Consider the following 104,380-nt stretch of genomic DNA (forward strand, 5'->3'; position numbering starts at 1 on the left):
TATAACATATATTAATATATATTAATTTTTATTTTTATACATTATATTTTATTATTTATTATTATTTATTATTACTTATTTATTATATTATTATATAATATATTATAATATGTGTAATATATTATTATATTATATTATGTTATTATTATTTATTATATATATTTACATATGTAAAGTATTTATATTATTTATTATATGAGTATACGAGAGTATATGAGTATATATGAGTATATGAGTATTTATATTATTCATTATATATAATATATAAGGTATATATAATATTATATGTATAATATATAATGTATATATTGCATTTTCGCCTTTGCCTAAATAATTAAATACTGCAGTCACATAATAAAGGCTATTTATGCAAGAGGATAGTAATTAGGACCATGAGAATATAGCTGAAAGGGAAGAAATACTTTCCTCTTTTTTTTTTGCCTTCTCTTACCTTAAGTACTCCCTGAGCTTTTTCCTCTTTGCTGTTCTCTGGATTCAATAAGTAGATACATTTTGGGGGTCATTATAAGTTTTGAAACTAGACCAAAAGAAAAGCTAATATATGCAACATAAAGCATATTTTCCTTAACAATCATTGAATGTTTTTGTAGTGATAGTTCATAAGGCTGCAAGATTTCAGGTCATAGAAACAAGTATTTTTCTGCACACTGTTAAGCCAGACGGTAATAAAATAGTAAATTAGTAACCCAGGTTTTACAATTCATGTGAAACACTTCCTGACTTAAAGGTTTTTCTTTTTGTCACACAGTTAAAAGAATATATAGGGAAAATGAGAATTAGAACCACAATATTCATCTCCAATAATTCTACAGTTCCCCCTAATTTCTTTAGATCACTGCATAATTTTTATTATAATAGGTCTAAGTTCTATATAACTTTTATATATTGACATGCCAACATTAAAAATATATAAATCAGATAGATTTCTTAATTTTTGTTGGTGTTTCAATTTATCTATTTATTTTATTTGCGTTGGGATTTCAGAATTGAATTGATTGTGCTCCTTGGGTCATGGCAAATTTTTATTGCCAACCAGTGTTTTATTTCATGATCCTTCCCATTCATTCTGCCATCATCTAGCCCCTTCCCACACCCACCTAGCACCCACTCACAGGCTTGCACTCTTTCAATCGACATTCCTCATAGTTCATGGTCATTTGCAAATACGCACGTCCATGAAATTTATTTCTAACATAGGTATGCCTTTCATGGCATAAAAGGTGTCACATCCTATTTCTTACTGTTTTATTCAGTTGTTTAGTTTTACAATGTAGTCACACAGTTGTTTTTTCCATGTGACTCATTGGCTCTGACACTGTACAGTATTCCTCACATGCTTATCCATATGCCACATTTTATGTGTGTCTGCAGATGCCTATTTTTGAATTCCTAGGTTGCCTTCAACTGCTTTCTACCACCATATGCTAAAGGGTACATCATTGTACGTGTCTTCTGGTGCATCTGAGAAGAGCATCTCCGGAGTGTAGGACCAAGAGTGAGATTTGGGGGCACAAAGTATGCGACTACAATTTTCACTAAATATTGCAGAGTGTTTTCTAAATGGCTACATTGTGTTAGAGCTGTGTCTCTCACTATTATGTGAGATTTCACATTTCCCCACATCTTCACCAGACTTTGCCATTCTCTCTCAAATTTTTAGCAACCTGATGACTCTAACATTGTATGACCGCAGTAGTAGAATCATAGTGGTTGTAGAGATTAGGTGTGTGAATCAGGACACTTATATTTTAAAAGCCCTTAGAATAGTGCCTGACCATAGTAAGCACTCAAATATTGTCAGTTTATGTGGTTCCTCCAATGAACATAAGGCTCAAGTCAATGAGCGTTCTTCATATATTTAGTAGCCATTCAAATTACTCCACAGCTTTATATTACTTTTCTATAAGGTTGTTTGACATTATTCTTTCTGTGTCCCTTTTCTTTGCATATACTCTCAACATCTTTAATTTTTTATAGAAATTGAAAGGATTTTCACACAATCTACTGTTGATTTAGTCTTCTATTTGCTGTCCTATTTTGAGGGCACATCTTTAGTTCAATGTAGTAAAGCTATCAATTTTTCCCTTTATATTTCATGTTATTTTTAGTATTGTTTAAAAAGTCTCTTTCTATTCTGAAATCATAGACACATCCAATTTTACACTTATAAAATTTATAGAAATATTTATTAAAATTATTTATAATAATTATATTATTTTAATTCTTTTGAATTTGTATTTAGTTTTATGTCATTATGTCATTTTATATCATTTATATCATTCACATTCTTCTAATCATTTTATAATCTTGTTGAATTTTCTTACTACTTCTAGTCTGTCATTAGATTCTTTTTATAAAAAAATATTTATTTATTTTGAGAGAGAGATAGAATGTACCTGCCTGTGCACACGAACTGGGGTGGGGGCAGAGAGAGAGAATTCCAAGCAGGCTCCATGCTGGATACCAGGCTCCAGCATGGAGACTGACCGGGGGCTCAATCCCTCGACCCTACGATCATGACCTGAGCCGAAATCAAGAGTCGGATGCTCAACCAACTGAGCCACCCAGGTGCCCCAGTAGATTCTTTTAGATTTTTAGGGATTTTCGTATTATTAACTGCAAGTAATTAGTTTTGATTCTTCCTAGCAGCTCCTAATACATTTTATTTCCTTTCCCAGTCTTCTTGTATTGTCTAAGACTCCGTGTCCTGTTGAATAGTAGTGAAATAGCTGGTTTTCTATTTTTTTCCAATGTTAAATGAAATCCTTCCAAAATTTTTTCATTTGATATGTTATTGCTATAGTTTATTATTTTGTCATTAAAGTAAGGAAGTCCCCTTTTGCCTAGTTTTCTAAGAATGGTAAACATGAGGAGATTTTATTTCTTACTAATCTATTGAGGTTATTATTATTATTATTTTAAACAAAACAGTTTTTGGTTGGATAAAATTTTATTTATAATATTAGTATTGATGTTCATAAATGAAACTGAACCATATTTGTATTTTCTTGAACTACCTATATTGGAATTAGAATGCTATCATAACATCATTAAAATAATTTTAGCAGCTGTTTTTTCTGTTGTCTAGACAAACTACTATAAAATAAGAAACATACATGGCAAAACTCACATGTAAAACTTCTAGAAGGAAAATGTTTTAGAGCATTGTTATTTAAAATACATTGTTCAATTAATATTTTCTATTTCTTCTTGTGTTAATTTTGGCATTTTGCATTTTCCAGAAATATATCCATTTTGCTTTCAATATCAAATTTACTGGCATTTATTTATTTAGAATATTATTTTTGATTTTTAAAATATTTATGTAATTGCTGGAATCAAGAACTATATATTCCCTAGGGTCCCATTATCTCTCAACTTCTGTCTTTGATTTCAAATTTAAAGAACAACAGTCTCGCTGAGATAAATCTAAATTCATGTCAAATCAATTCACTATTCCTCATAAATTAGGCTACCTCACCTGCTTAGGGCCTAGCTACATTCCTACTGAGGCATGTAGATGTTTGGATGTTCCCTATGGTTTAGATGGTGAGCTCATGACTCAGATTACCTGGATTCAGATACCAGCTCAGCACTGAGTACAAACATAACTTTGTGAAGTTTCTTATCTGATCTGTACTTCAGTTTTCCTTTCTTGAAAATGGAGATGATAATAGCACTGTCCACACTGTATGATTTTTGTGTGATTAAACTGGTAATACGTATGAAAACACAGTATATAGCACACACAAGATATTCAAAAGTAATCTATGTTTATTTATAATTTAACCAAACATGAATATACCAGTTTCTATCTTCCATTTTTTCTTTCATTCAATGTTATTATGAAAAATTTTCCAGTAACTCCATATTTTTCTAAAATATAACGTTTAGTAACTTCCAAACATTATCCACTGTGGATAGAGGTGGATGGATGGATACACAGAGATAGACAGAGGGAAAGACAGAAAGAAGATGCATGAATATGTCTGTATCAACTCAAACATTTGGAGAGGATATGCACCTTTGGTAAAATGTTGCACCCTCTAAAAGATAGACTTCAATGGACCAAAGACAGGTATTCACTTCTTGAATAATAACATTTTTGTCAAAATGGAGAGCAAGAAAGATGTGATTATGTGTATGATTCCTTTATAATTTTTCAAATAAAAATAAAAGTTAAAATTATGACATACTTTCAAAGTATGGGACTTAGGATTTGTTGACGCCCAGCAAGTCAGGATTTCTTGGTGGGGAGGGTGGAACTTTTGTAAATTCTACATTGTTTACAGCCCTACCTACTCAGTGAAAAGACCTGTGTACTATAGGTGACAAAACAAATTACAAATCAGAAGATAGAGTTTCATATCATGATCTTAATTTTTTTTAAATGTTATCAGAACTTATCTATAGGTTGTGTCATAAGTTGAATCTTATTCATAGTCTTATTCATAAAGACTTCCAAAATTGTCTTTAGTCAGTGTAACTATTGTAATCAGAAATATTCATGATAAATATTAACATAAAAAATCATGGGAAAAAGTCAAAAGCGTTCTTGCTTTTGAAAAGTCTCCCAAGCACGCCAGGGCTCCACACTTTCTTTGGTGAAATAAACTGCCTTCCATTTTTCTTCAGTGGGCCTCAGCTGGAAGCATGAATACCAAGTGTCCAGACGATAGTCATTGAACAGCTTATTTTTAATCTTTGTCATTTCAGGAGAGGGACTGAGTAGACATGGGAGTGATCATGCCAGATTCAGAACAGTGTCCCCTGAAACACGTTTAAAAAAAAAAATTTTCAAAAATCCTTCCAGTCAATTTAAATAGTCTATGGAAGCCTGTGATTTTAGGGAAACCTCAAAATATCAAGACAAGAGGAAGCTAAGAGTAAAAGGAATACCAAATTGCTTAATTTAGACTCATAAAAAAAGATGTTGAGTCAAGAAGAGAATTTGCGGGGCGCCTGGGTGGCGCAGTCGGTTAAGCGTCCAACTTCAGCCAGGTCACGATCTCGCGGTCCGTGAGTTCGAGCCCCGCATCAGGCTCTGGGCTGATGGCTCTGGGCTGATGGCTCGGAGCCTGGAGCCTGTTTCCGATTCTTTGTCTCCCTCTCTCTCTGCCCCTCCCCTGTTCATGCTCTGTCTCTCTCTGTCCCAAAAATAAATTAAAAACGTTGAAAAAAAATTTAAAAAAAAAAGAAGAGAATTTGCTAAAGGAAGTGATTTTTGATCAGTGAGAAGCGTATCTTCAAGTCCTTAGGCTGTTTTAAACAAGTTGCCATTGGGTTTAGGTGAATTAATTAACCTTATTTTTGTTAAGTACCTGCACACAAAATGAAGATCTGATCATGTCTGATTTCCATCATTCTCTATGGTCATACAGTTCTGACATTCAAATATTGTAAGTAGTTGTTGACATAGTCCTTGAAAAATCTGAAGTTATTTCTCACAGGCTGGTAAAGTCAGGGCTACAAACACACAAAACTGAATGGAATGTTAACTGGGATAATTAGTAAATAGACACATTTAGAAAAACCAGGCAAAGAGAAAAAGTTGCTACAGTCTCAGGGCTTTAGCCTCAATTTTATCATATTTTAAAACCAGAATTATCTTCAGATCTCTATTTGCATCAGCACAAGCTTAAAGCAAAATTTATCATTTCAAATCAGAAATCTCCATGAGACTTTGGATCCTCAACCTTTCCTTCTGTCATAAGCCTTCTTTAATATGTAAAGACCTAAAATAATGATGGTGTTTTCTCTCAATAATCTTGCAGGGGTTTACTATTTACTATGTAATAAAAATAATAAATGAGTTTTATATATAATGAAAATATTACGAAGAAAGTTGCTGAATCAACCCACTATGTCAAGTAGGTTTACAAGAAATGAATTATTTATCAAAATAGCACACACTCAAGACCAATAAAACCTTCACCATAGTATTGGGCCATGACCATGTCTTTATAGTATTATGTGTAATTTTAAATTAATGAAAGGGAAAGTCATAGATCCTGACTGAAATTAAAAAAAAAAAAAGGGGTGAATTTTTTTTTTTTTAAGTTCTAGTTTGTCTAGTATGGTCAAGAAGAATTTAAATACACTTCCCTAGAAAGTGCATTTTCACTTTCACTAATCACACAGCTTTGATAGGTACTAGGGCTAAGGGCCCTTGCTAATTATTAACTGTGTTTATTGATTGGTTCTCACAGCTCTGGAACAATTATCTCTTTTGATCCTCATGACACTCAGGTCTCCTGAATCCAGGCTCCATGTGTACACCCTCAAATCATTGGGGAAATCAAACAAGAGTTATTACTATTTAGCAGGACTACCAGTAAAACAAATGTATTTAAAAAATTGTTTTTAATGTTTATTTATTTTTGAGAGAGAGAGAGAGAGAGAGAGAGAGAGAGAGAGAGAGTCAGAGTGTGAACAGAGGAAGGGCAGAGAGAGAGGGAGACACAGAATCTGAAGCAGGCTCTAGGCTCTGAGCTGTCAGCACAGAGCCCAATGTAGGGCTCAAACCCACGAACCCTGAGATCATGACCTGAGCTGAAGTCGGATGTTCAACCGACTAAACCACTCCAGTGCCCCTAAACAAATGTATTTTTAAATGCATTATTTCATTATTACAGACAAAAGAAAGCAGATAAATGTCCTGGCCTAAGCAAGAGGGAATTCCACTTGTCCGTATCAAAGTTCTTTCTTACTTCTTCAACTAGAAGGAAATTATTTCCTTTTATTTTTATTTCTTCACTAATATTTCTTCACTAACAGGAAAGAAATTATTGCTAAAACTGAAACTAAGCTTAAGTGATCACTCTGATTTTTAAGTTATCTTGTGTCCAGATCACTGGTTCTTATAATTTTTCACTAGAAGATGGAAAAGAACAAATGACTTCTACTTTACAGATTAAGGAAACTAAGACATATAATGCCTCGGTGACAATGTTAAAACTAAACTTCCTGGTGTTGCATGGGACATGCTAGAGTGGAAGCTTCTCTGGGGATAAGTTAGAAGAAATAAAAATATAAAGTATATTTATGTGAGCAAATCTTAGCCAAATAATTGGACTGAAAGAACGAGTTTTGGTAAACATCATGTGTTTCTGAATGAGACTCAGTGGGCTTGAATTTCCCCTTGGCCATGCACACTTGCAAAGTCTCAGTTTTCTCATCTGTAAAATGAGCCTCATTATATCCACTTTTTATTGTTTTGGTTAGGAGGAAGAAAGAAAGAGAATATAGATAATAATATTTATCAATCAGTATCTCAACCTATAAATACATGACATTCACAAAATAGGAAAATCTCAAGAGTTTTTTTTTTTAATAGGCTATATACAGAAGTTGAAAGACAGAAAAGCCAAGAAGGAAAATGCATCCAAGGGGGTAGTTGCTAGAAACTGAAAAAAGAAAAAAGAAAAAACAAACACACACATACGCACCCCCCCCCCAAAACAGAAAAAGCAACATAGAGTTATTTGTTGTCTTTAAAGGTACAGTGACTTTTGGTAGAAGGGACCAAGTATATAAATATTCTGACCTCACTCTCCTCTCTCTGATTTCCAACCAACCCTAAGCTAGAGGTCATCGAAGACCAGTTGCTTTAGTCCATGCAAGTCAGCCCTAAGGGAAGACCACAGGATGCAGAAGGATGGAGAAGGTAATTAGAGGAGCAAAATCAAGTCTGTCACAAAATAATAGCTCATTAGTGAACATTTTCTATGTAACAGACACAAATGATTTACTTGTGTCATCTCATTTGTACTTTTGAATTTTTCCCATAGTCATGTAATACCTGTTTAAAAACATAAATTAATTAAGGAAAAATCGAATTGCATATTATTAGTGATCGTCTGGGGACTCTTGTAATTTGGGAAACGGTGAAAGAAAATGCACCTGCATAAACATCAGTTTTCTAAATCTTTAGATCCCTAGTGACTGGCTTTTTCAGAACAAAAGCCTTTGCCATACCCGCTTCTGTTAAAAGAATGCACAATAAAACGTAAACTTCCACACACTCGTGTTACAGTGCTGCAAAAGCAAAAACTATAGGGTAAACAATGAGAATTCAATCCCTTGAAGCCAGGTAACAGGTAACTCACAAGGCAAGCTGCGCATAACACCACAGACAAACAACCCAGTCTTGAGAACACCCCAGGAGGAGGGCTGCTCTCTTTCAACAAGCAAAGAGCTTAACCACTGCTTCTGAACCCCGGGGGATTTACAGAGAGCTCTGTCTTCTGCGTAGGACCACCAGCCTACTAGGTTTTCGTCCTTTCCAAAGAAACCTGACATTTTTGTTTTTCACGGCACTTTCGAACCGGAAAGATCAAGACGGAAATTTCGGCTACCAGAGATGGAGCGACTGGCAAGTGAAATGATGGAGTTGGTGATTATGATTGTTACCTGGATAGTCATTTTTCTTTTTAAAAGAACGTTGCGCCCGTCCGAGTTTCAGTTGTTAATCTCCTCCATCTGATATCGAAAAAAATGTCCTTCCTTAGACTAGGAGGCATTTCCAGGAGTGTCTGTAAATTCCTTTCGGATCTCACGATTTCTGAGATTGTGAATCTGCTTCTAACTCAGAGTAGGGCGGAGGCGGTGGGTGCTAGGTGCATCGCTCAGATTGAGACGGGATCCCCTGCTACCCGAGCAACCCCGCCTAGGGTATTTAGCCCCTCCCGCTTCCGAGCCCCGCCTCCCCGCAAGGCGAGCCCTATAAAGTCGCGGAGCACAGTCTCTTCTGCCCATCTCGGATTAGTCCGACTCCAAGACCGACGAGGTGCCCCGCCCCTTGCCCAGAGCGCTGCCTGCAGGAGCAATGGCCCACGGGCTGTACCACGAGGAGTTCGCCCGAGCGGGCCAGCAGGCGGGGCTGCAGGTCTGGAGGGTCGAGAAGCTGGAGCTCGTGCCGGTGCCCGAGAGCGCTTACGGCGACTTCTACGTCGGGGATGCGTACCTGGTGCTGCACACAGCCAGGGCGAGCCGGGGCTTCTCCTACCGCCTGCACTTCTGGCTAGGTAAGGGGGTGCAGGCTGCGAGACCACGACGCGCCCAGGTCGGGGTGGGGCGAGGCGGCTAAACTGAGATTTGCAGGCTGGAGGTTGGGGTGGGGGGCGGGTGAGGTGCAGGTGAAGTTGGGGGAGAGGGGAGCCGCAAACCGGGCGGGCCCGGAGACCCGTCGCGCCTGTCGCGCCCCCTCCCGACCGCCCCCTTTGGACTGGCAGCCTTCTCCCCGCCAGAGCCCGCTAGTGCGAACGCGGCAGGAAACGCGGGGCGCGGCGAGGTCGGGAGCAATCTTATCCCATGGACTTTGACCTTTGTCAGGCGCATCACCCGGGCTTGGAGACAGGTTCCCCCAGATTCTCCCCCTTTCACCTTCCATTCTGCAAACCCGCGCCCGCCCAGGGCCGCTGCTTAGCGCACCCCGGCTCTGGCCAAGTCCCGCTCTCCTTGCGACAAGTTCAGTCCTGGTTTCCCTGTCCGGGAGGAGATGCAGTCAAACAAGTTTGCAGGCATCCGCCGCAGCTGGCGAGAACTAACCGCCCCCCCCCCCTCCCTTTTCTCTAATTTATTTTTAGTTTTTGCCTTTAGGCCCCAGCTTCTTTTTGTCCACAAATTTCGGCGGTTAATGCTCTGGGTGGCTTTAAATCAAGACCAACTTGCTCACGCGTTCTGCTAACAGAAATTCTTGTTGATCAGGTGTTGGCGACCCTGGATGGAAGAGAGGAAAAAAAAATAGAGATATCGTCAATATAAATAAATTGCTTTATACGGCATATAGATGAGTTGCTCTATTATGATAATTATTTTTTAAAATATTATTTATCTACTTGAACAAGGGCACCGTGTGAAACAAAACAGCTCCTTCAGCAGTAGTAATTATTTTGGGCTGCATTCGTGCCAGGATGTCAGAATACTGGGCCTTGTGTGTTCTACTTTTTCCACCTTCTACTTTTACTCGTAAACATCCTGAATGTCCAACCTCTCCCCGTAAGATCCTGTGCCAGTGGGCACACCCTTTCTAACAACATGTCGATTATCTGAGACTTACTGCCTTCTTTTTTGACTAGATTGCCTCCCCTAGACTTCTGTTTCTATATTTTTAGCTTTATTCCTGAGCCTGTGGGAGAACACGAAACCACACACACACTTTGAAGTCCCTGAAAAACCATCATTTTTATTTCTAACGTTTGAAGCTTTTAAGAAATAGAACGGCAGAAAACATTGAGAAAGGATGCTCTCAGTGGTAGTGAACACCTCAGCAGACGCTCCAAATGAGACTTATAATGAGGGAAAAGGGCTGTTTTTATTATAGCATTCGATATTACAATTTTGTGCTTACTTGGTGGAGTGCAAGCTGAGTTCCAAGCACATTGTGATTTCCTAGTGTAGTGTCACTATTCCTATCATATTAGACATTGATTGATTTAAATTTTACACCAGAAGTCACTGAAACCTTAATATAAAACCATGTTCACGAATGAATGATGCCAGAGAGAATAGTAATGTTCTCATCTTGGTTTATGTATTCATAACTTGGATCTGGAATGAATAAGAGTGTCTGAAATGCCACATTTGAAATTTTGGTCAATTAAGGTGTGAGAAGACTTTGTATCCTGCTGTAGACAACAGTTAAATTTGACGTTGTTGGGAGACTATAAGAGGGCTGTGAATACAGGTGTTTTTTTTTTTTTTTAATTTTTTTTTGGTTTTTGTTTTTCTTGTTTTATAGATTCTTTCTTATCCAAAGAAGCTCATTAAGCAAATTGTTTTTTAGGGTTTACAGATTCACATTAACTCATTATTCACATTATTCATTTAGGTGTTACCAATTTCAAAAATTGTAATAGAAAATGCCTTGGGCAGAAACACTTCATGATTTTAAAGACTTGCTAAAGCTGAAGTTAATAGTATGTTAAGTAATAAGTGAATTCAGTAATTACTTAGTATGCCCAACATTGTGTAAGGCATTTTTGCATGTGAATAATTTATGAGCCTTCCCTTAAAGTTTATAATCTCAAAGATACAATAAGATGAACAGTGATACAACACAGATAAAATGTGCTAAACACCATGAAAAAGAGAGTGTCTGTATTTCTGGGACACAGGGAAGTAGAGAAGCTTTGACGGAAAAAAGGAAAATGAGGATAATTGGGAGGGATCGACTCCAAGAGAAAATCATGAGGAGCATGGAAAAGTTTAGAGTACAATAGTAACCAGGGCCTTTAGATGGAATTGTTTAGCAGTTCTTCCTACTTTAGTTCCCTGAAGCTAGCTGTATTTCATCCAAAATATTCTACCCAGGACCTGAATTTGTATGAGTTCATGAGGGTTAATCAGAGAGACAGATTGAGAAAAAGTTCCAAGAGGGAGAGCTGAAAGTTCGGGGGGAGGGGGGGCAGGAGGTTTGACTATAAATCATTTGGAAGGAGGATGAAAGACACTGAAATTAGAACCAGGTTGGGATGGAAAAGGTGCATTGGAGAGAAAAGAAGAAACAGGCCAAGTGAGAGGAGGAAAGGGGAAACGAGGAGAAGCAGGACCCAGAATGGAAGAATAGAGGAAGAGCCCTCTTCCCTGCTCTCTCCCTCATTGGCTTTCTGCGATGCCCTTGCATATCTTAGATTATTCCCTTTTATTATTGTTTCTTTATTTACTTTACAAAGTAATAATTTGTTGCCTATAACTTAAAAGCTGTTGCATTGGTCCTTCCTAAAAAATATTTTTAGCTTTGCACCTAGCAGTTTAAATGCATCCACCTTCTGCTTCTAGTTCCTTAGAGCATCATGACTATGGGCATGACTGGGTAATAAAGCTACTCTGTCACATCCTGGGCCTACACTACAAACATCCACTCACCCCGATCCTTTCTCTTTCCAGTTTTAAACTTTACGTAAATGTATTTGAGAGTAGCAAACATTTATGGTATATCTAGTCTGTGCTTGGCTGTCTGTGAGGCAAAGAAAATCCAAAGAATTGGATTGCAGTATGCAGTGTACAATACAAGGAACTTAGACTATACAAGGGCTGGTGAGGATTCTGAGAAACTGGATTTTTATACATTGCTTAGGGGGGAGTATAAAATGGTACAACCATTATGAAGAAGAGTTTGACACTTTCTTATGAAACTAAACTTGGAGCTGCCATATGACCCAGCAATTGCATTCATGGGTATTTCTTCCAGAGGAATGAAAATTTAGATTCATGTAAAACTTACACACAGATGTCCATAGCAGCTTTATTTGGATAGACAAAAACTTGAATTAGCCCAGATATCCTTCCACAGGTGACTGGTTAAACAAACTGTGGTATATCTATACCAGAGAACACTACGGAGCAATAAAAAGGAACAAAACTATCAATACGCACAACAACTCAGATGAATCCTTGGGAAATTTTGCTGAGTGAAAGAAAAACAATGACAAAAGGTTCCCTGGTGTATGATTCCGTGTACATAAAACATTCTTGAAATTATAGAATTTTACATTCGTTGTTATCAGGGGGTAGGGATGGGGTGGGAAGGGGGTGGTGCAGGTGGGAGGTGGTGGTAGTTATGAAAGGGCAACATTTAAGGGATTTTTTGGTGATCTAACTGCACAGTTTTTTTTTACTGGGATGACCAATACATGAATTTGCACATGTGATCAAATTTTAGAGAACTAAATGTACAAACACACAGAGCAGCACAAGTGAAATTGGGGAAATATGACAAAGATAAGTGGGTTGTGTCAATGTCTGTATCCTGGTGTCTGCATTCTGTGCTGTGCTGTACTTATGTATTTGTGCTTTTTTTTTTTTTTTTAATTTTTTAACATTTATTATTGAAAGAGAGAGCCAGCATGAGTGGGGGAGGGGCAGAGAGAGAGACACACACAGAATCCGAAGCAGGCTCCAGGCTCTGAGCTGCCAGCACAGAGCCTGACACGGGGCTCGAACTCACAGGCCGTGAGATCATGACCTGAGCCAAAGTTGGACGCTTAACCAGCGGAGCCACCCAGGCGCCCCTGTATTTGTGCTTTAATATACTGTACTATACCAACCTATACTATAGTTTGAAAAATGTTACCACTGGGGCAAATTTCGTCTGTTGATCTATGGGTCTCTCCTTCCACCAGTACCACACTGTCTTAATTACTGTAGCTGTATAGTAAATCCTAATATCAGATGGAGTTATTCTTCCAGTCTTCTTTTTCGTTGTCAAAAGTGTTTTAGCTCTTCTACGGCCTGGGCCTTTTCATATAAATTTCACAATAAAATTGTGTAATCTATGATAAACCTTTCTGTAATTTTGATAGGAATAGCATTAAGCTTGTAGATCAACTTGGGGAAAATTAAAATCTTAATTATATTGGGTCATATAATCTTAATTATGTCTCTATATTTGTTAAGGTCTTTGATTTTTTTTTTTAAATTTAATGTTTATTCACTTTTGAGAGACAGAGAGTGAGCACGGGAGGGGCAGAGAGAGGGAAATACAGGATCTGAAGCAGGCTCCAGGCTCTGAGCTGTCAGCACAGAGCCCAATGAGGGGCTCGAACTCATGAGCTTTGAGGTCACGGCCTGACCCAAAGTCAGACGCTTAACCAACTGAGCCACCCAGGCACCCCAGTCTTTGATATTTTTATCAACATTTTATCATTTTTAGCATATAGATCATGTACCTGTTTTATTAAATATATACCTGTTTCTTTGGAGTGATTGTAAATGGTAGTGTTTTTAATTTCAATTTCTGCATGTTCATTGTTCCTATACAAAAAAAATGTGACTGGTTTTTGTTATTGATTAATCTTTATCCTCCTATCTTGCTGAATGCATTTATTCTGGGAGATTTTGGGGTTGTTTTTGTGGATTCCTTCATATTTTCTATATGGACAATCCTGTCATCTCTAAATAGGGACATTTTATTTCCTCTTTTCCAATGTATGTTTTTATTTCCCTTTCTTACCTGATTGCAGTGGTTAGAACTTCCCATGTTATGTTAAGTAAGAGTAGTAAGAGTGGACCTCCCATGTTCCAACTTAGGGAGAAAACATTCAGTCTTTCACTATTAAGAATTGTATTAGCTGTGTGTTTTTTGTAGATTCTGTTTATTAAGTTGTGGATATTCCCTTGTATTCCTAACTTTGCAAGAGTTTTTATCACGAATGACTATTTGATTAACCTAGTTATTAAACCTCCCTTTTAGTCTGTTTTATATATAAAATCATCACAACCCCAAAAGAGTTTTAGCAAGTTTGCAGCCTATGTACAAGTACAATGTAACATAATATAAAAGGACATAACACAAAAGAACATAACATAACTTGAAAGACACTGGTTAAATCAGAAAAGGGAAAATAAATGAAGTTATAAGCAAAATTCATAGAGCAAGTACATACGTTTCTGAACACTTGCTAGAATTACATCATGGTATCATTGAATTGGATTCTAGTTTTCACATTCAAAGGCTGGTATTGGTTTCTTTAGGACCTTTCAACTTCTTTATAGCAAACCCTCTAGTTTATTAATACTGATATCCCTTGACCTAGCACAGTACACAAGCATCGACAAATGATAGCATAATTTAATTAACTTACTTCCAGTTCATTCATTAATTGCATGCCTGTCTATTTACATCTGTCTAAAGAAATTTGTGTTTCAACTTGTACTCATTAAGAATGTTTTATGTCAAACACATTATCCTTAACACTTCTGATATTAACCTTGATTTAAGCTTCCCTCTTAAATCATCTCAGTGCAAATCTACATCTTTGCCTTTATTAGTATTCTCATTTATGGATGGGAATGTGGGCAGAAGAATGACACTAGCATTCTTTTGGACTGTAAAATTTCATGTGTTTTTTTCCTTTCACCACAAGAAGTTCACAAAATTGATACCATGGCAAATATCCTTCTAGCTAGTGGATTTTTTTTTCCTGAGAAGATAACTAGCTATACAGGTCCCCTTTGAGAGTAAGGGAGGAATGTAAATAAATACACTTCTTAAATTAATATAGCTGACTGTTTTCCTTTCTTCAATTTTAGTGAATACTCACAATATGGGGGTTTCAGGTGAACTATAGTATTGTTATAACTTCTACACTTTTCTACATCAGTTACACCTGGAGGAAAATAACTACCCCAGATATCACAGAATGTTTCTGCTGTGAGAATCTGAGTATAAAAACTCTCTATTGGTGTTGTGGTTTCTAAAATCCTGTGCTTCAGAATCACGGAAACCCGCTTCTGGGTTGTGTTCTACCAAAGGTCAACTTTATGACCTCAGGGAAGTTACTTGGCCTTTCTAAGCCTCCATTTCTTTTGTTGTGACATGGTGGGAAATATTTCTGCTGCATGCAGTTGCTTGAAGATTAAATGAGATCATCCATGTAAAGCACTAGCACAGTATCTGGCCCAGTGCAAGGATACTATAAATGTATACATGTTAGCTATTGTTATTTCTAAAATCATTTATGACTTGCACACAGCTCCAATATAGCAAGGGTTTTGGAATGTCTTTTATAAAATTTGAGTTCCTCTCAGGACTGTGCCAGCTCTGGTCCTTGTGCACACTGAAGGATGTGAATTAGTGTTTTGACCTCAGTGAGGTTGGCTAGATGGGATCTGTACTAGAATTGTGGAAACTAAGTGTGTGTTGTGTGTTAAATTCCTGGGATAATAGTACATACATTCGCATTCAACAGATGTTAGCGTCTATTTCCTTTACTCTCCCTTTCCCTTCAGAGAATAGTATCTTACACCAATAAGATAATGAAGTGCAGACTGTGGTACTTGAAAAGAGGGGTAAGGTCAAGTTACACTCATTTTCCCATTCTACAAACCACTTCCTTTTTTAAAGCTATTTATCTATGGCCTATGATGTTCATATTCCTTACAAATATTAACATAGTGACTTATTGGAAGCCTGAAGATCGACGGTAATAAAGGCTGAAACAATTGGAAAACATTCTCATAGTCTGATCTGGTTACCAAATGAATCTGAAACTAGAATATAGTGTTATATCTTCTTCAGCGTATACAGACATCAGTATTTCTTTTAGAAAAATGTTTAAAGAGAATTGGAAAGCAAGATCAAAACAATTCTTTTAGATATTAGCAAAATAGTATTTTTATATTACACCATTTCTGCTAAAAGACTGTTCCGCCTAAGACCATTTATTATATTGCTGTGTAACTCAAAGAAAATATCTGAGCTCTTTCTTATCAGAAGTTCTGCCTTAGTCCTTTTCCTTGCTTGAGTAGTGACGTGCTGTCCTGTGCAATTTCAGGAAAGGAGTGTACTCAGGATGAAGGCACAGCTGCTGCCATCTTCACTGTTCAGATGGATGACTATTTGGGTGGCAAGCCGGTACAGAGTAGAGAACTTCAAGGCCATGAATCTACGGACTTTGTTGGCTACTTCAAAGGAGGTCTGAAATACAAGGTAAGCAGTTCTCTTGAATTGTTTCCATTATGATCCCCTTTCTCTTCCCATGCATTCACACCTCATGTCTTCACAGGATGAATGTTCATGAAGGACAGGGTTTTTGCTTTGCTTTTGCTTCAGTCTGTTTTGTTTACTGATTTATACCAGTACCTGCTGGACACACAGTAGGTGCTCATTAAATGCTTGTGGAATGTGGGTATAATATGGGAAAAATTATGACTTAATTTCATCTAACAGGTCAATTTTTAATGAAGTTAAGAGCTCTCAGGCATGTTGTCACAGGAAAGCTCTTAAAAATTTTGTGGAGTTACTTCAAAAATTAAGTGTTGGCAACTTAGGTATTAACATTTTTTTCTTTAAATGCTGTTCTAGAGAACATCTGAATTTACTGCAAATAACCCAGGACTTGGGAATCTCAGTTTTTCTGGAACAGGTTAATACAATATTTGTAACAGTTAATATTCCAGTTAATAGCAAGAGCTATACACACATTTCCCAAATAGTGTGGTTTGATCTTGGAAATGATACAAATGAAACAACACTGAGTTGAATATATGTGTGGTTCAGCCTCACAAAGTCAAGTATACATATACTACCACACACACACATGTGCCCCATTTATGTCTTTTGGCCTGAAACACTAATCATCAACTGGCTTTGTTTTGGGGGAAAACAAAATCAAAAACAAGTTAAATCGTTTTCTCCTTTTAACGGAACCTTTAACGAAGGACCGCCTTTTTTCTGGAATTCTCTCCATGACTCTTGCAGACCGGCCACCTTTCACAATCCCCCCTTCCCCCAAGAGTGTTGAGTGAAAGTGTGAGAAATACCTCCCTAGACAAACAGTTTGGAAGCAATCTTATTCAAAATCAAACCTGCTCTAACAGATGTTCTGCTGACCCTCACCCTTTGAGCATATTAGCCTACTGAAGACCTAAAACCTCAGAGCTAAACCAGAATTCTGAATATATATTAAATTTGTCTACTACAGTGACGGGGTTTGTTTCTACTTTTACCTGGTCAGAGCCTTAATGAATATTTTGTGATGCCATGGAGATGAGAATAAATAATAAGTTCTCTTCTCTCTTAAAATCATTCTTTTCACTCTAGGATGTGAACAACCCTAAATATGAAACCATTACCTCCAATTTTATTTAATTCACATGAGTTCTGACAGTTTTTCTCAAATGATCCTGAAACTTCCTTTGTCAGTGAGCTCAACATTTTGAATAAGCTGAGTCTTATAGTTACTGAAAACATTTACTGTGACATCATCTTGGTGATAAACCCATTTCTGCTACATATAACTTGTTTGCCTCCCGGCAACTGTGCTCGGTTTCCCCAAATATATAATGGGTATAAAAAAAAGCTTCCTCAAATAAGTGTTGTAAGGATTAAAGATTAAATTAAATAATAAAATATATATATAGTGCATATGCAATCAGTAAGAACTTGTGGTATTATTAATCCTTCTGGCTATTAGCGGGACTACTGAAATCAAACTTCTGGATACATATTTAAAAGTGGACATGAAAAAGCAGTTTTACAGTTATAAGATAATTATCTTCTAATTATCAATGTCAAAACCGCCACAAATCAGCATATTTTAGAAATAAGATATTTGCCAATGGAGGTCAAATTTATCAGGAAAAAAATCAATTCACTGTCTTATCATCAGTGACATTGAGCAGATGACAATGCGTACAGTTGCAAAGTACTTGATAGGAAACGTGGAAGCAAAGATAACTTGCTACCCAGAATAACAAAGACTATTATGTTATACTTAATTTTATGCTTCGAAGAATGTGCTAAGCCCTTCGTGGGTATTATCTCATGTAATCCAAGTAGTGCCCCATGCTGCAGTTTCCAGAATTGCCACCCTATTAAGGTAACTGAGCAAACTCGTTGAGGAACTATGTAACTTGCCAAGATCTAATAGCTGTTAAGTGACTAGGGCCCCATCTGACTTCAGTGCCTAAGCTGGTAATCATACTTTGATGCTCTAAACATAAATAAATGGTTCAAATATCGGCATGAATTTCTTACTTAAGATTACCCTATGAAACAGGGGATTGTGTCTGTTTGGAACGGACACAATTTGGCAAAGCCTACCATTACCAAGCCAACAACAGCCATGTTTAGTTACCATGTATAATGTAAAGATTCAGCTAGGCAACATTAAGACCATCTCCTCATGTCATTTAAATGATGTGAGGGTTTTTTTTTTTTTTTTAATGAGGTTTTTAAGGGGGCTAGGGGGTTATAGATGACTGTTATTTGCCACTACTCCCTTATATTAAATCTCTGGTTAATCACACCTTTCCCAAGCTAAGACCCAGCTCTCAGCCGTGATTGTAATAGCGACCTTGAAACATCCATCAGTCAGCAAAACTTTATGGTGCCACTGATTTAGAGGATCATGTACCTTGCTTTCATTCTGCCTTGTGAAAGCAGAAAGAGACTGGGAGTTTCTAGGGTTAATTCAAACATTATTACAGAACTACTTACTATCAAATACAAACATATAGAAGCTTACAGTTTTTCTTTTGTGCCTTTCTCACATCAAATATTAAAGACAAAATTAATTTTTAAAATACTGTTAAATGTTCAGACTGGTTATCACTCTGATGGGTCACTATATGACATTAGGTTAAATGTTATGTAAGTATCCTTGGTCTAAGTCTGTTTTGTATTTTATAACTTTTTTCAAATAACAGTGTTCTTACACTGTTTATCAGGTGATAATGTACTTATTTTTTAAAAAGTGAAATGGCCAAGAACAGTAGTATATAGATGAAAACATATTTATTTTTATTGTATAATACCTAGTTTGTTCATTTATGGCATTCTTTGTAAAATTATGGGCTGAGGAATTATTAGGTATTTCTTAAAATTTGTGGTTACAATTGTCTCAAAGTCAACATTTAGCCTATACTAATAAAACCTTTCTATTTATGAGGGTCTTTTCTTGGAGAATGGTGGAAATTTAAAGTCAGTGGAAATTTCAAGAATGTGCTGACGGTTATATAGGCAACTTAACTTCTTTCTTTGGATTTACTGTGTATGTTTATGTAATAAAGTTGAAAATTAGATTATTTTACAGGTTTCCTATACCGCTGATTTTCTTACCATATTATTGTAGGAGGCTTGAGCAATAAAAGTGATTTGCTTACACTACATATTTATTATGCATATTGCCTCATAATTAATTATGGAAATAAATAAATATTATTGTTTCTAACATTTAATTGTAGAAAACAAGGAAAAGGTAAAGCCCGATTTCAAATAGGGTAAGAAGATGTACTTGATCTGATTATTTTCTTTAACATTTTTTATTTAAACAAATTTTTTTAATGTTTATTTATTTTTGAGAGAGCGAGACCGAATGCAAGGAGGGGAGGGGCAGAGAGAGAGGGAGACACAGAATCTGAAGCAGGCTCCAGGCTCTGAGCGGTCAGCACACAGCCTGATGCAGGGCTCGAACTCACAAACTGTGAGATCATGACCTGAGCTGATGTTGGACGCTTAACTGACTGAGCCACCAAGGTGACCCTGTCTTTTAACATTTTTTTGATTGAACATAGTTTCATTTTGTTTTGTTTTGGGATGTGCAACCAAATTTAGGGTATAAATACTCAGGCCTGCATATTAAGAAAAAAAAGGAAGAAAGATTTTTTAATAATGTTATAACAGAGACCATAAATAGGATCCACTTATATACCTAGCCAGTATTCAACCCCCCTTCTCTGTCCTAACACTGTGTGTGACATGGGAATTTGGGGTTGTCTAGTTCTCTCCTCTCTTGTTCTTGTTACCTGTGAGTCTTCCCCATCTGCCTGTCTCCTTCTTCCCTGAAATTTATTTGCCTTCTCACTCAGTGACTTGAGAATCATTAGTTCCCAAAGGATAAGAGCCACTGCTTCCTCTCATTTATGTACCAGGTTTTATGCACTGAAGTAAAAACTTGCAATGTTAAATTGAATGGTTACAACAGGAAAGACAAAAGGCCTTAAACAAAAAAAAGTAAAAAAAAAAAAAAAGTGTTGATTTGCCAAGTCATTCTCCCCTGCATACTTAATTTTTCACATGTTCTTAGGTGCAGTTTTATTTTGGTCTGACAGGCAGTTTTGGCTTGTACACCTTGGTTTTATATGTTTTTGTATTTAGTTAGAAGCCTCATCTGTTTTTGTTTTGTTTTCTCTCTTCCTCCCACTGATCAGGCTGGAGGTGTGGCATCTGGGCTAAATCATGTTCTCACGAATGACTTGACCGCTAAGAGGCTCCTGCATGTGAAGGGTCGAAGAGTGGTCAGGGCCACAGAAGTTCCTCTTAGCTGGGACAGTTTCAACAAGGGTGACTGCTTCATCATTGACCTTGGCACGGTAAGTCTTATATATACATGCAGACATCCAAAGGAAAGTGAATTGTCATCAGATCAAATCCAATGTACCTGCCATGGAGGATAATCCCCTTTTCTACACACTAGAAAGAGGTCATGTTTATGTGAGAGGCAATCATATCATATGACAAATTGGCAAGTATTTAAATAACACAAAGTGGGACTTCAAAGTTTTTATTTTCTCTGATAGGTTTAGAATGGAGTAGTGATTTAGTTCTTCCTACCATAGAACACACATTGAATAATTTTTAATATATTTACCCTTCTGTCTGAACAGAGCTTCCGCTAATTATTTTTGTCCTTAACTGGGTGTGGGAAAACATTATTTGAGGGAAAAATTGATTTCCGCAGAAAGCAAAGTTTCTAGAATTTCAAATGGATACAGGATGAGTTTAAACAGCCTGCCTGAGGGGTTTTAGGAGGTATTTTAGTATATATATCACTCGTACCCTAAACTATATTATTTCATACTTTTTGATTATTTTAAATTAAAACGCACAAGTAAAATATGAAGTATCATCTTAATGGGATGGGCAACATCTGACTTATTTTTTCTTCCAGGAAGAGAGGCCCCTCTAAGTTCAGGTATACTTATTAATCATTGTTACCTTGAAAAGAAGTAGTATTGCAGGGTCTTGTGTGGCCTCTAGAAGGTGGGACTGAAGTTGGGGCTTTTAAACTTTGTAAGGCGGAAATACAATAAAGTAGAAATAAAAGGTATTCCCTACCATTGAAAACCCATGGGCAAAGTTGAGAAGATGGGAAGACACGAGCACATTTATGATGCCCTTCGCGTCCTCCTCATGATCATAATTCTCACTACACCATGGACATCAGCATCCTACTCACTGTTCCTAACATTTCTGGGCCGAACATTGTACAGAGACTGGCTCTGACCTGTACTGCTTCGGTTAGCCTGAGGCTGGCACTGGCTGTGGAATTTGCTCAAGGTCGTACAGCCAGGGAATGGTGAAGCCAAGATTGGACCCTCAGGATGTCAGATTCCCACCTGCATGTTTTATTTTACTACCTCTCCTTGGGCAGTATTTGGGGGTGGGGGGTGTTGAAAGCATCAGACAAAAGCCCAAAGTGTTTATTCCACATGCACAGAGAAGGGACACTAAGGATTTTGAAAATAGAGCTACAAAGTCAAGGTTCTGTTTAAGCAGTATTAATTTGGTGACAGCACAGAGATTAAGTGTGCTAAGGTTATAAATTGTTTGGAAAATGGCCCCAAGCTATAAACTTCATGGGTTTTTCTAAGTTAGGAGACACCTATAGTTGTTTTTTTGTTTTGTTTTGTTTTGTTTTGTTTTGTTTTGTTTTACTGCTAGTGTGTAATTCAACTGCCTTCAATCACACCAGCTTGTGTACACAGTTGAGATCATAATATTAATGCCCAAAGTACAATTCTCAGTGTCACACTTAGACATATGCACCCAAAATGGCAGTACTGCTTCCCTGAATCGCACCATGAATTTCTTGGAAAAGTCCTTTTCAACTTTAAATGCTAACCCATTCTAACTACCTCAAGTCCTGACCCTTGGGTCGATGCAGAAAACAGACACTGTTGCATCCCTCTGTTTCTCTGAGGCCAACACTGTAACTTACACAAATGTATGCCCACATGTATCATCAAGCCACACAGTTCCAAAGCCAGTTAGAGCATTCAGAGTCTCTCAAGCCTCTACATAATAAATTGTCTACCTCAACATTCATCTCACCACTTACATTTTCTAGCCCTTTATCTTCTGATAATTCATGAAATGTTTTAACATATAAGATAGTATTTTTCGGGGCATCTGGGTAATTCAGTCAGTTAAGCGTCCGACTCTTGATTTCGGCTCATGTCATGATTTCACCATTCATTGGTTCGAGCCCCGCATCGGACTCCACAATGACAGCAAGGAGCCTGCATGGTATTCGCGCTCTCCCTTTCTCTCTGCCCCTCCCCTGCTTGCGTGTGTTCTCTCTTTCTCAAAATAAATAAATGTTTAAAAAAAAGATACTATTTTTCATAGAAAAAAAAGACTTCAGTCTTCGTCCAAATTGACTTTAACCTCAGATTCATCGATAAAAGCTGGGTATTTGATTAGATAATCTTTGGGGCCCCTAAACGGAAGAGCATTTCCCGTTGATAATGTAATTCATTACTGCCATTACTTGAAAATATTTTTCTTAAAATAACTTTGTATGTGGAATGTAATTGCTCCATACATGCAGTAATCTGTTTAATTACCATGAATGGCTTCCAGTTCAGCTTTCCAACTACCTACTCTTTCATCTAGAGCAAGTCGTTAACCTCTTCAAGCCCTAACTTCTTCATTTATTGTTTCCGTCTCGACTCTGGTTTCTGATGGTACGTCTAACCTTTGCTGACTATGATTCAGTCTCCGCTGACACAGAGTCACATCTGGAAATGACAGTTGTCCTTGTGGTTTCACTAGAGAAAAAAAGTCATACAGGGTGTGAGCAAGTCACTTGCACTGATACAGGTTGGGTGGTGACCTGGGTGTGACCTGGGGTTTTCTAGTCTTAATTTATATTCTTTTCACTATACTAAGCTAACTTGGTAGGATATAAGATGGTGTGGCTCTATAACAGAATCTGCTGAATTCAGAATTATGTCTAATCTACCTGAAAATCTACTGAAAGTAGTGTTGTTAATGAAATCATCTATTCTTTTCTTGAGCAAGTATTGAGCTTCCACAGTGGGTAGATAGGTGGGTGCTGCGGTAGGAAGATTGTAGTTCCAATGACATATTTTCTCTTCCCATGGGTAATATCTGCCATGGAAGAGTATGACCCATAAATATAGGCTCATAAAATAGGGGCAGAGCCTGTATTATGAGATTCAAGGACATTCGTGTGTTTATTAGTAAATTATATTTCATTTATATAGTTAATTACCTGTAATGACTTCCAAGTTGTCTCCTGCTTTCATGCCTAGTTAGAGACATTTGGAGTAATTTTGTTGTGGAGGTCATTGGGTTGGATTATCTCTTATTTGTAGAAATATTCTACATCCCAAAGGGATACCCTCGTAAGAATCAAGCATTGGAGTGCTACATATATTCTCTTTTACTCACATGATCTCTTTTTATGTTACTAACCTTTAACCAGTTGGTATGTTGCCAATAATTTCTAAACGGTGATAAGATCTTGCAATTACCTTGGGGACTTTAGTTTTGAGGTGTGTCACAGTCAGCAAAGAAGGACATCAGAACAAAATTTTCTCTATTATAATATTTTAATAGGAGTAACTGAGTTCACAATTTCATAGCCACTTTCTGCATTAGAGAGTACAAAAAGAAGCCAGTGCAATTTCTTCAAGTTTGTTTTATTATACAGGTATGAAAAAAGCAGGTTAGACATCTAAAGCTCTCATCTAACTAGAGCCAGCTGGCCAAGACTAAGGTTATGGATATTATCTAAATCCTATATTTTGATTGTGTTTGAGGGAAACCAACCTGTTTGATAAACAATCACTATCATTAATGTGATATGCCATATATTTGCTGTTATAGGATATGAGACTACAGTAAATATTTCCTAGATATGACAGTGTAACCACCTCAATCAATTTAATCACTTTGAAAGTTAAGAAAATCATCAGCATTTTAGAAGATGATTTAGAATAGCTATCTTATATTTAATGTATTTTCAGAAAATAATATGGAACATGGCTAGATCTTAGGAACCTGGAATGTACTGAATCTTTGGAGAAGGGCTTTTGAACTGTATTTTAATGTTGGTGAATTTATTAATCATCATTTCCCCACTATTTTTAAAGCTATGAGGTAGTTGAGGTACTTGTAGATGACTAACAAAATCACACGTAAATATATTGCAACAAAGCCATCAGCAACTACAGAAGGTGAATGATAATGAAAAAAGTCCATATTCCCAAAGTTTGGGATCTGGATCTAATTCGTTCAGAAATATGTGTCAGCGTCAGCCACTAGGGGAGAGTTGGATTTCATAGGAGGAGGAATTTCTGTGGTGAGTTACTAATTGTGCTGTTGGGCATGTTCTGTTTCCTTGTTAACTTGTTTGGTCAGTTTTGTCCCACTCGCCTTGCTATTTATAACCTATCACCCCCTCTCTCACTGTTTCCTCCTGCTACTTTGAAACGTCAGTCTTCACTTCCTCATTTACCAGTCAGTCTGCAACCCACGCTTTCTGACTTTCACTCCCACCATTTCTTTGAATCTGTTCATCTTATGATCAGCAATGCCTTCTGCTAAATCCAGTGGACACTTTGCACAGTACCCACTCCATTCCCGGGCCGCAGTTGACACTGTTGATCACCTCCTTTTCTTCAGCATCACGCCTCCCCTGGCTCCCTGCTGCTGTTCCCTTTCAAGCCATTCTTTCTCATTCTTCTTTGCCTGGTCTGCCCACCCCCACGAGTCTTTGTTTTTTTTTAATTTAATTTTTAATTTTTTAAAATTTATATCCAAATTAGTTAGCATATAGTGAAATAATGATTTCAGGAGTAGATTCCTTAATTCCCCTTACCCATTTAGCCCATCCCCGCCTCCCGCAATCCCTCCAGCAACCCTGTTTGTTCTCCATATTTATGAGTCTCTTCTGTTTTGTCCCCACCCTGTTTTTATATTATTTTTGTTTATCTTCCCTTATGTTCATGTGTTTTGTCTCTTAAAGTCCTCATATGAGTGAAGTCATATGATTTTTGTCTTTCTCTGAGTGATTGCACTTAGCATAATACCCTCCAGTTCCATCCACGTAGTTGCAAATGGCAAGATTTCATTATTTTTGATTGCCGAGTAATACTCCATTATATATATATATATATGTATATATATATGTATATATATATATATATACCACATCTTTTTTTTTTAAATTTTTTTTTATGTTTATTTATTTTTGAGACAGAGAGAGACAGAGCATGAATGGGGGAGGGTCAGAGAGAGGGAGACACAGAATCTGAAACAGGCTCCAGGCTCCGAGCTGTCAGCACAGAGCCCGGCGCGGGGCTCGAACTCACGGACCGCGAGATCGTGACCTGAGCCGAAGTCAGCCGCTTCACCGACTGAGCCACCCAGGCGCCCCATACCACATCTTCTTTATCCATTCATCCCTCCATGGACATTTGGGCTCTTTCCATACTTTGGCTATTGTTGATATTGCTGCTATAAACATGGCGGTGCATGTACCCCTTCGAAACAGCACACCTGTATCCTGTGGATAAATGCCTAGTAGTGCAATTGCTGGGTCTTTGGGTAGTTCTATTTTTAGTTTTTTGAGGAACCTCCATACTGTTTTCCAGAGTGGCTGCACCAGCTTGCATTGCCACCAACAACGCAAAAGAGATCCTCTCTCTCCTCATGCTTGCCAACATCTGTTGTTGCCTGAGTTGTTCATGTTAGCCATTCTGACAGGTGTAAGGTGGTATCTCATTGTGGTTTTGATTTGTATTTCTCTGATGATGAGTGATGTGGAGCATTTTTTCATGTGTCTGTTGGCCATCTGGATGTCTTCCTTGGAGAAGTGTCTATTCATGTCTTTTGCCCATTTCTTCACTGGATTATTTGTTTTTTGGGTGTGGAGTTTGATAAGTTCTGTATAGATTTTGGATACTAACCCTTTATCTGATAATGTCGTTTGCAAATATCTTCTCCCATTCTGTCAGTTGCCTTTTAGTTTTGTTGGTTGTTTCCTTCGCTGTGCAGAAGCTTTTTGTTTTGATGAGGTCCCAGTAGTTCATTTTTGCTTTTGTTTCCCTTGCCTCCAGAGACATGTTGAGTAAGAAGTTGCTGCGGGCAAGATCAAAGAGGTTTTTGCCTGCTTTCTCTTCGAGGATTTTGATGGCTTCCTGTCTTACATTGAGGTCTTTCATCCATTTTGAGTTTATTTTTGTGTATGGTCTAAGAAAGTGGTCCAGGTTCATTCTTCTGCATGTCTCTGTCCAGTTTTCCCAGCACCACTTGCTGAAGAGACTGTGTTTATTCTATTGGATATTCTTTCCTGCTTTGTCAAAGATTAGTTGGCCATACATTTGTGGGTCCATTTCTGGGTTCTCTATTCTGTACCATTGATCTGAGTGTCTGTTCTTATGCCAGTACCATACTGTCTTGATGATTACAGCTTTGTAGTATAGCTTAAAGTCTGGGATTGTGATGCCTCCTGCTTTGGATTTCTTTTTCAAGATTGCTTTGGCTATTCGGGTCATTTCTGGTTCCATACAAATTTTAGGATTATTTATTCTAGCTCTGTGAAGAATGCTGGTGTTACTTTGATGGGGATTGCATTGAATATGTAGATTGCTTTGGGTAGTATTGGCATTTTAACAGTATTTGTTCTTCCTATCCAGGAGCATGGAATCTTTTTCTATTTTTTTTTTTTTTTTTTTTTTTTTTTTTTTTTTTTTTTTTTTTTTTTGTCTTCTTCAATTTCTTTCATAAGCTTTCTATAATTTTCAGTGTATAGATTTTTCACCTCTTTGGTTAGATTTATTCCTAGGTATTTTATGGTTTTTTGTGCAACTGTATATGGGATCAATTCCTTGATTTCTCTGTCACTTCATTGTTGGTGTATAGGAATGCAACCAATTTCTGTGCATTGATTTTATATCCTGCAACTTTACTGAATTCATGAATCAATTCTAGCAGTTTTTTGGTGGAATCTTTTGGGTTTTCCATATAGAGTATCATGTCATCTGCGAAGAGTGAAAGTTTGACCTCCTCCTGGCCGATTTGGGTGCCTTTTATTTCTTTGTGTTGTCTGATTGCAGAGGCTAAAACTTCTAATACTATGTTGAATAACAGTGGCGTGAGTGGACATCCCTGTCTTGTTCCTGACCTTAAAGAATTCCACTTTTATCATTGTCTCTTTACTCATTCTTACTGAGCAAATATATCCTCACCCAAAGCTTCAACTACTCACCCACTGGTAAATCTGCCTGAGCTCTGTGTCAGTATTTCACACTACCTCCCAGATATTTCTTGTGTATATCACAAGAACCTCACTGGACAAGTAAAAATGGAACCTACAACCTCACCCTCTGATTCCAAAATGATTTTGTATCTTCTTGTTCTTATGAGTTGAATGAAGCTACCAGTCATTTAGACCTCCAACCCCAAATCCAGAAGTCATCCAGATGACTTCTCCCAGGGGCTGCACATTCAATCAGTCACTATGTCTACTCTCTTCTACTTCCTGAGTGTCTCCTGAATCCTTCCCATGTTCTTCATCACCATGGCACTATCTCATTGTGCTGGGCATGAGACTTCCCCTCAAGTCACCATGTTTTTGCTTTTACACACATTATTTCCTTTGCCTAGAATCCACTTTTCCTCTGCAACACTTTTCTTTGGTAAGCATCCCATTATCATCTCATCCTTAATATTCAACTGTGGTATTTCTTCTTTATAATGTACTCCTTGACCTCTTCCTCCCTTCTTTCCCTGTCCCACATCACACTCCTGTAAAATTAGGCAATCCTTTATCTCATATTTCCTGTTACCATGCACACTTACTTTGAGCGTTTTCCATATTGCCTCTCCACTCACTTATTAGCCTCACTCATTCACTTTGTCTATAATATAAGGCCCAGAAAGTACAGTCACTCAAGAAATGTTTCAACAAATGTACATCTGTCCAACATAAAGCATATAGTCTCATGCAGTCATGTATATAGAGGTGTAATTCTCTTTTTTCATCTATAGTTCAGCTTGACTTTATAGTTAAGCTTCTATTGCTACAGAAGGGTTAAAAATAAAATAATCTTGCCCTATTAAGGTGAGCTTTGTTTATCATTAAAGCAAATCATACTTATCTCACCAATTCTCTTTTCCATCCATCAGGTACAGGGGATGTTTGTGTAATATTATGGACTGGGGATGGGGGACGAGATTGACATCGGAAGTGAATCTGGTTTGCAGGCTTTAGCCCTCACTCCTCTCTATCATTCATTGAGTCTTGGCCCTTTCATTCATTCTTGAGCTTTGGGTTTTAGGCTTTGGGCTTTGGTCTCTGTCCGAAGATTTTTGCTGGAAAAATATCTATGGCCTTATTTGATCTGATATGTCCACATATCCACTGCAAGACCCTTTCTGGTTTTGTCAGTCATTCCAGTAGCCCCTCAGGAATTCTGCCTTATTTTCCCCATACATATTTTTCCCTTATTTTTGCCACATGCAGTTGTGGGGACACTGTACCCACATTGTACCAGTAGACATTGGTCTGATTGCCTGGACACTGCCCACAGGTGTTTCTACTCTAATGCTCAGGGTCATGGATGAATATATGACAAATATGTTGGAGGGCAATGTACTGAGCTCTTCTCAAAGATTCATTGCATCTGATTCTAGTTCTCCTGTAATCTACTTTTCTCTCCTTGGACCTGACAAGTCAGCCTTACAACATTTCACAGCGCTGCCTGCTCCCTGGTTCCTGCAGTACACTCTAGCCCCTAAGGCCAAGACTCTGGTTCTTGCTGTGCAAAACCAAATTTCTATTGGTTGCTTCCTCACTCCTTCCCTCAGAGAACTTTAACAAAATCAAAGCTCTTTTAAATGAAACCTATGTTGGCTTTCAGACTTTGTGTCTGTTATCACTTAAAAATGTTTACCTTAGAACAAAAAAATGGACAAAATCTTTGTTCTGAAGAAATTTGTCATTACCCAAAAATAATGCATTCCATTAGACTGATAAGGGGAAAGCCTTGAGGCAGCAAGAGAAGATAATGGGAAAGATAAACCTATTGTTAAATTTCTAAAATTTACCCTGCAACAAGAGTAGGGATGAACGATAGTTATTGTGCACTTAGTGTGCACTGGGTACCCGAGTATAACGATGGAAACCAGCTAACCTTTGGCCTCCAGGTGCTCTCAAATGGTGAGAGGCACAGACACATACAAGGCTTGGGGTATGACAAGGTAGAAGGTGAGAAGTGCTAGAATGCAGACACAGACACATTACAAGGGCCCTAGGAAAGACAACTCCCAAGGTAAAATGATTTCTGTTTTAATTCTCAGTTTCACATTAGAATCACTAGGAAGAGATTTGAATAATTTTTTTTAATGTTTATTTATTTTTGAAAGAGAGAGAGACTGTGAGCAGGTGAGGGGCAGAGAGAGGGGGAGACACAGAATCCTTAGCAGGCTCCAGGCTCTGAGCTCTGAGTCCAGAGCCGGATGGCCAGACTTGAACTCAGTAGCCATGACGTCATGACCTGAGCCAAAGTCAGACCCTTAACCTACTGAGCCACCCAGTTGCCCCATCACTAGGAAAAGTTTTTTAAAATACTGATGCCTATATGATTTGACCCCTAAAGATTCTGATTTTAACGGTTTGGGATGGGACTTCGGTGTAAGTAGTTTTTGGGCCTCAACCTGGGTCATTTTATTGTACAGTTAACATTGAAAACCATTTCAGTATGGCAAACATCTAAAGGTGCTGGAAAATTCAGGGTTATGTGTCTGAAAAACCAGTAAACAGAATTAAAAATAGTTAAGTCACCAACTTACATGGCTGGCAGAAGTTATTTTGATGAAAAGTGATGATAAAACTTGTTTGATTTTCCAAGTAGTCTGAAGAGTATTAAGAACATAATTTCACCACCTCCCACTATCGTTGTGAAAGGAATGATCCCAAAGCTGTCACCTCATGACATCACTACCAGCAGCCAGTCTAGAAGGGCGCAAGTCATATCCCCCTCTCCCGGTCTTACAGGATACATCCAAAGGGCATTGTAGACCAATCCTGTAGGCTTTAACCTTTTAGCTATTGCTCGATTCTTCTCTTCTCCATCACCATTGCTGTGCCCTAGTTCATATTGCAATCCCTTCCTTTCTTGTCACCAAGCCTTTAGTGGCCACACACACACAATCCATTCATCTTCCATTCTTCAATCAGAGGTGTTTTTAAAAATACACATATGGGTCAGTGAATGATATTGGCCTTGTTTGGGTTTGAACAACAAAATAGGATGTAAATAAATACTTGTTCGTCTAAAAGCTAAAAAAAAAAAATAATAAAAGTCATGGTTTAAAGTTTTGAAATAGAAACAGGAGGTATCTCACAAGTCATTACCATGTTTAAGTTATGCTTAGAGAGCCTCCAGCAGAAAGGGATATCTGAATAAACTTTTATATTTAGTTAACTAGATCTAAGGGAAAACTACACACAGTAAAAATAAAGCCAGTAGAGGCAAGGGAAAGGAAGAGGTCTGGCCCCTCTTTTCCTTTTATAAAATTATAGATATATTTAGAATAAAAAACTTAGTAAAAGACAAAAGAATAATGAGTCTGTGATGAATTCCTTGCATGTTATGAGTCAACATCACATGGGCAGTTGTGGGTGCTCCTTAAACTCAGCTTCTGAAATCTTGTTTCCCTTCAAGGACATCACTGAGCATTGTTTTATTTCTACTCTTATTTCCTGTCCTCAAATGAGGTTTGACTGCACTTTTATGTTTTGTTAACTCTGACCACGTAGTTTAAAGGAAATTTTGGAAACGTCTACTTTGTCCTTGGTGTGGTTGTTTCCATAAATTTCACTCAGTTGCTTTTATTTCTTATTATTGGTGGTCCAAATGAATTGCCTGTAACAGATTTATATTTACTGTCTTATGTACTTTTCCAGTTATCCAGAGTAATTTTGTTTTCCTTTAATAGTTTGTATATTAAGAGTTAATTGTAATTTCACAAACTTCAACTGTAGGGTGTCCAGAAGCAATGTGTACATCAGCAAATATTTGCCAGAATTTAAGCGTATTTCATTCTGAAGCAAATGGATGCTTCCATATTGACAAAGGGTTTTATGTCCCTTCCCCCAAAGAAGTACAACATTTAGTGTTGAGTTGTTAAATTCCTTAGGATCCTAGAGGGTAAATAGTTACCCCTGAAACCATGTTTGCTTTGTAATTTTCAATGTTGAGTCTACTTAAATCAGATTTACAACAGGCTTTTTAAATAAATCCCATTAAAGTATTATAAATAAAACAATTTAAATTACAATGAAAACTTTTTGTTGTAGTAATACATATCAACCTATTACATCAGTTCAGGGATTTTTTAGCTCTGTGTAGCATTTTTGGGTTTGTTTTTTTTTTTTTTTTTTTTTTTTTTTAAGCTCACTCTTTCCAAAAAATAGGGTGAGTTAAATTACAAGTGCAAGGCCAATTGAGTACAGAGTTTCCTTGTGCACAGAGTGGTGAAGTGGTCTTAACCAGCTACCTCTGAATAAAGTAAGTGTTGTCAGTACAACTTATTAATAGTACTGCACACATTTATTTCAGTACAGTAGAGCTTTGTTAAAATGTGATGTCCTAAACACATCATCCACCCGTGATAGAATTTAAATTGCTCAAATTTAATGGATTGCTAAGATTCCATTTAGCAAATTTAAATAGATTTTCCTGTTTAAAATGTAAAGCATGTTTTAATGCATTGCTGCCATGATCAAATGAAATATATTTTGCAGAAAAACTTAAGCAACTTTGAAAGAAAAGGGTTTTTTAATTAATATAACTCTTTAAACAATTCTGGCTTTTGGCAGTTTATAAGCGCAGTGTATATTTCATTGTATTTCATGTCTGAATTAACCATGGAAAATTAAGTCTAGTAAATAAGGTAATCTGTTGCTTTTATAGAAATAGCAGCACAAAATAGATGACAAAAGAGTAAGCATAACACAAAGCATTCATTTTCATGTCCAATTAGAAATTTTCTGTCACGCTTTCTTTAGTGATTTGGTCATCTTGAGTTAAAAGGAAAATTCTACTTTTAAAAGTTTTGTTATTTTTATGAGCATTTCCTACATAAGATTTCACTATTTAAAATTTTTTTTATTGAAGTATAGTTGCCAAACAATGTTGTATTAGTTTCAGGTGTACAACATAGGGATTTGACAGTTCCATACATTACACAGCATTCACCACGATGTGTGGTCACCATCTGTCACCATATAATGTTATTACAATGTTGTTGATTCTATTTCTTATGCTGTACTTTTCATCCCTGTGACTCATTTATCTTATAACTAGAAGTTTGTATCTCTTAATCCCAGTAACCTATTTCATCCACCCTTCTCCCCTCTGGCAACCACTAGTTTGTTCTCTGTATTTATGATTCTGTTTCTGGTTTTTGTCTGTTTTATTTTTTAGATTCCACATTTAAGTGAAATCTTGATATTTGTCTTTCTCTGTATGACTTATTTTACTTCCCATATTACCCTTTAGGTCTATCCATGTTGTCACAAATGATATAATCCTACTCTTTCTTATTATGCCTGAGTAATATCAGGTGTGTGTATGTGTGTGTCTTCTTTATCCATTCACGTATCAGGTGGATGTATAGGTTGCTTACACAGCTTGGCTATTATAAATAATGCTGCAGTGAACATGGAGTGCGTATACTTTTTCAAGTTAGTGTTTTCATTTTCTTTATTCCAAGAGTGGAATTAGTGGATCATAGGGTAGTTCTATTTTTAATTTTTGAGAACATCCATACTGTTTTCCACGGTGGTTGCACCAATTTACGTCCCCATCCACAGTGCATAAGGGTTCCCTTTTTGCCACATCCTCACCAACACTTGTGATCTCTTGTCTTTTTGATTCTAGCCATTCTGACAGGGGTAAGATGATATCTCACTGTGGTTTTGGTCTGGATTTCTCTGATGATGAGTGATGTTGAGCATGTTTTCCTGTGTCTGTTGGCCATCTGTCTGTATGTGTTCTTTGAAAACATGTCTATTCGGGTGCTCTGCCCATTTTTTTAATCAGATTTTTTTTTTTTTTTTTTTTTTTGGTGTTGAGTTGTATGAGTTCTTTATATATTTTGGATATTAACTCCTTATTGGATATATCATTTGCAAATATTTTCTCCTATTCAGTAGTTTGCCTTTTCATTATGTTGATAGTTTCCTTCACTGCACAGAAGCTTTTTACTTTGATGTAGTCTCAATTGTTCATTTTCATTTTTATTTCTCTTGCCTGAGGAGACACATCCAGAAAAATGTTGCTAGGGCTAATGTCCAGGAGATTACTGCCTATAATTTCCTTTAGGAATTTATGGTTTCAGGTCTTACATTTAGGTATTTAATGTATTTTGGGTTTATTTTTGTGTGTGGTGAAAGAAAGTGTTCTAGTTTAACTCATTTTCATGTAGCCATCCAGTTTTCCCAACACCATATATTGAAGAAACTGTTTTTTCCTCATTACAAATACTTGCATCCTTTGTCATAGATTAAGTGACTATATAGGAATGGGTGTATTTCTGGGTTCTCTATTCTAAGTGTCTGCTTTTGCACTTGTACCATATTGTTTTGATCACTGTAGCTTTGTAGTATATCTTGAAATCATGGATTGTGATATCTCCAGCTTTGTTCTTTTTGCTATTTTCAAAGTGGAAACTGAGGCCTATCAGTAATGGTGAGGAATATTTTCTATAACTAAATTTATCTGTGAACTGATACTACACATAGAAACTCCCAGCCCAAGGTAATATCATAGAAAATATATTGGGTTTCATGGAACGTGGTAAAATTCTACATTAAATAATAATTATATTAAATTATTATCTACAATTCTTTTCTAAACACATTTTGCCAAGCTTCCATAATGCTTTACAGAAGCTAATGAAATTTAGCATGATTTATATCATCTCTTTGAAGTAAGGTAGGGAGAAAATAAACACCTGTTGGACAATTATATAAATACAAGTCAGTAGTGAAAGTTGCTAATAAGTCTGAGAAATCTAGAGATCTGATCTTCTGATCTATGCCCTATATTTCCCCGTAATGTAAATATTAGAAGTTTGTTTTCTCAAACATACTGAGAAAAGAATCATTTACAAAGTCTCATGGAATAGCATAGGAAAGAAATCTGAGCCAAGAGGCTAGATGTACTTCTCAGAGAAGCCTGCTTGGCTGCATTGAGTAATTAGATGTTACAGATTCTTTGTAAAAGCCTGCCAGGTGCAATGTGCTAGGGCACCAGCAGGGCTGAGGGGTTCTCAGCACTTGTTGAATGCTAGAACCATCTAAGGTGCGTTCAAAAAACAGGGCTGCCCAGAACACACCTGAGAGTCCCTAAGGTATCGCTCAAGTATGTGTATTTTTCAAAATCACCTTTCCTACCCCATCACCTGATTTTAATGCTCAGTGATAGGCACTGACTAATTGTTGGCAACCATTTGTTTATACTCTGTTAACTGCTGACCTGGGCATAGTATTCAAATTGACTCCAAATGTGATTCTCTATATTCAGATACCTAGATGTAGAAAAGAAAATAGACAGGAAACAATAGCAGTGTACCAATCTTTTAAAAACAGAAAAGAAATGCCCCTTGACCACGTATACTAGTTCAGATTCTAGAGTGAAAGGAGTTGCAAGACATAGTCTTTTTTATTTTACTTCTTATAAAGGCTTGAATTCCTAAAACATGTATTTTATTCTTGAAGAGGAATATGGAGTAGGTGCATCAGGAACATGGTTGGGTGAGGGATCAGAGAGACTGTCCCAGGCCTTTGCGATTCAAAGTTGGGCCCCTAGGGCCCAGAAGACAGCTTGCCTATTTTAGCCAATCAGTAAACTAATTTTAAATAAAGAAAAGACTCTGAGCTGGAAATGTCTTATCATCAGAGAAAAGAGCCAATCTCTCTGACTGCTTGGGCGTTCTTTGATGTTGTTGTTAATTGATGTGCTCTTTTGAAAATTGTAAACCCAAGGTCATATAGATGGTAAGCTGCCACCGGGATCTGTCTCCTTCACACTAACCACTGTGGTAACCAGCTCTCTAAGACTAACTAGAAGAACCCTGTGTGGAACCCTTTTGAAAACCGAGTGTAGTGCAAATATATTAGTATTCGTTGTTTACATATCAATCCCTCCTTGCTAGCTTTCTCATTCTTCTCTCTATCCCCAGCCTCTAGCTCATAATAGGCACCTAATAAATGTGAGTGACTTTAAAAAAGAAAACAAAACAAAACAAAAACCTTTTAACTTAGATACAGTGAAAGTTGAAGGCTTTCTTTCTGTGTATACATGCCTCTATCCATCTGGTAAAACTGTGTATCTTTAAAAGTATTTTTCTGGGGCGCCTGGGTGGCTCAGTCGGTTGGGTGTCCGACTTCGGCTCAGGTCATGATCTCGCGGTTCATGAGTTCGAGCCGCGCGTCAGGCTCTGTGCTGACAGCTCAGATCCTGGAGCCTGCTTCCGATTCCGTGTCTCCCTCTCTCTCTGCCCCTTCCCTACTCGCACCCTGTCTCTCTCTGTCTCAAAAATAAATAAACATTAAAAAAATTAAAAAAAAATAAAAAAAAATAGAAGTATTTTTCTGCAAACCCAGAAACAGAGCTTATGATTTTGTTTCCACTTAAATAGAACTATATTATTCTGTGTCTTTATTTAATTTTGGATGGTATAACTTGAATAATTGTCTATGTCAGTATTTAAACATTTTCCTCAGTTTTAAGCCAGTGAGGAATAGTCTGCAATATCCATAGAACAACATTTATACAGCCATCTCCCTATTGATGGACATTTGTGGCTTTTTTGTTTTGTTTTGCTGTAAACCATGTCCGAATATTTCTGTAATATAACTAGAAATGGAATTTCCTGATTCTAAAAACACGTATAATTTTTTGATACAATGTCAAACTTCCCTCATAAAATGATTGTGTCAGTTTATACAACCCAAATAGAGAGTGATAATGCCCATTCCCACACCCCCACCAAACCTAGGTACCATTATATTTTTCTTTCTTTCATTAAACCACATTTAATGGAGAAAATTTTATTTGGCTATTTTACATTTGTATCTATACCTTCTAAACACTGTACCTGAGTCAAAATCATACAATGTTTTAATCTAAATGGCAGCTAATATAATCTACTTACTGTATAATACATCAAAACTGTCATTCTATTTTTATTTTTATAAATTTCTGTGTTAAAATACAACTTTGATATTAAGTATCTGTTTTTTCTATGGATCATAATTATATATAACTGTTATTACTGAGCATTTAATGTCTTCCCAATGCCTTACTAGTTATATAGCAATGAAAACCCTTGTACACATGGTTTTTCCTAATCTTTATGAATAATTTATTAAAATGAATTCCAGGTAGTGTTATGACTGGGTCAAAGGTTTTAATTATTTTTATGGCTCTTGGTAAGATTCATTAGGTTGCTTTAGAAAAGTGTTAGATCAATTTTTATAAATCAAGAACACATTACTACAACAGACTCTTGACTACCTTTCTGAAATATGGTAAATTTTTATTTTAAATTTGAATAGTATATACAACTCTTCTTTCATAAATTGTAATTACTGGATATATAAAAAGAATGGTGAGTAAATATTTATGTGTCCCATGTTTAAAAAGTGGTTATGTTATGATGCTAACTCAAAGCAACAGGATACAGAATGAAGTATAAAATCATGTATATACCTCAACAATAGATAACTTTAATTTCATTTTTTATATCTTTTTATTTTTTTCCTAATTAATCACAGTGAGTATTACAACAGGGCTGAATGTCCTCCATGTATTTCTGTGGTCAAAGGATCTGTCTCTTTCTTTTAGGAAATTTACCAGTGGTGTGGTTCCTCATGTAACAAATACGAGCGTCTGAAGGCAAGCCAAGTTGCCATTGGCATTCGGGACAATGAAAGGAAAGGAAGATCACAACTAATTGTGGTGGAAGACGGAAGTGAACCATCAGTACTCACAAAGGTGTTGTGACTTGTTTTTTAAAGGTTTACCACTCTAAGTCATGTGTGTGTGTGTGTGTGTGTGTGTGTGTGTGTGTGTGTGTGTGTGTTAATTTAAGCTAATTCTCAAAAACTAAGTCTAGACCAAGATTAGGTAAGAGGAAACATCAAGGTTGTCTAAGTGATGGTATAGAGAAAACAGAAAGTCATGACTGTTTTCTTTCACCCTTGGTATGACCACCAGAGGAGGCTCTGACTTCATCGTCTGTCACACAGGACAGACAGGGAACAGTTCTGAGATTGGCTATAGTAATATATTTTGGAAGTAAAATATATATATTTTTAATGCAGAGATATTTTTCAATTTTAAAGTTAATTATTATACTAAAAGAATGAAATAAAATCTTATTCCAAAAGATTAAATATACCAATATTTTAAATACTTCAGTCATTTTAAACCACGAATTATAGGCAAGACACTTATGATTATAGTATAGTGGTTAAATTAATTTGAAAATTATCTCCATAGCTCTTTATACCTACATTATATACTTAACGATTTTAGCAGTCTTAGACGTTTAGTTGTGAACAATGTTACTCCTTAAAGAAAACGGCAGTGAGTGCCAAAGTGTATATATTTTATATTTTCCCTTACAATTATGGGTAAAGGGTATAATCATATTCATGTTTCTTGATATATATTGCTACATTGATTCCCATTTGTTCAATAAACAATATTTATTGAACCCCTGTGGTATGTCAAGCACTAAAATGTTTGTACCAATGTTTGTTCCCTCTTGACTTTACAGAACCCCATCAAAATTTACTGTTATAATAATATTGTCTTGAATCCTCCTGCATATAGAGGTGATATCTCTTTGAGTTCTCATTTTTCTCATTTCCTGGGATATTACACATTTTCCTCAATGATTTTAGCTATTTGCACTTAAATTTTTCTAATGACTATCTTGTACACGTTTTTAACAATTTTGATTTACAGCATTTTTATACATGAGAGTCACTTGATGTAGCAATAGCCTCCATAATCCACCGATCAAAAATTAAATGTGACATAATTTTATTATTGTAATGTCTTTTTTAAAAATATTTATTTATCTTTGAGAGAGAGAGAGAGAGACAGACAGACAGACAGACAGAATGTGAGCAGGGAAGGGGCAGAGAGAGAGGGAGTGAAAGAATCTGAAGCAGGCTCCAGGCTCCAAGGTGTCGGCACAGAGGCTGATGTGGGGTTCGAACTCACCAACCGCTAGATCGTGACCTGAGCCGAAGTTGGATGCTCAACCGACTGAGCCACCCAAGCACCCCTTTTATTGTAATATCTTTAAACTTTACTATTTTAATAACCACCAAACACAGATATTCATGTTAGTGATTTTTGAGAAGTGACTTTTATTCACTGGGAAGATGTTCATGGTTAAATGCTAAGAGAAAAGGCAGGATATAAAATTTTACATATAATAATAATAAATAAGTTTATATGTAGGTATATAGCTATATATTCATATGTACATATATATCTGGAAAGAAATATGCTGAAATATTGGCAATATTACTAATTTTGCCTTTGGCTCTCGGCTGCTTGTTATTTTTTTTCTGTTTTTGTCTTTGTATTTTCAAAGTTTATTGTAATAGTGTAATAGATGTGTGTTTTCATTTTATAATCAGGGAAAAAAGGATATCCAACAAAACAAAGTAAAATTAGAGGTTAACTGGCTTTTCAATATTCATAATAACATGGCTAATAAATTAGACTTTGGAAGCTATTCAAAACAACTTCTTAAACTTTTAATATTCTTTAAAGGCCTCTGTTGTAAAATGTAATCACCACTTAAGGCTTCCAAGTTTCATATTTGGAAGCAAAAATTTAGAAGTAGGATGTACTTCTACTTGATTGTAACCTCTTGTTTCAGTAACTATGCTTTGGTAGGTGTGGACCCAGGTCCAAGATTTGCCCTGGTGGAGTAGTGGAGGAGGGGCTGTGTTAACTATCTGATGAGCTTTTCTACTGTCATCTTGGGTCCCAAGCCAAGTCCCTTAGCTTCTGTTGTCTCTGGTTCCTCATTTGTGAAGTAAAGGGTTGGACAGGGTGGCTTCTGGTCCCTTTAGGGTCCAGTGTCTGTCATTCCACCTTGTCTCTTAGGCAGTTTCTGTGTTTAATTACCAAATCATTTCTACTCTCTTCCAGGAAGAGAAACCACTGAGGTTGAGGGCCTGAACTATGCATATATACATTTGATACACTTGCTTATTGGATTTCTTTCAGAGTTTTGAGAGAAAAAAAGCGTAAGCATTACACTGTTAAATTTGTAAAGGAAGTGCAAACCTGAAGAAAAAAATTGTAAAAATATAACTTTGATTTTAAAATATTAATGATAGAGATAAAGGACATAATACTTAATATAAAATGTGATGTCTTTTTTAAAGGGGATTTTCATTTTTTGGTTTTTAAAATATTCTAGAAAACATCTACTTTGCTTTCTATTCAGTTAATTCAGTATATACTGCATTATATTTCATAGGTCTCAGTTACACAATGAATTTTCTTTTTAAAAGAATTTGTTGGGCTTTTTGTTTTCACAAATGTTGTTTTGTAGCCTGGTTACAAGGGTAAATAGTTGTTTGATGAATAAATCATGCACCTATAATAAACTAGTTTGACTTTCTAGGTTTTCTTAACATTGTACCCACAATGATAAAATTCAAAGAGGTCATTAATTAGGTTAGGAGAAAATTACCTTATTTCTACTAACCTTTTCATGAAAACCTTCTACAAGTGTGAATATAGTTGATGAAACAGCAGTATAAGCAGCATCTGTGACTTGTCAGGTCATGTTATTGCAGATAACTTTAAAATATCATTGCTGTTTGTCACTTCTTGGTAATTACGATAGTTATTAGACCTGCTGTTCAATATTGTTATTTAATGAGTAAATTAAAACTCTTATATATTACTTTACCACATTTAGAAAATACATTTTGATAGTTGTATCCCAATATAATAGGTTTCCATTGTAGTACTTTGTATTCTATTTTATGTGATTAAAAAGTTTTTTTCTTAGAAGAGGGTTATAGGATTCAGAAGTTATCCAAAGTGGTTTGTAGCACACGCATGCACACACACACACACACACACACACGCACACAAAAGGTTTCCTTGTAGAAGACAATGGAATGTCATTTCTTTTTCTGAGAGTCTAATGCAACTATTGATATTGCTAGAAAAGGATTCTAAAAATCTAAAAATCTTTCAAAATGTCTTTTAAAATGGTCCTTTTAAGTGATTCATTTTTAATGATATTCTTTTAAAGTTATTTGTCTTCAGAAACTTTGAAAGTATATGATTAGTAATGACTTAAAATCAAAGACTTCTAAGCTATTTAAATGATTCTGTTATCATTACTCTATATTGGATGCTGAGTATTTGGAATATCAAAGTGCTAAACACAATAAATAGTGAAAACACATCAAAGTGCTAAACATAATAAAAAGTGAAAAAAACTTTGAGAGTTTTTTAAAGAATTCATCTTTATTTTTAGAGATTTCTGCTATCTGTTAATACCATACCATTCATATAATTTTGATATGATTTAATTCTATGATGATCATAAATTTACCCTTCAAACCAAAATACTTGGGGGAGTAATTAAGGGGGGCCCACATTAGACAGCACTAAGAGACAACATGTATTAACAAGACTGTCTGGGGAAAGAGGGTATATGTTCAGCTTCTTTCTTGTATCTTTAGCACTTTTAAAAACTCATCTGCCTAAATATGAAAGTTATTCTGTCCATGGAACTAAACTAAAGCCTGTAGGTAAAGTCACATCTCACCCATATTTTTTCATCACTGTAAATGTATTTACCAGGAAAAACTGCCCATAAATTATGGAAAGCTTTTTTCTTGCTCTTTCTTCTTTTCCTATTTAAAAGAAACAATCAATGAATGTGAATGAAAATTAAATATGCCACTAACCCTAAGGTTCAAAACTTTCTTCATTGGTCCTATTCATCCTCTAAACATTAGGAGGGAAGCTAAAAGAGTGCCCTGAGGAAAAATTGCAAGGTTGATAATTTATCAGTTTTACAGACTCATGTTTTAAAAAGCACCATCTGGTAGATATCAAAAATAGAATGTAGAAGGGGCAAAATTTTTTGAAATAACAACAGAAATCAACTAATTTGCCTTAACCTCAAAAGACTTCTTTTCAATATAATTTAATGAGCTTATTAAGTCTATCATCATTGTAAATGCTAGCTGAAGAATACTGGCAGTAACCATGCTATAAGGAAATTGTAAGCAAGTACTATATTGCCGAACCGTTAGATTTCTTGCTTTTATAAAAATACTAAGGCTCCCTGGGAAGTCAGTGCAATCATTTTTCAGGTTCTGGACAAGAAAGAAAATTGGCATATAATGTTATGTGTCAGTTAATAAGTATTTATTGAGCCCTCTGTTCATTCCCAATGAAGCTCAGAAATTACTTATTTTATTGTCTGAGAAGAAGAGCACACACTAGATCTAAGACAGAGTCAGAAAATGGGAGCAGATTGTGAGGGTCCACAAATACCAGAAAGCATACCACCATGATTGGAAGCCTTCTCATGATGAAATTCTTGTATTTTAGGCTATATGATAATAGCATATAGGCTAAATTAACCTCCGAAGAATCTCCCAATATAGGACTTGTGTTCATCTTATTCTAAGTCAATAGTTGTCAACTTGAAAATAAAATAGCGTTTTCAGTCATTCTCTTGGCAAGTTGGTTGGATATGTATGATGTGCTCATCTGGGTATCTTGTGAGTAAAATCTAGAGTTAAATAGTGTAAGTATTTCTTAAATTACTCTTTAGAGATGTCTGTTTAAGCTAAGAATACAAATTTAGTTCTATTTTTCCCAAGTATTTTGCCAAATAAAACTTATGTGTTACCATTTGCCAGGCTAAGTTCCTTGAGGGAAGGCACTAAACTGCCTTTAGATCTGTGTTGCCTTTATAGCTCTAACTCCTTGATCATTCGTATTTGGATAATTAATACAATTAACTGTGAACCACATGGTACCAGAAACCCATTACATTTGTTTTTCTATTTTCTAAAGTATAGTAGTATCTCTTAAAAAAACTCTTCTATGTTTTAGATAATAGTGTTGGTGAAGATATGAAAAAGACGTACTGTTGATTGTTTTAAAATCAACTGCATTTATAAAAGAGCAGTTGAAATTTAGATAAGTACAATTCATATATTCTACTAGTCTTCTATCTGCAGGTGGATAGTTAACAACTAACCTTTTGGAAAGTAATAGCTGAGTCTTGGGCTTGTTTATATTGTAATAGCTGAGTCTTGGGCTTGTTTATATTGACTTACAATACCTTCCCATGTGTTAGGCAGCGTGTACTTCAGGTGAAAGCATGTAGCACATTAAAAATAAGTAACTGGAAGGGGCGCCTGGGTGGCTCAGTCGGTTTGGCATCCGACTTCGGCTCAGGTCATGATCTCGCGGTTTGTGAGTTTGAGCCCCGCATTGGCTTCTGTGCTGACAGCTCAGAGCCTGGAGCCTGCTTCAGATTCTGTGTCTCCCTCTCTCTCTCTGCCCCTCCCCTGCTCATTCTCTGTCTTTCTCTGTCTCAAAAATAAATAAAACATTAAAAAAAATTTTTTTTAAAAAGTAACTGGTATATCGGGACACCTGGATGGTTCAGTTGGTTAAACTCTGACTTCAGCTCAGGTCATGGTCTCATGGCTCATGGGTTCAATCCCCACCTTGGGCCCTGTGCTCTCAGCTCAGAGCCTGGAATCTGCTTCAGATTCTCCATCTCTGCCTGCCCCTTCCCCGCTCTCGCTCTCACTCTGTCCTCTCTCTCTCAAAAATAAATAAACATTAAAAAAATTAAAAAAAAAAGAAACAAGTAGCTGGTATCTAAAACTTTTCATCCTATGATAAAAATGCATGTTTCCAGGAGCTGTAGTTGGATACTCTTATCTGTAGAGTGCTTCCTTCCAGGTCAGCTCACCTCCCCACTTAGTGTCCAGCTACCACAAAAACCCACTTCTCTCTCTCTCTAGCACACAACACTGCTGTCCACTGACCTTGACTACTTTGCTTGGCTGTGGCCCACAGTGCTGGTACTGCCTCTTCTCATCGCTAGATTAAAAGTGAATATACCCCATGAACTCCAACGAACTATACAAGTGTAGAGCTTTATTTTTAAAATCACCCGATATATTTGTGTTATTCTTCCCCCAAAGTTAACATCAAAAGGCATTGCATATTATTAATGCTTCCTAAGTTCTTATATAATCTAAATTTACAGAAAAGTAAAACTTGGAGTGATTTTGAACAGCTAGTAACCTGGATATTGGAATAGTCATATATTTTATTTAGCATGCAAAGTAGAAGATTAAGAAAGAAAAAGTTGGAAATACTTGGAAATTTGGAAATTTATAATTCTGTCAAAGTTTCTCTGTGGAAGTGTTTGTTTCATAACATAATGTTCGGCTTATTGAATTTCCATGGGATCACAATTCAATCTTTTAACTAAAATATTGTATGTTTAAATTAAGCATGATCATTTTGAAAATGTTGCTATATAGAGAGTGGGACAGACTATTTTCTGGGGATGACCTTTGGTTAGATAGATCAGTCCCCATTTATCTTTGTAGAATAGTATCAAATGATACCAAAAATAGAAATAGGGAGCTAGGGGTGCCTGGGTGGCTCAGTCGGTTGAGCATCTGACTCTTGATTTCGGCTCGGGTCAGGATCTCCTGGTTCATGAGATCGAGCCCCACGTCAGGCTTTGTGCTGACAGTGTGGAGCCTGCTTGGAATTCTTTGTCTCCCTCTCCCCCCCACCCCTTTCTCTCTCTTTCTCAAAATAAATAAATAAACATTAAAAAAAGAAAGAAAGAAATAGGGAGCTGTTTTGAAAATCCCCTCATGACCATTTTGGAACAATGAGTATATAGTATTTTTTAAAGGTTCTAAAGATTTATAGAAAAGTAATATAAAAATAAAAATCACATTGCTTTTCAGCATCTGGGAACAAACATGGGTATTTTGAGCTCCTTAAATGTAAGACTTAAGGTTGTTTTTTGGGTTTGTAATAGCACCCCCCGCCCATCCCTCAGTAAACTATTTTCTGTTGCCTTCTTACTGATTTCATTGTTAGTCACAACTGTGTACTTTGTAAGGGTGGAAATTTGAGCTGCATGAGATAATAATTTGGTCAATGGACACAGTAAACACTTAGACAGTAGGAGACAAAAGTTTCGTCAGATCAACACTTCATGAGTGCTGTGCAAGTAGCTTTAGCTTCCTTATTTATCCCTCCATTATTTTCCAGGGTCTTCTTGTAAATTCTTGGGAAATTGAACATTGTCTTAAATGTTTTGTAATTTCCCATTCTTGTAGCACGTTGTCTGGCACATAGGTGTTCATCAGTATTCATTGCCTGAAATAATATTATTAAGAGAGCCGTGTGGAAAGAGGAGGCCCGTTTATGGCCTTAACCATTCAAAGATTTTTAACTTGCCAGGATCCAAAGTATTTGCCAACCTCTCTAGTTTAGTCCTGAGTAGAGAGAAAGCATCAGAGGTACCCCAAAATGGGAATCTTTCCTTTTCTTCTCTCTGTTGCATTATAATTAAATCATTTTTTCCATTTTGCTTTATAGCCATGATACTCAGTACATACTCAAATCCCAAAATGGGTGATGGGCGTTGAGGAGGGCACTTGTTGGGATGACCACTGGGTGTTATATGTAAGCAATGAATCATGGGAATCTACCCCCAAAACCAAGAACACAGTGTATACATTGTATGTTAGCCAGCTTGACAATAAATTTTGCTATAGAGAGTGGGAGAGACTATTTTCTGGGGGTTGACATGAATATGAATATATATTCATATATATTCATATATAATCATATGTATTCATATATATTCATATATAATCATATGTATATGAATTACAGTGACAGGTAGCACATAGTGCAGGGTTGTAATGCTTTCAGGAACACTGCGGTTGCTATAGATTTTTTTTTTTTTGCTATAGCTATTTTTATCTACCATTTATTGATAGTTCACTATGTGCCAGGCACTGTTCAAGGCACCATTCATTGTTGCTATTTATTTTAATGAGTCTTTTATTTGGATTTCTAATATTGAATTCAGGTACTCATTTAATTTAGGTACTCGATTATCCAGTGTGGGAAGTTGAAATATTCTGATCAAAGATAAGAAATACAGCGCACTGGACACCTGGGCAGCTGAGTCATTAAGAAATACATCAATAATGTAGTTAACCATATGCTGCAATATAATAGTCCAAATAATCTTCCACTTTGTCACACTAAAGGTCAAATGAAGGCTTATGACCTTATTGATCAGGTGTCACTTTTGTATAATGAACCCAAATTAATACTGTTTGGCAATCATTTTTGAAGGAGGTGACGTTTCATTTATTTTGCAGCTGAAGTGGGATCTAGTGTGTGATAGGACCTGTAAATAAGATAGTGTGATTCTAGGACAGATGGGCTATATATAGAAGGATAGATCCTTTCCCCTACAAAGTCTATATCTGCATCAATAAACCAATATAAATATTGAACTATAATGGCAGGTTTCATTTTCTTTCTTTATATCATTCCTCGTGTTTGTTATAATATTAGTGATAGTATATAATTTTAAAAAACTAACAGTAAGACTATTTTCTTTCAGCAGTTTTAGGTCAATTTCATCTTATTCCTTGTGCTAAGAATGAACCAAACTCAGATATCAAAGAACCAGATCTCTAAGATTCAGCGATTCATAATTCCTTGGCATTCATTTTATAAATTTGTTTTTCAATTATTTATTAATATTTATTAACAGTAATATTAATTTTTTAAATGTTTATTTTACTTTTTTAAATTTTTTTGAAGTTTATTTATTTATTTTGAGAGCAATAGCAGGGAGGGGCATAAAAGAGAGGGAGAGAGAATCTCAAGCAAGCTCTGCAGTGCCAGCACAAAGCCTCATGTGGGGCTCAAACTCATGAACCATGAGATCATGACTTGAGTTGAAATCAAGAGTCCTATGCTTAACTGAGTGAGCACCCAGGCGCCCCAATGTTTATTTTGTTTATTTTGAGAAAGAGAGAGAAAGAGAGAGAGAGCAAGCAGGGAGGGGCAGAGAGAGAGAGAGAGAGAGAGAGAGAGAGAGAGAGAAAGAGAGAGAATCTTAAGCAGGCTATGTACTGCCAGCACAGAGCTCGATATGGGGCTCAAACTCATGAACTGTGAGATCATGACCTGAGCTGAAATCAAGTCAGATGCTTAACCAACTGAGCCAACCAGGTGCCACAGTATTATTAATTTTATATCAGTTTCCTCTTATATCTTGTGCTAAGAATGGGCTAAGTCCAGACATTAAAAGTTGACTCTCCAAGATTCAGCAATTCATAATTCCCCAGTATTTATTTTGTAGTTAACATTTGTTTAATATCGTGAGGAAATGTATTCACGTATTGGAAAGAACTCCCTAAAATGGAGACCCATTTAAATTGTGTTTCTAAATCCTGTTATCGAAAGCCAAGGATCACACTGTGGTGGAACTGTGTTATATTGGCAGTCCTTGGGCAAATGAAAAACCAGTAATTGCTATTAGAAATGCTGTTGTGTTTGCAAGGATATCCAGTACAATTCTATAGTTATATTATTGTGGATATATACATATACATATATATCCAATCATTATATATATACATATATATAATTTATATTTATTTATATATTATACATTTATATATTTATATTTTATATTTTATTTATTATTTATTATATAATATATATTTTTAAAATATACTTCTTGTTTATTTTTATTTTTTATATATTATTTATATTATATATATATTTATATACGAGAAAGTATTTTAAAGTGACTTTTTCGGGAAAGCATGGTTTGTTCACGTAAATATGGTATATTTTTAGTGGAAACCAAGAGGCAATCCTCAGTTCTGGGTATTTCATAACATTTTACTAATCGGGAAAGAGTTACCAACACACTGTTAAAAAATATTAAGATATATGAGTACCTTAATGCAAACAAACAAGAGCTATGCAAAATATACTGGGAAATGAAGTCCTGTGCCATGCATAATGGAGAAACAAAATATCAATGCCCGATTTCAATGAATTCCGGCAACTAAAAAACAAACCAAAACTGAAAATAGATTTTAATGAAGTCTGACAAAGTGCATGTGGACAAGACAAATACATTAATTAAACACTATTTCAAACTAAGCAGCAAATGTACTACAATTAAATATCCGTTTTTGTGATATTCACCATCATGGAGTTTTATTGCTATGTGATGGCATAATTTCTCTCATCTTGTTGTCCTGTGGGGGTAAGGGCAAGTGGCTCACGGACAAACTCAATTTTGTTATGTGTTCCTTAATCTTTCAAGTTGCACTTTTCTTTACATCATACAAGTACTACTTAATATTAACACAGAAATTCCATAATCTAAGAAACAAATTTGTGATGGATTTTTTTTGCTGCAGAGGAGGTAACAACAGCCACCATCACGGCAAACATCCAGAGCCTACAATCCTTCTATGGGCGTTACAAGGATGAACTCATTTAATTTTTACAATGGCCCTAGAAAGTGGATATATTTGTTATCCACTGTCTTGGTTTGTGTTCCTCCAAAAAAACAACTCTATACAAGGACTTGGGGGCAGGTAGTTATCTGAAGATGATCCTGGAAACACCAAGGAGGAGTAAAGTGAGGCAATACTTTGTGAGTATGTGGTTTACTGCTACGGGGAACTGGGGCTTAGTCCCACAGGGACCCTATGAGAAATTGTATGGAACACACTTTAGAATCAGCCCACAGGAGGCTGAGGAGGCTGTAGGATTTAGGTAGTAATTCCCATTCTTCATTAGTTGAGGGTCACTCTGGGTGTTAACTCTCCAGAACTCCATCCTGCCTTGTGTATGGATACAGTACAGGTCGATGGCCAGATAATCCCATGAGACAGAGAGCAGAAGGCTTTGACCTTTAAGAAATCACCTACAAATGACCTCCAAAGTCGACCAAAGTGAGATGGGCAGAGCACCAAGGGCATCTCTCTATACCCTTACTTGACAGGTGAAGGAAGTAAGTCATAGAGAGGCTGCCTAACTTGTCCAAGTGAGAATGGGAATGGGAGAGCTGCAACTCACATGCAGACAGTCTTCACTGCAGAGCAATGTTTTTTTTCCTTTTTATTAAAAAAAATTTATTAATGTTTATTTTAGAGAGAGAGAGGGAGAAAGAGAGAGAGCGAGAGAGCGAGCACAAGTTGGAGACGGGGAGACACAGAACCCGAAGCAGGCTCCAGGCTCTGAGCTGTCAGCACAGAGCCCTATGCGGGGCTCTAACTCACAAACCGCGAGATCATGATCTGAGCCAGAGTTGGTTGCTTAACAGACTGAGCCACCCAGGCACCCCCAGAGCAATGGTCTTAAACATACGGACAGATGGGAATCCCATCTGCTGCCAAGTTCTTTCATAACTTCCAAAAATTATGCCACAAACATTTAAAAAAAATGTTTATTATGTTTGAGAGAGAGAGAGAGAGAGGGAGAGGATCAGAGAAAGAGGGAGACAGAAAATCCCAAGCAGGCTCCAAACTTTCATCACAGAACTCAACATGGGGCTCAAACACACAAATCGTGAGATCATGACCTGAGCTGAAATCAAGAGGTGGTCTCTCAACCCAGTGAGACACCCAGGGGTCCCTGCCGCACACTTTTGACAGTCATACCTATTTTATGTATTCCATATCATAAGTAATACCTTTGGTAACATAATGTTTGTACTCAGTACATTTGTTTCATATCTCTTACTGTCAGCATAAAACCTTTCATCTTTACTATGGAGGGTCATACAGGATAATTGGGGTAGACATTTTCTTGGAAAGAAAATACATATTTTTAATGTAATATAAAAAGCATGGAAACATTTTTTCAGGTACCTCAGAGTATATGAAAGCCATTTTGAGTTTTCTCAGTTAAATTTCAGTGCCTGGAAATTTTCTGAATTATGGAGCTAGAGAGCTCGAAGCGTTCACAACACTCTTGCCGTAAAACATGACTTAATCTGATCAAATATAATATGTAAATCATATTTATTGACCTCTTCCTAAGGGGATAGAAGGAGGTAAAACAAAATAAATTTGTGTCAATATGTGCATATGTGTATGTGGTGAAAAGGAACAGTGAAAACAGTGCTCCTAGAGGTTTATTGAGCTCATGCTGTCATACTGGGATGCCCTGTGTAGCTCTTTGTCTCCTTGTCTCCCCCAAAAGAAGAAACTGGAGAAGAAATGCACTTTCTTCTTCTCCATTCCACCCTTCATCCAACCGATAGTTTTTCCTCTGATAATCTCCAAATTTGGTGAAAATAAGCAATAAGTTACGAGGGGAGAAGCTCAGAGGCATTATGATAGAGAGCCAACCTTGAGAGGAGGAAAGTGATCCTCTCTGGACTACATTTACTTCCTAAACATTTCTGAATTTGAGAATCCTTACAGGCTATTTTCATATATTTAGGGTTAAAAACAAGTGGAATGTGTGCTGCCACTTCTCCTGCCTTTCCAGGAAGGAAATGACTGGTGGATCATGTTAAATCTTCTCACTAAATTTGGAAGCAACCTCAGAATCTTTCTCTGCAGACTGCTCCTGCAGCTGCTGTCTGTAGTGAGGGTTAGCCAGGTGAAACCTATGTAGCATCTCTGTGCTGAAAGTCAGCTCACTGACGACAAGGGACCACAGCTAACGTATTAGCCGTTATAGCCACAGCCCTTTCCTTTGGTGCTGATATATCATAGACACTCCACAAATAAGCCTTACTGACAAATAAACTGTAACTGATGTATTCTGACTCACCAAAATAAGGTCATATGTACAGGACTAAATGAAATGGGGAGGTACGATTGAACCACATGGGAAGATCAGAGAATCAGTTTTATAACCAAGGATTACTAGGTCTTATTTTCTTTCTCAGCATTATTAACTATTCATTTGTTGATGCACAGGAGACTATTCTTTAGGTTTTGCTTGAAGAGGGATATTTAGATCTACTGGTTATAATTTTAAATCTAAAATGTAAGACTTTGACAAAGGTATGCTATCAAGACCTAGACTACTTAGTGACATCATTAGATTAAGACATGAACAAGTAGTAAGTGAATAAATGTAAGTCGCAGGGAGATGTGTAGCAAGAAGTTCAGTGGTAAAAATCATCGCGCAAAGAATCAAAGTGGTGATATGCAAGGTCACAATCAAAGAGAGAGAATGACCCTTTGACCAAGGCAAATTTGATTCAGTGTATATAAGGGTGGATAAAGGATGCAAGATCTGACTTTTGTGGCATTCTCACTATGTGCCAAGTATAGCGATAGTCACTTCACATACGTTATTTCATCGTGATGATTATGAGTGGTATTAATTATCAGACCATTTGAAGTGTGGAAACAGAATCCCAGAGTCACTCAGTAGTGGGTCCTCCCAGCTCAGAGTGCCAGAGCCTGCCAGGTGAAGGGATTGTCAAGAAGACAAGGGGGAACGCTCATTGTGAAACATACAAATCAGGAATGCCAGAGGCAAACAATGGAAGTTTCTATTCAAGCACTAATCAGGTAGAAATGCCCAAATGAGTTTGAGGTCTTACCCCCCGAAAAAAAAAAAAAAGATTAATGATTCCCAGAAAGGGCAGAAGGACTAAACATCTTTACCTGAGATTTGCTCCAGGACAGCTTCCTGACTGCCAGGCCATGGTAATTTGTCCAGGGGAAGAGTTCCCTGGGAAGCTATTTTAATATCAGGAATGCTTGGCAGACCTGTCCTGATGGTTGAGATGGATGAACCAAGTTAACAGAGCTGATGCCACTAAACCCTTGAATATACCATAGAAACAGGCCCAGAGGGGTTTGAAAATCCGCAACAGTACCAGGCTTCAATCAGAATCTTGGGCTCAGATTCATACTTTCGCACTGTTTATCATAACTACCCAGATGGTTCTAGAATGTAGCCAGTTAAAACAACTGCTCTAATTTAATCAGTTGGCATTCTGGCTTATGTATTTTAATAATTTGTGAGTAGCTTTCCATGATAGCGTCTTGTAAGTAGGTTTCCATAGTATGGTAACTTGTGAATTTGCTCTCTACATTATAACTTACGAGTTAACTTTCTTGTGAGTTGGACTTTCTAAGTCTAATATCTAATCTGGTGATGTTACTGTAACACTGAGAATCAGACCTGTATCATGGTGAGTTCCCCAAGGCCACAGGATTCCCTGACTTCTCTAGAACTACACTGTCAAATACAGCATTGACACATATGGCTATTACAGTTCTGATTTAAATTAATTAAGATTAAATGAAATTAAAAACCCAGTTACATGGTCATACTAACCACATTTCAGGTGCTCGGTAGCTGCATGTAGCTAATGACTACCATATTGGACAGCACAGATATGGAATATTTCAATTACAGAAAATTCCACTGGGCGGTCCTGGCCCAGATTATTAAATAACCAGACATCTCTTGCAGACTTGCAATTTACTTTATCCTTTTATCCAAACATGTACTTCACATGCTTTATCTCAGTTTAAAATAACTTTAACCACTATTTGATATATTAAATTACCCTTTTTATTTGATTTCTCCATAAAGGGATAAAGGTATTTCAGGGGCAGAGAAACACATCACTGGGAACAGCAAATGTTGGAACCTCATATCAGATTAGGTGGAGCCAGCTAAATGGGGTCACATCATTTCTCAGAATTGCCTGTAATTTTATATCTCTGTCTTCCCTGTTATCAAATGTTTATCTGACTTAAGCCATAAAATGCCACAAAGCAAGTAAATATACCATAACAACTAGGCTATATTTCATCTTTGTAATTTATTTGTATTTACCATAGGTTAGGAATCGATTGATTTTTTTTTTTCCAGTTGGGGAAAGAAAATAAGACAGGAGAATTTCTGAGTAATTAAAGGTTAGCCCTTAGGACCTGAGAGTCTCCTTCATTTTTGGTGAGAGTAGAAATAGCCATTTGTACTAAAGTGATTACGAAGACCATGATGCCTCCTTTGCTGTGGTGAGCACTATGGAAGGAGTCCCGAAGTCTGGTTTGCGTCCTTTGCTTTACTATTTATAAGACTTGGACCAAAGGCAAAACTCCTAACTTCTCTCATCCTCATTTCCCTAATCTGCCAAACTGAAATCAGAGTTAAGAAACATAGAAGACTCTATGTTAAATGCTTTTAGGTCTTGACACTAACTTGGAACATTTTCATCCAAAGTGATTTAGAGTCTTGAGTTAGGTATTGTCCTTCCTCCAGACCACACATTATCCCTTCTTTTCCTACTATTCACTCCAAATACTTATTGCACATTGTCCAAACATCCTGACTTTTCTGTAGAAGAGAGAGAAAGCACATCCTAAGGGAGCAAGATCGTAAATGTTGGAATTTCGTATCCCAAATAGGTGGGGCTGACTAAAAGATTCAGAATAAACAAAGGCAGATGTAAATGTGAAAACTAAGTAAAGATTATGAAGATAGAGAAACATTTTTCTTAACTTCCTGGTCCTTCTTTTCTAAAACAAATTTACACATAGGCCTGTTTATGTTTAAAAGAACAAGTTACAATGGGTCATAGAGAAAAAACACAAGACACTGAGGAGGTCTTGGCCCATGTCATGAGAACCCAGGGAATCTGAAGCTAGGAGATAGTGAATTTAAAGTGAGATGGTGTATTTGCTGCCATGATTTAACGTAAATATCTTCTGATTTATTTTGGATTCAACTTCTGTTGAAGGTAAGAAGTGAACAGCAGAACAGAAGGTCTGCTTAGGCATAGAACAAAATTGTATTTCCACAAATTTCCAACCTCTCTACTTAAAGTCATGTCTTAAATTGTTAAACATTTCCATTATGATACTGACAAACAGAGAGGAGAAGATAGAGGTATTCCCATTTTTCTATTTGTATCACATCTATAACAAAAATGGTACCTGCGACCTTTGGAACCACTTAATTCCTAGTTGAAAAATTAAGGCCCCTGTGCCACTGGTGGCCCCTTCTAGGTCTTCACATTAACAAAAGTTTCTATGATCAAAACACCTAGAGCATTTAGGAATTCATCAAGAATAGTTACTATCCTTTGATGAATTGAATGAGAAAGACTGCAGTAGAAGCTTAAGGTAGATTGTAAGTTAAAAGGAAGTTATAATTACTCCATTTGAAGTAATGAAGTGCCAACTATTTATTCCACAGGGAGAGAAAATAAATACAGAACAAAGAAGTCATTATTTTTTGCTTAATAAAAGCTTTTACAGTTTTATTAAAGAAAAATACCTGTTTATTACTGAAATTTTAGCAAATGTAGATAGTCATAATAGAGAAGAAATATATCCCCAAGTCCCATCTTTGAGAAAAAAATAACCAAATTCTTCGTAATCTTTCTTTTCATCTGTGTATCCCTGTGCTTTCTCAAGAAAGAGTTCCTACTGCAGACAATGCTTTGCAATATAAATTTTTTACTTGAAACATTATGAACATTTTCCTGACCATCAGTTTGTATAATATGTTAATGTCTGTATAGTTTTCCATTCCACAGATACACCCTAATTTGTTTAATCACTTTTGTGTTGGGCATCTAGGAAGTTTGTGTTTTTTTAATATGTGAAATGCTGCTATGAATATTTATTAGGTTGAATTGTTTGTATGTATTTCAATTATTTCTTTATAATAAACCACTAGAATAGAATTATTCGGTTAAATGATTGGTCTGTTTCTTGGGTTTTTGTTACCTACTTCTAGGCACTTCCTAGAAAATTCCTAAGAATTTTCCTGCTCACCAGAGAGTGCTTGGTAGAATACAGAATCTTTCCCAGCATCTGATGTTGTCAGCTGCTTCCTAACCTTTGACAATTTTATGGGTAACAGAGTACTATTGTTTTATTTTACATTCTTTGGTAGCTCTTTCGTGTTTGTTGAACACTGTCCTCTCTTGTTTGAAGGGCTGTTTGCTCACATCACACTCTGATGTGAAGGAAGAACTTCCCTTTAAGGCCCACTGCATAGGCAGAATCGAAAGAAAGGGTAGTGGACAGAGGTTTTGGAGAGAAATGAAAACAGCTGTGGGGAGAGGAGGACAGAAACCATCCCCCTCATAACTAGTGTGTATTTTGCATGGTACATGTGCTATTATGGCTCTAACTGGAACAAGAGAACGGAGAGTGGTCCCGGTGCAGTTTCTGCCATGAAATAGCTTCTTACTTATCTTCAGAGACAAGATCTAAACAATTAAGTGTCAACCTTTTTGAAATGCCTGTAGAGGCAGCACAGCACACTAGTTATGAGCACATACTCTGGGGCCGGAGTTCAAACCCTGACTTTGGCATTTACCATAAGCTGCATGACGGTGGGCAAGTTGCTTAATCTGTTTCTTGAGGCATAAAATGGGAAAATAGCAGTGACAGGTTGATATAAAGGAGAAATGACTTGATAGACCTACAAGTCTTAGACTGGTGTCTGGTAAGTAGTGATATGTAAGTGTCTTGTAAACAAAATTTATAAAGAACCTGGCATGGCACATAGCAGCACTTGAGAAGTGTTAGCTGAATACATGTAATATGCAATAAAAGGCAATACATAGACAAACAGGTTTCAGTACATGTGGTTTAGACAAGAGGGGTACTGGGTGTTAAGGGATAGTTTTCAAACAAATAAAATCATGAATCTCATACAAATATAAAATAACCCATATCAAAGAGCTTTTTAATTCATTTAAGAGAACAATAAGATATTATAATTAGTTCAAAGAAGGATCCAAAGAACAGACAAGTGAATGAATGGGTGATCAGCGTTGAGATGAATTTGCTGACAAATGCAAAGCTGGCCTCTTCCACAGGGCAGAAATTACTTTCGTCTCCACCAGACAAAATTCCTGTGCATCTCTGTGGACAAAATCATTTGCTGCTGTCAGTCTTTACTAGATTGGAAGGTCACTCAAAGAAAAGGAAAGAAAATAACATCATGGTATCAGATCACCAGCAGGAGCCCCTCGACACGATCCTTGGAAAAAATCTTTTGGTCCATTTCAAAGACTTTCCTATTTTCCCTTGATTTAGGGAAGTAGGCAACTAATCATTCTAAAAATTATTGAAATTAGAGCATTAAAGGGACTTTGACAGAATTGAAGCCTCAAGCACTGAACAGTTCTGTGAAACAATCACTTCACGACTTTGAGCATCAGTGACCTTTTCTGTAAAAGGAGGATAAGTGTGTCTCGTTCCTGGAATCTCTTATAAAACGAAACAATATGTGTCCAAAGATCCTAATACAGTGTGCGACTCATAGTAGATATTCAATAAGCAGTAGCTATTACTGTGCTAATTATGATGAGCTGAAGCAACCAAAGAATAATTGCTCACTTTTGATTCTACCACACGCGGTCAGCCTAGGTAGAAGTTATGTGCAGTGTTTGGTAAAGCCCTGGGGAAGGAAATTGTGTGGCTCCCACAGGGGACACTGAAAACATCAGCATGGGGAAGGGGGTTGGTAGAGAATACTGAGAAATAACGCAGTGTAGGTAGCATCCAGTGTCTGAAGAGGCTTTGGAATCCAGTCAAGTTTTGGCCGTCAGTAAGCAGCCAATTAAGCAGCATCTGGAGTGCAGATTCCTGGGCCTCACCCCAGACATAATGACTTAATGGCTGGCAGTTGAGAATGTGTGTTTTATCAGGTTACCCAGTTACCAGTGTTGCTTTAGCATATTGGAACTTTAAGAATCACTGATGCAAATATAAGATATAAACCTTTATCTGGAGTCATTCTTGAAACTTAGGAGTAAAGTGAAGTAAGGGACCTTCCAGCCAGTGTATGTATAGGATAATGTCTAAATGAAAAGATGAGGTGAGCCTGAAGGCAGGAGGGAACTGGCAGGTTTAGGTGGGACCTATCCCTGAGGTGATGAGGGATTGCACTAAGGTGGCAATTAAGGAAGAGACAGGAATCAGTGACTCCAAACATTATTATAAAGAAGTAGACTTTAATGACTAAGTTGGTAGGAGATTCAAAATGGAGGACCACAAGTATTCAAAATGGACCACTTGATTTTAAGTCCAGGTAAATAGAATAGAGATTCATTGACACAAATTGAGAATTGAGAATGGTCAGTTTCGTGGAAAGCTAAGTTCAGTTTGGGGCATGTAAAAGGATGAAGATACTCTTAAGTGGAAATTTATGGAAAATGATTGAAGGAAGGGGAGGGATGGGGAGACTCCAAGCTTGAGTGACAGGTCTTGGCTAGAACAATAGATGAAATTTTTAAGGAACATCTTCAGATAAGTCTTCTCTGTTTCCCTTCCTCTTTAAATTGTCAAAATATATGTTATTTCACACACAAAGGATTTCATGAGTTAAATGCTAATCCCTTTGAGTATTTCAAATTTATGTATTATCCTATCTATAGAGAAAAAGTAAAGCTGTATTTATAGTTTACTTTAAAGATGAAAACCTAAGGCATAGTTGAGAAGGTGAACATGTTTAATTATTTTCCTCTTTCTAGACAAGATGTAAAGCCCTTACGATTTAGGAAGGTGGTTAGAAACTCATTTGTATATCCCAGTGAGGTATTTGGTAAATGCTTAGTTATTGAACTGAATTTTAAAATGATTCCTGAGGATACCTGACAATGTACAGCATCTGCCTACCCCTGGAGTTAAGCCTGTTTCTGGTAAATCCTGTGAGTTCAATTCCCAAATGTGCTACAGTCCTTTGAGAAGCTAATTAAGATCCTTGGCTCATATGGGGATTGTTGTCTAAAAATTAAAAGTTAGAATGTGCTCTAAATCTCAGACTCACGTGACCCACTGGGAAACTTCCAAGTATTAGTAAGTCCTCAGCTTAAACTGTTGGTTCAGAACCACTCTCTTGGTTGGAGTAGAATCACAAAAGGGTATTTGAAGAGCCCTTTCTTTTTCTTATAAACTGTACAAACATCTAGCACAGTAAAGCCGTTTTTAAAAAGTGCCTTTGATTGCAAGTGTTGTAATTTTTGTTTTGATCCTACTATTAACAAAAACTAAAAACTGTATTGTAATCATTTAGTATGTACAATAATTGAAGTGTTTTATTGATCGTTGTGTCAACAAAAAGATGAGCACGTTCCCAGAGAAAATAAGTTCTCTAGTGAATTTCTAAACGCCAGGCAGTGCCCATAATCCAACAAGGATTAGATTTTATGTACATTTTATTGTTGCCTGGTATTTGGCAGTAGGTATTTTCACGCAATGTATTTTTAATGAATATAAAACACAGTATGCAAGGAATTTCGTTGCATATGAAATATTACTGAATCTAAGTGAATACCTCCTTTGCATGTTCTAAAGTTGAATTTATGTGTATGTTGTTATAAAAAAGTCACATTGCTTAGAGTAAGTTTATATTTTTATCCTGTCCTTAACATTCTATGGCATTGTGTTGATTGGTTTAATCAAGTTGCTTTATACACCTATTTTTTGTGATTTTAAGTGTGTAGAAACTCAAAGCAGATTCAAATGTACCTTCTGCTGAATGTTTTATGTCCTTGAATTTTTAGATTATTTTATATATGCAAAAAATAAATACATTCATTTATTCATTTGACAACTACTTATCGAACATCTCTTATGCCCCAGACACTGTTCTAAGTGCCAAATACACAGTAGGAAATATAGTATCATGTGGTCAAGAACTGGTCCTTTATCTACTGTCTGTCAGTAATGATAATGGTACTCCACCCTCAAACAGTAATTTGATCCAAGTCTTTGTAATTAATCCTATAGATTGATTCTAGAAGCAGAGGTCACAGGAAGAAATTGTTATGGAAGTGAATTTAGACTTCATATTTTAATTGATTCCTGCTCGTCTTCAATAATATGAACATCTTTGCTTTCGAGTGTAGGATTTTATTTCCTTGGAAGTTCCCATCATGAGCAAACTCAGTGTTGGTTTACTTAATGCGATTGATTTATTTGATCCATGGGAACAGGCCAGTGCAATATGATTGGTGAGAAATGTTTGAGCCTGGTCGTTTTAATGGCAAATATTTTATAATCTCTGTTTTTAGAAATCTAACAAGTTTTACTTTTTTTTTCTTTTTTTAACTCTGCATCCTTTAATGAGAGGTCTTTATCTTTTATCTGTTCACTGTTTTCCAGGTTTTAGGGACAAAGCCAGAGCTTAGGGATGGAGACGATGATGACGACACCATAGCAGACATAACCAACAGGAAAATGGCTAAACTCTACATGGTGAGTTTACTGTTAGCGAGTTTTATTATTTTTACTGGACTGGATGCAGCCAGGAGGCCTGTTCTGGGAGGGACTCTCTGGGATAGCTGATAATTATCATTGCCCTGAAAGAGAAATGTGTAAGTAAAATCCATTCTTTGCTCTAGTATGCTTATTAAAATTCTTCTTTTTATTGCTTTTTGTTTTTTTATTAAAAACGCCAAATAATAAGTGAAATAATTGATACAACTTAAATAAAATTATATATTGTTGCTGTGCTAGTTTGCAACAATATGTTTTGATATATGACATTTAATAAAATGTTTCCTTCATGGGATAAAAATACTTGGTAAGCTCTTTCTTTTTTTTAAATTTATTTATTTAAATTCAAGTTAGCTAACATACAGTGTAGTATTGGTTTCAGGAGTAGAACCAAGTGTCATAAGCTTTTTCTTACAAAGTCTTGATAAATTATAAAATCTTCATGTCATTTTAAATATCCTGTTTAGCCATCATAAAAACTTTCTTTGTTGCAGGAGGGAAAGGGTATCAAATCAAACAGCTGGGAGGAAGCAGAGTAAACATAGCCCTGTCCTGGGCATTTGAGACCTTGTTCCATGACACCTCTGTGGTGATAACCCACTGGGTGACCCTGGGCAAGATATGACCATTGTGGGCCTCAGTTTTCTTAGTTGAAAAAAAAAAAAAAAAAAGAGAGACAGATTACATTAGAAGATTATTCAGGTTCTTTCCAACTCCATAATTTTATGATTTTATTGCTGGTGAAGGCAACAGAAGCCACAAATGCACCAGATGAGGAGATTGCTCAGATGGGATCCTTTAAGAGTTCCCTTGCCTTATAACTTTCCAAGCACATGATTGGGAGCAGATGGTTAATCTCCCTGCAGAGCTAAGTAGTCATCCGGCATCACGGGAAGGAGTTACATTTGCTCTTCTTTAAGGGAACTTCTAGCTCAGAATCTGATTTTGAATGAAGATCAAGTTACTAACTTGTGTATTATAACTTACATTTTGTAACAGGGAAGTGGATTCTTTTCTTCCTAGAAGGCAAAGGAAAATGTGGTTACCACTTCTGCTAAATACTGATGATTTCAATATAAGCCATACAAAGATTGTTATTCTGGACTTCGTGGCAGCTTTTTTTCATTACTGTTTCTAAAACCCATTTTCAACAACTTAACAAATACTTTTTATGCTACATCATCAAATAAAACTGTTCTCCCTCTTGGACAGCATTATAATAAACTAAAGAAATATTTTAAAATGTGAAAATGTGTCATTTCTCCCTCTAGTGGATTTGTAATGTATTGCATTTATATAAAACACAAAGTCTCTTTGAAAATACTTTAATTTGGAATTGCAGAACAAAGCTGGGAAGCAGAATCACCTGGATAGCTTCCAAAAAACAAAACAAAACAAAACAAAACAAAACAAAACAAAACCAGAATTCAAGCCCCACCACAATGCTGCAAAACCCCACCACTGATCTAGGGAAGTCCCTGGAATGTGCATATTTATCCAGTGCCCAGGTGATTACCTTGCAGTCTACTAGCTGGCCTTTGAAAAACAGGGACTTCCAACCTGGGCATTAATATCACTTTCAGTTTTGCAAGACCACCTCCACCTTAAAAAAAAACAAAAAAAACCCCACAATGTTTTGTGGTTATTCCCAAACTGCAAGAGTCTAAGTAAATAAGTATTTGTGATAGAGGAAATTTACTTTGACAATTTACACAAAGTATGCTTAAATTGCAGGACCTAATTTAAAAAAAAAATCTATGAGCTTAGACTGTAATATGCCAGCACCTCCATAGCACAATGCTTGGCATATGGCAGGTGCTCAGTAAATGTTAAATGAATGAATGTTTAAGCTTTAGCTTTTGTATGTGTGCAATGTGTAAGATTATTACCTAGTTGAAATGATTGCTATGCAGTTTAGGAACTAATCATGTAAACTTCTTGGCCTAGTGCTTATAATATATAGAAATCTCAACAAACCTTAGCTATTATTATTATCACTATCATTTTCTGATGCGTTAGGTCCACTGTCAAAACTTAGCTTTTTATTAGTGTTTTTTTTTTTTACCCCAAAAGACTTTTTAAAAATTTTTAAAGTATTATTCATTTATTTTTTTAAGTTTATTTTTGAGAGAGAGACAGAGACAGAGACAGAGACAGAGACAAAGCAATTGGGAGAGGGGCAGAGAATGAGGGAGAGGGAGAATCCCAGGCAGGCTCTACACTATCAGTGCAGAGCCCAATGCAGAGCTTGATCTCATGATCTCACATGATTGTGAGATCAAGAACTGAGCTGAAATCAAGACTCAGATGGCCAATCGACTGAGCCACCCAGGTGACCCGTTACTAATTTCCCTGATGATGAGGGATGTTGAGCATCTTTTCATGTGTCTGTTAGCCATCTGGATGTCTTCATTGGAGAAATGTCTGTTCATGTCTTCTGCCCATTTTTAATTGAATTATTTGGAGTTTTTTAGTGTTGAGTTATATAAGTTCTTTATATATTTTGAACACTAATCCTTTATCATATATGCCATTCAAAAATATCTTCTCCCATTCAGTAGGTTATCTTTTAGTCTTGTTAAAGTCTTTTAAAAAGACTTTTAGGGTATAATTGAGCTCGTGGATTTTTTTTTGTTTTTTTAAACAGCTTTGTTGAGATATAATTTACATTCCCTGCCCATTTAAGGTATTCAGTTCAATGGTTTTTAATTACACTTATAGAGCTGTACAACCATCACCATAATGTAATTTTAGAACATTTTTCATTATCTACAAACAAGCTCATGGTTTTTATATTAGGTTTCAGATGCCAGTGGATCCATGAGAGTGACTGTGGTGGCAGAAGAAAACCCCTTCTCCATGGCAATGCTACTTTCTGAAGAATGTTTTATTTTGGACCACGGTGCTGCAAAACAAATTTTCGTATGGAAAGGTAAAAAATGCCATTGACATTGTGGCTGTGCTTCAGATATACAGCTATTTCTGTAGAAGCGTAAAGAAAACATCTTTTCTGATTTGATTTTATTTTTTTTAACATTTATTTATTTTTGAGAGAGAGAGAGAGACAGAGCACAAGCAGGGAAGGAGCAGAGAAAGGGGGAGACACAGAATCTGAAGCAGGTTCCAGGCTCTGAGCTGTCAGCACAGAGCCTGACATGGAACTCAAACCCTCTAATTGCGAGATCATGACCTGAGCTGAAGTCAGATACTCATCTGACTGAGCCACCCAGGTGCCCCTTTTTCTGATTTTAAAAAAAAGTCTATCTTTTTGAGACTTGACCTGTAAACAGCTCATATAAAATGCAGACGTCGACACCATGTTTTCTTCCTACTGGTATCATTTGCCAGAAATGATGGGGTTAAAGAAAGCATTAGAGAAATATGAAAAAAAAAAAATATATATATATACACACACATATGTATATATAAAATAGTGATCATTGTGATATTTCTAAATATGTTTAACATACTAGGAAATTTTTACCATTCTCAGTGTTCTATTTAAATTATAATTATGTTCACTGCTTGGTGTGCAAGTATTTATTAATCATATAATATCTTCCCTCTCTGAGATTCTTTTTTTAATGCTATATTTTATTTTTTTAATTATTTTTTTTTTATTTTGAGAGAGTGAGAGAGTGAGGGAATGAGAGTAGGGAAGGGGCAGAGAGAGAGGGAGAGAGAGAGAATCCCAAGCAGGCTCTGCACTATCAGAGCAGAGCCAATGCAGGGCTCAAACCCATGAACTGCAAGATCATGACCTGAGCCAAAATCGAAAGTTGGATGCTTAACCAACTGAGCCACCCTGGTGCCCCAAGATTCTGTCTTTTTAATTTATCTTCCATTTTAGGTAAAGATGCTAATCCCCAGGAGAGAAAGGCTGCAATGAAGACAGCTGAAGAATTTCTAAAGCAAATGAATTATTCCACCAATACCCAAGTATGTGTGGACATGAACTGGCTAGAAAAAAAAAAAAAAAAGAACATGGGAGCTCCTCATATTGCCACAAAAACTCATGAGAGAATTTGGTTCAAAGTAATATATGCATGGGAGTCACTCTTCACTTACGTGTGTGCAACATGGTATCCTGTTGGGCCTACAAAGCTAGGCTCAAAACTTTGTAGAGGATGGAATTTTGCAGAAACTGAAGATCATACCTTCTGTGGGGCTGTATGATGAAAATAAGACCCTTTCTGCTTCCTCCACAGCATTTCAGTCAAGATAATCAGCCACAGTTGAGTTAACTGAGAGCACTTTTCAGTTAGTCCTTAGAGCAAGTTGTACAGACGTGGGCTGATAGCCAGACAATATTTGGCCTCACTGAAATGAGCTTAGATACCTGCTAGTTAGTTACTCCTCCTTTTCTGAGTCTTTCAGACTCATCCTTTCTCTTCATTTTTGCATCCTAGCACAAGTAACACAATGAGATTGTTTCTTCCAGGTCACAGACCTCTTACAAACCTAATGCAGAAAAACAGTCCAGTGTGTTTGACTATAATGGTAACATAGGAAAGAACTTTGTTCTTATTTCAAACATCCAAATTCAGTGGCAGTCACTGTAGTTGTGACAAAAAGCATTGGGTTGTTTTACCTTCATATTTGGTCACCTTCCATCTTCCATTCCGGTAAGAATCCCAGCTTCTAAGTTTACATCTGTCATCACAGGTGCCAAGACAATCTTTCTCGTTTCCTTAGTTTTTTTTCTCCATTCCTGGTTGAATGTTTTTCCTCAGTCTCTTATTTTCCTCTGCATAATTATTACTTTTTTTTTTTTTTTAACTTCAGATTCAAGTTCTTCCAGAAGGAGGGGAAACACCAATCTTCAAACAGTTCTTTAAGGACTGGAGAGATAAAGATCAGAGTGATGGCTTCGGGAAAGTGTACGTCACCGAGAAAGTGGCTCGAGTAAAACAAATTCCTTTCGATGCCTCAAAACTACATAGTTCTCCGCAGATGGCAGCCCAGCACAATATGGTGGATGATGGATCTGGCAAAGTGGAGGTATTTGGCTGTTTCTGCTTGTGTTTTTTGTTTCCACCAAGCCCATTTATGCCAGTGCACTTGGAGATGTAACTTCAGGAAACTACAAACTTTGTAAAATGTGAATTTTATTTATGAATAAAGGTGACCCATGACTATATATTAAGTCAGGTAATTTAAAGCTGGAAGAGATGATCTCTGACCTTCAATCCTATTTTACAATGTGTATGTTGAGATTCCAAGAAGTTAGGTGATCTGTGCAAGATCATGTAATTACCATCTTAGAGACGTGGAACCCAGCCGTCTTTTTTCCTGGTCCAGAATCGCTCCAGCTCTTGGAACTGGGATTGTCCGGTGATACTGTACCAAATATCATTAGTCCTTTCTTGTAGCTTACAGGCATTCCCAAAGCGAATTGGACATGTGCTAAAATCACAGATATTTTTAGAGCATTCAAATTGTTTGATGTTACTCCTTTTTTTTTTTTTTTGACAAAAATGCTAATAACCCTCTAATAATTCTCCCTAACTCAGCTCTCACCACACTCTACTCGAGTCACTTCACTTAATGAGAACTGGGTAATGTCACATCTTATTATAAAATATTTTAATGGTGGGGCACCTGGGTGGCTCAGTCTGTTATGGGTCCGACTTTGGCTCAGATCATGATCTCACGGTTTGTGAGATGGAGCCCTGCATCAGGCTCTGTGCTAACAGCTTGGAGCCTGGGACCTGCTTCAGATTCTCTCTCTCTGTCTCTCTCTCTCTCTCTCTGTCTTGCCCCACCCCCATCCCCCAACTTGTGTTCTGTCTCTATCTCTCAAAAATAAATAAATGTTAAAAAAAATTTAAAAATAATTAAAAAAAAAAAAAGGGGCACCTTGGTGGCCCAGTCAGTTAAGCGTCCGACTTCAGCTCAGGTCATCATCTCGCGGTCTGTGAGTTCAAGTCCTGCATCGGGCTCTCTGCTGACGGCTCAGAGCCTGGAGGCTCATTCGGATTCTTTGTCTCTCTCTCTCTCTGTTTCTCTCTACCCCTCCCCCACTCATGCTCTGTCTCTGTCTCAAAAATAAACATTAAAAAAATTTTTTTAAAATAATAATAAAAAAAATACTTTAATGGCTCTGCATAGTATTCCTGAGAATATTCATCTTAAGCTGGGCCTACAAGGCCTTCAGTGCCTAGATCCTGGCTGTCCTCTCTGCCTCACCCTTCCACTGCCTGAGGGCACTTCCCCTCCTCCCTCAGGCTAACATCCCCACTCCTCCTTTGTAATTCAGTTAAGTCACAAGCTGCATCTCTTGGAGAAGCCTTTCCTCCCATACTGGAACAGCCTTTCTCTGTGCTCAAACCAACCAGTATTTTTCACAGAACCCATCGTACTGTTCATTAACTTACAAACTTACAAAGCAGAATTGTTCAGTTACTTAGAAAGGTCTCCTCCTAGACCTCTTGTTAGTTCCTTGAGGGCAGGAATTGAATATTTTATCTTCGTATTCTCAAGGCTTACCACCAATATTTGGAGCAAAGTATAGGGTAAAGAGATTTAAGGCGCAGTTTTTCCTCTTTTTGAAAGGCATGAAGTGAGAATCTAAGGTGGTCCAGGGTTGTGGGAACCGTGAAGGGAGAAATGGCAGAGGGGTCTCAGCTTCTGGTCTGGGTCTGTCTCCTGCCTAGCAGGTCTCGTGGCAGACTTTGCTCCCCAGCACCAACTATGTTCCCAGTGCATTCTCCGTTTGTCACAGGTCACTGAGTCTCAGAGATGTCCTCCTGAGTCACCCCAGGCCTGCTGAAATCTGGGGCTCTCTCTAGGCTTTTGGGCTTAGCCTGGCAGCGCTGGAGTTTCTCCTCTGCTCACCAGGATGGCACTGGAAGGCTTCTGTCTGCGAGCTCTGCCACCTGCTCATCTCTCTAAATTTCGAAGCGAGGGGTGCACCCTGCCCCTGCCCAGGAGGGCAGGCATGCGCACAGTGCCTGGCGGGCTCTCTCCTGTTACTTTCCTGGTTCATCTACAGCTCTGCTTTCTCCAACCTGGAGTGTCTTTAATCTGTGATGAGGATGAGAAACTAGAAAAAAAAAAAAATGGTTCTCCTACTTTTGTGCATTCGGTCTTCCGCCTACATGGCACCTTTTAAAAACAATCATGCAATCGGTGTCTTGATTATGTGGTCTCCATCTGCCACTCTTGCCTGAGAAGATAATAGTTTCATGCATTAAAATTCAGGGAAAAAATACTTTTAAATAAACAAACAAGGTATCTCCCAATGGATGAGAAATGTGATGCAAACTAAGAGATATATTTCTGAGCTGAATATTTTAGTTCATTATTCCACTGGAGTCTAGTGCTGTTTTCACTAGTCAATCAAGCAATAGTTATGTATTAATCAATAGGCCCAGAACTGAGCTAAGTACTATGGAGGATGCAAAAAATTTATATAAGTGCTTAGAAATGCAGTAAACAAATTGTCAAATAGATAAAATTTGGTCTCATTGCTTAATTTGTAAGCTAGAGAAGTAATTTATGAATTTTTTATTGGGCTCTAAAGTAAAAAAATAAAAAGGGGCACCTGGGTGGCTCAGTTAAGAGTCTGACCCTTCTTGATTTTGGCTCACATTGTGGTCATGAGATCAAACCCTACATAGGGCTCCTTAGGCCTGCTTAGGATTCTCTGTCTCCCTCTGCCATTTTCCCCCACTTGAATGCACACGTTTTGTCTCTCTTTCTGTCTCTCTCAAATAAGAAAATAAATTTTAAAAAAGTTATTGGGGCATCTGGGTGGCTAAGTCAGTTGAGAGTCCAATTTTGGCTCAGGTCATGATCTCACAGTTCCTGAGTGTGAGCCCTACATCTGGCTCACGGCTGTAAGCACAGTGCCCAGTTTGGATCTTCTGTCCCCCTCTCTCTCTGCCCTTCCCTGTTCACGTTCTCTCTCAAAAATGAATAAACATTTATATATATATATATATATATATATATATATATATATATATATGTATACTTATTTAATGATAGATCTAAACCAAAAATTTTTTTTAACTTATAAGTACTATTATATCAAGAAAATGTTAATTTTGGTATGCACATTCGATTCCTTTCAGATTTGGCGTGTAGAAAATAATGGTAGGATTGAAATCGACCAGAACTCGTATGGTGAATTCTATGGTGGAGACTGCTACATTATACTCTACACTTATCCCAGAGGACAAATTATCTACACGTGGTAGGTTTCCCTCTTTCATAAGATCTCAAGTTCCAAGGAGGACAGATTTTGCTCCAAAGTTGCATTTCATTAAATTTCTTGGGAGAGGGGTAGAATTATCCTATAGTTACCCCAGTGAGATTTGTATAGCATGCATGTGATATTTTCTTTCAATATGTTTTTAACTATATTTTGTAGGGGTTAGATAAAAATCATCCTTTCTAGTCTAGGAAAAAAGGTTTTGGTATCCAGAGGTAGTGTTCTTTTAGTAGATATGTAGTTGAATGTCTCGTCTTCTGTGCAAGCTAACACTCTAGCTGGCCAGCACTGGCTACCAGGTGTTCTTATTGTTAAAATTCACAGAGGCCCATCCTGATTGAAACTGCAGAGTTGCAGTGAGGCAAATGCTCTAAGGAAGGGTTTATATATATTATATATATAATATTATATAATAATATAATATTATATATATGTGTGTATATATATATATACACATATATATATAATTTATGATTCTGATTCATACTCCAGTAAAAACTGACGCATTTTTACTCTTGGTCCCCATGAAATTCGTGGCAGTAAAGGAGAAAAAAATGCCATTGTGTCCATACTTTATACAGTTTTGCATAATGATTTGAGTTATTTGAAGGTTAAGTTTACTTAGAGTCCATGCCAAGGCCCTGTTCAATGGGGAGTGTCCAATCAGATAAGTTAGATGCACATACCATGCTGAGTTGTTTCAAAGGGATGGGGATTCTATAACAAATCATAATCATGTGGGATTCTCAAACTTTTTATTCTATGGTGAGGGTCCCACCAGATGAGAGAGTCACCTCCCTCCCTACAGTGTGACCACTTATCACGTACACTGACCAGTGCATTGAGCCCAACTAAGTTCAGGAGACGGGATGATTATTTTTATCCTATAGGCTTTTGGTACCAAAGGGTGGTCCAGGAACCAGAAACATCAGCATCACCTGGGAGGTAGTTGGAAATGGAGAATTCCACCACCTGCTTTTGGCCCACTAAAGCAGAACCTGCATTTTAATGAGAACCCCAGATGATTCATATGCCTTTTTGGAATTAACAGTCACTGCCTTAGGCAATAGGTCACATCATATCCCATTAAAGATTAACATTAGCTATTTAACTGAGTGTTTATGATGTCATCTTCATAGCAACTTTTTTTTTTTTTTTTTTTTTTTGAGCAGCATGTTTGTGTCAGCAAAGTGCTGGATGTTTCCATATATTATGTTTCTTCCTCACAACCAGGTTATTTTCAAAAGACAAAAAGGGAGGAGGGAATCAAACAGATAAAGTAACAACCCAAATTCACAACTGTTGTAACTAGTGAAGCAACATTTCACACCTTGATCTACCGCTCTCTTTAATTCTCCAGCTGAGTGTGGCTACCCCCGGTATAAGCTATGTTCTTCTTTTGCAGTTTCCTCTTCTACAATTTTAATTCAGAATGGTGTTTGTGCAAAGCATGGCATTTATAGGGATAAACCAGTCGTTCCCAGTCAGCTTTTCTTCTATATTGTTTTTTGGTCTGCCTCTTAATTCTCTTTTGTATGTAAAAATGTGATTGTGGTGCTTAGATCAAGAAAGACTAATAAACAAGCAATTCAAGAGAATATTTTGAAAAGTTAACAATTTGCAATCTACATAAATAACAATGTGAATATAACTAAAACAGACTAAATCAGATTATAAACATTCATTGCGGTTATTATTTCTCAAATCATTTCAAACTATTACCGGAGCACTTTCTATATGCCAAGCACTGTGCTAGGTAGATACTAAAGACACAGTGGTGAGAAAATTATATAACGTGTCCCAAGAATTTTTATTTTAAAAAGAAGCAGATGAGGGGCACCTGGGTGCCTCAGTTGGTGAAGCATCTGGCTCTTGGTTTCGGCTCAGGTTTGAGCTCGTGATTCGTGGGATCAAGCCCCACATTGGGCTCTGCGCTGCCAGAATTCTCTACCCCTGGCATTCTGCCCTTCCCCTGAAAATGCGCACATGCACGCGCCCCCTCTCTCTCTTTTTCAAAATAAATAAACTTTAAAAAAAAAGAAGAAGCAGATTATTAACAAGCATTTCAATGAAGTATGGAGGATTTTAAGAGAAGAGCGAGCTGAGTGATCTTTGGAGAGTTCTAGAACGACACCCAACCCCCCTTCTAGGCTACTGGGGAAGAGCTCCTAGAAGAAGTGACATCTTAGTGGGAGCAGAAGTAGCAGCTAGGCAGACAAGCAAATAGAGAAGTTGTTCTAAGCAATGCAGGTAAGGGTGCTCTAACCTACTAGTAATGACATATGGCTGCAGCAAAGTTAGGAAGCAAAAGATAAAATCAGAGAAATTATAAGGAGTCAAATTGTGAATGGCCTTGTAACCGTCCTGGGGAGGATACACTTTAGTGTCAGGGCCTTGGAGATGTCAGTCAAGGAGTTTTCTTAGGGGAGTAGCATGATTGGCTTTCACATTAAAGAAAATATTCTGGGTTGACATCTAAAAGAATGAACTGATGGGAGGAGATTGGTGGCAGGGAGGCCACTGGGAATGTGTTGCAATAATCCCAGTTGAATGATAATGTGGTCAGAACTCAGCGTAAGGGCAACAGGGAATGCATAAGGTAAGTTTGTACAGTGTTAAGGAGTTGACATCTGAAAGACTAGTTATGGGAAGTAGGGAAGATGAGCAAATAAAGGGTGCCCCCCCCCCCCCCAGATCTCTGATCCATGCACAAAGGCATAGTGTTTCATTCACTGAGATAAGAAACTTAAGAAGAAGACAGGTTTGGTTCTCTCTCAAAAATTCTAAGGGAAAAATGTGAGAAGATGCCACACTCTTCATAGTTCCTCTCTTTGGGATGGGACTGGGATGGAAGGGGTGGTCATTTAATTTTCTTCTTTCCAATTTGATGTGTTCAAGGTTTCTGTGATGATAATTATGATTTTTGAGATATCAAGACTATAAATTAGGTATTGAGAGTCCTTGTTTTGAGAGTCTTTGCCATTTAATACCACAGATGTTAAATATAAGTGTGTTAATGTATGGTCTGCGCGACTTCAAGTGCTTCTATAGTGGTAGTGAAGAGACATTTAGAAAACAAGCAGATCTCCTGAAGATTAGCTTTCAAACTAACAACTTCCCAGTTTATGTGATCATTTCGAAACAGGAGTATAAGTAGTTTAAGTCCAGGAGGCACAGTAAAAGGTGAAGGACTAGAATTGTCACCTACTGAATACACAAAGTTGTTTCTTTTTAATTTCTAAAACCACTTATATTCTAACATGATAGGAGAAAAATAACTTTGCCAGTGGTCTTTTCTCTGGAATGTCAGGTAATTGAAATTGAACAAACACTGAACAATGGCAGTGATGAATCTCTCGATGCAATAAATTCTATTTCCATGCAGCATTCATTTTCAACAACTAACAAGTGCCAGAGGTTTATAAAGAAGAAATCATGTCAGGGATATTGCTCTCCCCTTCCACCCCCCAAGCAAAGGATTTCAAAACTAGGGAAAAGAGCAACTTTATTATGTCTTGGTTGTACAAGTGGAGTATTTGACCCCTTAGGTCATAGATCCATAAAACAAATTAGTGTTAATCTCTGTGGATGGGAGCATGGGTCACTTTGACAGCAAGTGGAAGAAGGGCTGGAGATAAGTAGTGAAAAACTTATTGGGAGTGTCAGAAGGTGAAAGTTTGGCGAGGCTTTCCAGGTTTGCTGGTTGAAATACTGCAGGGAAAAAAAAGGAAATCGAGACAAAAGTTTGGTGATATTGTCTATAGTCAGTTGAAGTTTTTTCCTGCGGGGGGAAAAAAAGGAAATGGAGAAATAATTAGGAAACTGCAGATGTGACAGAGAAATGACGGATGGTAGGAGAGCCAGCTATTATCCTCACTTCTGTGCTACTCCCTGCTCTGTGCTGTCGGTAGCTCACAGAAGCTTTTGTTAACATTATTGGCTCCTGGAAAATTTAGGCTATTAGCATTAAAAGACTATGGACTACATTTTTATGATGTCTTTATTAAGGATACCTTTTTATTTTCTTTTAAATGTGTGCCTCACATGAGCATGTCCTTGTTTTTCTTTCTTGCTGCCCTTTGTAGAATATTTTTATATCATTTGATTCTGCTGGTGCCATGAAACATTCTAAAATAAACAAAACTTGTTTCCTGTACCCAGTGTTTTGGGATATCTGTGTGTATATGTGTACATATGTGTGTGTTGCCCGGTATAGGAAGTTATTGGTAATCTGTTCTGGGTATGAGACAGGTAGCTCACTCTTAAAGTTTCAGAAGTGTATGGTTAACTTCTGAAATCCGGTTCCAGAATTAGTATTTCTAATTAGTATACCTCCTGTTAGCCCCTAGTCAGACAGAGGTGGGAGAATTGGCTAGAAACAAACATTGCTCAGTGCTATGGTTTTTCCCCCTCACAAACTCATCAAATAAGCAGATCTCCCAAAGGTTGCCTTACAGGTTAAGCTAGTGATTGGAGTACTAGCCACAAGCTCCTTAGGAAGAGAAACTGCAAATGAACTGGATGAACTGATTTATTGACCCCTTTCTGGGCCGCTGGTAGTTCAACCTCACTTATGGTTTTATTAGTAATTCCTTGTCATTCTAGACAAGATGGGGCCTCTCCATTGCCTACTTCTTATGATTATTTCCTTAATTTTCCTGGGTCCAGACATTTGTTACTATGGTCACCAAATGTTCATGTAAAGATAGGATACTTCTAATAGCCAGCCTAATAGGTTAGGCTCATGTTCTACTCAAATGGGTTATTTTTACTGCAGAGATGGATTCCCAAAATAGGTAGCTTCAACCTGAAGTCAGACAGACCTGATTACTTAGCTAAGTTATATTTTACTTAGCTAAGTTATATGTAAGGAGCCAGGCCTTGATTTATTTTCCTATAAAATGGGGATAAAAAATAATTATCATGTATAGTTCTAGGCAATACACAGGGCAATTCATTGCCTAATGTTCGTACTTTGAAAAAACGATAGCTTCTATGGCCATATCATGTCAAAACAGTTGGTCTCATCTTGATCTTTCATGATGACTTAAGTCTCTGAAATGCCTACATTAGAAAGTCTTAGAACTCAAATACAAACTAAATGACTTTACTTTGGTTCCTCCAGGCAAGGAGCAAATGCCACAAGAGACGAGCTGACTACATCTGCATTCCTGACTGTTCAGTTGGATAGGTCGCTCGGAGGACAGGCTGTGCAGGTTGGGCTATTTTTACTCCCGGAACTCATACAAGTTGAAGTTTGGCTAGCTCAGTAACTAGTTAAAGCTTTCGTCTCAAGTTGGGATGGGAATTTTAACATTTTCTAAATACTACATTTTTTTCATTTTGGAATTTAAATGTTCCTATTCTCATGCCATGGTAGTTCTCTCAGATTCTGGAAAATAAGGAGCAAACAAAATGAAAAAAAAACAACGACAAAAAAAACGTATTAACAGGCCTAAGGAACCAAATGAACTGACAGGTACTTGACATGAAACTGTTCTACCCAAGTTATTACTTATAGCAGCTCACTTTCCAGCTTTCAAATCTTTGTAAATGTGTCATTACTTCTTAAAAAATAATAATTAAATAGAGAGGTAAGTCAGATACTTTAGTACAGACAATCTAAGCTGGGTAGGCCAAATTTGTTTTTCCAGCTGTTTTTTTTTCCATCTTTGCCTGTAAGTTAGACCTAAATTTAAAGCAAGTTAAATCTAAATGTAAAGGTGCATGTTAACTTTTTATTTGTTTTTATTTTTAGTTTTTTAAGTTTATTTATTCATTTTTGATAGTGAGCAAGAGCGAGAGAGAGACGGAGAAAGAGAATCCCAAGAAGACACCGCTGTCTGCGCATAGCCCGATGCGGGGCTCCATCCCACAAACCGTGAGATCATGACCTGAGCTGAAATCAAGAGTCAGACACTTAACTGACTGATCCACCCAGGCGACCCAACTTTTAAATTGTTTACAAATTAGCAAGATGACTGAATCCTTTAAATTCACTTAACTCTACTTTCCCATGAACTATTATATTCACTTCTTGAATGAAATACTTCTAGGGGCACCCGGATGGCCCAGTCGGTTAAGTCTCCAACTCTTGATTTCAGCTCAGGTCATGATCTCATGGTTCATGAGGTGAAGCACCAAGTCGGGCTCTGCACTGACAGCAAGGAGCCTGCTTGAGATTCTCTCTCTCTCTGCCCCTCCCCTGCCCTGTCTCTCTCTCTCTCTCAAAAATAAATAAACATTTTTAAAAAAGAAAGAAATATTCCCGGCTAAGAACTGACAGCAGTCATTCAATTGATCTTTAAAGTGTTCCTTACCAAGTTATGCAAAAACTTTGAAGATATGCATTGTGCTTTATAAATTCTATATTTCATAATAAAATATTTGATATACCCAATGAATGAATTTGCATTCATTGTTAGCCAATGTGAATCCTAAATTCACAATGAAATGGTAATGTTTAGTTTAACCACTAGATGGCAGTAGTTTACAATAATATATAAACTCCAGTCCTGCACTGATGTTTGAAACATTCCTTTGCAGAGTATATTAACTGTAGTGAAGATTTTTCAATTTACCTTTTATCTCTTTTATCTTAATTTAGCAGTGGAAAATGAGTCTTATTCAGTGGCCCACTTTTTTTTGTGTTGGCAGTTGAGGTTTTCTCAATGTCACCCCAAGTTTGGAGTTGTGACTTAGAAGACATTTGCATAAGTTGCTACTTGCTTATTTGCATGTTTGCTAATTGAAAGATATCTGTGGGGTGTGCCTGGCCGGCTCGGTCAGTAGAGCATGCAACTCTTGATCTCAGGGCTGTGAGTTCAAGCTCCATGGTGGGTGTAGAACTAACTTTAAAAAATAAATAAGTAAATAAAAAAGAAAAGAAAAAAGAAAAATATCTGTTAAGTTAGTTATTTTAGTGCTCCCTAGGCCTCCAGGCTATGGTTTGTACATCAGCATTCCCATTTACTTGGCTTCTAACAAAAGACATACCAGGGTGACTGAGACAGTTCAGTTTTAGCATACAGCAAAATAATTGAAGAAAATAGAGAACTGACACAAAATTTGAGCTGTTTGTGTAAGGAATTGCATCAGTAATTTATGTAAGAAACAGGAGATTTGTTTCTAATCCAATATCTGGTGTTCAGCTAATAGGTGAAGTTAAATGATTTACTATTTACTTTCTTCAATTTCCTTATCCTGAAGAGTCCTTATATTACGTACTGTAAGTGGTTATATTTAGCAAATCTATTACCATTTCTATAGATAAGAAGTAGAAAATATATTCAATTTTTGTTTTTGCCAGCTTTTGATGTTTGGATTGAAATCTATTCATCTCCAGATTATCACAATGTTTTCATCTCATAGTTGTAGAGATGTAGAAATAATAAATATGCCTTGGCGTTGCCTTATTTTGGGAAGCATTTAAATGTACATCTCTTCACCTTCTGGACAAGATCCAAAACGTTTCAGAAACAAATGTATCACTAAACATCTGTAGTGTTGGTGCTCTTGAAAAAAGTGATTTTTATAAATGATGGCATACACAGGGACTTTGTTGTGTTTTTCTCTTTTGGAGATGTAGATGTTTAGTGATCTTTTTGGAGATGTAGAAACAGATGCCTTATCTGTTTATACTTTCTGGAAGCAGAGAGTGGTACAGTATGGGGATTTTCCCCTGAGAAGAAACTGCTCAGAGTGCTGTGTCTGGAGTAAAAGATTCTTAAGTCAGCAGGAAAACTGTGCTTGATTTGCATTAACCTATATTTTCTGTTAATCATCATGCCTTCTGCGCTTCATTTTTAATTTGTTTTTTGTTTTGTTTTCAAAAAGGAAAATAACACATGTGGAAATACAGCCTTCTTTCACTGCACCCTTTATTATGTTTGTTTTATCCCCCTGCCCCCCAGATCCGAGTCTCTCAAGGCAAAGAGCCTGCTCACCTGCTGAGTTTGTTCAAAGACAAACCGCTCATTATTTACAAGAACGGAACATCAAAGAAAGGAGGTCAGGCACCTGCTCCCCCTATACGCCTCTTTCAAGTCCGGAGAAACCTGGCATCTATCACCAGAATCATGGAGGTAATGTCACGCATTCAATGAAACATGCCCTGTTTACGGACTTCCCGGTGGACCTGAGCTATCAACAAATAGTAGTCTTCAAAAAATTGGCAAATTCCTTTTATTTTGATAGTTAATCCATTGTTCACAATAACAAATTGCTAAAAGCAGGAGAACCAAGTTAGCTCCAGATATCAGGCCTGTCACACTTTTCGTCTGCATTGTACCAAAACAAATACATTTTAAGAGTAATGTAACAAATCAAATGGTCAAAGGCCTGAGGAAGCTGAAACTTTGTCTTGAAAGGCCTGGAGGAAGATGGATGGCATGTAATGGCCAGGTGGTCATAGTGGGGAAATCCAAGAGGGAAAGCCCGTGTTTGTATAGGTGTAACAGCTGTGGAAGGTAAGCTTCATTGCACATAGGGCCAGAACCATAACTCAACGAGCCACATAAGCTGTCTCTGACAGCAACTGTGAAAGAAATCAAACCCCATATCACAGGTCATAAGACAAGAAGACCTCCAGGTATGGACATGGCTGGCAGGCATGGGTGTTTACATGGCTGGTGTTTTCACCTCTAGGCTGGTGTTTTCATCACTTTTCATCTTCCAGACCCTTCAGTCACCATTGAAATCCAAGTCTCCCCAGTCAGCCCTAAACTGCCCTGCACATTCTGTACTCCCCACACCTGGACCCACCTGCAAACCCTTCCCCTTCACACAAACCATTCGGCCGAGCCGTTGAAGCTAGGTGGGTCATAGCATCCCCCCACTACAATCTGTTCCCTATATCACCCTCCCCCTTTTTGCACTATGGCTGTCCTCTGAGGACATTGCCCATACAGCCCTCTCAAGTGGCAGGTGTTTTTCCCCAGTGTCCTCTTACCAGACATGGGGGCAGCTGGAGTATCCTCCTTGCTCACCCTTGGCTGTTTGACTTTTGTCCTTCTTATCAGACTCTCCCTCCCTCAGCTTCCTTGTGCTGTTGTCCATGGAGCTGCCAGTCCTTCCCCTCTTATTCTTTGGTGGTTTCAGCCATTGTTTGACTATGTCCATCACTCTGGCTTCTCTCATCCAATAGTCTTATTGTTGACCCCTTTTATCTCACACTCATGTGGTCCTGTACTAAACCTTGCCATTGACAATCACTTTAGCACCTCAGGAATCTGTTTCAGACATCTAATCTCTGACAACCATCTGCTGTCATTTGGCCCCTTTACTCTAGGATGCATATACCAGCAATCTCAAACCTGAATCCATGCACCCCCTCCATCCATCACACCCTTCATATCCCCCACTCTCCAGATCTCTCCTTTGAGAACTGAGTCAGAGTTTCAGAGAACATAAACGTAATCACACAAGAGTCACTTATCTACTCCCCAAGTTCACCATTGTGCCTGCATCTGTTCATATATATTCTCCTTCTTGCCTGTTTTGTGGAATACATTTGTTTATTTATATTTAACAATTCATAGATATTTTATAACAGTTACTTATATATAAATACTAAATTATTTTATAAATTCATATTGATATACCCATATCCATAAATTAACAATGCAAATTAATGTTTGTGAAAAGCAATATATTGGTAAATAAATTAATACATGTTTATTACATAAACAAACAAAATGTGACTTCTGTCCTAAGGCTGAATTCTTACCACCTGTCACCACCAACTTCTGTCCAGAACCTCCCACCCTCTTGCCTTCCTACGGGCTTTCTTGGATTCCACTCTGTCCCATGTTCTTATCTCACTTCCCATTCATCATTATGGCTGGCAGTAATCTCCTTTCTCTTCTCTGTCATCCGTGTGTTCTTCTCTTCTGGATTATTTACTTCACAATACAAGCATGCCTTCAAAACACTCCCATCTTCCTTTAAAAACTATCTTTTGACCCCAATCCTGCCAGCTACCGTATCCTTTCTCTGCCCTCCTTAAGAGCACAGATCCTCAAAAGCATTGCCCTCGCTCACTCCCTATCTGTACACGTGTAAGCCTCTTCTCTGTAAAACCGTTCTCCTCAGGCATCCATTCCCACCACGCCTATGCTGTTATCTAGTTGCCAGTGGCCCCCATTCACCATCTTCTCGGACCCCTTTACTTAACCTTCCATTAGCCTTTGCGACAGTTGCCCTTCCCTGGCTTCTTGAAACACTATTATTTTTATTTTATTTTTTTCACCAGGCCTCTGAAGCCACTTACAAGATTTCTTCCAAACTTCTGAAGAGTGTTTTTGTTCCACTTCTCATACTAAACCAGTTTCTGCTTCTCCTCTGCTGTGTGTCCTCCAAGCCCCCTAAGGCTCAGTCTTGGCCCTCTCCATGACGATCGCATTCAGTCATATCATTTAAATGCTATCATGTACACTGATCTCATCCAGAACATTCTGCACACGGGTTCTGATGTGTTCAATGATGACTAATTATTATTTTTTTTAATCTATCAAATTAACCATTAAGCTCTCATCTACAGGTACACTCAGCTGATGTCAGATAGAAGAGTTGACAAGAATCCTTGCATTCCTGGTCTCTTCCTTGCACATCTTTATGAGACATGCAAGCTCCCTGTGATGTGGTTCCTTTGTGTCCTTTCAGCCTCTCAAACTGGCCTTCACATTCCTAGCCTCTCTGAAATGTGCTAGTCAAAACCATGTTTGTGAGGCTTTCTGTTTTCATCTCCTGGGACGCTGATGCTTTATAATCTTCTATTTTGGAACTACCTCCCCGATGTCACACTAGCCCCTGTGTGGGCCTGTTGCCCCCTGTCTATCATCCAACCTCTTTCTTCTGTACCAATAAAGAGACATTTGGATGAGAAATTGGAAGTCCTGGTTCCTATCAATCTCCATCATCACATCTGATAGATTCCTTTGACTGTTGGTCCAAGAGACCTTGTTCCTACTGAAAAAGGATGATAACCACTTCCCTGAATGTTACCAACCCCTGGAACACATCTTTAACATTTCCAACAGATTGTGTGTCAACTATATTTTAATTAGAAAAACAAATAAAAAACAGAACTTCCAATGATTCCTTCCTCCCATGGGGCGCTCTCTGGGGATAGGGCCCTGGCAAACCTGGTGAAATCCAGCTCTCCATGTTAGTTGATGGCACTTCAACCCAGTTGGCCAAGTGCCAGCATTTGGCAGCTGAGCATCACCTCCTTCTTGAAATGCTCTCTGCACTTGGCCTTGAGAACACCACACTTGGGTTTTCTTCCTCTCATGGTTGTTCCATCTCAGTCTTTCTCACTGGTTCTTCTTCATCGCATTGAGCCCCACAGTTGTGCAGAAAGTCATACTGTCAGTGACACAGTCATGCGGTCAGACAGGTTCTCACAGAGTCTGACACAGAGTCACAGAATCACAAGGTCATAGGCAGGAAGACACCCATCCTGGGACCCTTGGGCTCACTAGCAGGCCCGACCCTGCACATGCTTGCCCTGCCCCGAGGTTCCACTTCCAGCCTCACCCTCAGGTGAGAGTCTGGGCCCGTCTCGGTCCTTCTCACTCCTCTGTGGCCATAGGGAGCACAGCTGTGCTCACCTGGCCAGTCCCTGAGAGTGGCCATGGCTTTGTGGTTGAAAGGAAGGGGCATGTCAGTGCTGTGTTTTTAATCTGCTGTAGTCTTTTATTATTTGACTTATGATTTATCTGAGCCTGGATAACCTTTTAGTGAATTTGCATTGTTATCTCTTTGCCAACATTGGACTCCAGTTCCGATTTTATGATTCCTAGGTGTCCTTTGTAAGTTTTTGGTGTTTTTTTTTTATTTCAGTATGATTAACATACAGTGTTATATTAATTCCAGGTATACAATATAGTGATTCACCAGTTCCATACATTACTCAGGGCTCATCAAGATAAGTGTCCTCTTCATATCCTTTATATATTTTATCCATCCTTCCCCTCTTCCCTCTGGTGATAATCAGTTTGTCCTCTGTAGTTAAAGGTCTGTTTTTTTTTTTTGGTTTGTCTCTTTTTTCCCTTTGTTCGTTTGTTTTAATCCACTTATGAATGGAATTATATGGTGTTTGTCTTTCTCTCAGTGGCTTATTTCACCTGGTAGTATACTCTGTAGCTCCATCTATGTTGTTGCAAATGACAAGATTTCGTTGCTTTTTAGACTCAGTAATATATATAGCTGGAAGTTTTACACACACACACACACACACACACACACACACACACAATCACTTCTTTATTATCCATTCATCTATTGATGGACACTTGGGCTGCTTCCATAATTTGGCCATTGTAAATGCTGCCTCAGTAAATATAGGCATGTATATATCCTTTTGAATTTGTGTTTCTCATGTTCTTTGGGTGAATACCCAATAGTACAATTACTGGATCATAGTGTAGTTCTATTTTTAGGTTTTTGAAGAACCTCCATACTGTCTAAACAGTGGCTGCACCAGTTTGCATTCCCACCAACAGTGCAGGAGGGTTCCCCTTTCTCCACATCCTTGCCACTATTTGTTCTTTCTTGTGCTGTTGATATTAGCCATTCTGATAGGTGTGAGGTGATACCTCATCGTGGTTTTGATTTGCATTTCCCTGATAATGAGTGATGTGGAGCATTCCTTCATGTGTCTGTTGGCCACCTAAATGTCTTCTTTGGAAAAATGTCTGTTCATGTCTTCTGCTCATTTTTAATTGGATTATTTGTAGTTTTTGGTGTTGGGTTATATAAGTTCTTTATATATTTTTGATACTAACTCTTTATTGGATATGTCACTTGCAAATATCTTCTCCCATTCAGTCGGCTGTCTTAATCTTGTCGTGTCCTCTGCTTGTCGTGTCCTCTGCTTGTCGTGTCCTCTGCTTGTCGTGTCCTCTGCTGTGCAGAAGTTTTTATTTTGATGTACTGCCAATAGTTTTGCTTTTGTTTCCCTTGCCTCAGAGACATATGTAGAAAGATGTTGCTATTGCCAATGTCAGAGAAATGACTGCCTATGCTCTCTTCTTGGATTTGTATAGTTTCAGGTCTTACATTTGGATCCTTAAACCATTTTGAGTTAATTTTTGTGTATGGTGTAAGAAAGTGGTCCAGTTTCATTATTTTGCATTCTTTTGCATTCTAGATGCATTTCTGCATCTTCTATTTTGTATCATTTGCATGTTGCTGTCCAGTTTTCCCAACACCATTTGTTGAAGAGACTGTCTTTTTCCCATTGCATATTCTTGCCTCCTTTCTCAAAGATTAAGTGACCATATAATTGTGGGTTCATTTCTGGGTTTTCCATGTTAGTTGATCTAGGTGTCTATTTATGTGCCAGTACCATACTGTTTTGATTGCTACAGCTTTGTAATATAACTTGAAGTCTGGAATTGTGATATCTCTAGTTTTGTTTTTCTTTTCCAAGATTGCTTTGGCTCTTCAGGGTGTTTTGTGGTTCCATACAAACTTTAGGATTGTCTGTTTTAGTTCTGTGAAAAATGCTGTTGGTATTTTCATAGCGATTGCATTAAGTCTGTAGACTGCTTTGGAAAGGTTTCCTTTTGATTATTTGAAAAACCCCTTTAAGTTGGGGAAAGAAAAACTGAACATCTTTTGCTTTATGTGTGTCACTTGTGTACATTACACCCACTTTCCAACCATCATTTATAGCCTATACTTGTTCTTATGATTTCTTTGAATATCATTTTTGTTACTTATCACTTACATTTGGGTAATTTTATTTGTAGAGCCCTATGCTTGTCTGGGGGCAGATAAGCATTCTAAAGTGACACAGAGAAAAGTGCTACTAATGTTTCTTTTTTTAAAAAAGTGTTTATTTATTTTGAAGCAGACAGAGAGCTCTAGCGGGAGAGGGGGAAAGAGAAAGGGAGAGAGAGAGACAGAGACAGAGAGAGACAGAGAGAGAGACAGAGAGACAGAGAGAGACAGAGAGAGAGACAGAGAGAGAGAGAGAGAGAGAGAGAGAGAGAGAATCCCAGGCAGGCTCTTCACTGTCAGCATAGAACCCAACATGGGGCTTGATCTCACAAACCGTGAGATCATGACCTGAGTGGAAATCAAAAATGGGACATTTAAGTGACTAAGCCACCCAGCTGCCCCCAATGTTTCTAATACCATAGTGGTGTCCTAGTGCCACCCTGGGATCATGACAAAAGGCAAAGGATGGTTTGTCCCTGTCACAGCTTCTCAGGCATGTTTATTGAGGGAACAGCAATGAATTTGAATCACTGTGTTATTTTTCTTTATACTCTAGGTAGATGTTGATGCACATTCCTTGAATTCCAATGATGTTTTTGTCTTGAAACTGCGGCAAAACAATGGCTACATCTGGATAGGAAGAGGTGCTAGCCAGGAGGAGGAGAAAGGAGCAGAGTATGTAGTGAGTGTCCTCAAATGCAGAACCACAAGGATTCGGGAAGGCAGGGAACCAGGTGTGTACTGTGGGGAGAAGGACAGCAGCCAGCATTTCTATTTGGTATCATTGCTAATCATGTATTTATTTATTTTGATAAATAGGGCCTTTGTAATGGTTACAGGGCATTAAAAATCCTTCCACTACTTGCAAAATTGGGTGATGGTACCTGTCATATTTAAGTAATTTCTTAACATTAAGGTCAAGGTTAATGTAAAGCAATACCAACTCCATGCTCCTGGAAAAGCATTCAGTAACTCGTTGTATTTTTCACAGAGGAGTTTTGGAATTCCCTTGGAGGGAAAAAGGGCTACCAGACTTCTCCACTGCTAGAAACCCAGGCAGAAGACCATCCGCCTCGGCTTTATGGCTGCTCTAACAAAACTGGAAGATTCATTGTGAGTGTCTTGCAGAACATGGGAGTAGAACTGAACGACCTTGGGAGAGGCATTCTGGTGTGGCTCTGACACTTTTTAGCATGTTAGTGCTCTGATTCTCAGTTTTAGCTTGCTTGTCTGCAAACAGGTGATAATCTTAGCTCTATGCAGGGTCGCTATAAGAGTCAATGAGTCAGTGATGTGGGGCATTGGGGTGGCTCGGACTCTTGATTTCGGCTCAGGTCACGATCTCATGGTTTGTGAGAAAGAGCCCCATGTCGGGCTCTGCGCTGACAGTGCAGAGCCTGCATGGAATTCTCACTCTCCCTCTCTGTCTCTGTCTCTCTCTCTCTCTCTCTCTCTGCCCCTACCCCATGTGCATGCATGCACACACACTCTCTCTCAAAATTATTAAATAAACATTCTTTAAAAAAAGAATCAATGATGTAATGGATGTGAAAGCATAGGAATACTGTCAAGTACTATGTAAATCAAACTGCTCATAAAAATATCAGCTGCTTTGCACCTGTGTCAACATGAGGTTGTTGTGATACGAATATGCATATGGTTGGATTTACTAATTTAATAATTTGACACTTTCTGTGGGAAACCATAGTGGTTTGTGAGCAGACTATGTCAGTTTTGCACTTCAATTTCCCAGGGATTAAAAGTTTCACCACATTGACTGAATAAAAATATTATGGAAATATTATGATCATTGAGCAGAATCAGAGAAAGCTATACATGCACCTGCAAATTAACTGAAATCAGCAAAAATGTTTTATTTCATTCACAGGCTTTGAGTTCCAGATGTTTCAAAGTAAAAGTATTTGTGTACAAGACTGATTTTATACTGGGCTCCAAAATATCTTGGAGTGCAGCCCCTCATCTCATTTCAACCATAAAAATTTGGTTTTCTCTGTTTGACATGTGAGGGCTTCGTGTAAATTTTTTATTTAAAGGACAAAATTCTTTCCTATATAAAATTTGATCTCAAGGTTTGGTCACCATGTCCTGGTGAATACAAGCTTTGTTTTTCAATACACACACACACACACACACACACACACACACACACACAAACACATCTGAAAATTGCCTAAGTCTTTTCCCAGGTACATTGCTTGCTAGAAATAAAATGTTTTGGGGCACCTGGGTGGCTCAGTTGGTTAAGTGTCTGACTTATCCTCTAGTCATATCTCACAGTTCATGAATTTGAGCCCCACATCAGGCTCTGTGCTGACAAGTCAGAACCTAGAGCCTGCTTTGGATTCTATGTTTCCCACTCTCTGCCCCTCCCCCTCTTGTTCTCTCTCTCTCTCTCTCTCTCTCTCTCTCTCTCTGTCTCTGTCTCTCTCTCAAAAATAGACATTAAAAAAATTATTGAAAGAGTGCTTTGAAGAAGAAACTGCTCATGTTCACTTGAAACAGTGAAGTGATTTGACCTAAATATTAAAGGTTTGAATTAAAAATTAGAGTCTTGATAAATATTTGGCTGTTGGGCACCATAGTTGCTCACCTACTTTCTAGGAAATCCCTGTATTTTAGAAACTTGTTAGAAAAAAAATCTATTTTACTCTTTTCACTGTTAATTTTATGTGGCATCCAACTAACTTCTTATTCAACTAATGTTTCTATAATTTCTTAGTATGGTTTGCTCACATTGCTAAAATTAACATGCTCACATTGCTAAAATTAAATGAAGATATATTTTACAAAAATAATATCTAGGCTTTGTTCTCAGTCAGACTTGAAAAAATCTATTAGTTTTTGTGGGTTTTTTTTTTGTCATGAACATATTTAAAGGAAATATACTTTTACTCAACACCTACTCATTTTCTTGTTTGATTTTTGGAACTCTGGCTATTCTCTTCACAATTTAAGGCAAAGTAGTGTCACTAACAAGTTTTTCATCTTATCATCACAAGCTGAAAACTGGCTTTAGACTAGATTTGCATAAAATAGCAGAGCATGTTGCTTAAAAGCACAAGTTTTAGAACCAGTCTGCAAGTACAGTATCACTTACTTACTGGCTGTGTGACCTTCAACAACCTTCTCTGTGCTGTAGTTTTCTCATCTATAAAATGGGGATAATCCTAGTATCTACTATATAGTGTTGTTGTGAATATTAAATCAGTTCTTGCATATAAAGGATTAGAATAGTGCCTGACATGGAGTAAATGATATTTTAGGTTTTTGCTTTTATAAATCATTATGTCATTGGTAAAAATTCTGTAAGAACAATATAAACTAACTTTTTGCTTTTGGTAAAACTTTTGTTTGTTTGTTTTTTATATGACAGTCTCAGAATCTCATCAGATTACGACAAGTGTGTATTCTGCTCAGAGAGCTCCAGGTTGCCTGGGGCCAGCTTTACTTAGGCTGGGCCCAGCTGGGAGATTCTCCTTTGGGCTGTGGTTCCATTGATGCCTGTTTTTCCCATGACTCAGCCCAGGAGTACAAGAGGGCCCTTGATGAGTCAAATTTACTAATTGACTTGGCCAAAGACAAGGTTACCTCCACTTACTGGACTGTACCACAAAGTCACACAGCAGAGGGACTAGAGTCCAATCTACCACACCTTCCTAAATATCAGGAGAGTTCTTTATCCAGAATCCTTTAAACTTTGTGAACTTCAGATTAATAACTGCCCACTGGTAGTGGGTGCGTTAAACTAACCCTCCCGAGTATCCTTTGATGTTAACTATAGAGAACAGAATTTAACACATTTAAAATAATAATAATAAAACTTTGCTTACAGAATATTATGTTGTATCATCTTGTCAAAAATTGTCAACTTAAAAAATGACCAGACCTGCTGATCTTATTAAAATAATCTTGGCCTACAATATAAAAGACAGCTTAATACTTAGACCATAAACTCAAATACCTTTAAGGACTACAAAGGTGACAGAAATCCGTGAAGCAGCTTGTCACAAGGACTGTCATAGAGCTTGTCATAGAGCTGTGGTCAGACTGTAGCCTACCTAGGACATTCAGGTGCAGTGTTGATATTAAGTACTGTGCTTCCCAGACAAGATTCCATCAGTTTGTGATATATGAGTAAACAGATAAACAATTTTTTAAATCTTTATTACCCACATCACATCATGCCAGTCAGAGTGGCTAAAATGAACAAATCAGGAGACTATAGATGCTGGAGAGGATGTGGAGAAACGGGAACCCTCTTGCACTGTTGGTGGGAATGCAAACTGGTGCAGCCGCTCTGGAAAACAGAGTGGAGGTTCCTCAAAAAATTAAAAATAGATCTACCCTATGACCCACCAATAGCACTGCTAGGAATTTACCCAAGGGATACAGGAGTGCTGATGAATAGGGGCACTTGCACCCCAATGTTTATAGCAGCACTTTCAACAATAGCCAAATTATGGAAAGAGCCTAAATGTCCATCAACTGATGAATGGATAAAGACTTTTGGTTTATATACACAATGGAATAGTACGTGGCCATGAGAAAGAATGAAATATGGCCTTTTGTGGCAAAGTGGATGGAACTGGAGAGTGTTATGCTAAGTGAAATAAGTCATGCAGAAAAAACAGATACCATATGTTTTCACTCTTATGTGGATCCTGAGAAGCTTAACAGAAGACCATGGGGGAGGAGAAGGGGGAAAAAAGTTAAAGAGGGAGGGAGGCAAACCATAAGAGACTCTTAAAAACTGAGAATAAACTGAGGTTGTTGGGGTGTGGAGGGAGGGGAGGGTGGGTGATGGGCATTGAGGAGGGCACCTGTTGGGATGAGCACTGGGTGTTGTATAGAAACCAATTTGACAATAAATTTCATATTAAAAAATAAAAATTAAAAAAATAATCTTTATTACCCCAAAAAACAAAAAAAAATAACTAGCAAACTTTATTTTTGTGGTGCTCCAAAAGAATACAATACATTCATATCCTATATATTAGAAAAATTACTGCTCTACTGTTGGATCATAAAGCTTCTTCATACATTTCAGATTGAAGAAGTTCCAGGAGAGTTTACCCAGGATGATTTGGCAGAAGATGATGTCATGTTACTGGATGCTTGGGAACAGGTAAAACTATATTTGATGGTAAGAAGAAAGTGTGCTTATAGCTGGGAACTCACAAAACCAGCTTTGAAAAATGGCAAGTCTAATAATAAATGGACCTACGGATTTAGGCTGTGTTTCAAAAAGACCCAACACAGTCTGGCAAAAGGTAAAACTGGTACTTGTAGCAATTTATTTCCTAATGTGGAAATAATTCTATGGCTACCATCTGTGGCTGTATAGTTTTAAGAAAAGAAAAAAAAAACCCACTACTATTTTTCATTTCACTCCTAACTTATTCATGCATTCATCTCTTCATTTAACTAATAAATGCATTAGTGGGTGCAATGCCTTGGAGGTGCAATGCCAAGAGGAAGACTGAGAGATTCAGAAGTTTTCTTGAAATCTGACATGAAGTCATAGAGGACCTTTCCCCTGGGGAAGAAACAGATGCAGGATAGTTTTGAATCTACACAGTAAAATACATTATTGTTATATATATCTTTATTTGGGAGAAAACGAATGGGGATTTGGCATGCCATATCTGAGAGTTGGGTTTTGTGGGGTTTTTTTTAAACCTTTATGTAAACTGATTAAATAGTGAAAGGGAAAAATAAATATATTAGGAATTAAATTGTATACAGCAATTATGAAACCCGCATCTGAATTAGGCCTAGTCTTAGAGTGAACCCTGCTAATTGTTACGTTCAGATCTGTTCTTAATTGCTAAAGCCATTTGTTTATTTTACACCTTAGCTTCTTGGTCTAGAAATAATCATATTTGAATTTGGCACCTAACTACAGATTCTCCCCCAGGTGAATGGATCACTTATTTATAGATATGAAATTTATTTTTTTAAATTTTTTTGTTAATGTTTATTTAGTTTTGAGAGACAGAGAGAGACAGAGCATGAGCGGGGGAGGGGCAGAGAGAGAGAGAGAGAGACACAGAATCCGAAGCAGGCTCCAGGCTTTGAGCTGTCAGCACAGAGCCCGACACGGGGCTTGCACTCACAAACTGCGAGATTGTGACCTGAGCCAAAGTTGGACGTTTAACCGACTGAACCACCCAGGTTGCTCTAGATACGAAATTTAAAACCGCATGTCAAAACACCTTTGTGTATTAAGAATTAAAATGAGAATGACATTTCCTTATTCAGAAGAATTTAATTCTCTCCATTTGTAGTCAATTCTATAGTCATGGATACTTTAGAATATTTCCCTTACTACATTTTATTTTTTTAATCACATTTTTCATTTATATTACCATGATGTCATGGTTTGTTCTGTGCCCTGCAAGCAAATATTTCAGTACTTTCAGTATGAATTAGAATACAACCAAAACTAATTTGACCAAAATTTCTCTGCCAACAAGTTATTCTAAAGTGATTTAAGTATAAGGTAATTCAAGAGAATGATTCAGCACTGAAGTTCCCAACCTACACATTTAACAAGAAGAATATGTATGGAATATATAATTACATCAGTTTAAAAAAAAAAAAAAAACCTCAATATTTAAATACTAAACATTATAGCACTTTTACCAAAGTGTTACAGGATACGGTTTTATAGGGGTAAACTATAGGCTTAAGTCAAATATTCCTAAAGGGAGTCTGAGGTCCCCACAAACAAACTAAGCCTGGTCCTCCCCGGATAATACTAAAATGGAGATAATGACTGCCTTACATTCTCCAGGAGTGGGTACAGAAGATGGCCAATATGTTGTTTTGAGAAGGTCTATAAACTAGAAAATACTATGTAAACACGGAATATCAGGATGTGAAATGTGGAGTCAAACTGGCTGGCTATCCATTTAGGTGTCTCCTAATACGGAAAACACTGGGAAAGTGGTGTGACTTCTCTTCACCTCCTTGTCCACATCCTTATTAACTCCAGGGCTTGTGGTGAAGAGTATAAATGAATGGTGTGTGAGAAGCACTTTCCTGAGGGCTTGCGCCGAATGAGTACTCCCCAAACACTACATATGATTATTGTTCCATTTTTCAGATTTTTATTTGGGTTGGCAAAGATGCCAATGAAGTCGAGAGAACAGAATCTCTGAAGTCTGGTAAGTGAGATCCCATGGAGGCTGTTACCCCGAATGGTTATGACTAAGTCCTTGACTGCTCTTCTCAGCACAGTTTTCAAAACTACACATTCAAACTGAGGAGAATCTAATAAGCTTTCACTTTCACAACTAAAGAGTAATGGAAATTTTTTAAACTGAAGAATTTCAGAATAAGAAAAATAGGTTCTGTTACTTAATGTAGAATATGGTTACATCAATTTGTGCTGAAAAATTTAAATTCACTGAAATAGTATTTTATTATTATTATTTAAATTCACTGAACTACTATTGAAACCTCTATAACTGTGATAACCTAGATCTTTTAAAATTCCTTTTGAGTAATGCTGTTCTTTCAGGCACAGCTGCTGTTTATTATTGAAAAGTATAAGAATAATTATGCCGTCAGGATTATTCTTTGAAGTTTGGTTTATTTTTAGGCAGTCATGAGATGCTCATGTGCAATCCATAGCAGTTGAGAGAAATCAATAAGGAATTGTTCATATGGAACAGTATCTGGCTACTTTGGGGCAATGAAAATTTGATCCATTACTTTAATTGGAAGACTTTTCATTCCGTTGTTATTTTAGGTTAATCAAAACTAACCGAATGTGTATGTCTCTGCATTTCTTTATAGCCAAAATGTACCTTGAGACAGACCCTTCTGGAAGAGACAAGAGGACACCAATTGTCATCGTAAAACAGGGCCATGAACCACCCACATTCACGGGCTGGTTCCTGGGCTGGGATTCCCACCGGTGGTAAACTGGTCTTTGTAGGAAAAACCAAACAAATATTATGGCGCAACTGTCCCATTGCTGTTTTGGGGGAAGGAAGGTTTTTGTTGTTTGTTGGACTTTAGAAAGTTAACTTCAGCCGTATGGCTATTGTTTTTGTGCCTAATATTGGTTTGAAATTCTTTTTAACTAGAATTTTCTTATGTTAGTATTTTAAAATCACCTAAAGTAAATTTTTGTTGTGGACCAAGAGTAGCTCTGCTGGAAACTGGGATTTATATCTTTTTATATGAAATTTGTGCATAATCTAGGGGAGTTTATCAGGGAATTTTATAAATCAGGAGCCATTAGCCAAACTTTTTCTTTAATATGCCAGAGAAGTAAGCCATAATGCCTTTGAGGCTATTCTCCTATGTGTTGTGTTCAAAAGGATAGTATATTTGTGGTGAGGTTGATGTTAAGGGGGGGTTTAAAAGTTTGTTGTTATTTTGCTTCTTCAGCCAATATGACTCTGACACCATTAACTCCCAAGTGTCATTTCCTAAAAGTAACTTTACCATGTTTGCCTTTTTAAAAGACTTTGAAATCACAGCTTTTTCATGACAAAATAGTCTACCCGGATATACATATTTGACAGTGCTTGTTTAATACCACAAAGGCTATGTACAAAAAAATTCATTCATGCTGTCTTTCATCATTAAAATATACCTCTTTTTGAAAGGGTTTTTTGTTGTGACATTTTATTCAAATATGACATGTAAATTAATTACACAATTAGTTTTAAGGTTAAATACTTTCATTCACAAATAAATACAAATTAATCTTTCTCTTAAAAAAAATGTTAATGTTTATTTATTTTTGAGAGAGAGAGAGACAAAGCAGGGAGGGGCAGAGAGAGAGCGGGACACAGAATCCAAAGCAGGTTCCACGCTCTGAGCTGTCTGCACAGAGCCCGACACGGGACTAGAATTCACGAATCATGAGATCATGACCTAAACCGAAGTCAGACACTTAACTGACTCAGCCACCCAGGCACTCCTCAAATTTAATATTTCTTATTCATCCTCATTAAGTGGTCAAAATTAAACAACCTTTCTAAAGTTACATAATTAAAAAAGATTTTAAATATATTGTGCATCTGAAACCTGGGCCCTGTTAAAAGATAAATTGAGGCATATTAAACATTTCAAGAGTTTATTTGAGCAAAAAATCCATCCAGATTGGGCAGTGCCAGACTAGAAGCAGGAGCACTCTACCAGAACTCAGGGAGAGACTTTTATAGAGAAAGAGTAAAGCAAAGTAAGGATATTACTGACTGGTTAGGCTTAAAGTCCAGTTGGCTGTTTGTGATTGGTTGTCCTCAGGTTTCGATTTTGTAACCTTGAGGCATTTACAGGCTTGGATTTGGGTTTGCTTACATAGGTCTCCACAGCATTAGAGCCACATCAGTCTAATGGCCTCCTTGTTTAAATCATTTAACAGACCCCCAAAAAAGGAGTTGGGGTAGAAGGTGGAGATCCAATAAAGTAGAAGCCAACTTTGGAAGTAGGCTAGAAGGTGGCTCATTGAGGAGCAGAAGCTACATTTCCATGGAAAGGGGAATCAGAGCCAAGGAGTGATCTAAGAAATTCTCACACTCTCTCTGTGCGGAATGAATGGCGTGCGCATTTCAGACCGAGTCCTGGTGTGGGTTGGCGTGGAGAAGTGAGCCCAGTACCATTATGGCTGAAAAGTAGTCTTGTGGAGACCTGCAGCTTGTGCGAGTGCTAAGGAAGCAGTGAGAAGCCACGCTTCCAGGCACTGTTCCTTCATTCAGCACGTAATTTTATTAGGTGTCTGTTTGGTGTCAGGCACTATTCTAGGCACTTTGGATCCAACATGAATGAAACAGACAAAGTCCAAACTGTCACAGAGTTTATATTCCAGGGAAGAAGCTAACAAAAACAAGTAGATACAGAGTCCCCACTTAGGCTCAGTCTTGCTTTCCATGGTTTCAGTTAACTGAGGTCAGCTGTGGTCAGGAAGCAGCTGATTCTCCTTCTGGTGCATATGCGGGAGGTCAATAGTAGCCTAACGCTACGACGCAGTGGCTACACCTTTTACTTCACTTCACTGCATCACGTAGGCATTTCATCATCTCACATCACCACAGGATGAAGGGTGAGTACAGTGCATTAAGGTATTTTGAGAGAGGGAAAGAAAGCCCATATTCACATAACTTTTATTACAGTATCTTGTTATAATTGTTCTATTTTACTGTTATTGTTGGTATGCTCTTGCAAGAACTAATTTATAAATTAAAATTTATCAGAGCTATGTACATATAGGAAAAAAACAGTATATATAGGGTTCTGTACTAACCATAGTTTCAGGCATCCACCGGGGATCTTGGAATATTCCCTGTGGCTAGGTTGAAACCACTGTATATTATAAAATATATTAGAATATAAATTCTGTGGAGGGAAGATGTATAGGGAAGGAGGACAGGAGATCTTAGGTGAGACGGGGGAAGTGTGCAATTTTAATAGGGTGGTTCCGGAAGTCCCTGTGAAGTAGATGATATTCAAACATGGAATAGACAGGGGGAGGGATGAATCTTGTGGTCACACCCAGGGATAAGGAATTCCAAGTGCACAGGTGCAAATCTGGGAGCATTGTCTCATGCCTGAATTCTAAAGAAGCAGGGAGAGCCCTCAGGGTTCTCTCCTTTCAACACTGGACTAGAACAAATACATCTTAAGCAGAACTGCTGTTTTAAGCCTGAGCTGTGAAAACATTGCTTTCCTAAATCTTAAACCCACGTACCCGAGGCAGAGATGGTGACACCTAAGGAGACAGCCACACGTCATCAGCACAAGCCCTATGGGGAGGTTGTATCCATTGAGCAGCGTGCCCAGCTAAAACACTGGAGGTGGCCACAGAAATTACCAGCAACTACAGCTGCTACATCAGGATTTATAAGCTCTACATTTAGTAAAGGGAAGGGCACCTGGTGGCGAGATAGGAAAAAGAGGATTGGTAAAAATTACCTGGAAAGACTGAGCTAGGGAGTTGTTTTTTTTAGCTTCATACCCAAAGCTGATATGGCTTGAACAAACACCTGCAAATCATGTAAAGTCATTATGAGGGAAGGGGAAACCTGTCCACCTGTAAAAAGATGATTGGTGGATTATAAAAGGGTCATCAATCTATGGTACTGTGTAGTCTTAAAAATCCAATTATGTGTAAAGCCCTGTAGAAATTAGTCTTCTGGCTTTAAAATACAGTTGTATATAGCCTACATTGATAGCTATAAAGTTTCATAATTTTCTGCGTCTCTTGAACTATTGCTTATTATTAATTTTTTTATTTTTATTTTTTTGTTTAAAAAATTTTTTTTAACATTCATTTTTTGAGAGACACAGTACAAGCAGGGGAAGGACAGAGAGAGGGAGACACAGAATCCAAAGCAGGTTCCAGGCTCTGAGCTGTCAGCACAGAGCCCCATGTGGGGCTCCAACCCACAAACTGTGAGATCATGGCCTGAGCCGAAGTCAGACGCTTAACCGATTGAGCCACCCAGGCACCCCACTTATTATTAATTTTTAATATGAATCTTAGATTTCTTTCTTCTCTTTGAATTTCCTCAAAGATTTTTGGGATGAAAAACCAAAACAAATATAAGTTACTCCTCAGCTACTAGTGCTTTAAAAAAAAAATTTTTTTTTACATTTATTCATTTTTGAGAGACAGAGGGACAGAACACAAGTGGGGGAGGGGCAGAGAGAGAGCGAAACACAGAATCAGAAACAGGCTGCAGGCTCCAAGCTGTCAGCACAGAGCCTGATGTGGGGCTTGAACTGACAAACCCTGAGATCATGACCTGAGCTGAGGTCGGATGCTTAACCAACTGAGCCACCCAGGCACCCCTCAGATACTAGTGCTTTTATAGACCTTTCTTTGCATCAAATATTATAGCACACTCATTTTTGTATGAAGTATGTGACTAGAAAACAAAATTTAGTGAATGCAGTAAAACAAAGTGCTAACCAGAAATAAGTATTCTAGCCAGAAGTAGCATATCTTAGGAATTTTATTTATTTACTTTTTACTTTTGTTTAAAGTTTATTTTGAGAGAGCACACACATGTGCATGTGAGCTGGGGGAGGGGCAGAGAGACAGGGAGAGAGAGAGAGAGAGAGAGGAGAGAGAGAGAGAGAGAGAGAGAGAGAGGAGAGAGAGAGAGAGAAAGAATTCCAAGGAGGCTCCACACTGTCAGTGTAGAACCTAATGCAGGGCTCAAACTCACCAACCACGAGATCATGACCTGAGCCAAAATCAAGAGTTGGACGCTCAACCGAGTGAGCCACCCAAGTGCCCCTCTCAGCAGTTTTAAATAAGAATTCAGATTGTGGTATTAACTGAGCAAAAGACAAAGGAAACAAGGAACCTATAGAAAATCAACTATTGTTTTTTGTTAGTATTTATTTTATTTTGCAAGACCATTAGAGAATGGGCTTAAAAAAAACTTTTTTTTGTCCATTTCTTTTTTTTAAATATAATTTATTGTCAAATTGGTTTCCATACAACATCTAGTGCTCATCCCAACAAGTGCCCTCCTCCATGCCCATCACCCATTTTCCCCTCTCCCCACCCCCATCAACCCTCAGCAAAATAACTTCTGTATTGTACAGGTTATTCAGAGAGATGGAATTCTAGTCAAAATAAAGGAAAGAATAATAGTATTTATTATATATATATATATATATAGAGAGAGAGAGAGAGAGAGAGCGAGAGAGAGAGAGGATACATATGTCGTACTTCAAAAAGTGTATGTTTGAAACTTTATCTTGCTCTATCTTACTTTTTTTCCACTATGATTTCTTCTCTTTAGTTTTAAAGGCTTACATTAGATTTTTTAAAGTATGCTATATATTTTACAAATTCTCTAAAATAATTTTCTCTCTTAAATACCATCCTTACCGTAGTACCAAAAATATTAATGATGAACTACTTTGGTGCTGGGTAGAAGAAAAAGGGGAGGTTGGATCCACATTGTACTATAGGTGCCTAGATCAACTTCGTGTGGTTCAGAAGTTAAAGTGTAAATGAAACTATGAAAATAATGAAGCGAACACAGAGTTCCATCGTAATAGGGAAATCATCGCTCAGTAGCTGGGAGAAGAGAAGAAAATCAGTAAGGATACAGGGGTCTCAAACAACATTCTCAACTAATTTAATCTCACTGATATATACTGAATACTCCACCAATAATAGCAACATAACTCTATGCTTTTTAAGGGCATTTAGAATATTCACCAAGAGAGAAAATAATACCTTCTGGGCCAGAAGACAAATTTCCACAAATTTAAGGTATTGAAAAATCATATAAACTATGTTCTCTAACCACAGTGGAATTAAACTAGATATTAACGACAGGGAAATATCTGCCTAGTCTCCAAATACTTGGATAAAGGAAATCACAAGAGAAATGAGGAAATATTTTTATCTCAGTGAAAATTGAAATGCTGCCTATCAAAAGGTGTAGGATATGGCTGACTCAGTATTTAAAAGGAAACATAGCATTAAATGTTAACATTAGAGAAATAGAAAGGCCTTGAGTCAGTGATGTAAGCTTCTGCCTTAAGAAACCAAAAGAAGAGCAGACTAAATCCAAAGAAAGCAGGGAGAAGGGAATGATGAATACAGACTAACACAGAAAAAGGGAAAAATATATAAATTACTAATATCAGGGGGAAACGAGTGGTATTGCCACAGGACCTTTGGACACTAAAAAGAAAATAAGAAACATAATTTTATGCTTGTAAATTTGACATTGATGACCAGGCACATTCCTTAGGAGATAGAAACTAGCAAAGCTAAGTCAAGGAGTGGAGCCACATACATAGCAATGTGTACGTATAGTAAAGCAATTGAATTCTTAGTTGCACCTTCTGCAGAGAAAAGCGTAGGCCTAACTGAACTTCCCTGGTGATTTCTATCATTTAAGAAAGTAATATAATCAGTTCTATGTGAACTCTTCCAGATAATAGAAGATGATGATTAAAATAATAAGACATTTCCTGATTCATTTATAAGGCCAGTATTACCCTGATATCAAAAAGAAACAGATCATAAAGAAAGAAAAACTACATACCAGTATTTCTCAAAACACAGATATAAAAACCTTTAAGACAGATCAAATTGAATCCAACAATATGTAAAAATCAAAGGAGTTTATCCATGGGATCCATTTGAATGCTTAAAAATTAGTCAAGAATTCTCCATAGTATCAGAATTAAAAGGAAAAACCATACGAAAATCTGAATAGATGCAGAAAAGCATTTAATAAAATTCAATAACCATTCATAATACAAACTAGGAATAGAATGGAAGTTCCTCAATTTTGAAAAGGGTATCTGCAAAAAAATTTAGATCTTATTTAAGAAAGGAAGACCAAATATTTCCCACTAAGATCTACAACAAGATACAGTTGTTTGTTCTCATCATTTCTATCCCTTATTTTACTGGAGGTTATAAGCAGCCTCATAAGGCAGGGTTTCTAAACCTTGGCACTATTGACATTTTGATAATTCTTTGTTTGGGGACGGGGAGGCGAGTGGGGGGGGGCGGTGCTGTCCTGTGCTTTACAGGATGTTTAGTAGCATCTCTGCTTACCAGATACCAGTAGTGCTCTCCTCTACCTCCACTGAAAATGCCTCCAGATAGTTCCAACTGTCCCTGGGGACACAGAGAAGCAAAATTGTTCCTCCTCGGAGAACCACTTCAGTAGGATATGAGAAAGAACTAGAAGGCTCAAAGGTTGAAAAAGAAGAAGTACTCCTGGTGAAAGTGATCTGGCCAGTAATAATTTTTTTTTTAATTTTTTTTTCAACGTTTTTTATTTATTTTTGGGACAGAGAGAGACAGAGCATGAACGGGGGAGGGCCAGAGAGAGAGGGAGACACAGAATCGGAAACAGGCTCCAGGCTCCGAGCCATCAGCCCAGAGCCTGACGCGGGGCTCGAACTCACGGACCGCGAGATCGTGACCTGGCTGAAGTCGGACGCTCAACCGACTGCGCCACCCAGGCGCCCCTGGACATTAATAATTTTTAAATGCTCCCAGGTGACTATAATATGCAGCACAATTAGAGACCTACTAGAGCCTTCTGCGAATGGAATACAGCTCTCAAAAACTATAATTATTTATCTTTCAGTCACAGTATTTTTTACTGGTAAACATCCTTTTGACTTAGAAATTCTGTCCATGTCCTACTCTAGCCTCAAATTGAATTTGAGGCAGTGAAAATTCCATTGTAATAAATCTACATGCCAACGTGTAAGATTTACCTACTCCGTTTATTCCAGAAAGAGATTTTCACTTTAAAGCTATAAGAATGGAAATTTTCTATTTGGAAATCTCTTCAAATTCATTAAAACAATGTTCTGTCTGATTAAAACAAAAATTAAGTCATCTTTAAAAAAACCTTCAGAACTGTGTACATCTAAACAGCACAGTAGAGGGCACTCTTTCTCCATGTTAATAGTCTTGGCTAATTTGTGAAAACACTGAGAAACATTCATATTTACTTTTATTTTAGATTGAAAAAGAATAGTGCTTCTAGGCAGGTCAAATGTGGCTGTGTTCTCAGTCTAAAAATATTTTATACTATCTTCTAAATTTGAGCTTCAACAGAGTTCAATCATATATTGATTTTATGATATATTTGCTATATGCCAGCCTATACTGGTGTGTATATCCTGGTGTGTGTGTGTGTGTGTGTGTGTGTGTGTGTGTGTGTATAAACTGGTGATACAGCAGAGAGCAGATAGTTAAGGATGCCCTGCCCTCAATGGAGCTACATTTTAGTAGGCAGAAAGAGAAAAGAAGCAAAACTCAATATGTGTTCTGTTGTATAGCAACAAGTGTTATAAAGAAAAAGAAGACTAGAAAGAGGGATAACATCTGGGAGATGAGGAATTCTATTTTAGATAGAGTGGATAGGAAAGCCCTCTCTAAGGTGACATTTCATCAGAGAACAAAAGGAAGTGAAGATATAATCCTCTGATGGTTAATTTTATGTGTCACCTTGACCTGGCCATGGGATGCCCAGATATCTGGTTAAAGATTGTTTCTGGGTGTGTCTGTAGTGGAGTTTCTCAAAGAGATTAGCATTTGAACTGGGAGACTGAGTAAAGCAAGTGGCCTTCTCCAATATGGGTGGGCATCGTTCATTCTGTGGAGGGCCTGAGTAGAACAAGATGGTGGTGGAAGGTTGAATCGGCTCTTTTTAACTTTTTGAACTCAGATAGCAGTTTTTCATCCCAGGACTGTGTTATACCATCAACTCTCTCAATTCTCAGGACTTTGTACTCAGATTAGAATTTATACCACCTGCTTTCCTGCGTCCCCAGGTTGTAGACAGCATATTGTGGAACTTCTCAGTCTTCATAATCATGTAAGCAAATTTCTTAAAAGTAGTTCTCATTGGGGGTGCGTGGGTGGCTCAGTCGGTTGAGCGGCTGACTTCAGCTTGAGTTCAGCTGTGGGTTCGAGCCCTGCGCCGGGCTCTGTGCTGACAGCTCAGAGCATGGAGCCTGCTTCAGATTCTGTGTCTCCCTCTCTCTATGCCCCTCCCCCACTTGCACTCTGTCTCTGTCTCTCAAAAATGAATAAACGTTAAAAAAAAGTATTAAAAAAAAGTAATTCCCATTTCACACACAGACAGACACACACACACACACACACACACACACACACATCTCCTGTTGGTTTTGTTTCCCTGGAGAAACATGACTGATGACTTACACCTTGGGCATATCTCTGGGTGGATCCAGCAGAGTTTTTCATGCAGAGGGAAAAGAAACTGGCTTGTTCAAGGCATTGTGAGGAAGCTAGTGTGGCCAGAGAGGATTGAGGGGGGTGGAGAAGTCTGAGAGATGAGGCAGAAAGGTAGTAGAAGCAAAATCATACAGAACTTGTGGTATTTTCATTTTCCCTCTGGATGAGATATGGTGGGATGACACGATTTGTCTCAGATCTTAAGAGACTCACGAAGAGCATCTGGTTATGATCTATGGTGGTGGTGAGGAGGGACTAGATTCAGACATGTTCAGAATATGAAGCTAATAGGAGGATAATGGATTTGATAGTGAGTGTGAGAAAAATGAGAGAAATTGACTCTCACGGGAGTTGCCATTTACTGAGCTGGGAAATGCTGTGGGGGAGAAGTTTGGGAAACGGGAGTTGAACATGTTCATTTTTGAGATGCTTAGCCTACTGGACAGTGAAAGTTGTCGGGTAGGCTCTTCAAGTTCAATAGAGAATTCATGGCCAGGGACGTGTATTTGCTATGAGTCAGTGCATAGATAGATTTAAAGACCTGAGAGTGGGCATGATGACAAAGGGTGTGAGTGTAGATAAAGAAGGCATCTGAGATGATAACTGAGTCTCGGGATGTTCCATCACTGAGAGACGGGAGAGGTGGGGAGGAGCAGCAAAGAGGATGAGAGAAAGATCTCAGTGAAGCAAGAAGAAATCCAAGGCAGTCCATGATGCCAGTGTTTTAGTGAGGATGTCAGCCCCCTTTAGTCATACAACAACCTGTGCCTTTCTGATAATATTCCCATAATATCACCATATTCTTGTGAATGTTGTAGTGGATGCTTAATGGGTACTTATTGCCAAATTGTACATTATCTAAAGCAGTGACTTTCAAACAGAGCTAATTTGCTCCCCAGGGGACACATGGCAATGTCTGCTGACATTTTTGTTGTCACAGCTGGGGAACATCAAGTGCTACTGGCATCTAGTGGGTTGAACCCAGGGATGTCACTATCCATCCTACAGCACAGGAGAGCCCCTCGCCACAAAGGATTATCTAGACCAAAGGCCGAGAATCCCTAACCTAGAGAAACTACATTTCAATTGGAAAAAAAAAAAATAGTGTGTTACCACAGGGAAATTTTAAGGAAATAAGCTAAAATGAGATATTATAACACAATAGGACACCTGCTTTAAAAAACAAACAAAAACATGATGTTTCACATAAAGGACAAAGATCTTCAAATTAATTAACTAAATTTTCCATATCCTTCTCAGCATGTAATAGAGACCCTAAGACTTAATTGTTTAGCAGGTATTAAAATATATACAAGTACGTGTATAGTTTTTAAAATTTTCAACACTACAATTTTGATACTCCATATTTAAAATAGATGTTGTTGAATCATGGTATATTCATTTCCTATTGCTGTTGTAACAAGTTATCCCAAATTTAGTGGCTTAAAACAACACAAATATATTGTCTTCTAGTTCTGGAGCTCGGAATCATAAAATGGGTCATCACTGTTACAATTCTTCTGGAGGCTGTGGGGGAAGAATCCCTCTCCTTGTCTTTTTCAACTCCTAGTACCCTCCTGCATTCTTCCATCTTCAAAGCTCACGGTGCAGCATCTTCAAAAATCTCTCTTTCTCCCTAGCTGGCCTTTGCTATGTGACCATTAGTAATGTCTTCTACTCTGACTCTGACTTTCCTACCTCTTCTCCTTCCTTCAGTTATAAGGACTTTGCCATTACATTGGATGCTACTGGATAATCTCCCCATCTCAAGATCCTTAATTTAATCACATCTGTATCCCTTTGCCACATGCAGACAAGATGTGGTCATCTTTGAGGGTTTGTTATTCCATCTATCATACTGGGTAGAAAGGTATACAAAGAAACCAGTATAATAGTCAGTTGGCATATTGAGTGAAAGCTGAGAAACTGATAGATTTTTCCTACTCTCTTCCACCTCTGCCTTCAGCTTAGACCCTCATTTCCGAAATAGAAAATAAATATAATTGTAGCTGGGGGGAAACCTACTCGGCATTTCGTCTCTTTCCTACTTCTTGCAAAGTTGCTATTCTTGCTCCAACCTGAGAATCTTATAAATGGAGGCAGAAATAAATCGCTCATACTGGTCTTAGATAAGGCAGTTGCTATTATGTGTACAATTATAGTAACACTACTTGAAAGACAAAAGTAAATATGGGACAATTACGGAGACAAGGGAGTGGGGCAATATTTCATTTGGGTTTAGCCAAAACCAAAATATTTTGAACAGCCAAGGATCTAACTTAATACAATAATTTTGAGCTTTGGTTTTTGAGAGTGGCACTTTTCTATTCTCAGGCACAGACGTCTGTGAACTTCCTGTATTTGAAGATAGAGTAGAGACATTGCTAGAATGATAATATTCTCAGCAGGTCATCAGTGAGGTTAGCCAACAGGCTTCTAATGGTGCATAATATTCAACCCAGGCTTGAATGAGAAGAATCGTTATTGGAAATTTTGACTTCTGAATATAAAAGTATTTCAAAAAAGGTCATGTTTTTATCAGGTCAAGTATTATTTTACATGAACCTTTATGAAGGCACTACAGAGAACATCTGGTTTTACAATCCTTGAATCGGCTGCTCATTTAAGGCTGCATTTGATTCTTGCCTTTGTCATGTTTTAGGCGCCAAGAGGTCACCAGTTACTCAAAGCAGAAAATGTATATAATGTCTACCTGTCCCTATAGAATCCACACAACCCTCTTCTTTAGGATATTCCTTAGGAAAAGAGGCTGTTGCCCAACACAATATATTTCTCAGGGAATTGTACAAATGGCACATAGGTGCAAATCACTTCATTCCAGTACCAAACTGTCACAAGCTCGACAGAATGTTGTATAGGCCAAAATAACCACAGAATAATGATTCCACAGCTTTTAATGAAAAAACATGAATAAACAGAGTTATTATGTTCTAGTTTCTCATAAGGATTACAGGTATCCTATAGTCAGCTAAAATATTCTATGCTCCTAAAATGTCTAGCTCTATGAGTTTTTATTTTTTTAATGTATTTAGTACTTGCTGATTTTTAGGATAATCATTAAGTGAAACCCAAAAGGTTTCATTCCAGGCATGGTTTTCACCACAGAAAGGAAACTACTCAGTCTTAGCAGAACCAGATTCCCTCCTGGACATCCCTGTGATAACACCTAATATAAATACAATGGAGAGATTACTGATGTGTTGGACTTGTTTTGCTTTGTCAGAAAGCAGTGTAGTTGGTTAGGATATGAACACAACACTAAAGAACACTATGTGGTGTCTTGATAGGGCCTTTAGCTAAATGACCTTGGGAAGAATCCTGGCTCCATCATTACTAGTTTGGATCGACGTATTAGCTAAATCACTTAATTGCTTTTTTAAAAAAAAAATTAATGTTTATTTATTTTTGAGAGAGAAAGAGAGACACAGAGTATGATCAGGGGAGGGGAAGAGAGAGGGAGACAACAAAATCAGAAGCAGGCTCCAGGCTCTGAGCTGTCAGCACAGAATGCAATACAGGGCTCTAACTCACATACCACAAGATCATGACCTGAGCTTAAGTGGGATACATAACTGACTGAGCCACCCAGGTGCCCCAGAATCACTTAACTGCTTTTTAACCTCAGTTTGCCCAATAGTTAAGCATGCATTTGCTTGCCTACTCACCTTACAATCCACATATATAAGATGATTTTCACTGATGAGCATGGATTTTGGAAAAAATACAACATGACTGCCAGAAATCAGGTCATTGAGCTGCCACACCAGGCTAGGCAAAATGACAAGAGAAGGAGACCATGAACAAGAGCATGGCCAGTCTTTGGATGTACAGATTATGAAAAGATAAGAAAACCTGTCTGAACAAACCAAAATAAACAAATGTGTCAAAAAGTGGATATGCTACGGAAGGGATTTATAAGCATGATTAATTGTTCACTGTCCATGGAAACCTTGGGGATAAGGAGGGGATGTTGGAAGAAGCTCAAAGATTGAGTAGAATAAATAAAATAATAATGGTGGTGCAGGTGGGGTGACAGTGAATAAAACTCAATGCCAGAAAATTTACTAGTACTTTGTGCTTGACAAGATTTGTTATATATGCAGAGGTGAGGTGTAAAAAAAATAAAATAAACAAAACTTATGCAGAAGGCAGGGAAAAGTCCTTCTTTTTTTGGAAGAAAAAATCCACCTCTTATAGGGATGCTATTAAACATTTTATGTATTCACTCACTTAATTTTTTTTTGTTATTATTCTCAAATTAGTTAACATACAGTGTAGTCTTGGCTTTGGGAGTAGAATCCAGTGATTCATCACCTACATATACCACCCAGTGCTCATCTCAACAGGTGCCCTCCTTAATGCCCATCACCCATTTAGCCCATTCCCCTACTGACTTCAGCAACCCTCAGTTTGTTCTCCATATTGAAGAGTCTCTTGTGGGACACCTGGGTGGCTCAGTCAGTTAAGTGTCCAACTTAAGCTCAACTCATGATCTCATGGTGTGTGGGTTCGAGCCCCATGTTGGGCTCTGTGCTGACAGCTCAGAGCCTGTTTCCTATTTTGTGTCTCCCTCTCTCTCTGCCCCTCCCCCACTCATGCTCTGTCTCAAAAAACATCAACACTAAAAGAAAAAATTTAAGAGTCTCTTATGGTTTGCCTCCCTCTCTGTTTTTATCTTATTTTCCTACCCTTCCCTTATGATCATGTGTTAAGTTTCTCAAGTTGTACATGTGACGTATTCACTCACTTTTTGCGTTTACCAGGTATAGTCTTCTACCGACAAGCACATCAATTATATTGAACATTCAGAAGGTAGAAGGTAGAAGTTTAGAGAGGCATTCTCTCTAGCTCTGGAAAAAAAAAATGAGAATATCCTGAAGGACAAAGAACAATTTAAAAAAAGAAGAATGCATTGAAAATAAAAAATATTTCTATTGATAGTGACTTGGTGCTGAAAATAGTCTGAATATTCAAAAGATATGAAATCTACATTGAAATAATTTTGTATGTAACTTGGGAGCTAAAAATTATTGTTTCTCAATATGTGTGTGTTTTTCCCTCAAAGTGATGTCATACAAACAAACAAACAAACAAACAAGGGAGGAACAAAACATATTAATGTGGTATCTGTATTTGCTACTTGATTTCTCTTATCCATTCTTCCCTTTTTCCTTTTAGTAATAGAAACTCACCTACTTGCCTTCATAGTTCACATTCTTCTCATTCCCAGTAGCAAGGTGTGGTCATCTGACTAAACTCTGGCCAATGAGCAGAAGTTCCTTGAGTTTTAAGGTTTCTAGTCAATTCCTTAAAAGGAAGTCAGTTCCTTAAAAAAGAAGTTCTTTGTCTTCCATTTTTCTATTCTCTTTACCACTAGCCGGAAAGTGATGAGAGCTTGAATACCTACTCTGGGCCAAGAGACTGATGCCACAGTAGTAAATGACAGATCACCTCTACTTTGACTTGGATCTGCTTATTTTAAGATGGATAAATAAAAAGAAAGAACATTCTATCATATTTGATCCACTGTATTGTTGGATCTCTTTAGAGCAGGTCAGCCTGTACCCTAATTAATATAAAAACTGATATCAGAAGTGGAGTTTTTCAAAAAATATGTTCTAATGTATGGCGTCCTGCCTTAATGATAGACTTGCTAAGAGTGAGTAAATACATATTGTAGGTGGAGATGCTGTCAATCCTTCGTATGGTAAAACCTTAAATACAATGTTACCAGTGGTAACTAAGAAGGCAGATCAGATGCCTCTTAAGGTTGGGAAAATGCAGAATGTTAATGTGTGTTGGTTGTTCCATGCAGCTTTTAGCAATGTGCTGTAAGAGAGATGAAGTCAGGCAAGAATTAATCAGTTTAAAGCAGGGATGAAAGGGGATCTAAATCTGCTCTATTCTCAGCAGGTGGCCTTTAATCTAAATTGACTAAGGGATTAGTAACTTGGAAAAGCCAACTGTTTCTATAAACAAAATAACAGTAGATAAAGTTGTCACTCAGGAGTTTGTTCAAGAGCCTTCCTTTAAGTGTTCTCAGCCAGGAATGTGAGCCAATCCAAAATCAGATTAAGCTACCCAGTGTAGCTGCTCTTAATTCAAGGGAGAGAGGGATGGTATCGTTGTTAGTGTTATATCCAGATAAATCTTCAGATTGTGGTTTCTTTCATATACAAGTTCCTGGAACCAAGTAGATAGCGAGTCAGTTCTGGTTTTGAGCAAATTATACCGCTGAAGAATTTACAGTCTAATCTACAAATATTTGTGATTATTTAATCAGAAAGCACTTCCTGAGATCCCCTCAGCAAAGAGTTCAGAAACCTGTGCTTCATTCTACTCAAAACCTAGAACTCCTTGTCTATCATCTCACCTAAAGTGGTAAAGAAGGTATGGTCTCCAACATGCACAGTAGCTGTGCTGGGGATTATGGACAGAGGAGAGTTTCCCAAAGAACAAAGCCCGGAGACCCAAAGGACAACGGGCAAAGGAGTTTTCCAGACAGCAGAGCAGAATTTAATTGAGGAATTTTCTCCACCACTGGTGAGGGTACTCTTTACCATTTCCACCCAGTAAGATCTCAGCACTGCTCTAGATAAATGATTCTGTAAGTTTCCCATTCTTTGTATGTCCAAGTAGGAATTTTTTTTGCAGTTTTCCTGGTTGTATTTCATCCCTGTATGTCAGGGTATTTGTACTTGTGTGTGCGGACTTGGGGGCTGTGAGTGTGGCAGTCAAAATATCCAC

General features: G+C 37.5%; 1 protein-coding gene across 1 annotated transcript; it reads left to right on the plus strand.

Annotated features, from left to right (window-relative positions):
* Positions 1-8,793: 8,793 nt before the first annotated feature.
* Positions 8,794-89,501, plus strand: SCIN (scinderin). The gene is made up of 16 exons (XM_049641557.1): positions 8,794-9,047; positions 16,299-16,453; positions 20,677-20,838; positions 37,420-37,569; positions 58,806-58,898; positions 61,719-61,851; positions 62,770-62,858; positions 63,705-63,920; positions 66,998-67,119; positions 72,263-72,353; positions 75,051-75,221; positions 81,422-81,599; positions 81,857-81,978; positions 85,934-86,011; positions 87,995-88,055; positions 88,690-89,501. Exons 1-16 carry the CDS (start codon positions 8,849-8,851, stop codon positions 88,815-88,817), a joined length of 2,148 nt encoding a protein of 715 aa, XP_049497514.1. The 5' UTR covers positions 8,794-8,848; the 3' UTR covers positions 88,818-89,501.
* The last annotated feature ends 14,879 nt before the right edge of the window (positions 89,502-104,380 follow it).

This window comes from Panthera uncia, chromosome A2 (genome assembly GCF_023721935.1).
Source record: "Panthera uncia isolate 11264 chromosome A2, Puncia_PCG_1.0, whole genome shotgun sequence".
Taxonomy (NCBI): Eukaryota; Metazoa; Chordata; class Mammalia; order Carnivora; family Felidae; genus Panthera; species Panthera uncia.

Coding starts and splice junctions, on each gene's coding strand:
- SCIN (XM_049641557.1), top strand. CDS start 8,849: ATGGCCCACGGGCTGTACCACGAGGAGTTCGCCCGAGCGGGCCAGCAG. Junction 58,899..61,718: donor AAATGGCTAAACTCTACATG/GTGAGTTTACTG, acceptor TTTTTATATTAG/GTTTCAGATGCCAGTGGATC. Junction 81,600..81,856: donor TCGGGAAGGCAGGGAACCAG/GTGTGTACTGTG, acceptor TATTTTTCACAG/AGGAGTTTTGGAATTCCCTT.